Below are 121896 nucleotides of genomic sequence, written 5' to 3' on the forward strand. Positions count from 1 at the left end.
AACACTTGCAAACTAAAAAACACATGCAAACTCCAAAACACGTACAAACTCCAAAACACTTGCAAAATCCAAAACACTTGCAAGCTAAAAAACACATGCAAACTCCAAAACACGTACAAACTCCAAAACACTTACAAAAACCAAAACACTTGCAAACTCCAAAACACGTACAAACTCCAAAACACTTGCAAAATCCAAAACACTTGCAAACTCCAAAACACGTACAAACTCCAAAACACTTGCAAAATCCAAAACACTTGCAAACTCCAAAACACATGCAAATTCCAAACCACAACGGAAGTGCTCCAGGACGCTAGGGGCAGTGTTGAGCTCGATTTGCAAAATAAACGGCAAGTTTGTCTGTATGGGACGGTCTAGTCTCCGTCGCGCTTCCCAGGTTGCCTAGCAACCATGATACTAACCGCTGGAAACGTGTCATACAACTTGGTTTGACAGAAATGAGGGAGAACATATTTTGTTCATTTGTTTGTTTGTTTCTACAAGAGCTTTGTGTGATTTGATAAGTATCTGAGGCTGAGACCACAGGACAGTAAAACATGATTTTTGGGCTTCATTTCTGTACTGAACAGTTATTTTAAGATTAGTTAGTAAATAAGAATTAGCTGATGTTGTTCATGAGACTAAAGTCATATCACTTTGGTAATGTAAATATAATATGGCCAATATTATAGTTATTATATTAATCATTATTAGCTATTACAGCAGTGAACATGAACTCTGTGTCAAATACTGAGCTTCAGTACAGATTCAAGTTGCAGTTATTTATATGTCTTATCACCTTAAATCTTCACTCAAAGACAAGTATCTTTGACAGTGCATATATAGGTGTATCATATATAAGAGACAAATGTTGTTCCTTCAGTATGTTGGCATTACTAAATTTGGCTCATTGCTTACTAGGGGTGAAACGATATTCGTATCGATATTGAACCGTTCGATACAGTGCTTTCGGTTCGGTACGCATATGTATCGAACAATACAAAATTTGTAATTTATTTTATCAACTTTCCTTCTGACGATGCTGTCTGTGTTGAGCGCTCAGTGAATCTGCGTTCGACTACTCTGCCTAGGGTCGACAGTGCAGCCTAGGCGGAGTAGTCGAACGCAGATTCACTGAGCGCTCAACACAGACAGCATCGTCAGAAGGAAGAGTGCAGGGCAAGCTAGCGAGACAGAAGTTAAGCTCTCCTTACAACATGGACCTCCCCCACTCTCATTCAGATCTGGCGTTTGGAATTATTTTGGTTTTCATGTGACGTATGACCCTGAAGGTAAGCGAGTCATGGACTAAAGTAAAACAGTATGTTGGATGTGCCATGCAATGCTCAATTACATGGGTGGGAACTAGTGTGTTAGCGCAGTTAGCTCGTTAACGTGTTGGCCGTCTAGCCCCATGCACGGGGCGATCGGCGGTAGCTCATTAACGGAGATTTGCCGTGTTGTGGCGTTAAGGTCATTTTTCAACGAGATTAACCTGAAAGCACTAGTGGGAACACAACGAATATGACTGCACATTTACGCCGACATCATCCTAGTGCAAAGACAAGTGGAAGCAGAAAAAAAACAAGCAAGCATGCTGCTAACTTTAGCCGAGTCATTTAGACAGCTGTTTAATATGCTGTTGAGAATATAGCCCAGAAGAAGCGGATAGTATAGCTTTTATTTTGGAAAGAGACATTTCTCTGTAATAAACTCTCTTTTCCAAAGATGAGTGATTCCTCAATCAGATACAGGGCTCGCAATATCGCTAGCCCAACGTCCCGGGGCTAGCGATTTTTTCAGTCGGGGTACCAAAATCTATCTCTGCCCTGCCCGTCGGGCTATTGTAGGAAATTTTAAAATATTCCTTTATTGGGTGAGAAAATCAGACCATGTCATAACTGCTTTAAGTCATACAGAATAGATATCAGAGCCTTAAACAGGCTGGCTTCTGCTAAATGGGTCAAACTGGGCAGAAAGTATACAAACACATAACATCCTTATAGAATATGATGTAACACTATAGATCAACTTACCTCAGAATATATAAAGCATATAAACAATTACAGTAATATGATGCAACAAACACAGCAGTGCTACTAATCCAAAATACTCAAAGCTTCATAGAACTGGAACAAACATTTATTTTTAGGTCCATTCTGCTGCTGATACATACTTTAGGTTTCTGAATATTAAACTTGTTGCTGCCTTTCATAGTGTGTAACTTGAAGGCCCTGAGTACTTTCTCCCACACTGAAAACACTGGAATGATAAAATGATTTGAACATTACCTAATAAGACTGATTCAGGACAGACAATTAGTTATTTTAAACTTTTCTAGCAGTCCTTCACAAACAGGGAACAGTCTGTCTATTCTCTCCATCTGTCAGCTGCTGCTGGCTCTTCCTCCTCCTCTTCCTCACACACTGTTGAGTTTGTCCTGGTGGATCATTAGGGGTCCTGCTTGTGCCGTAATATTCAGGACTGCAAACCGAGCAGCATCACTGACTTTCAGCTTGTTGTGTTTGTGGATATATGACTGACTTTAATTATCCACAAAATCATCACAATCTCTGTAAGATTAAGGTCGACTACATATATATAAATTTTTTTAAAGTAAAGGCTTTAAAACCAAGTTAATTCTGAAAGTACAGACATCGCTAATGTCACATAACTTTCCCGACATGTGGCCAACAATAATGGTTTAATGTTCTTCATTAAAAAAATATTTGCGCATAAATAAGTGACATAATATTCAGTACTTACTTCTGAAAGTTTACTCTTCCTCCGCTCCGCTTCCACCGTTTTTTTTCGGCAAAATTATCCACACCACCACCGCACTATGAAGTCTGGGATATGTTGGGCCATGAAGGCTACACCGACCCATCCTTAAAATTCAGGGAAATTAAGGACGCATTTGAGGGCCGCATGTAGAGCAGCCTTTGAATTGGGACAGCCTTCTCTTGTTGCTGTGACGTAATCGGCCTTAAAATGCAGCCTTTAAGGCTGCAAACCCCAAATCCGGTCATTGGTACTTCCTGGCTTGTGTAGTTACTAGGTAACAAAAGCTCAACACTGCCCCTAGCGTCCTGGAGCACTTACGTTGTGTTTTGGAATTTGCATGTGTTTTGGAGTTTGCAAGTGTTTTTGAGTTTGCAAGTGTTTTGGATTTTGCAAGTGTTTTGGAGTTTGTACGTGTTTTGGAGTTTGCATGTGTTTTTGAGTTTGCAAGTGTTTTGGATTTTGCATGTGTTTTGGAGTTTGTACGTGTTTTGGAGTTTGCATGTGTTTTTTAGTTTGCAAGTGTTTTTTAGTTTGCAAGTGTTTTGGAGTTTGCATGTGTTTTGGAATTTGCATGTGTTTTGGAGTTTGTACATGTTTTGGAGTTTGCATGTGTGTTTTAGTTTGCAAGTGTTTTGGAATTTGCATGTGTTTTGGAATTTGCATGTGTTTTGGAGTTTGCAAGTGTTTTGGAGTTTGTACGTGCTTTGTCTCTAGGGGCCACCATAGCTTCTTAATGTATGTTCTTTAAAATACAGCTTGTGTTTTTTAATATATTATAATTATAATAATTATTATGTGGACATGCATATTAGATCGTTTTTTTAGTGAAATATAATCCCTCCAGAAAGGCAGGAAAAGCCCGGAAACTTACTTTAAAACTAAATATATTTCTAAATACTTCAAAACTAAATATGTTCCCTAAAACGGTGACAGAGCTACAGACCCATGACAGCCTTACACAGGTAGCCAGCAGCTATGACCAGCACTACTTGTGCAGTTAATAAAAGGACAGGTAATGTTTGTCGCGCTGTTGCACACAAAGCACGCTCGTTTGTTTCAGTTCGTCAGTTGCAACAAGACAACTTACCAACGTGTACGTAATAAGCTAATACTCCTGTGTGCTATACACTACAGTTTACGCTGTACACCTACTTACTGGTTTTGTCGCATCAGTCTGTGTCTCTGAGTTAACTTGTGTTTCTCCTACAGCTCCGGACCGCAAAAAATGCGCGTGCTCTTTGTGAGCTCGTTTCCGGCTCGTAACCAGTGCGTTCTGCCGTCAAGGGCGATCATTGGTTAAATGTGATCATGTGACTGATGCAAGCCAGATCCTTTTATTTAGCAAAACTGTGATTAATAGTTAAATATTATTGTTGAGGGGCACAGACAGGACTCCGCACGCACGCACACATTAAAAAAAAATAATTTTTTTTAAAAAAGTTGCCTCAACAAAAGGGCACTTTGGGCACCCATCAGGAAAGGGGCGGGTGCTCAAGCCCCTCTAGCCCCCCCCCCCCTCTGCACGTGCCTGTCCCTGTCAGTACTCTTGCTGCAGCATTTTGGATTAACTGAAGGCTTTTCAGGGAGTTTCAGAATCAGAATCAGAATACTTTATTGATCCCTGGGGGAAATTATTTTGATCCCTGGGGGAAATTATTTATTTTTCAGGACATCTTGACAATAATGAATTACAGTAGTCCAGCCTGGAAGTAATAAATGCATTAAATGGTTTTTCAGCGTCACTCTGAGACACGATATTTCTAATTTTAGAGATGTTGCACAAATGGAAGAAAGCAGTCCTACATATTTGTTTAATATGTGCATTGAAGGACATATCCTAGTCAAAATTGACTCCAAGGTTGCTCACAGTGTTACTGGAGGCCAAAGTAATGCCATCCAGAGTAAGAATCTGGTTAGATACCATATTTCTCAGATTTTCAGGGCTGAGTACAATAACCCCAGTTTGACCTGAATTAAGAAGCAAAAAGTTAGTGGCCATCCAGGTCTTTATGTCTTTAAGACAGTGAATCAGTGCCTCTATCGAGTGGTGCTTTTTCAGCTGTCTAAATGCTCTGTTTCTGTTCATTTGTGCTTTTCAAAACTGCTCCCAACAAACATAGATGTTTACATCAGTGCTCTAACAACTTCTACTGTTATAACTGCACATTACTTTTCTCAGCTTATATATGCACACTAACTTATTGGAAGTTACATGTCTACTTTTTAATGCACAGGTACAATACACAATCTGCACTTTTCTAATTATTCTAAATATTCCTAACTATTTAAACATCTTTCAGTATCCTGCTCTGTTTGCACACTATCTGTACGCTAATTCTAACAACTGTACTGTACTCTGCTCTGGTAACTATTGTCCATGATGTAAATATGTAAAACAAAATTGTGTTTTCTGTTCTGTGTCCTGTTCTTTTTGTATATGTGTGTGTTTTTTGCTGCTAATACAACCAAATTTCCCCTTGTGGGACAATTAAAGGATTATTCTATTCTAGTCTATTCTAGTCTATTCTATTTACTCATTCCACCAAGGCACACTATTTTTTACCACTGCCCACTACAACCCTTTGAATGGTTTCTTCTGGAATCTGCATGTTTACTGTCAGCAGCTTTTTGTTAAAAAGATTTGGCTACACTTATATTGTCCCAAAGAAATTCTTCACATTTCACTTACTTAACACTTTGTAACTAAACCTTTCCCAGTTTATTCTACCAAGGTCCAATCTCTGTGCTCTCTACTTTAATTATTGTTAAATTTTGCAAATAGCAATACTTCCAACTTCTGTATTTAGTAAACTATTATACCTAGTACCTTTCCTACTCCAGAAAATGGCCAAAAATCCTCTACATCTCCACAGTGTGCTATTTGCATTGACAACTCCACACCATATTATTTTCCATCAACAGCCTTCACTATATCAACAAGCAAGTATTTTACATGGACTGTAGTAGTTAATAATAGTTACCTCATTGTCTCTCATTCAAAACCCTAACTTTATCCCATTCTACACAAGGGTTAGGGCTAGACAAGGATGATTTTGTGTAAAAACTACACAGCCCAAACTGACAAAACAAAACTGTAAAAAAAAATCAACATGATTGGGAAGGCTGCAGAAAAATACCTTGGAATTAATGAATTGGGATGGGAGACAGTTAAGGAAATGCTGAGTGGTACAAGTCCTAGTCATGGGATGGTTCTTTGTGGTATTAATCATTCTACAAGGGCTTTGTTATATGCACTGTAAAGAAAATTCTGTAAAACAACAGAAATATTCAGGCAGCTGGGTTGCCAGAGAAAACTGTAAAATAATGAAAATTTACTATCACATAAAAATACAGAAATATTCAGTAAATAAAATACAGAAAATATCAGTATAATAATGAATTAAATGCTCCCTCTTCACAACGACGGACCGGTGCAGTGTCCGCATCACTGTGTCCACAGCACCAATCCGTCTGTCAATCTTTGGCTCCCTTCTCCCATCACTCGCGAACAAGACCCCGAGATACTTGAACTCCTCCACTTGGGGCAGGAACTCATCCCTGATCCGGAGTGGGCACTCCACCCTTTTCCGGCTGAGAACCATGGTCTCAGATTTGGAGGTGCTGATCCTCATTCCCGCTGCTTCACACTCGGCTGTGAACCGTTCCAGTGCGAGCTGGAGGCCATCACTCGATGAAGCCAACAGAACCACATCATCCACAAAAAGCAGAGATGAGATTCTGAGGCCACCTAAGTTAAAGCCCTCCCTGGTCTGCCAGTCCAGCGGTACTGCCCCTGATCTCCACGCAACATTGTAGAGGAGTGTCAACCAGGACAGCCCTACAACGTCCAGAGCCTTCAGGAACTCGGGGCGGACCTCATCCACACCAGGGGCTCTGCCACCAAGGAGTTGTTTAACTGCCTCAGTGACCTTGCCCCTGGAAATTGGCGGGCCATCCCCGTCATCCCCATCCCCCAGACTCTGCTTCCTCCTTGGAAGACGTGTCAGTGGGATTAAGGAGGTCCTCAAAGTATTCCTTCCACCGCCCAACCATTTTCTCAGTCGAAGTCAGCAGCGCTCCGCCAGCGCTATACACAGTGCAGGTAGAGCACCGCTTTCCCCTCCTGAGATGCCTGACGGTTTGCCAGAATCTCTTCGAGGCAGTCCGAAAGTCTTTTTCCATGGCTTCTCCAAACTCCTCCCACACCTGAGTTTTTGCTTCAGCCACTGCCCGAGCCGCATTAGCCCGTCGGTACCTGTCAACTGCCTCCGAAGTCCCACAGGCTAACCAAGTCTGATAGGACTCCTTCTTCAGCCTGGTGGCTCCCTTCACCTCTGGTATCCACCATTTGGTTCGGGGATTACCACCACGACAGGCACCAACCGCCTTGCAGCCACAGCTCAATGCAGCAGCTTCGGCAATGGAAATGCTGAACATGGAGCATTCGGACTCAATGTCCCCAGTCTCCCTCGGGATGCTGTTGAAGATCTCACGGACTGGGGCCTCTGCTAGGCGTTCCCAGCACACCCTCACTATGCATTTAGGTGCACCGTGTCTGTCTAGCGTCCTCCCCCACCACCTGATCCAACTCACCACCAGGTGGTGATAAGTTGACAGCTCAGCTCCTCTCTTTACCCGAGTGTCCAGGTCTGGTGATAGGATTACAAAATCGATCATCGACCTACGGCCTAGAGCGTCCTGGTGCCACGTGCACTTATGGACACTCTCATGTTCAAACAAGGTGTTCGTTATGGCCAAACTGTGATTTGCACAGAAGTCCAATAACAAAACACCGCTCGGGTTCAGATCAGGGAGGCCGTTCCTCCCAGTCACGCCCCTCCAGGTCTCGCTTTCGTTACCCACGTGAGCGTTGAAGTCTCCCAGTAGGACAACAGAGTCTCCTGGTGGAGCACCTTCCAGCACCCCAGCCAGGGACTCTAATAAGGCTGGGTACTCTGAACTGCCACTCGGCGCATAAGTGCGGATGACAGTCAGGACCCGTTCCCCGACCCCAAGGCGCAGGGAACAAACCCTCTCAAGGTTCAAGGTTCTTTATTTGTCACATGCATAGTTATACAAGTATAACACACAGTAAAATGTAGCCTGACACGGTCCTTGACATGTGCAAAAATGGGGGGGGGGGGGGGTAGAGGAAGAACATTATGTATATATATATATAGTATATACATTGGGTGAATGTGCAGTAATAGCTGCAAGCAGGTGAATTCTGTACATTAATAAGAATAGACATCTGACTATTTTACAGAATAGACAATATAAACATATTTAAAATTAAAGGAATTTGGAATGTCATCCACCAGGAAGAACCCCAACGCACCGGCAGCAAGCCGAGGGGATATTAGAATACCTACCCCAGCCCGCCACCTCTCACCAGGGGCAACTCCAGACTGAGACAGAGTCCAGCCCCTCTCCAGGAAACTGGTTCCAGAGCCCAAGCCATGCGTAGAAGTGAGCCTGACTATATCTAGCCGGTACCTCTCAACCTCATGCACTAACTCAGGCTCCTTCCCCACCAGAGAGGTAACATTCCATGTCCCAATTGCCAGTCTTGGTAGCTGGGGATCAGTCCGCCAGGGCCTCCGCTCCTGGCCGCTGCCCAGCACACAATGCACCCAACCCCTACGGCCCCTCCTGCAGGTGGTGGGCCTGCGGGAGGATGGGCCCATGTCCCCTTTTCGGGCTGTGCCCGGCCAGGCCCCATGGACTAAGGCCCGGCCACCAGACGCTCGCCCTCGGGCACCCTCCCCGGGCCTGGCTCCAGGGCGGGGCCCCGGTAACCCTATCCCGAGCAGGGTAAACTGTTCCCTCACTGTTTTTCTCATAAGGGTCTTCTGAATCGCTCTTTGTCTGGTCCCTCACCCAGGACCAATTTGCCATGGGAGACCCTACCAGCGGGCAAAAGCCCCCAGACAACCAGAGGTGGGTCGAGTATCCAAAAATTGTACTCAAGTAAGAGTAGCATTACTTTAAAATATTATTACTCAAGTAAAAGTGAAAAGTAGTCGTCAAAAAAGTTACTCAAGTAAGAGTAAAAAAGTACTTGGCGAAAAGACTACTCAAGTAGCAATATACTTTTCATGTTCGTGCAATATACCTTTCACGTTTGAACAATATAATACCACATTCGTACAATATAATATTTATATTGTACGAACGTGATAATTATGTATATTGTAATAACGTGATATTATATTGTTCAAACATGAAAGGTATATTGTACTAACATGATAGTATATTGTACAAACATGAAAAGTATATTGTTAGAACAATATACTTTTCATGTTATAACGTTATATGGCTCTATTTTTCTTTTGCCTGGGTGGCAGCTCTACGCTTCCGTATCCGAGGCTTTTCAATGTGGCCTCACAAAATTATCACGACTACAACAACCACAAAAAGAGTTGGATGGACATTGCTACTCAATCACAGCTGCCTGGTCAATGTTTTTCATTAGTAATTTAGCAAAGTTGATGGCGTGTGTGTGTGTGTGTGTGTGTGTGTGTGTGTGTGTGTGTGTGTGTGTGTGTGTGAGTAAAAGACAGAGAGGGAGAGCGAGGGACAGATTTTGTATGATAAGCTTCATGTTATGCACGCACAGTTTGAGTACTCAGGTCGCATCAGAGCATCAGGCCGTATAGTGTGAGACCCTGCATTGTGACCTATGAACTTCTAACCCCTGCAATTTAATTGTACAGTTTGAGCAGGAGCTGAATAACGTGACTGAAAAAAATCGCACAGTGTTTGCCCAGCTTAATGCAGACTGTTTAAACTAAACAAGTTGCTGTTTCACATAATAAACCCTGTCACCTGCAGTATTGCCTTCTGTTTTAACAGTTAAAGCAGTAGAGACGAGCTGTTTGCATGTGCATGGAACTCATTAACCAGGCTAGCTGTTAGCTTATAGCTCATGCTAGCTAACCAGCGAGCAGTTAAAAAGACAGCTGGAGCTCCACAAAACACCCACAAACTTATCTCACTACAACGTAGCGCCGAAAATATGACTCGCAGCTCGAGCTCGACACAGCTGCTGTAACATAAGACTGGCATCCAGCTAACCACAGCTAAAAAGATATTTAGAGAAAACTTACTGTTTCCTCAGGTTACACGAGTTGAGTTGTTTCACGCTGAAAAGTTGGTTTGTTTTGGCTCTCACTGAAGACACCGACACTGCAGACATAGCTGTTCTTTTGTACTGCTTTTAAGCGAAACATTCTTTGTATGTGAGGAAAATGCTGTTCATCGTCTTCAGCTCTAGCGTAGACTCTGCCATGTTTTCATGTTTCTTCTTTCCGTGTGTCCGCTACTTTGAAACGCTTGGGCCGTTCTGCCCGCCACAGTTTCAAACTGGTCATGTGACTGCATGGCCACATCTCATTGGTAAAAAAGTACCAGAAACTCCACTGGCGGCATGTTATCTAATGTGTTAAACTATTTTTTTTTTTAGTAACGAGTCGAATTTTGCAAATGTAGCGGAGTAAAAGTACCGTTTCTTCTTCATAAATGTACTCAAGTAAAAGTAAAAAGTATCGTGCAAAAAGGGTACTTTAAAAGTACATTTTTTTCAAAAACTTACTCAAGTAAATGTAACGGAGTAAATGTAACTCGTTACTACCCACCTCTGCAGACAACATAGCCCCTGGGATCCCTGGAACACACAAACCCCTCCACCACGATAAGGTAGCGATTCATGGAGAGGATGATGCGGACGCTGCACCGGTCCGTTGTGGTGAAGAGGGAGCTGAGTGCAAAAGTGAAGCTCTCAATTTACCAGTCGATCTACGTCCCTACCCTCATCTATGGCCACGAGCTGTGGGTAGTGACCGAAAGAACGAGATCACAGATACAAGCGGCAGAAATTAGTTTCCTCCGAAGGGTGGCTGGCCTCTCCCTTAGAGATAGGGTGAGAAGTTCAGCCATCTGGGAGGGGCTCAGAGTAGAGCCGCTGCTCCTCCAGATCCAAAGGAGCCAGTTGAGGTGGTTCGGGCATCTGACAAGGATGCCTCCTGGGCGGCTCCAGGGTGAGGTGTTCCGGGCATGTCCCACCGGGAGTTGGCCCCAGGGCAGACCCAGGACACGCTGGAGAGATTATATCTCTTGGCTGGCCTGGGAATGCCTTGGTGTTCCCCCGGATAAGCTGGAGGAGGTGGCTGGGGAGAGGGAGGTCTGGGCCTCTTTGCTTAGGCTGCTGCCCCCGCGACCCGGCGTCGGATAAAGCGGATGAAGATGGATGGATGGACTAAAACAATATATGAAAGTAATGAGAAAGTGGCCACTTTCATGAGTAAATCATATAAGCCTTATATGATTCACTATATGAAGTAGGCCACATCTTATGCAAGTCTTTTATGAGTTTTTACTATTTCTTTTCCATATGGCCAGTAGCTACGACTTGCTCCTTCATCAGCGTAGCCTGGTGGGTGGAGGCGGCCAGCAGCTCCGCTGCGACGCTGAGGACTGCTATACGCTGGTATAACAAGGGGGCGGGGCCAACCGAACCCAGAAAAACACACTCAACCCTCCAGCCACCAGATAAGTCCCCCCCGCCTTTTTAGTTCTCATGTTGAACTCGGTGAACTGCTTAGACAAGTGGGGGTAAAGCAGGAGTGAACTCACGAGCAAGACACTCGTGTACAGAAGGAAGCTTAGGTTACTGAGCTACCGAGTGGTAAATGGTAATGGTAAATGGATTGATTCTTATATAGTGCTTTTCTAATCTCCCGGAGTACTCAAAGCGCTCTATACAACCTGCCACATTCACCCAGTCACACCCATTCCACAAGCACTTTCTCTATACATAGTGCTTTCTAAGTACATTCACACTCCGATGGATGCATCGGAGAGCAACTTGGGGTAAGTATCTTGCCCAAGGATACTTGGCATGCAGACTGGAGGTGCCAGGGATCGAACCACCAACCATCCGATCAGTAGATGCCCTGCTTTACCTCCTGAGATACAGCCACCCCAGTGGGCCCCTGCTGGCCGCGTAAACTCACAACATGTGGGCAATATGCAGGAAGCCGACACTGCAGGCTGGAGAATTCTCACTTGCCAGCTGACATATCACACACAGCGAGATTTGACTGGCACGTAAACTGGTGAACCCCAGGAAATATGCCAGGGGAACACAGCCTGCAGCAACAACTAGTAGGCAGCAGCGAAATTGCAAGACCTCGGGAACAGAAAGACACCCACAATAGTTAAAGAACTCACTAGCCAGGCAAACCTCAGCAAGGACCCACTGGCCGCGTGAACCCGCAAGACCGTGAGCAATGTGCCAGGGGAACAGCCGGCTGCAAAACCCTAGGCGAACGCCAGGTGTGCAATCCGCAAGACCAGGCACCAGCAGCTAGAGCCACAGCAGCTTCCTATCTTTTTAAAAAAAGTAATTTATGTATCCTTTTTTCTGCAGTTATTTGTTAACATTTTTTAACAAGTCTCAGACACGGCTCCTGAGCTATCCCAGCCGAATCTCAAACTCCAACCCACAGATTTTCAAAGGGATTTAAGGCTAGTCCAGGCCAGTTAATAATGTTCATGTTGGTTGTCTGGGGGTAGTTCTTCAAAATGCATGTTTAGGTTTCACTCTTATAGTCCACTGGAGCACAAATTGAGTGTCATCTTTATGCTACAATACACACCATCCTAGTCTGACCCTCAGGCCAGGGTTCCATTCCTCAACTGTCGTGGCCATCTGCAAGCCATCAAACAGCATTCAGCCGTCCGCTACCCCACGGTGGTAACTTGGCTCTTGTACCTTGTGTCTCCTTGTGTTCTCCGCTAACCAATCTAGGATCGTTACTCACCTCACCTGCAGCTGCTTCCTGAATGCTGGATTTCCCTCTCTACTCACCTCAAAAGGCTTCGCTGGCTCTACTCACACACCTCCTCATTCCTGCCCTCCAGCCTGTCTCTCACATATGGATGATGCAAATGGTTGGATTACCCTCCCTGCATGAAACACTCACACGGCTATTAGGGTATTAAAAAGTACAGGGTGGGCCATTTATATGGATACACCGTAATAAAATTGGAATGGTTGGTGATATTAAAGTTCCCCCTCACATATACTCATGTGCCACAAACAGGACTTTAATATCACCAACCATTCCCATTTTATTACGGTGTATCCATATAAATGGCCCACCCTGTAGAATGATTGGTAGAGCCTTCAGGCCCCTCTTGCGTGAAACCAGTTTGGATTCAGGAGACATTCATTCTTTCTAATGTTAAGATTAGGCTTAAAACTTCCCTTTTTTATAAAGCTGGGCTGGATCAGGTGACTGAGAATCCTCCCTTAATTACACTGCAACAGGTTGCTGGGGGATTCCCAGATTGCGTGTTTCTTCTTTTTTTTTTTTTTTGCCTGTCCCGTTTGGCTCTTTTGCCATCAGAATTATTGTCTAAAGGCAAAGAAAGATGCCCAACGGATTTACTTTACCAAATTGACCATCCCAGCCTTGCCGTAATGGTCCATTTGATTCACCTTTTATTGTTTATTTTATTTTCACTTGCTGAATACGGGACAGACTTGACTGGGGGAAAGAAGGGGAGAAAGAAAGAGTGAAAGAGAAACAGCTGAGAAGAGGGATGGGGGAGAAGGGCAAAAAACAAAAACCAACAGAATGGGCAGAAATAAAATGCATATATCGATCACCTGGATCACCTGTTGAGAAAGAAAAAAAGAAAACAAGCAGAAGAGAACAAGAGTAATAGAATAAACAACATCACAATGATATATGGGAATATGACAGTAAATACTAAATATTAAACATTATTGTGCAGGACATAAGATTAACAGAACACAGTGTGCTTTGAGGTAGGAGCCAAAAAGGGTGTAGTTTGTGGGTGTGATCACCCGTGTGTACACCTGTGAGCATGGACGCGCTTGTTTTTTTAAAAGGTTCCTTCATGTAATGATCTGCTAGAGGGTGTGGGGGGGCCACAGCCCCATCCTCCAGGGCATGAAGCAGGTATGGAGGAGATCAAAACTCCAGACATCCAGAGGCCCCCAGAACACGAGAGACCAAGGAAGACTAATAGAGGGGCAGCCGCGCCACTGTTCCAGAAAGAGCTGAGGAGAGTCCCAGATGAGGGCTCACTCAGCAGCCGCGCTGTGACGCCCGTGAGCTCTGCCGGCAGCCAACTGTGCCTGAGTGACCGAGCCCCAGGCCGAGAGGCTGGGGCCACCCCACCTCCGAAGTGGCCCGAGCGAGCCCCAGGCTCCAGGCCCCGATAAGCGGCTGCCAAGGAGTGAGCCGGTGTGTACCTGGACGCCCATCCCCAGACACAAAGAACCACCAACGCACCGATGTCTGAGGGAGTCCGCCACTGGCAGGGGAAGTGGTGGTGGGGGGAGATAGGCCTCCAAACCTTGGAGGGCCTGAGATGTCCCCAGAGAGGTGGTGTCTGATACCCAACCTGACATATAGACACAGACATACAGGCACACACATATACAAACATCCATTCCCACCCTCATGCTCTCATATGCACTTACTCCACACTCAACCAACGTGGAGACAGACATAAAGAGACGCTGTACACACGATCAAAATCCCCAAGCGTACTCTACGAACCGGGTCTAGGTACCCTTGTCCCTGGAGGGGGGAACTGCACCCAGACCCAGGTGGTGTTACCCTTTTCCCTGCGGTGGGGAGAGGCAGACCGCCCCGACTCCGCAGCAGCAGGGAGGCCCCACACTCCAGACTGCAGTTGGACGGCCAACTCCTCCTCCTAGCCCCCCCGCTCCAGCAGACCGCAGAGAATGGGGGTGAGAGAAGACTCCAAACCTCCCTCCACCCGCTCATTGTAGTGTTGATGCATGTGTGTTCTAAGGTGCATTTAAAACCCAGGAGGGCATGGAGCTACCTGCCAGAGAGCAGCAGGTAAGCGCATAGTCCCTCCTGCTAGTTTGCGTGTTTCTTCTTAACTCACCTTTTTGTCCACTAACTATGTGTACACCATTCTGCATTTAACCACTCTGCATTTAATCTTTAGTTAGTATTAATCTCTTCTGATTGTAGAAGATGGCTTTTCCCTAGGGATTAATAAAATATTCTGATTCTGATTATTCTGATGGCTGCCCCTCTCTCAGTCTGGTTCTGCTGGAGGTTTCTTCTTGTTAAAAGTGAGTTTTTCCTTCCCACTGTCACCAAGTGCTTGCTCAAAGGGGGTCATATGATTTTTGGGGTTTTCTACAATAACATAGTTTTTAGTGTATTTTTGTAGAGTTACAGTGTACCTTACAGTGTAAAGCATCTTGAGGTGTCTTTTGTTATGATTTGGTGCTATATGAACTGAACCACTGAACTGAATTAAATTCAGCTGTGTCAGAAAACATCCTAAGGATGTACAGTTAAACCAGAATTCATAATGTTTCTTTAGTAAAGATCTGTATATACTGTGGAATGCTCCTTCCCCACAAAAAAAGCTGTTGAACAGTTTCACTGATATCACAGGGTAGAATACTTTGAATCCACAGCAAATGTTTCACTTTTTCTTATAACACTTTGAAGCCTTCTCTTCTGCATTCAGGATGTTTTTAATGTTATGTAGCATTTTCAGGCTTTGCTTGGTATCATAACATCCACAAAGTGTGACAAATAAATTTGAAAAAAGACACACCTATTAATTTAAAATAAATAATTTTATACAAACACTATCTGTGGAATTCTCAGCTCTAGTTTGAATAACGGCTGCTGATTTGACGATTTCAAATATGTACTTGTATATAGTACATTCTTGCAGTACATCCCTACGAATGCAGCTCATGTAATGCAACAGTTCTACTTTACTCTAAATACCATTTATCTCTCAAAAGACAAGTTTTCTCTCAGGATTTGTCTCAGGAGATTCAGTAGAACACGATGTCTGCAAGAGACTTTCAGGGCTCTAAGAAACAATAGACTTTTCTGATTTGTCTGCTTGGTCAAACAATAAGAGCTGATCACCCGTAAAATTGCGCCTATTATTGTATCATATAGTTGATCAATTAGACAATTAATTCTATGTGTGAATGTATCTATGTATGGACTGAAACTTTAATTCTAAATTTTTTTTAAATGTAGTTTTAATTATAAAGAATATATTAAAAACACAACCATATGTAGTCATTTTTTCATCAAAATAAATAGGGGTAAATAAATAGAAAAGAATAGAATAGAATAGAGTGCCTTTATTGCCACTTTACAGCTGTACAGTGAGATACAGAGCATCTCCAACTCAGTGAATAATAATATATTATATAATAATATAATATAATATTGATTATCATTATCTCCTCACATTCAGCACTGGGTGTATTGAATTTAACACATTTATAATTTTTTGATCTGAATTAAAATTGATTAATATAAATCCTGTTGAGCTTTTTGTGAATGCTTCACTTAGAATCTTACACAATTTTTTGTATTTCCTTTTTTTAAGCTTTTCAGGGTTTTTTTTAAAAATTATTATTATCATCATTCAGAGGACAGACACTGCTTCACAATTTTATTTATTTTTTCAAACTTTTAGAAAGACGTGATCAGAAAATGAGACATGGAAAACACTTTCACCTTAAAGACTAAAAGTGTCAAACCTTGAGGACTAGCTTGTGTTGCTGCTTTTGGCTCAAACTGCTTTAAGCTTCTTTTTTCCCAGCTGTAAATAAAAGGAAAGAGTGAGCACAGCACACGTCAATGCCTGCAGCTGTTCATTATAGAGTAGTTGCACTGGCTTGCAGTAGCCTGTATTTGACAGGTGCTGGTGTTTTGTGTCCATCCAGTGTGACGTACAGGCGGATGTGCGGGTGTGGAGGATGTGCTAAGTCTGTGTTAAGGCCTGCATTTTCAGTGTGAGTGTATCGTGTGTTTGGTATGTGTGTGTGTACGTTTGTGCGTTCTTCGTTCTCATTGGCTGCTGAAACTTGTTGGAGCCTTTTCCCCTCAAATAAGAGAAAGCGCCAAGAACCTATTGGTTCTCGCGAAAAATCGTCCATTCTCCAGTCCGCCTGGTCCGGACTTCTCCGGGAGAAAATAAACTGATGTCAGACAGAACAACTGTATACTGCGAGCACATTAGCATTTTAAGGACTCCGCTCCACAGCAGTCCCGTGTGCCTGAATGCTGTGGGCTCACATTTTAACATCCAACCGCCGTTTTCGTTTGTTTGCTTGTTTGTTTGATTTTTACTCCACGCTGGATCTGACTGCCACTTTTTATCCTCAGAACGCGTGTGACCAACAAATCAACTCTTGAATCGGACATCTAACGTGTCCATCTTTTTTCTTTTTTCTCTTGTCTTTTTTTCTTTTCTTTTCTGTTGTTTTTAATGCTACAATGTCGTCTTTGCCAGGAACGGTACCACGAATGATGCGCCCGGCTCCCGGACAGAACTATCCCCGCACTGGATTCCCTCTGGAAGGTAGGAGCTTGACAGTAGCCCTGAACAACCTCTCAGACTCCGGTAGATTTTTTGCGGAGGCTAAAAAAAATGCGAGCCTAATTTGAAGATTATTCAAACAAATATTCTGCATTAAACATTAAAGGCACGTGAGAAGACCTTCAGCGTGCTTAACAGTTAAGGCCTCAACTCCAGGGTAAACTTTGTGTGCAAGGACTGGCACTGAACACAATTGCATGAATAAAGGCAAGTGCCCCCCCCCCCCCCCCCCCCCCAAAAAAAAGCTCACGTTGCATTATTCTTATGCTAATACAATTTCCGTTGTATTATTCTTATGCTAAATATTAAAGGCCCCGGTCACAAGCACACTTAATCATCCAGTGACCACTTTGTCAGCGAATTGAAAACGACTAGAAATTCCAGAGAAAACAGAGACAGTCTCTACAGCACTTGGGTTGCTTCAAGTTCCGCGCGCCTGGAAATTGGCACCCACCGGCAGAAGCAGAGGATCAGTCCAATATTTGGACAGCGTGACGGCGAACAGTGAAACGTGGCAGCAGGTGCTCTTCACCTCCTCTGCTTGGCATGTGGAACTGTGAAGTGTTAGCCCTTAATGGCGATCAAATGAGATTTGAAAACAATTGACACGTGGTACTGTCAGTGAATACTGGCAGGGAATAGCTGAAAGAACACCGGGCTCGCATTAGGTGTGATTGATAAGAAAAATAGCCTGTCATCAAACTGGATTATTTAATAACAGACAACAGTCTGCGCTTAAAGCCGCTCTGTACCGAATCTGGCCTTGTGTCATCCACAGTATCTACTCCTCTGGGCCAGGGACGGGTCAACCAGCTAGGGGGGGTCTTCATTAACGGCCGACCGTTGCCCAACCATATCCGACACAAGATAGTCGAGATGGCCCACCACGGGATCCGGCCCTGCGTCATTTCGCGCCAACTTCGTGTCTCCCACGGCTGCGTGTCCAAGATCCTCTGTCGCTACCAAGAGACCGGGTCCATCCGACCCGGCGCCATAGGTGGCAGCAAACCCCGGGTGAGAGAAACGATCTAAAGGACAACACGGATAATTGTCTGTCAATACCACTAGGCTAAATGATAAGTTAGTAATCTGTAGATTATCTGTAGGCTTCCACAGCCTTGTTATAGTTTATATTTCCACCTGCTTTCTAAAAAGTCACTCGAAAGATTTCGGGGCCTGTAGCCTGTGGCTCAGCTCACTCTCCTTGTTTCTGTGTGGCTCACGGCAACCTGCAGCAGGTAGCCACGCCGGATGTAGAGAGAAGGATTGAAGAGTACAAGCGGGACAACCCTGGCATGTTCAGCTGGGAGATCCGGGATAAGCTACTGAAGGACGGGGTGTGTGACAGAAGCACAGTCCCTTCAGGTGAGGCCTCCTCTGGTAAGCGGCGTTTAATTCACAGTTTTACTCTCTGAATTTTGCCCTCCGCGAAGAATACATAAAAACAGACTTTCAAATCAAGGAAGTTATCACGAAAAATATATTATTATTATTATTAATATTATTATTATTGTTGTTGTTGTTGTTGTTGCTATCGTTGTAAATGGTAATATGGTAATAACAAAAATAATAACAGTACAATATAATAAAATAATAATGATATAATAATAGAATAACAGTGAATTTAATATAAAAACATTCTTCTTCTTCTTCTTCTTCTTCTTCTTCTTATTATTATTATTATTATTATTATTATGTTATTGCTAAAGATGCCTTTCTGCTCGCAGTGAGTTCGATCAGCCGTGTACTTCGCGCTCGTTTTGGGAAAAAGGAAGATGAGGATGAGTGCGATAAAAAGGAAGAGGACGGAGAAAAGAAAACGAAACACAGCATCGACGGCATCCTCGGGGACAAAGGTAGGCCCCGGGAGGACTAGCGGCTAACTGTCTGCTAATCAGGTCTAAACGGGCGTTTTGCCCCATGACTTCTCCCGCCTGGAGCCGCTTAAATATTCATGGTGAGCGCTGGCGCGGGCTCCCGTCACGCTAAACGGTGACAAATGTCCATACCGATCACAGGCGACAGGAGCCAGGCCGTCAGCTCCGTGTGTGGATACCAATTTCAAGCAGAATTTTCCTCTGAAATGACATTTAGCCTACAAACAAACAAACGCTAAATAAATACATGAACCTAGCCAAAAATGGCACAATTACATATATGCATGTATTAAATTCACAACTTTTAAAATGAAAAGGCATAGTAAATATATCGTTATAGTACGATTTTAATGGAAGGTGTTAAATATCCCCTCTTCATATTTCTTTCATATACACACGTATACATGGCGGTTGGAAGCTTTTGTTTAGTTCATTTTTATTAAAGTGACGTCGATGCAGCATGTTTGAATGTAGCGTGTGGACGGCCGTCTGTTCTTTAAACTTGAGGCCTGCAGCGGGCCCAGTGCTTTCTGACCACTGGTTTCACTGGTGATTTTTTTTTTCAAACAGCTATCAAGTCTCCCCCTTTCCACATTCTTCAAAAGATCAGCCCAGCTAGTGTCTCTGTGTCATCCGAGCTTGGCATTTCATAATTTGAAGACTTAGCCTATTACAGCTGGTAATGAAACCTGCCTCTGTTGAATAGGCGTCTGTGTTGGAGAGGGGTGTAATAGCTGGAAGGCATGGTAAGAAATATATTTATCCCCTATCAGCCCTCACTCTCACAGTCCCAGGCACATGCTGTTGAAGGGCCTTAAAGCAGATTAAATTGAGCCTTTTATTTCTTTTCACTTTCATCTCTCAGTGGCTCACTTCATGGTGTGAAGCCTGCAGCATAAATTCATGAGATTGTAAGCTTTCCGCTCCCCTTGTTTAGATAGTATTTTTTTAAATATATATATATAATTATTTTAATTTTAATGTTTACTTTTGGTGGTGTGCTGTACATATTTCAGCAGGAGTCAGAGGGAATTTTAGGTTGAATGGAAGAGGCAGTAGTGATTAAGACAAACTCATTGAAGGGTACTGTTTACCAGTTTTATTTGATCAATTATATGAGATGATTTTTTTATTTACATGATATGTGAGCACTGATTACAGCAAGCTAAAAACGCCATAAAATGAGAAAGCCTAATTTGAAATAACCTTTAAAAGTAACACACACACACGAACACGTGATAGTCTGACATTTACATATAACTGATATATGACAAACTTACTGTTAATCTTCAGTTAGGATCATTGTTTACGTTTGCTAAATGTACATATCAAAGCTTCAAAGTAATGGCCTTGGTTCTGTAAATTACTGTCACGTTGTAGAAAACACTGAAAATGCTTCTTGGAGGTGACTGGAATCCAGTTAAACAGCTGTCCAGGCTGTCTTTCTACAGTTTATAGCTATTTAGTGCGTATGCTGTGTCTTAAAGATATAAATAAGCATTATGTAGAAAAAAACCCTCTAGAGTCCAGCCTGGTTGAAAGAAAAAAGGTACACAGTGAGGATAGAGAAAGCACTTCAAACAAATCCAGTGGAGGTGACGGGAAGCTTCTTTGCAGAGAGCACGGTCTGTGGGAAGTTGCAGCTATTAATAACAATTTCCCCGGGCATTCACACTTACTCTACTCCACCTTCACTTTCCTCCAGCTATTTTACCTGGGTTGAAATTGAGGGAGACTTAAATGCTGTCTGCAGATAACACAATCATCACAGCCACGGTCCTGGGCTGTGCATCACTGTATTAAACTGGGATTAACCTCTCTTTTCTCCCCTGCTGTTGTGCACCAAAATTCACATTTTTAACAACTGTGTTACAAAATGTAAAGGGGATTGGAAGTCAGTGGAAGTGTATCAGCAGTAATGAGTAGTGAGTCAAAATCATCATGACAGTGATGTGTCACAGTCATTCGTGGGGTAAAAATTCAAAAATGCTGCTGGCATTTGCGTCAGTGTGAGGATCTGCTGCTTTTCTGTCTTTGACCTGTGGTAATAGTTGGCATGCTTAAATATAGCATTTTGAAGGCATCATCCCACACAGCAAAATCTCCAGTGTTAAATTAACACTGGAGAGTGTCTATATGGGTCCACACCTCTGAGTGTTAAATACAACACTGTTGAGTGTTAAATTAACACTTTTGACAGTGTTATATGTTTAAAAGTAACCGAGTCAGTTTTGAAGATTAACAAAGTCTAACACTGAGCAGTGCTGATTTTTTAACACTGGAATATTTCTAACATTTTGAGTTATTTTCCAGTGTTAGAAAATCAGCACTGCTCAGTGTTAGACTTTGTTAATCTTCAAAACTGACTAGGTTACTTTTAAACATATAACACTGTCAAAAGTGTTAATTTAACACTCAACAGTGTTGTATTAAACACTCAGAGGTGTAGACCCATATATACACTCTCTAGTGTTAATTCAACACTGGAGATTTTGCTGTGCAGAGTGCACATGTAATTTATTTCATTTTAATTAAACAAAGAATTGTAAATATTACAATGAACATATAAAAAGTGTATTGAATTTTAAATATAAAACTAAAGGTTTCCAAACATCAGAAATAAATCCCATCACACTGATTCCAAATCTTTGTGGAGATAATATTTGTTGTCTTACGTAATGATCTAGATTACATCAAAGCATTACCACCGATCAGATGTATAGTTTATAATGATGTACTGTAAATAAAATTTTGTAAGATCCTTGATGAAATTTTGTTCACGGCATATGAATATAAAATGTATTTTAATATAGTATGTTACATTAACACTTTATTGTACTGATATAAGAAGTGATATAAAAATCCAATATAACCAAAAGTCTTAATTTTTATAGCGAGTGATAAAATAAATTAATCACTAGTGAAAATGTAAAAAATCAGTGATGTGAGACCATGATGTTATAAACATCATCACGTAGCCCTCGACTAAACATTCCTAGGATGCACTGATTTTATAGCAAATCATTCCTCTGAAGGACAAAAGAATGCACAGACTTAGGAATCAGCTAACACTGTCCCTAAAGCTTTGAAAAGAATCAACATATAGACATGCTAGTAGTCTGTGATTATGGATGCAGAGGTTGTTTTGCGTCATAACAGGGAAATTTTACTCCCTTACAAATGAGTTATAAGTATAAAAAAGGCACATATGTTCACAGAAGCTGGTTCCACTGTAATGCTGACTGTTGAAGCTGTGGTGGTATGCTGGCCTGAGGGAGACCTGAGGGCACGCTTCCTCTGCTCTGTTTCAGACTTTAACAGCAGAGGAAAAAGTAGGTGAGGAAGGTATGAAGCTGCTGGTGCAAAGTGAGGAGCTTAGAGGCTTTGATCCTCTGTTGCTTTTCATTATTTGTAGCATTTGTAGTGACACTGCCACAATGAGGGTTCATCACATTAGCTGAAGCCAACACTGCCTTCAGGCTTGCCTGTATAATAATTAAAGCCCATTTTCTATATGAGAGAGGATCTGTCCAGCCCTCTGTTTAGAGGGACGGCCTCTCTTCCTGGGATGTCTGAGTGAAATCATTGTGGTTATTTGGAAACAAATGACATCAAGTTTTCACATCTTGAATTAATAGCTGCTTTCCTTAAAACCAGAGATAAATATTTAACATACATTTTAAAATTACAGTTGTCTCCCTCTCTCTCACCATGTGAAATGAAGGGAATCATAGTTGGATGAGGTTGTGGAGGTGGGCAGGGACAGCATTAGATCCCTGTGGGGAAACTGGGTCATTGCAGACGCACAGAGGAACAAGATAAAGCACAGTAACACAAGACACACAGCAAATAGGAAAAATCAGAAAGCAACATGGGAATGTTTTATTCGAATAGCCTTACTGTGTGAAAAGATCAAAACTGAAATATTTAAATCATATAAAAGACAGACATCAGAAAGTGAGTCAGTTAATGTAGAAATGTGTGACAGTAAGGTTTCAGATTAAAGCAGGTTCAGGGCTTGTTGTCAAGGATGAACAATGCTAAATATAAGTTGTTGCCCCAGGGAGAGCAGAGATTTCATTAGTGGCCGTTAGAGGTTTTTTAACAGTTGATAACAGAAGAAATAACTAAACAAGTTTGCATTTCCAGTTTTTGATAACATCTACTTTAAGCAAAATTTTCAGCAGTAAATCAGTAAAAGTTTCAGACTTCTCAGTTGTTTTAGTGATCATGTTTTCATTTACGTATGTGGAGGAATTTTCTGAGTTTTATTTTTCACATCCAATTTAAGGATTACATGTGAAAAGAAGACTGCAATTTGCAATAAAAGTGAAGACTATTTGTGGAGTGATTCACATGTGTTTTGGAGCATTGTATTGGTTGTTCAAATATGCCTTAAAAATAGGCACCGAGATATTTAACAAGAATATTTTCCACATAATTTGTTATGTTGCATATAATCAGTCTAATGCTCTGTATAACAGACGTTCAGATGTATCATGTGCCCAGAAATTAATTTTGTTTGTCGCAGCTTGCTTTGATGATGAATGATAATACTGAATTACTGCTGATGACAATGATAATGTGGATGAATCAAATTCAGTGACCAGCAGAAGGATCCACAGGTTCTACAGAACATCAGAGAAGAATACCTATTTTTACACCAGTTGATCTGCTAATATTTTCTTATTCCCATTTATGAGTATTGGTTCCATTTCTGTAGTCTCATCAAACAGAGACTGATTTCTTTCAGACATTTCAGTTACCACCAAGTTAGGTAGTTGATAAATTAATTTAATACTTTCAACATATGAAACATCTTAAAGGTTTACACCAAGAAAACATCACACTTGATTGTAATTGTTGGTACTTAGAGTGCAGCTAATTGTATGATTTCTTTTCCTTTTCAACAACTATAAGCATGTTTGCCGGCTTGACTTTCCTTTATTTCTGCAGAACTGGGGACTTCTCAATGTTGTCTTTGAGAAAACAAATATATATAAAGGGGAGCTGCTGAACTGGGAGAGGGCTTTGAATAGGAGAATAGCAGCCCACTTCTTAGCCGTGGAGTGTTTAGTAGCCATCCCTTAATCCTTCTTTCATTTGCCGACAAATGCCAAGGATCTTGTCTGGCAACCCAATAGGAAGCTGATCAGCCAACAAAAGAGGAATGGTCCACAAAGAGTAAGCAGGCAAAACTGGGATGAGGGCAGTCAGAAGCCTATGGCATCCCATTAACAACCCATTTGTAAAGGATATACACAGTGCAAATGCAAAGAGAGCAATATAATATTTGCACAAACAATATTATAACAAAATCATGCAATGTTAACACTTTGGTCAGTCTGAAACCTTAAAGAAATATTATACCTCGGCTGTATAGTTCTAGTCTAATTCTGAATTTGTATCGCTCGTGTCATTATTCTATGAATTATATTGATCAACGTTTTACATGTATTTTTAAATGAGTGGAATACCTCATAGCCGGAAAACACTAAATGCCAAGATACATTTTTGGAAACCTTAAAAAGCCTTTTTAGATTTGAAGATTTCACTCACCTTTTCAAGGTTTAAGAACTTCATTTGATATCATGTGCTTGATTGGTTTGTTAGCTGCCTGTGTCAGGGTGTAGAAGGGAAATATCTACTTTAATCCGGTTCATTTGGCTGCACGGGAAAACTTTCCGCTGTATGCTAACAGACCATTCAGAGAATGTTCTTTCTACACCTTGCTTCTCTCACAGCTAGCTGTAGGATTAAACTCTGCTGTCTTTAAAGACACCGCTCCCTGCCAAAATCAGTCGGACCAGAAATACTCTGCAGCAGCTTTGTAATGCCTTTTAGGTTATTCTTCCATCTGCAGCACCACTGAATTTATTTTGAAATTAAAATAGCTTAAAAATTAAGCTTGGATAAGTTTTAATGTAGATTACATGTTGATTTGCAATATCACTTCCTTTATAATACAGCAACGCCATATAGCTTGTGAGTCTTTAAAAACAAGATGCCCCTGAGATTTAGGGGGAATAATGTTTACAATTCAACAACAACAACAACAACAAAAAAAATATATCAAAGCAGATATCTGGATTTAAAGAAATAACAAGGCCATAGTTCTCTTGCTTTATTGCAAAGTAAAAATTTTAACTATTATTTTTCAGTATAAAAATATAAACATGTAAACCAATCATCCTGTTGCTGTATTATTCATGGAATTCGATATTGTTAAGGTCCCAGGAAAACTAGGATAAAATTCCAAAAACCCAGACTCCTCAGATATTATCTTAAATGTGAGTGTTGGGGCCTGCGCCTAATTAATATGAATGAAATTAAGCATGAAAAGAAAAGATTTGCATTAAAGGAGGATCCAAAGAACAAGATCATAGTATAATACTGAAAAGAGGGTTTGAAATCTTTTAATGTCCCACTGCCTGTTTAATTTTTGTTTCAAATGTTAAATTTTATGACAAACATAAAACAAACAAAAACGAGCAGAGAGTGTGTGAAAGTGATTATCTGTATTGGGTGATTAGGAAATCATCTAAGAATTATTTAGCAAGTTTAATTTCTCTGGGGGTGAGTGGCTTTTCTGTGGGTTTCTCCATAAGTTCATGAAGTAAATCTCATTTAGTAAACACCATCTATTCATAGTTATTGGCTAAAAAAACAACCTTAAATAAACAGAGATTACTTGGGTATAAAGGCCCAACAGTGTTTTTGGTTGGTGGGTGAGAAAATGTTCACTCTGTTTATAGGAATGAAAGTGGATTATCAGCCATTTCTCTATCACTGCAATAAAAATAATCGAGCCAAATCTTTAGCACAGTCTTTGGTCATGGTGGAAACAGCATTGTTCACACTGTGGCTTCATGAGGGACCACACTCTGACACGCTAGTAACCTTGGATTGGTGAATGGATCTGCTGCAGCTCTTTGCACAAAAATCTTTTTTCACTTTGTTCTGAGAGAAGTCTAAAGGTATTGATTAACACAGCATGCGATTCTTAGTAGGTTTTACTACAACCTGACCCACGAGAACAGCCTCAGCAGTAGTAGTGATTTATTCTCTGATTGTGTTTAACTCTAATTACAGCACATCAAAAAAAAAGTCATGCAAACCGGTCCAAAATTTTGCTGTAATTTCATATTTCAGCTGCTATTACTGTGGATGGCATAACAAAATATTCACATTTACATCAAAACAGGAGTTTGATGAAAATGACATTTTAATATAATTAATCTTCCTTGTCTGTGTGCCTATATTTATGTCTTTTAATTTTAAAAAATATCTTGATTTGAAGAATTTGCTTTCGCCCAGACTGCGAAATGTTTTGTGTTTGCTGTGTGCAGGCATGAGCAAGTGTGTAGAAACAACTTTTATGTATGTTGTGGGCCGCTAACAGGATGAGAAGAAAAAAAAAATTAACCTGGGTTGAAATGGACAAGGAGGCCAGCCTGCTATTCTGTGCCTGCATTTGCCACTGAAGGAGTTGATGAACTCCTCCAAGTCTATTAAAGAAAGGAAACAATATGAACCGAAAGCTTGAGGCAAGCAGCCTGACAGTTTATAAAGTGGCTGCCATTGTAGCCTGAAGGCAGATGCATGAATACCTCTGAATAGACTCCGTCAAAGTGATACGATTGAGCTAGACAACAGCAAAATGCTGAAAGGCTTCTGCTCTGTGCTGGTGAGCTGATCGGCATTTCTAATGCTTCTGTTTTGAATGAATTTGCCACTGCAGTGGGAGGGATCGCTGTGGCCGACGCTCTACTCTCTATTATTAGCATTAGAAGAATTCTTACAGCAACTTCAAGCAGCAGGTATAGCAGAACTACTAGAGAAGCATTTTACCTGAATGTCCTTTTTGGACTGCCTGCAGCAAACATTACCTAATAATGACATGGTTTCAACTCAACTGCATGAAAATAGTTAATGATAAAACAATAATAGCGGTGCAACACGACTGAAGAAAGCTTTAGGTAACATGAAAGATATGGGCGCTCTGTTAATTTGGATGAATGGGCCCTTTAAATAACCCAGAGGGAGATACAGTGGGGCAAGAAAGTATTTAGTCAGCCACTGATTGTGCAAGTTCCCCCACCTAAAATGATGACAGAGGTCAGTAATTTGCACCAGAGGTACACTTCAACTGTGAGAGACAGAATGTGAAAAAAAAAAAAATCCATGAATCCACATGGTAGGATTTGTAAAGAATTTATTCGTAAATCAGGGTGGAAAATAAGTATTTGGTCAATAACAAAAATACAACTCAATACTGTGTAACATAACCTTTGTTGGCAATAACAGAGGTCAAACGTTTACTATAGGTCTTTACCAGGTTTGCACACACAGTAGCTGGTATTTTGGCCCATTCCTCCATGCAGATCTTCTCGAGAGCAGTGATGTTTTGGGGCTGTCGCCGAGCAACACGGACTTTCAACTCCCGCCACAGATTTTCTATGGGGTTGAGGTCTGGAGACTGGCTAGGCCACTCCAGGACTTTCAAATGCTTCTTACGGAGCCACTCCTTTGTTGCCCGGGCGGTGTGTTTTGGATCATTGTCATGTTGGAAGACCCAGCCTCGTTTCATCTTCAAAGTTCTCACTGATGGAAGGAGGTTTTGGCTCAAAATCTCACGATACATGGCCCCATTCATTCTGTCCTTAACACGGATCAGTCGTCCTGTCCCCTTGGCAGAAAAACAGCCCCATAGCATGATGTTTCCACCCCCATGCTTCACAGTAGGTATGGTGTTCTTGGGATGCAACTCAGTATTCTTCTTCCTCCAAACACGACGAGTTGAGTTTATACCAAAAAGTTCTACTTTGGTTTCATCTGACCACATGACATTCTCCCAATCCTCTGCTGTATCATCCATGTGCTCTCTGGCAAACTTCAGACGGGCCTGGACATGCACTGGCTTCAGCAGCGGAACACGTCTGGCACTGCGGGATTTGATTCCCTGCCGTTGTAGTGTGTTACTGATGGTGACCTTTGTTACTTTGGTCCCAGCTCTCTGCAGGTCATTCACCAGGTCCCCCCGTGTGGTTCTGGGATCTTTGCTCACCGTTCTCATGATCATTTTGACCCCACGGGATGAGATCTTGCGTGGAGCCCCAGATCGAGGGAGATTATCAGTGGTCTTGTATGTCTTCCATTTTCTGATGATTGCTCCCACAGTTGATTTTTTCACACCAAGCTGCTTGCCTATTGTATCGGTGGCTGACTAAATACTTTTTTGCCCCACTGTATAGGACTGTGCATATGAGAGGAAAGCCAACTTCTCTGAAGCCTGAAGTCACACAACACAATAATATAAATACCCTAGCTATTTATTCCATTAATTAATAAACTGTATATTGCAGGGGTCTCAAACATACGGCCCACTATACATTTATATCCGGGCCGTGCGATAATTTCCTATGTCAGTAATTAATGGCCCCTCAGTATGTGGAAGCCAAATCTTCAGCCCTGCTGAGAATTCATGCAGACAGGGGCGGGACTCTATTTTGATTGGCACATCATGCGAGCAATCGCATGTACAGACAGACTTGGATCATACCATTATGTAAAAGAAGGAAGGATGGCAGATGATCTGAAGACAAGTGTAGTAGTACAGGCCAGGTACACAGAGAGCCAAGTGCAAGCTTGTGGAGCAAAAACAAGCAAAAACATAAAATGAGCAGCATCTGGCTGCATTTCCATCATGTTGGAGAATTTATAAAATTAAGAGCTGGATAAAGGGATACCCACTTTTATTTTCAGACATTTTCCATTGTGCAAGACAAAAAAATATATAAAAAATTGTCTAGGCCTTAAACCTCATATGTGTTCTCCTTAGTAGTAACAAATGCATAAAAATAAGGCTTTCATATAACACTATAAACAAAGTGTTTTTGAATGGCAGAAATGCAGAAATGTCTGCCTGTAGCAAAGAGTGTCTAAATGAGGCCTGAATGTGCATGAGAAGCCATTTATAATTCTTGGTTGAGCTGCTGCTCACAACAAACAAGCAGAAATTTTGACTTTTAACTGTATTTTTACAAGTTTTCCTACCGATAAAAACCTCCCTTAAAGCCATCCATACTATACAAAGTAATAAAGCAATAAAAAAAAAACTGAGCTAAGTGTTGGGACTAATAAAGAAAATGTCTTCTGAAAAGGAACAGATAAAATGTCACATTTAGTCATGTGTTTAAACATATTTGATGTCAGTTTTTTGTTGTGGTTGTTGATCAGCAAGGAAGGACATTCTCCCTTTGTCCATGATTTGAACTGCCGTGCTCATTAAGAGGGAATGAATGAATAAAAAAAGGCAAGTGTATTCAGTTGAAAGAAGAGATCCTGCCCCCCTGATATCAGCAGATGTCACTGTTGAGGCATTTTAAGTTCAACAGCAGATTCGTTCCAAATTGAGAGATCATTTATTTTATAAATGAAAATGGATTGAGATTTTTTTTTCAGTTAGTTACTGTTTTTTGTTTTATATAAATATATAGTTTTTTGTTATATATACATACATATATATATATATATATACACTTGCTACAGTATACACACACACACACACACACACACACACACACACACACACACACACATATATATATATATATATATATATATATATATATATATATACATATATATATACACTTGCTACAGTTATATATATGTGTGTATATATATATGTATATATATAAACACACACACATATTAAAAAAAATAATTCCCCACTCGCCCCTGTGGGCAGTCAATCCTTCAAGCTCGGGTCCTCTACCAGAGGCCTGGGAGCTTGAGGTTCCTGCGCAGTATCTTAGCTGTTTCCGGGACTGCGCTCTTCTGGACAGAGATCTCCACTGTTGTTCCCGGGATCTGCTGGAGCCACTCACCTAGCTTGGGAGTCACTGCACCTAGTGCTCTGATTACCACTGGGACCACCATCACCTTCACCCTCCACATCTTCTCGAGCTCTTCTCTGAGCCCTTGGTATTTCTCGAACTTCTCGTGTTCCTCCTTCCTGATGTTGCTGTCATTCGGAAACGCTACATCGATCACTACGGCCGTCTTCTCATGTTTGTCTACCACCACTATGTCCGGTTGTTTAGCCACCACCATTTTGTCCGTCTGTATCTGGAAGTCCTGTGGGCGTTCCATGTATGCCTTGCCTGCTAGCATCTTACACCCTGCTATTATGTGCTGGATTGTCTCTGGAGCATCTTTACACAGCCTGCACCTGGGGTCTTGCCTGGTGTGATAGACCCCAGCCTCAATGGATCTTGTGCTTAGTGCTTGTTCCTGTGCTGCCATGATTAGTGCTTCCGTGCTGTCTTTCAGTCCAGCTTTGTCCAGGATTTCTGGATATCAGCCACCTTCTCTATCTGCCGGTGGTACATACCGTGCAGGGGCCTGTCCTTCCATGATGGTTCCTTGCCTTCCTCCACTTTCTTGGGTTTCTGCTGCCTGAGGTATTCACTGAGCACACTGTCAGTTGGGGCCATCTTCATGATGTATTCGTGGATGTTCCTTGTCTCATCCTGGACTGTGGTGCTGACACTCACCAGTCCCCGGCGCCCTTCCTTCCGCTTAGCGTACAGCCTCAGAGTGCTGGACTTGGGGTGAAACCCTCCATGCATGGTAAGGAACTATCTTGTCTTGATGTCAGTGGCTTCTATCTCCTCCTTTGGCCAGCCTATTACCCCAGCTACCTGATCACAGGCAGGGCATAGGTGTTGATAGCCCAGATCTTGTTCTTACCATTCAGCTCACTCCTCAGGACTTGCCTGACCCTCTGCAGGTACTTGGTGGTTGCAGCTTTCCTAGCGGCCTCGTCATGGTTCCCATTCGCCTATGGGATCTCCAGGTACTTGTAACTGTCCTCTATGTCTGCAATGTTGCCTTCTGGTAGTTTGATCCCCTCAGTTCTGACTACCTTCCCTCTCTTTGTTACCATCCAACTGCACTTCTCCAGCCCGAACGACATTCCAATGTCATTGCTGTATATCCTGGTGGTGTGGATCAATGAATCGATGTCTCATTCACTCTTGGCATACAGCTTGATGTCATCCATGTACAGGAGGTGGCTGACAACTGCTCCATTCCGTAGTCGGTATCCGTAGCCAGTCTTGTCAATTATCTCACTGAGGGGGTTCAGGCCTATGCAGAACAGCAGTGGGGACAGAGCATCTCCTTGGTAGATCCCGCACTTGATGGTGACTTGTGCTATGGGCTTGAGGTTGGCCTCCAGTGTTGTCCGCCACATCCCCATTGAGTTCCTGATGAAGGCTCTCAGGGTCCTGTTGATCTTATATAGTTCTAGGCATTCCAGGATCCAGGTGTGGGGCATTGAGTCATAGGCCTTCTTGTAATCAATCCAGGCAGTGCACAGGTTGGTCAGTCTGGTCCTGCAGTCTCGGCTGACTGCTTGGTCTGCCAGTAGCTGGTGTTTTGCGCCTCTGGTATTCTTGCCCATCCCTTTCTGTGCCCCGCTCATGTATTGACCCACGTGCCTGTTCATCTTAGCCGCTATGATGCCTGACAGGAGCTTCCACGTGGTGCTGAGGCAGGTTATTGGTCGGTGGTTGGAGGGGACCGGTCCCTTCTGGGGGTCCTTGAGGATCAGGACTGTCCGGCCTTCGGTTAGCCATTCTGGGTGTCTCTCGTCAACTAGCAGCTGGTTCATTTGTGCTGCCAGGCGCTCGTGGAGTGCAGTCAGCTTCTTCAGCCAGTAGGCGTGAACCATGTCAGGGCCTGGTGCTGTCCAACTCTTCATACTGGAGACCCTTTCTTGGGTATCTGCCACTGTGATGGTTACTGGACCCTGTTCGGGGAGGTTGCCGTGGTCTGCCCTCAGATCCACTAGCCACTGAGCATTGTCGTTATGGGTTGCGTCCTTCTCTCATATGCTCTTCCAGTATTGCTCTGCCTCCAGCCTTGGTGGTGCTGTTCTCATATTGTTCCCCTGCCACTGAGAGTACACCTTGGCTGGTTCCGTGGAAAACAGCTGGTTTATTCTCTTGCCTTCTATCTCTCTGGTGTACCTCTTCAAGCGGCTGGCCAAGGCTGTGAGTCGTTGCTTGGCAGTTTCCAAGGCCTCAGGTATGTACAGCTTCCTGTACTTCTTAGGCACCTTCCTCATTGCGCCTTTCTGCAACTCTGATAGTTGGCTAACCTCCCTCCGTGCTACCTTGATCTTAGCCTCTAGCCTCCTTCTCCACGGAGGGTACTGCCCCTTGTGGCTGTTCAACTTGTAGCCAAGCATCTCATTGATCACTGCTGCCGTATTGTAGATCAGCTTGTTAGTGTCGGTAACCGTGGCTGTAGGTATCGTCCCTAGTGCTGCATTAACATCATCTAGCAGACCTTCTGAGGGTACTTCACGTAATCTTGGTAACCGGCTACGGGGGGTCCAGGTTTCAAGCTTGGCCATGATTCTATCTTTCAGGCTTTCGTCTCTTGCCCACCGATGCCTTCTTGGCATGCCTTCATATTTATCTGTCTCGCTCATGTTTGCGGTAGGCTTGCTTAGCATAGGGGGTCTAGCCTCCTTGTGGCTGTTCAACTTGTAGCCAAGCATCACTGCTGATCACTGCTGCCGTGTGTGTGTATATATGTGTGTGTGTGTGTGTGTATATGTATATACAAAATTTTTTGTGCCATTTTTTTTTCAATATGAATAAATCATATTGAATGAAACTTGAATATATAGAATGATCTTCTGAATATGCATGCCAGATGCTTCAGTTATTAGTAAATTTGGTTGTGTTCATTAGAAAATGTACTATATACTTTTCTTTCATGACAAACCATACTTGTCACAGTAAAAAAAATGTCACACTATATGTTACATATCATGGTATGATGTACTAATTTATCTGTTAATAAACATGAATTGTGATTCTTTTATTAAATAAAATACCTGTTATACATTTTTAACTGTCAAACAGAGAAATGTTTTTATTTAAACTCTTACAGGCTGATATTTGGGGGAAAAAAAGACACATAAAAGGTAGGAACACAGAACACTTTATTTGTGTATTTCCAGTACCCAGAGGAATAAAGAGTATTCTGTACTAACAGGGCAACACTGACCTTAAAAAAACAAAGAAAAGAAAAGAAAGGGAAAGGAAAAAAACAAACTAAAAATGCAATTAGCCTGTCTAATCAAGTAAACAAAATCCTTAAACATTCCCTAAAGAATGTAAATCAAGTTATATTTAACAGTTATTATCATTATTATTATTATCCATCCATCCATCCATCTTCATCCGCTTTATCCAAGGCCGGGTCGCGGCCTTATCGTGGTGGAGGGGTTTGTGTGTCCCAGGGATCCCAGGGGCTATGTTGTCTGGGGGCTTTTGCCCCCTGGTAGGGTCTCCCATGGCAAATTAGTCCTGGGTGAGGGACCAGACAAAGAGCGATTCAGAAGACCCTTATGAAAAGGATATCGAGGGAACAGTTTACCCTGCCCGGGATAGGGTTACTGGGGCCCCGCCCTGGAGCCAGGCCCGGGGAGGGTGCCCGAGGGCGAGCGTCTGGTGGCCGGGCCTTAGTCCATGGGGCCCGGCTGGGCACAGCCCGAAGAGGAGACATGGGCCCATCCTCCCGCAGGCCCACCACCTGCAGGAGGCGCCATAGGGGTCGGGTGCATTGTGTGCCGACCCCTATGGAGATGTAGATATATATATATATCTACATCTCATATATATGTATATATATATATATATATATATATACACAGGGGAGATGCGGAGACAAAAACAAAGAATCACCACAAACTAACTGAATCAAAGAATATCAACAACAGAAACATAAACACTCGGTCACCAGACTCAGGACCAAGACACTTATAGGTATGACAATATATTTAATATTTAGCATATCACACGACCTTCCTCTCAGTGCTGTGCAGTGTTGGGAAGGTTACTTTTAAAACGTATTCCATTACAGATTACAGAATACATGCCCCAAAATGTATTCTGTAACGTATTCCGTTACGTTACTCAATGAGAGTAACGTATTCTGAATACTTTGGATTACTTAATATATTATCATGCTTTTTACAACTACGTGAATGTACTATTGCTGTGATTTATTACTGTTACTGAAGGTCCGCGGCTCTGAACGGGACCTCTGACTAATATGGCGGGTTCCGTGTCGGGCTCGTAGCCAAAAACTAGCTTTACTTTGTTGTCTAGGTCAACTTTTCTTGCGAGAGACAAAGAGAGGCGTTGAAAGGCTGCTCCAACTGAACTTATTGTTTCGGAGGAAAACGCGAACACGGTGTACAGTCGAGTCTTAATAGCTTACTTACAACTGGGCTCGTCAGGCACTCTTCTTGGCTGAGGTGGTTATTATATTTACATGCTTCCAGCTCCCGTTTTTGCTCAATGACAACTCATACTTTTCCACTCGCCTTTTTCTCCCTCCTCGCGCTCACAGACACATTTGTATACACATAACGTGTATGGCAGTCCATTCTCCCAGCAGCACGAACTACACTGCCCATGAGGCTACATTCTTTAGAGCTATGCTTGTAGCATTCTGCCTGTTAGCTTAGCACAACAACAACAAAAAGGCACTCTCTCACCCAGGAAACACACAGTAACAGAGAGAGAGAGAGAGCGTCACCCTGTAACCATGGCAACCGTAACGCTGCCGCCTGGAACAACAGAACGTAGCTGTCACACGAAACCCAAACAGTCCTGACCCACCACAATATGAAACAGGAAAGTACCGCCGTGTAATCCATTTATTTCAACAAAGTAACTGTATTCTAAATTCCACCTTTTTAAACGGTAACTGTAACAGAATACAGTTACTCATATTTTGTATTTTAAATACGTAACGGTGGTACATATATTCCGTTACTCCCCAACACTGGTGCTGTGTGATAAGTTTCCAAATAAATATTAACACAAGCCTAAACAAAGCCCTTGCTAATTTCCCTGCTGTTTTCCACGTTCTATGGGTTGGAGAAAATATGATTCTGATTCCAAAATGAATCTCAAGCAAGTGTAGCAAGTGTAGCTGGGAAAACTCAGCTGAAAATTTTAAACTGATGTACACTTCTACCTTATTTAAATCACCAACATCCACCAACACACATTCAGTAAACAAACTGACAGATGATTTTCTATCCAAAATCTCAGACATGATGGATAAGATTGCACTCAAAGGAGCTTGCAAAGAAAAGCGTCTGGACTTCTTTAAGTTACTTGAAGACGTTTCACCTCTCATCCGAGAAGCTTCTTCAGTTCTAAGCTCAAATGGTGGAGAGTCCCAGATATAAACCTAGTGGGAGTATCCCCCCACAGGGGGACAAAAGGACCCCTGATGATCCTCTAATCGCCTGAGACAAGGTGTGAAACTGGGTGTGGGTCCCAATCAGCCAGAGTTTTGGGTGAGTTCATTGTGAAACCTGGCCCCACCTTATCATGCAAATTCCTGAGATCAGATGGCCCAGGATGTGAGTGGGCGTTAAGGCGTCTGGGAAGGGATCTCAAAACTGGATTATAGAAGGCAGAGAGTTGGTGTCGTAAACCACCGCCTCTGTTCAAAGATGGTCGCTCACAGTGGACATAGATGGCTTCTTTCACTCCTCTTTCAAACCATCTGTCCTCTCTGTCCAAAATGTGAACATTGGCATCCTCGAAAGAGTGTCCTTTATCCTTAAGATGCAGATGGACTGCTGAGTCTTGTCCTGTGGAGGTGGCTCTTCTGTGTTGTGCCATGCGCTTATGAAGTGGCTGTTTGGTCTCTCCAATGTAGAGGTCTGGGCATTCCTCGCTGCACTGTACAGCATACACCACATCCGTGTGTGTGGGCTTCCGGTAAACTTCGATGTTGAGGTTGCCGTTCTCTTCAATGTGCACAGCGCAGTCCAGGAAAGGCAAACTTCAACATCGAAGTTTACCGGAAGCCCACACACACGGACCAGTACCTCCTGTAGACTCCCATCACCCTCTGGAACACAAACTTGGAGTAATTAGGACCCTACACCACCGGGCAGAACATGTTCCCTCTAAGCCTGAAGGAAAAAAGAAGGAACACACACATGTAAAGGAAGCACTCAAAACGTGCGGCTATCCTAAATGGGCGTTCTTAAAGTCAGCAAAGAGGCACAGAAAAGAAGATCAGACACCAGCGAGGGAGGATAAGAAAGACAGACGCAACAACATTGTCATCCCCTATGTAGCTGGTGTATCAGAAAAACTCAGGAGAGTTTTCTCCAAGCACGACATCCCAGTGTATTTCAGACCCAGCAACACGCTCAGACAAAAACTGGTTCACCCGAAAGACAAAATGCCAAAATACAGACATAACAATGTGGTGTATGCTGTACAGTGCAGCGAGGAATGCTCAGACCTCTACATTGGAGAGACCAAATAGCCACTTCACAAGCGCATGGCACAACACAGAAGAGCCACCTCCACAGGACAAGACTCAGCAGTCCATCGGCATCTTAAGGATAAAGGACACTCTTTCGAGGATGCCAATGTTCACATTTTGGACAGAGAGGACAGATGGTTTGAAAGAGGAGTGAAAAAAGCCATCTATGTCCACTGTGAGCGACCATCTTTGAACAGAGGCGGTGGTTTACGACACCAACTTTCTGCCATCTATAATCCAGTTTTGAGATCCCTTCCCAGACGCCTTAACGCCCACTCACATCCTGGGCCATCTGATCTCAGGAATTTGCATGATAAGGTGGGGCCAGGTTTCACAATGAACTCACCCGAAACTCTGGCTGATTGGGACCCACACCCAGTTTCACACCTTGTCTCAGGCGATTAGAGGATCATCAGGGGGTCCCTTTGTCCCCCTGTGGGGGGATACTCCCACTAGGTTTATATCTGGGACTCTCCACCATTTGAGCTTAGAACTGAAGAAGCTTCTCGGATGAGAGGTGAAACGTCTTCAAGTAACTTAAAGAAGTCCAGACGCTTTTCTTTGCAAGCTCCTTTGACTACGATGACCTGGATGACTGAGAACCTTCACAGATATAGTGAGAGTAACCCCCCACAGAGGGACAAAAGGACTGTGGGGGGTTACTCTCACTAGGTTTATATCTGGGACTCTCCACCATTTGACCTTAGAACTGAAGAAGCTTCTCGGGTGAGAGGTGAAACGTCTTCAAGTAACTTAAAGAAGTCCAGACGCTTTTCTTTGCAAGCTCCTTTGACTACGATGACCTGGATGACTGAGAACCTTCACAGACAGATAAGATTGCACCATTTAAGGTTAAAACTGTCTCTAGTAAAAAGAAGTCTCCGTGGAGAAGTGATCCACTGGTATGTAATGAAAAAAGAGAGTGCCAGCGCACTGAGAGAAAATGGTGGTAAAACTTGACCCCAGGTTCACTGCGAGATATATAAGGAGAGGCTGAATAAGTATCAACTAGCCATGAAGGATGCAATCATTTTTCTCTGAGATTATTCACAGAAACAACAATAATGCTAGGACATTATTTGCTACAGTGGAGAGATTAACTACTCCTAAGGTGGCAGTAGTCCCCGAATTAAGCTCCACCAGGTCCTGCAATGAATTTGCCAGCTTCTTTACTGAAAAGATCTTGAAAATCAGAAGGTCAATCAGTACATTAGTTTCAACCCCAATACCGACGTTAAGCCCAATTAACACCTATGCAGAGAAAATGACTCACTTTCAAACAATAAATTAATCAAGCCTTGATAAAATTATTGAGAAACTAAGCTCTGCCACCTGCTGCTTGGATATATTACCAACAGGTTTTCTTAAAAAGGTCCTCCCAACCATCAGGGAGGATCTGATCCAAATAGTTAACGCTTCCCTCCTATCAGGTGTCTTTCCCAAAGCCTTAAAAACAGCAGTTATCAAACCAATATTAAAGAAGAAGAACCTAGACAGCACATTAATGCAAAACTATAGACCAGTCTCTAATCTTCCATTTATTGGTAAAATTATTGAAAAAGCTGTTTTCCAGCAGTTAAACAGCTTTCTCACAATGAACAACCGCTTTGATATTTATCAGTCTGGTTTGGTTTTTGTAGGCACCACAGCACCGAGACAGCCCTTGTCAAAGTGTTTAACGATATCCGTATAAATACTGACCGTAGTAAATCCACAGTATTGGTACTATTGGACCTTAGTGTGGCGTTTGACACCTTTGATCATGATATATTACTGGAACGCCTAGAGAGCTGGCTGGACTCTCTGGTACAGCACTCAACTGGTTCAAGTCCTACCTTAAGAACAGGAATTAGCCAATTTTCATCACAAAATATAGAAATCACATGCGGGGTCCCCCAGGGCTCCACCCTAGGGCTCCTCTTATTTAGCATTTGCATGCTCCCTTTAAGCTAGATTATAACCACCAATAATATCAACTACCACAATTATGCAGACGATACTCAACTTTATATCTCAATGTCACCAGGTGATGTTGAACTTATCCAAACTCTTAATAAATGCATTGAGCAAATTAACAACTGGATGTCTCATAATTTCCTTCAACTGAATAATAACAAAACTTTGGAGCCAAAAAAAATCAACTAAATATCAGTAATCAGCTTAAACTCCAACTAGAAACTACTGACCAGGCCAGAAATGTAGGTGTAATAATGGACTCAGACCTGAACCTCCAGGGCAACATAAAAGTAATAACAAAGTCAGCCTTCTATCAGCTGATGAACATTTCTAGGATTAAAGGACTGATGACACAAGGAGACCTAGAAAAACTCATCCATACATTTATCTCTTTCCGCCTTGATTAATATAACAGTATCTTCACAGGTTTACCTAAAAAATCAATTAGACAACTGCAGCTGATCCAGAACGCTGCTGCTTGTGTTCTCACTAGAACCAAGAAAATAGAGCACATTACTCCAGTTCTAAAGTCATTACACTGGCTCCCTGTAGCTCAGAGAATAGACTTTAGAGTGCTCTTATTAGTTTATAAATCCTTGAATGGGTTAGCACCAGAGTACATTAGAGATCTGCTATCATGGTACAAACCATCCAGATCAGTCGGGTCCTCCAGCTCTAGTTTACTGACTGTCGCTAGAACCAGAACTAAACATGGAGAAGCAGCTTTTAGTTTCTATGCTCCTCACATCTGGAACACACTATGCAAAGAATGCAAAGCTACAGAGACACTGAACTCTTTTAAGTCTAAAATTAAAACTTACTTATTTAGACTTATGAATAACTGATCCTATTATGGCTCTCTACTTGTTTGTTTTTAATTTTTCATATAAATTATTGTCTTGATTATTGTTTTATCATAAATGCTTTCTTGTAAATGTTTTCTTGTATTTTTACCTTTAAAGTGATTTATGTTCTATTTTATGTGTTTTATTTTAATCATGTAAAGCAAACCTTGAATTGCCTTGTGCTGAAAGCGTGCTATGCAAATAAAATTGCCTTGCCTTGCCTTGCCTAGTCATATATTTTGTAATGCTGAAAATCAGACATTTTCAGCACATTGGTCCACAATTCAATCGGACCACTCCTAACTAAAGGTCAAAATAGCGCCCATACAGTGCTCAATAAGCTTTAGTAAGATATTAAAGGGGCCCGGTAAATAAGATTGAGTCCTTGAATTGGTAGTATAGCATGTGTGTAAATGATAAATGGAATATGTAGTGCTTTTTAGACACACGCACACTCTAATGAATGCAAGGACACTTTGTCTGGAGCAGTTGGGGATCAAATCACCAACGTTTCAATTAGTAGATGTATCACTCTAAATTCTGACGCTGTCCAGCCAGGTGTTGAGGTGAATCCCACTGTTGGATTTGTTCTTTTTTTTTTTTTTTTTTTTTTTTTTTTTACCATAATACTCATGCTGTAGTTTGGTTTGACAAATTTCCTCCTGTTTGTAGATTTTTTTTTAAGAAACTACAGTTTGATTGCTCTGTATCATAGGCCTTAGCAGTAAGCTTAATGGTTAAATCCTTAGGGAAGCCTGACAGGTTTAGCTTTTGAGATGCATTTGCACCCATCTGGAGGTGAAGTTCAAATCATTATTTTGTTATTTTATTAAATGAAAGAAGCTTAGTATTATTGCTGCTTCTGGATAAAAGAAAAACTGGAACAGTTTCTATTAGTAATCCAAGCAGTCCTGGTGTCAAACTATGAAGACCATTTTTTACTGTGAGCTATAAACATTTGACATCAAACTGATTTATGACTGTATAATTCAGAGTGCATTTGACATATGACCCACATTTGCAAAATGGCGGCACGAGCAAAGATGGTACAAAGGAAAACCTCACCTGTTCCTCCATCTCCTACAAGCACATCAGAGCTTTTTAACCAAAATCTGTAAAGATGGTCAGCAAGCACAAATCACTTCATTTTCTTTGCACCACTCTGATTGTTAATCTACTTTCTTCCAAAATAAGATTATACCGTTACTCTTTAAAACTTTCTGCTTTCTTTAAGCCTGCAGCTGTCCAGAAGGCTTTACTGTGTCGAGAATATCTTAAGAGTTCCTCTTATTATTATATTTGCTCCCAGCTCTAATCTCTATCAGTATGTATATTGACAGTCTGCAATTTTTGTTTATGGCTATTTTTTTATCTACTAAATAAAGACATGCATGCCAGTGCCTGGGGAGGAAAGAAGATAAAGACTTTGCATTAATAGCAGTTTGCTAAGACATAATGCTCTGATAAAGCCAGCGTCTTTGTGTGGGCTGGATTGAGTTCAGTGCCAGTTCTGTGTAGCGTTTGTGCAAACCATGAGGCTTCTGTAACAGCTCCCATAGCTTTCGGGGAGACTATATTTTGTGGATGCAGTCAAATATTTTTCCATAGTTAAACGACAAAAGTTGGGATTTTTTTCATTCATTTTTCAAAGAAAGTGTGCAGAGTTTTTAAATCCTTTGGCAAATATTTTACTCACTGCTTTAACACGGCCTGTGCTGCACACACTCCACTCATGCTGCTTACTATACACTTTTGCTGCATTTGTTGTGACTAAATACTATTGTGAGGGAGCTGTATTGGAACAAAGGCAGGAACAATACTAAACTGTGTGAATGGGAGAGTCTGCAGAGGCGCAACAGCATCGCAGTGCTTCTCTGCTTCAGCTCGATTTTGCCCATTTGGGTTTGTATTTGAGGCCATTGTTGACAAAGCTGCTCCTGATGCCAACTGGCAGATTATATTGTACTTTCTGTTGTGTTCTTTGAATAATTTTTCAAACTTTGGCTTTGGCCTCAATTAGCTTAGTGTTTAAACCAGCAATTCAAGGACTTGTATTGTTGGTAAAGGCATACATAAATGAAAAGAGCCATCCCAGCAAAAATGAAATGAACCTCTAGCTGATTTTAGAGTAAACTTACACATTCAGGACGGAAGCAGCTAAGACTTCCTTGTCGGAATATTCTTAGTAGAGTTTGCAACATTTAATGAGGATTGTCCTTTAATTGCTGGTTTATTTTGGCTGGTAAACATTTATTTAACATGTATTTATGCTAATGACTGAGCATTGTCTAACCTTGCAAAATGAACTATGCTGAAACATTTAGATTCTTATATTTCAGTCTTTCACATAAACAATATTAGTTAAATATATGAACATGAATATTTTGTTCTGTCCCATAGCGCTGCACCATTTGACCTCCTTCATCCTTGATTATGCAGGCTGCACTTTGCTCGCTGCACAGCTTTAGTAAATCATTTTGGAAGTGTTTACTGAAATCTTGCAGAGTGTGACAGGGTCTTTTATTGCCTTTATGTCCAATGTCCCCCCGATGAGGTGCTTCTTCTATACCTATCACCCTCAAAAGGCCTCGGGAGGCTCCAGGGCAACTGTTATTTAAGAGAAGTCTACTTTGTACTAAGACAGGATGGCTAGATCTTCTGATATGTAAATCACACACGCACACAAAAGAAAATACAATACTGACAATACAGATAGATCCACATAATTATGGAGTCTGCCATAATATTACTAAGATATATTTTAAAGCAGGAAAACCTAACTCTGTCAATACCACAGTGAGACTATACCATTAGGAAATCTTAATTTAATGGCACACTTTTAAGTTTTAGTCATGTGATCTAATGGATACTGTAGCAGCTTAGCATAGAAAGGATTTCCTTCATCTGTATAGTTTCTACCATTTATTCCATATACCAGCTCTAATGGACTAATTAAAAAAAGAGGGTACAAAGTTCTACTTGCTGACTTGTTCTTATCCTATGCAGCTAAACAGATTTAGGAGGTGTATGAACAAATGGGAATAAAGTGAAATGGAGAGGTGCTGGCTGTGGTTTATGGGCAGAAATCTGCGCCATCAGAAACTGAATTTGAATAAATTCAATTTGAATTTGAATTGCTCAGATTGAATCTGAATTGTAACTTGAATAAATGCTTTTGAAAACTGAATTTGAATTAGTCTAATTTGAAATTTAATTTATGGTTTGAAAATGATCATCACTAAATTGAAATTGAATTTTATATTTTGAAAATGAATTGATTTGCTTTGAAACTGCATTTTATCCTTTAAAAATTCAGCTCTCGAATAATTTCAGTTTCACTTCTCACCATTCAGTTTCAGTTCTACAATTCAATTTCAGTTCCAAAATTCCGTTTTTTGGAACTTACATCCGGTTCCGGTTCAAGCGCAGATTAATAGAGCTACGTTTTACTAGCGGACCGAAAGTGTTACCGACGGGAATCTACAGCGTCTTGAGCTGAATTAAGACTTCAGAAGTCATTCGTCATGTCGAATGACCAGCGGATAAACTCTCAGGTTGGTAAATGTATTACATGTATAAGAACAAGCGTCATGTTAACAAATGATAGCCGTACAGTAACTGTTATGCTTATTGTAGCTGTTAGCTAAAAACGCTAATTTAGCGTAGTTTGCCCTGAATTCAGCTTTGACAAACAAATATGATCGACTGTTTCTAGTAGAATTCCAAAGTTCTTGTACCCTCTCAGAGTACCCCCTCTGTATGCTTGCAGAGACCCCTACAGTAGGGAAACATGCAAAACGGTGTCCAAACCTTTGTATTTTAGCTTTATTTATGTCTTACACAGCATCCCAACTCTTTAGCTAACTTAATAACTTTAGCTAACGTGAATAGTTAGTCTAATTCATTAGTGCAGCATTACTGGATCACCTCTGTTTGAAGTGATATAATGTGATATACAACTATCACTGTGTTTAACTACCATAATAATTCTTAGGGTACTGAGTGCATGCTTAATTAGATTTTTTTTTTTAAAGCATACTGCTCCATTAATATGTTTGACAGGCTGAAGTTGTCAGGTCACCTCCTAAATCGACCATCTTTTACAGGTGTTTTGTGCCAGAAATGGAGTATCCACTGAAGACTGAAGATACTGAATCTCTACGCCTTGCCATTGATCCCTCTTGTGCCTTCATCTAGACAAGAGACATTAACTTAACCACTCTCATATGCTCTGAACCTACATCACCTTCCCTGACAGTCGTAGCTTGGCTCATCTGAGGGTGAAATTATAAGAATGTGTTATTTTGCAAAGTGCTCTCTAGGGTTCCTAAATAAAATATGGCATTGAGGTCATTTCTTTTGAATTAATCCCTTCTTCTGAAATATAAGAACCTCTCCTGGTTTTAATGGCACTTTGGATTTCTTTACTTTCTGTTCCACTTCCAAACCCAAATAGATGCTGACAAGCTGACACAGTAACATGGAAGAGGGAAAGACGTTGGAAAGGACTACTACAAATAAACCTAATGCCTAACAATGAAAAGTGTAAAATAAGAACAATAATAATAATAATAATGAAGATAAAAGATGAAGTAACACGTTTTTAGTATTTTATTTATTCCAAATGATCATCCAGATGTCTGTGACATGTGATGACAAACACCATAATGGAAGGCCTTAGTCATCACATGCTTAAACTCATCATATATTTTTGCATATGCTGAACAGGCAGTCAGACATGCTGTAACTGTGGGGTAGAAAACAGCATGAACACCATACGGCAGGTGTCTCAAACTCCAGTCCTCGAGGGCATGGAAAAGTTGCATGACACTTTGACCCTTGAGGACTGGAGTTTGAGACCCCTGTCATATGGAATATGACAGGTGTGGTTGAACTGCATGAAGACTGAAGTTTCTCTTCTCTTCTGGCAGGACAGGAATGTGGCCTTGTCCTGTGAGCCACTGTAAGGATGTACTTAGAGTAGAACTGGACTGTCACCGGCCTCAGGCTCTTCACCCTTTTCAAAGACAAAGCAGTCATTTAGATAAAATATTAGATATTGTTTACCTGTAAATGCACAAAGTAAATTTAGAAATGTAATTATTGTCAAGAGTGAACAAGCGCTGATAGTGTAATCTACAGCTGTGGCCAAACGTTTAGAGAATGAGAAGTGTTGTTTGCTTATTTACAAAGTTTGCTGTTTCAGTGATAGCTGTATATCATATTATATCACTTCAAACAGAGGTGATCCAGTAATGCTGCACTAATGAATTAGACTAACTATTCACTTTAGCTAAAGTTATTAAGTTAGCTAAAGAGTTGGGATGCTGTGTAAGACATAAATAAAGCTAAAATACAAAGGTTTGGGCACCGTTTTGCATGTTTCCCTACTGTAGGGGTCTCTGCAAGCATTCTGAGAGGGTACAAGATGACAACTTTGGAATTCTACTAGAAACAGTCGATCATATTTGTTTGTCAAAGCTGAATTCAGGGCAAACTACGCTAAATTAGCGTTTTTAGCTAACAGCTACAATAAGCATAAAAGTTACTGTACGGCTGTCTTTTCTTAACATGACGCTTGTTCTTATACATGTAATACATTTATTACCAACCTGAGAGTTTATCCGCTGGTCATTCGACATGACGAATGACTTCTGAAGTCTTAATGTAGATTCCCGTCGGTAACACTTTCGGTCCGCTAGTAAAACGTAGCTCTATTAATCTGCGCTTGAACCGGAACCGGATGTAAGTTCCAAAAAACGGAATTTTGGAACTGAAATTGAATTGTAGAACTGAAACTGAATGGTGAGAAGTGAAACTGAAATTATTCGAGAGCTGAATTTTTAAAGGATAAAATGCAGTTTCAAAGCAAATCAATTCATTTTCAAAATATAAAATTCAATTTCAATTTAGTGATGATCATTTTCAAACCATAAATTAAATTTCAAATTAGACTAATTCAAATTCAGTTTTCAAAAGCATTTATTCAAGTTACAATTCAGATTCAATCTGAGCAATTCAAATTCAAATTGAATTTATTCAAATTCAGTTTCTGATGGCGCAGATTTCTGCCCATAAACCACAGCCAGCACCTCTCCATTTCACTTTATTCCCATTTGTTCATACACCTCCTAAATCTGTTTAGCTGCATAGGATAAGAACAAGTCAGCAAGTAGAACTTTGTACCCTCTTTTTTTAATTAGTCCATTAGAGCTGGTATATGGAATAAATGGTAGAAACTATACAGATGAAGGAAATCCTTTCTATGCTAAGCTGCTACAGTATCCATTAGATCACATGACTAAAACTTAAAAGTGTGCCATTAAATTAAGATTTCCTAATGGTATAGTCTCACTGTGGTATTGACAGAGTTAGGTTTTCCTGCTTTAAAATATATCTTAGTAATATTATGGCAGACTCCATAATTATGTGGATCTATCTGTATTGTCAGTATTGTATTTTCTTTTGTGTGCGTGTGTGATTTACATATCAGAAGATCTGTCAAAGTGTCCTTCAGCAAGATACTAAACCCTAAGTTGCCCCCAATGTGAGAATCAGTGTGGCTGTGTCTTAGCAAAGTGCTGTATGGATCATGTCATTTTGGGGGTGGCTGTAGCTCCCGAGGTAGAGCAGGCCATCTATTAATGGGAAGGTCCCTGGCTGTTGCAGTCTGCATGCCAAATATCCTTGGGCAAAATATCCTAGCAAGTTGCTCTCCAATGCCTGCAGTGGAGTATGCTCGATAGAGAACACTTAAGCATAGAAAAGGGCTTGTTTGAATGAGTGAAATGGGAGAGTAGAAAAGCACTATATTATTATCAGTCCATTTACCATAATTACTCTGTGACTACGGTTTGTAAAGACATTCTAAGTGCTAGATGATTTCAGGCATTTCTTTCTTTGCAGATGATTGTTGTTCTCAGGTGTGCCCATAGCCTAAGCAGGCTGTAAATAAATTGAGACAGTGAACAAAAGAGAGATGCTAACAGACCATTTATTTCTCACACATGCAAACACAACAGCAGAGGACCAAACAGCAACATTAATTTTCCATTCTGAGAAAAAAAAACGTTGTTTTCAATAATAAAATTCATTAACTGTTGAGCCAACAGTCTGTTTAACTGGTCAGAGACTATTGAGCTGAACTGAAAGCAGATCCTGGGTGTAATTACACTGGAACTAATATGATTTTCACAATGACCCATAATTAGTTTCATGTAGCTCTCCAGAGCAGTTAGTCTTTGTCCCCATGTCTTGGTCAAAATGGGGAACAATATCATGACTATTGTCCATCAGACTGACTGTTTTCACACTGCATTCTTCCAGCAAATGTCTTGCATTATATCTGGCATATCAAAATATTAATGTCTTAGAAGGCCTTTTCTGTGAACCCCAAACAGCTATTTATACCTCTGCAAACATATGACAGTTAGCTTTCACGTCTACATTTAGTAAGCCTAATGATTGGAATAGTTTGCTTCATATAGTTAAAGATTATTACAAATATATTCAATGATACAGTAAAGATAATACGCAAACATAAAATTTGTGATTTGTTTATAAAAAACATTTTATAAACATATGACAATTTTATGTTATGAAAATGTAAAATAATATATTTACCAAAATTTCTTTATTAAAAAAAGACAAGTTGTATATTTTAAAGGCTACTTTAAATTAGTCATAGGCAAAAAAATAAAACAAAAACAAAACGACAAATCCTCTTCTTTTTTCTTTGTGTTTTTCTTTCCTTGTGTTAAACATACCCCTCAATAATAGGAAATAAAATTCTCAAGAAAGGACATACTGTAATAAAAAAAATGTTCATGGGCTTATTGCATGGGCCTATTATTGTTAGAAGAAAATATACAAAATGTTTTCCCACCTAAAAGTATATTTAAATATGTACATTTTTCATAACGTATTATATAATGGATTTATCTTATTACGGGTATCCCATTAGGAAAATTGCATGAAGCTCTAGCAGACTTTTTTCATCATAACCTAACTGAAACATCTGGATCAAGGTGATTCAGCTTTAGAACGATCCTTTAAAATATAGCTATATGGCCCCATTCACCCATTCTCTCTCTCTCACACACACACACACACACACACACACACACACACACACACACACACACACACACACACACACACACACACACACACACACACACACACACACACATCCATACAGCACTTTCTTTGTGACTTTCCCAAGGGAGATGCACTGCATGTTGTTGTGTGCAATGAAAGATAAAACATAAAAGCTTGGATGTGTTTCAGTGCTGGTTGTATTCACTCTGTAACAAAAACGTGTCTCTTCTTGTGTTTGTTATAGCTGCACATGTGTAACCCTGTGTGTGAATGTGTGAGGGTGCATGTTTCTGGGGAGCTAAATCACACTCCCATTCTACAGATAAGTCATAGCATGCCAATCGGGAGATCTGGCGTGGACAAAGATGAAGTCCAGGTTTAGCCCCTCTATCGGCTCTAGGCGTCTGTCTCATTACCATAATCTCTGCTTTCCATTATCAGCTGAAAAGAGGAGCTGACCCTCCTGATCCACCGGCCTGTCAAACTTTAGTCTCATCCATGCTGGGGATTCTTATTGTGCTGCTTTCCAAAGCAAATATGGAGCTGCTGCTAGCATGTGATACCAAACCTCCAATGGTGTTCAAGATGCCATTTGCAACACTGCAGATCACACTGTGCTATGCAGTCTTTTTATTTACATGTCAAATTCAATGAAATTCTCAGTGAGTTACAGCCTTATATAAATTAATATAAATTAATTCTCATGTGCTGTATTTTATGTGCAATCTGTACTCTGGAGACAAATTCAAGTTGAATTATAGATACAGTTCCTCATCTTTTTGATTGTAATTTTCATGCAGTTAATGGAGCTTGTTTGTCACTAAAAGACTTTGTGTTACTGACTAAATTGCCTGTAGGGGTGGGAATGGTACATGAAAGTAGACTGGCATTTATATAGCACAAAATTTTATAGACATGTATAATCAGAACTTACCTAATCGTTAGAGCAAAAAGGTGCCATATTCAGGAAGTTCCACTCCATCTACCAAATATGTACATGAAACACATTTATTTTAAAATACACAATTTAGCCACAAGTGGATAGAGACAAAGAGATTGTTTTGGTATACTTATAAATACTAATAAACATTTGCTAATGACCAAATTGTGGTACTATAAAAAGTACTTCTAAAAGTTTTAATTACATTTCCATATCTGGCACACTCTACATTATGTTCTTCTTCAGTGAAACGGCGTGATGTCAGAAATCAAAGCAACAGAATGCTCTCACAACCTGGACAGACACAAACAGTCTGCAAGTATTGCTACTATTGTGTGGTGCACTTTAAAAATACTACTCATCATCTTTGCTGTTACAAAAACCATCAGCCTTAAAGTAACTGCTTTGGTAGTAAGGTGAATAAAAAAAAAGTAGGTATACAAGAAAAAATGCAAGCTTCTAGCCAGTTTTCTCAGCGAGGATGCTTCTTTTCTTTCACATTCCTCCTTTGCTGCCACCTCTGCCCTTCTCTTGCCCTAAATCCAGCAGCATGTGGAGGGAAAACAAATAGTCTATCCTGTCACAGCAGCACCCCGAGGACTCTGAGGTGCCTTTTGGAAAGTGATCCCAGTGGCCTCAAGTGTTGTCACGCTGAGTTAGTGCCAAATTGTCTACCCCACTCCTTCACAAACCTACCAGCTACAAATAAAACACATACGGTATATTGAGACTTACTTTAGAAATGTGGAGAAGTATAAATAAAATTTTTTCATTATTATTTTTTACCTTGGTCTTCAGGAAAACAAACCTTAGAAGAGACTAAATGTTGAAAGAATTGATTTAATTAATGCAGCAGCATGTCCTGTGGCCACATGTAATCCATTGACAATTCTCTAGTGGGAGTGTTTGGCAGAGGGTTGGGGGGTGGGAGTTAGGGGGAATACAAAAACATATTCTCCCCGAGACTCTTCCAGTGGCCTGTACTGTGAACCTCACACTAATCCCGTAATTCCTTGTTTAATTAAACTTCATAGTCGACCCTGTAGTTGTCCAAGTCAGTTTAACAGGCCTTTTCTTTTTTTCTTTTACCACCAAGACCAACTTCTGAATGCGTTGAGATAAGTTAGTTGAATTCAGTTCGTACAAAAAAAATCAATAACCAGGCGCCTTGAGGCGACTTTTGTTGTGATTTGGCGCTATATAAATAAAATTGAATTGAATTGAATTGAAATATTCACAGCCAGAGCTCACAGTCAGTGTTGAGTACTGAATTACAATAGAATATCTGATAAGTATTTAAGACTAAATCGTCAGTATTGTGACAGAACTCTTTGTCATCAGGATACTTTTGGTCTTTAAAGGCCTCGCACATTTTACTCTCATGGAACAGAGTGAGCCATCTACACAGGCTTCATTACTGCTTTTCCTTTGTGTTACTTCATGCTTGTGGATGTATCTTAGGTCCATCTTCTTGAGTCTTACTGCCCAACCACTCTGAACACTGACAGACTGAAAATCCTTGCACCCTAGTGCTAAGCACACTAACGTAGCTGTTATTCTGCTAATGTGCTGTTCATGCCTTAACTTCTGTGCAAACTCACTGTCACAGTCACAGATCGAGGGTCAACTGTTCTGACAATTCTCACACATTTCTATCGTTCATCATACATCACATCTGAATTTAGAATTTTATAGTATAAGGTTTAATCCACAAATCCAGCCAACTTTTCCACGTTTGTGTAGTTTATCCTTATGACCAGATTGCACCATGTCTTCAACATCTTCTTACTTATCACCAGACTGTGTTTATGTTTTAAAGAGAAATAATTCCGTTGTTACTGAAACCGATTCTACACATGGCATTTTGTAGAGGGTGTAGCAGCTGTTGCACTTTATCTTGAAAGAACAACTGTAATGTATGTGAACAACTGTAATCTTGACATATTTTACTTTTTTCTCAATATTGACTTTATATTTAAAAGGAGCGATTTAAAAAAAAATGTGGCACTTGTACCTATGCACCCTTTTCATATAATGAAGAACCCACAGTCATCAATATTCATTAAACATCTATCTATCTATCTATCTATCTATCTATCTATCTATCTATCTATCTATCTATCTATCTATCTATCTATCTATCTATCTATCTATCTATCTATTGTATAGTACTTTATTCTATTTTTTATAGAATTTTATAGAATTTTATTTTATTTTGTATAGTATTTTGTTCTATTCAATTTTTTTTCTTAATTTTTGCTGCTCTTAAATTTGTACTGTCCACTTTCTGCTGTGGCCAAACAAATTTAGCACATGTGGGACTAATAAAGGTTTATCTTATCTTATCTTATTTTATCTTATCTTATCTTATCTTATCTTATCTTATCTTATCTCAGACTGAGTTTGGAAAATTTATTCCCTTTATGCTATGGAGGTCCACAGAGTGCACAGTCGCGCCTCAACGCGTGTCCAAGAAAAATCCATTGCGCGTCAAAATCGTGAACCGGAAATGTGGGAGGAATGTGGGAGGAAGTTGTGCCAGACGGTATCTTTGCAAGATGGCAGCTGTCGAGCTAGCGCTTGAAGAGAGAGTCTCTCTTCTCTATGTACTGTGGAGAGCAGAGCAGCGGCGTAAAAAAAGACGTCCTCGCCGTACCTGGGTCCATCAGGTCCTCCAGAGGCGTGAGCAGTTTGGTGAGTTTCACCATTTGCTCCTGGATGACGGCCAATTCCAGCGATATCACCGCCTTTCACTCGGTCAGTTTGAGGACCTGCTTTCCCGCGTCGGTCCCAGAATCGCCCGCCTAGACACCAATTACAGGCGCTCAATCCCACCTGCAGAGCGCCTGTCCATCTGCCTGAGGTTAGTAAAAGTATTTAATACGGTAGTCCTTTATTGATACCTGTGCTAATATATGCTAAACCATCCATTTATACACTGCTAACATGGATGTGCTATGCTAACAGTGAATGCTCTCGGTGTTTACTGATAGCAAACTGTGGTACGGAAACGACTGTTTATAATATTTCTAGTGATACTCAGGTCTCATCAAGTCCTGATTTAATTCGATTTATGCTGTTATCAGTGTTTGCAATGATAGCATGGCTGTGGTGTCATATCAATGTATGCGCTCGGTGTTTGCTGATATCAAACTGTAGCATTAGGACCACTGAGTTAACCTTTGTAGTGATACTCACTCCTTTTTATTTAGACCTGGTTTAATTCTGGGATAGTTGAATATTTGTATATAATCACCGCAGACTGTTTTAGATTATATCTAATATATATCATGTAATTATCCTTATAATTACAAAATGTTTTATGTAAGATTTATGTTTTATAATTTGTAATTTTGGAATTTCAATAATGTATTTTGTAACTCCAGTACACATAATACTCATTTTAAACAATTTTGTCCAGGTTCCTTGCCACTGGGGACTCCTTCAGGACCATCGCGTTCAGTTTTCGAGTTGGTGTGTCCACGGTGAGCCAGATCATCCCCCAGGTAGCGACGGCCATCTGGGACTGTCTAGTGGACGATTTCATGGCTGTGCCTTCAACTGAAGACTGGCGGTCCATCACAGAGGGATTCCAGGAGCACTGGAACATCCCTCTGTGCTGTGGAGCTCTGGATGGGAAGCACGCCCAAAGGAACCCCATATATCATATAGGAGACACACACATTGATATACACTAAATATTTATTCCATTTCTTTTTTTGTGGTGCCCAAATTTATGCACCTGCTTGATTTTGTTTAAACAATTATTGCACACTTTCTGTAAATCCAGTGAACTTCTTTTCACTTCTCAAATATCACTGTGTGTGTCTCCTATATGATATATTTAACTGACGTTTTTTATTGTAACAACGATTTATACAGGAAAATGATGGCTGTTAACAATGTTGCCCAAACTTTTGCATCCCACTGTATTAGTATATTTTGTCATTAGTATAACATGAAATAAATTCTACATGTGTCAAGTCTTGTGCCAACATTTGCTGTGTAGTAGAACTGAGACATTAGTCATTATAAAAATTTATTTGAAATAATATTAAAATTCTCACACAGAAAAACATTAAACATAAATATATAAAATATAAGTATTTACAGAGAGACAGGAATAAAAAGGACCCAGCTGCTCTCCAGAGCAGGAACAAGGCTGAGGAGGAAATGCTCCATTGGAGACTGGTGTGGCCTCTTCAGGGACTCCAGGATGGCCAGCTCCACCGCCGATGGACCGTCCTGGGACCCGTCCCTCATCTGCCTCGGAGCTGTCCTCCTCTGTGGGCCTGTAAAACAGCACAAAACACAAAGAAATGAGAAGACTGCTACTAGATTTTAATTTCAACATCAAAAAAAACCAAACAGGATATATAAACAATAAAATATATTCCTAAATGACAACATGCATAAAAGCAGAACGGTACGTCAGTGGGAAAATAGCGGTGGCTTGCTAGCTTTTGTGCGGCTTCCCCGGGTCAGTGAAAACTTTCAAAAGAGAAATGAATGAACTTACCAGGTTGCCCGATCTCTTCACATATCTTCCTCCAAGCTCGGTCCTTTTTATTCCTGTCTCAGTACAGAAAGCAGCTGGTGTCGTACAGCTCCGGGTTGTTTGCTACGGCATTGATTAGCCTTCCCTCCATTGAAGTATGAAGGGCTGGATCTGCCCCTTTGACCTAGGTCACAGCCACGTCACCAGGCTCCTGATTGGTTGTCGCGGCGCGATTTGACGCTGGAGTTCAGATTTTTCCAACTCGAGCGGTAGACGCGAAACGCGCGTATGCACAAAATGCAACACAAAAACTCACGTGTGTGGTTTTATTTGCGAGTCAAACGCGCCAGACGTGCTACACTGATGCGCACTTCATGCGTTTTCGCATTTTCGCGACGAAATCTGCTTCCGAATTTTCGTGGGACCTGCAATCACGTGTCATTGCGCTTTTCCATTCACTTTACATGTAAACCTGACGCTCTATTCGCGTCCATCGCGTTCGGTGTGAACACACCGTTACACTGCCCTAAATAAATATCTTAGAAATATGGTGTTCAACCAAATAATCTGGATAACATTACCTTGGTGTCCAGTAATACTGTGAGGAATCAATGATTTTTTACCAGGTATGCCCTTCAATGTGTATATTACACAGGTATGTAGAACTGCATTACATTTCTGCAACTTCTCAACACTTAGAAACATCCTGTCTCAGAGGGATGATGAAAAACTAGTTCATTCATTTATTACTTCTAGGGTGGACTACTGTCAATCATTATTATCAGGTTGCCCTAAAGACTTCCTGACTCCCAGTAGATGTCTTTGACTAGACTGCAGGCTTACTTGTGGTTCCTAGAATGTTTAAAAGTAGAATGGGAAGCAGAACCTTCAGCTTTCAGGCCAATCTTCTGTGGAACTAGTTCCCAGTTTGGAGTCAGGAGACAGATACCCTCTCTACTTTCAAGATTCGGTTTAAAGCTTTCCTTTGATAAAGCATATGGTTATAGCTGGATCAGGTGACCCTGAATCCTTCTTTAGTTGTGCTGCAATTTTTATTAACTGTGTGTTTATATACCAATCTGCATTTAATCATTAGTTATTATAATTCTTGGACTCTCTTCCATACCGAGTCTTTTGTCACTATGGCTCTGCATCGGGGTCTGGATCTGCTGGAGGTTCCTTTCTTCCAACCTTTAGTGGGTGGACCGAGGTGGACACAGTTTTTAATATCCTCAGGGAAGAGGTTGTCATAGAACGAGTCGTCGTCAAACACCACTTCATAGAACTTAGCCGTGGTTAGCACCACATTTGCTCTGGTAATAATGGCCATTCTTGTATTTACAGATCAGTTTCTGACCCACTGCCAGCTCCTGCATGGCAGCTTTGCTGCGCTGAGATATGGCTGGTGCTCTGTGTCTGTGGCTAACAAGACTTTGTCTCTTTGCAAGCATCTGCACAGACAGCATGCTAACACAAAGCTAGCCAAGAACCCAGAATGATGTTAAAGCTGAGTGTATGCTGACTTCAGCCTAGCAGCCAGAGCCTGATCTTGAGCAGGTAACAAAGGCAGTGATAAGCAGTCAAGCCTTTTATCACCTTTTACCTATTCATGTTCCTAAAGCAGAATCACTGCAGTGATTGCTTTGAAGTCTCTTTGGGCTGTTTTTCCAACTTTGCTTTGATTTGTTAGTTTTATATTCAAACATAAACAACAAAACAAAGGCTGTATGTGTGTTCTCAATATGAGAGGAATTTGTGCTGTTGTGAATGGTAAATGGACGGATTCTTATATAGTGCTTTTCTAATCTCCTGGAGTACTCAAAGCGCTGTATACAACATGCTGCATTCACCCATACACACCCACTCACACAAGCACTCTATGCTTTGTCAGTACTTTCTAACTAATATACACTCATACGCATTCATACTCAGATGGATGCTTTGGAGAGCAAGTGGGGGTTAGTATCTTGCCCATGGATATTTGGTATGCAGACTGGGGGAGCCAGGAATCGTTCGACCTGCTCTACCTCCTGAGCTACATTACCTACAGGGTGGGCCATTTATATGGATACACCGTAATAAAATGGGAATGGTTGGCGATATTAAAGTTCTGTTTGTGGCACATTAGTATATGTGAGGGGGCAAACTCCTCAAGATCGGTGTTGACCATGGTGGCCATTTAGAAGTCGGCCATCTTGGATAGAACTTTTGTTTTTTCAATAGGAAGAGGGTCATGTGACACATCAAACTTATTGGTAATGTCACAAGAAAAACAATGGTGTGCTTGGTTTCATCCATCCATTCATTCACTTCCGCTTATCCTTTTCAGGGTTGCGGGGGGCGCTGGAGCCTATCCCAGCTGTCATAGGGCGAGAGGCGGGAGTACACTCTGGACAGGTCGCATTCACTCGCACATTCACACCTAGTGGCAATTTGGATTATCCAATTAACCTATCCTCACAAGTTGCATATCTTTGGACGGTGGGAGGAAGCCGGAGTACCCGGAGGGAACCCACGCAAACACGGGTAGAACATGCAAACTCCACACAGAAAGACCCCGGCCTGATGGTGGAATTGAACTCAGGACCTTCTTGCTGTGCGGCAACAGTGCTAACCACGGTACCACCGTGCTGCTTGGTTTCAACGTAACTTTATTCTTTCATGAGTTATTTACAAGTAACTTTGTTCACAGCCATTGACATGTTGAAGAGGTTAACACGTGAGGAGCGGATCAAAATTGTGTTGATATCTGGTAAACGCAGTAATCGGGTCATTGCAGCAAGACAATGCAATACACCCTATGAGACCACCCATCTCCCATGCTACAGTTAGTAAACTGCTTGCTAAGTTTCGTGAAACTGGTTCAGTGTCGGATTTGCCAAAATGTGGATGCAAGAAAACTGTCACTAATGAAGAAACATCAGTGGCTGTCCTAGTTTCATTCAGCAAGAGCCCACAGCGTAGCACTCGCCGCATGTCACTGGAGAGTGGCATTAGTCAAACATCCCTTTGGTGGATATTAGCTACTCACAAATGGCACCCTTACAAACTCCAGCTACTGCAGCATCTCAACGAGGATGACCAGATCGGTGCACAGAATTTACAGAATGGGCAAAACAAAAATTGGAACAGGACCCTGAGTTTACGCAGAAGATTTTGTTCAGTGATGAGGCAAACTTTTATGTGAATGGTGAAGTTAACAAACAAAACCACTGCTATTGGTCTGACACTAACCCACATTGGATGGATCCCTCCAAGACTGTTGGACCAACAAAAGTGATGGTTTGGTGTAGTATATGGGGTACAACGATAGTGGGTCCATTCTTCATCAATGAAAACCTCAAGGCCACTGGATATTTGAAATTGCTACATGATGATGTGTTTCCCTCTTTATGCACTGAAGCTGGCACGTTCCCTGATTTTTTCCAGCAAGATGGTGCACCACCACATTATGGGTGCCAGGGCCGAGCATTCCTAGATGAACAGTTTCCTGGAAAGTGGATTGGTCTTTGTGGGCCAGTTGAATGCCCCCCAAGGTCTCCCAATCTGACCCCCTTAGACTTTTATCTTTGGGGTCATCTGAAGGCAATTGTCTATGGTGTGAAGATACGAGATGTGCAGCACCTGAAACTACGGATACTGGATGCCTGTGCTGGCATTTCTCCTGCGGTGTTGCTATCAGTGTGTGAAGAGTGGGAGAAGAGGGTTGCATTGAGAATCCAACACAATGCGCAGCACATTGAACACATTTTATAAGTGGTCAGAAACTTGTAAATAACTCATAAAAGAATAAAGTTACGTTGAAACCAAGCACACCATTGTTTTTCTTGTGACATTACCAATAAGTTTGATGTGTCACATGGCCCTCTTCCTATTGAAAAAACAAAAGTTCTATCCAAGATGGCCGACTTCTAAATGGCCACCATGGTCACCACCCATCTTGAGGAGTTTGCCCCCTCACATATGTGCCACAAACAGGACTTTAATATCACCAACCATTCCCATTTTATTATGGTGTATCCATATAAATGGGCCACCCTGTACATTACCATGAAATGGTAATTATGTTTCAGTGCATTTCAGGTCATTTTAGTGAATAATACCAAAGTAATAGTGTAAAGACTTATCCTGTTCTTCTTAATTAATAATGGTTTAATTTACCATCCTTGCATAGTGAGTTTCAGTTTCTTTTTTCTGGGCAAAGGTTTCTGATTCCAAAATGTAAAACAACAAGGTTTAACAAAAAGGAACAGATAAAGGAACCTGAAGCGGAACCTTTGTTTTGAGAGCAGACTTTATAAATTAACAGCATTTCAAATTAGTTCATGAAGAGAGGGTATCTTCATGGAAGTTCAAACTTTATGCTAATGACTTTTAAATATGAGGTTATGGTTAGCATCCCATTGCAACTATAAATTTTGGCAATTTGTTTGTAATTCTCAGTTGTCCTGTGAATATTCTGCATTAATACATGTTCACAAAAACATGATGACTAAAGTCTTCCTAAATGCTCTAAATACCTTCGTATTTACCTTGTGCTTATTCAGGCAGCCGGATGGATGAATCGTCAGATGTGGAATCAGAGCCTGACCTTCCACTGAAGAGGAAACAGCGTAGGAGTCGGACTACTTTCACAGCGGAGCAGCTGGAGGAGCTGGAGAAGGCTTTTGAAAGAACACATTATCCTGATATTTACACTAGAGAGGAGCTGGCCCAGAGAACAAAACTTACTGAGGCCAGGGTCCAGGTAATGCATTAGTATTCAACTATCCATTAATCCATAGATCTCTCCAGCCACGCGACATCTGTCTATTTTTCATTCAAATCAAATCAAATCAAATCAAATCACTTTTATTGTCACATCACATGTGCAGGTACATTGGTACAGCACATGTGAGTGAAATTCTTGTGTGCGAGCTTCACAAGCAACAGAGTTGTGCAAATACAATAATGTAAACAAGCAAAATACAAGAATGGCTACATCTGAAACTAATAAATATAATAGTATATGCATTTCTGGATGTGTATACTAAATATTTTTCTACGTGTGTGTGTGTGTGTGTGTGTGTACACATATTTTACAAATTAAATAGAGTAAACAATAAATAAAATATATAAAATAAAATATACAGAGTGAGACATGTGCAAAACAGTGGCGTTACTGTACAGTGTGGAGTGCATAATGTTAAAGTTCCAGTAGTGAAACTGAGGTGTCTATGAAGTGTTCAGCAGTCTGATGGCCTGATGGAAAAAGCTGTCTCTCAGTCTGCTGGTACGGGACCGGATGCTGCAGAACCTCCTTCCTGATGGAAGTAGTCTGAACAGTTTATGGCTGGGGTGACTGGAGTCCTTGATGATCCTCCCCGCTTTCCTCAGGCACCGCTTCCTGTAGATGTCTTGGAGGGAGGGAAGCTCACCTCCAATTATCCGTTCAGAGCACCGCACTACTCGCTGGAGAGCTTTGCAGTTGTAGGCGGTGCTGTTGCCATACCAGGTGGTGATGCATCCAGTGAGGATGCTCTCAATGGCACAGTGATAGAAGGTCCTGAGGATGCGGGGGCTCATGCCGAATCTTTTCAGTCTCCTGAGAAAGAAGAGGCGCTGCTGCGCCTTCTTCACTGTTTTGTTTGTGTGTACTGACCACGTAAGATCCTCAGCCAGATGTACACCAAGGAACCGGAAGCTGCTCACTCTCTCCACAGCAGCGCCGTTGATGGTGATGGGGGTGTGTACTTCTCTGCACCTCCGGAAGTCCACTATCAACTCCTTTGTCTTTGCGACGTTGAGGGTGAGATGGTTGTCTTGACACCAGTGGGTCAGGGCGCTGACCTCCTCCCTGTAAGCTGTCTCATCACTGTTGGTGATAAGACCCACCACTGTAGTGTCGTCCGCAAACTTCACAATGATGTTGGAGTTGTTAGTGGCCGTGCAGTTGTAGGTGTAGAGTGAGTACAGGAGAGGGCTCAGTACACACCCCTGTGGAGCACCAGTGTTCAGTGTGACGGGGGATGAGGTGATGCTGCCCAGTCTGACCACTTGGCGTCTGTCAGACAGGAAGCTAAGGATCCAGCTGCAGAGGGAGCTGCTCAGTCCTAGATCCTGCAGTTTCCTGTCCAGCTTCGAGGGAACGATGGTATTGAATGCTGAGCTGTAATCTACAAACAGCATTCTCACATACGTGTCTCTCTTCTCCAGGTGTGACAGGGCAGTATGTAGTGTCAGGGCTATGGCATCATCAGTGGACCTGTTGTGGCGGTATGCGAACTGTAGAGGGTCCAGTGAGTCGGGTAGTGCAGAGCAGATGAAGTCCCTGACCAGCTTCTCGAAGCATTTGCTTACGATGGGGGTCAGGGCTACAGGTCGCCAGTCGTTCAGTGAGGAGATGGTGGAGGATTTGGGTACAGGGACGATGGTGGCCATTTTGAAGTAGGCTGGGACTACAGACAGAGAGAGGGAAAGGTTGAAGATGTGCGTGAACACTCCGGCCAGCTGAGCCGCGCATGACTTGAGGACGCGGCCGGGAATCCCGTCCGGACCAGTAGCTTTGTGTGCGTTCACCTTCCTGAAGCACCTCCGCACATCCTCCTCAGACACAGTGTGCGCACTGACGTCATCCGCGGTGCGCACACTGTCCGGTCTCATGGTGTTCGCTGTGTCGAATCTAGCGTAGAATACGTTTAGATCCTCACACAGAGAGGCCCGTGGTCTGCGGTGTGCTGGTTTTCCCTCTAAAGTCCATCCTTGATCTCTTTTTTTTTTAAACATTAAACCCACAAACAAAGACACACTTACTCATTTCAAATGTTGAAACTCACTACTTGAACTGAGGGACTGATAGAGAGCATCTCTATAAGAACATGAATAATGTTTTTTATTGAGAACATGTGTGTCGTCGAACACAATGCTGCAACATTCTCAGTAGATTAATTAGTAAAATATTTGCTTTTTTAAAATCACACAGACTGGTTAGAACCTTTACTGCTGACTATGCAGCATTCTACTATATTCTACTAACTTGCTGTACTATTCAGAAGTCTTGAGCCATCACTTGTTTCTTTATATTTTGCTTTTAATGAGCAAGACTGTCCAGTCATTTTTAAAAATGAGCAAAGGTTTTTCAGGTTTCTGGAAACCTTCCAAAGTTTTTTTTTTTTTTTAATTCTCTTTAACTAATTTTTCCTATTCCATTGAACATATTCAGATGTGTTTTGCATGCTAACTCTGACCTATGTGTCATTCAAACATAAAAAGGCACCTAACTCAAAGGATGAACCAGTGTTGTGTCTGTCGGGTTTGCCAAATGGCACAGTAACAGAACCCAGTCACAAGACTTCCTGAACAGTTACAGTAAGGTTATTTACAGTGAAAAAACAAGGTGCAAAACAGTTCCAACAAAATGTGATTTTCTCAGTGGTGGGGCAATTTCTCCCAAACACACTCTCCACAGTTCTTTCCGAAATATTTACAAAAACCTTGGTGCTCTCTCCAAAACTCTCCATGGCTTAGTTTCCTTCACTAAGAGAAACACAACAAGATCACTTCTTTGGATGAGCCAGGGTTCAACTAACTATTGTCACTCAATGATGCAGTGTTGATTGAAGCTCAACCGCTCTACTAAATAGTGCCCTTTGACGGGAACATCAGCGGCATATGTATGATTGCCAGCAAGTGTATGTGGCTCAAGAGTGGGAACTTCTTCAAGGTCCCAATGCTGCAAAAAGAAAAGAACACCACACACACACACACAGAGGAGGGCGAGAAAGAGGGCTTGAGGTGGAGGGAACCCCACCCCCGAAATGGCAGGTCAGGCCAGCAAAGACAGAGGGACCTCATGGTCCCTCTGTCTTTGCTGGCCAGTGTCAATACATAACAGACAACTTAACAAAGACCGAATTTTAAAATGTTCTAAGGAATATGATGATGAAATAAAAACAATGAACAAACTAAGTAGCTTGTTACAAAAATACATTATTTTCTTTCATATCATTGTGTTAATGATAACACAGGTTGGCAGGTGTAAAATTGTATTTTTGCACCAAGAAGGTTATGATTAAAGATCGGTTTGCTCACCAGCTTGCTTTGGAGTGAATCCTTAAAAAATGAGGAAACTGGACAACTAGAGTACAAAAAATAGGACGTCTTAAAAGGAATCTAAAGTAGATGAAAGATATAAGAAATGTCCATAACAGGATAAAATGACCTGACACAGGACCTGAGAGACAGTTCTGGTCCTTCAGTTGATTCATCTATTGCTCAACAAAGGTGATGGTCAAGAAGCCATTTATAAGGAAGGGAAAGTGGGAGAGAATGTTCTGGTATGCCACATTAAAGAAGAACTACTGGCTGCATTTCAATTATGAATGCAGAAAAGTACTGTCAGATTTTGACCCCGATGCAAAGTTTCTAATTGGCATGGCTGCCAAAAACAGTTCAAGCTGTGATGAACAATAAAGTTGGTCATAGAAATACTGACTTTTAATCTCATGAGAATTGTACAAACTCTGTACTTTCAAGTATGTTTGTTTTCAGTACATCACTGTACGTTTCCCATATTCTTAGCAAAATATAACAAAATGAGGTGTGAGACTTTTTCACAGTGTTTTATATATTTGTTCAGTGTGCAAGACTAACTCTCTCTAACTTCTGGAGACTCTGCCAGCTGTTCACATCTCCACTAAGGAAACTGGCTTTGGTCTCTGTTTGACAGCTTCACAGTGCCTCAGTTGTGTTTTGGAAAATATTGTAGAGTTCTAACAACAGCTGTAAGTTTTCAGCAGTAGGGTGGGTGCTGCATTCCTCTTGCATGTCTCACTCCCAGATTCTTGGCTGGAATTTGTTTTTCCCACCAGTTTAGAGTCTACCACTCATTGTAAAAATCAGAGCAGATCATGGAAGTCTTCGCTCTCAGGGGAACTTTAAGCCATAACTGCAAAGTGGCTCAATCAAGTCACAGAAAACTGAGACAATGAGAAACCAGCGTGGCATGGAAACTCCTCCATGCCTGCCACTTAGGTCATAAATGCCGACCTCAGAATTATCTGTATGCCTCGACTTGACAATGGTCATTTTACGTCCATCCTACTCACAGAATAAGTTACTGGAGTACAAATTTAAAAAAAAAAAATCCAACTCAATGCCCACCTTCTAACTTGCTTTGAAGCTAACTATTTCTCATTCATGTTGACAAAATTTGTAACTTTGGATTATGGCACAGTTAAGTAGGCCTAGTTATAACTTTACACTACATTTGAATACTATTTCTGTGTCCTTAAGCTGAGGCCATGGAAGGTTTCAAAAAATATATTAATATTAAATACTGTATGGTAGAGATATAGTGATGGGAAACAGAGAACTGCAAAGACTGTAACTAAAAAATATTTGTGGTGTGTCAAATCAAATCATTGTTTCAGTACTACTTAATGTATAAACATGGAGAAACAAAAAATAAAACCAGTTATAGTCAGCTTGAATGATTGTCACTGAAATTACTGATTTTGCATGGCTGCAATTAGCAACCCATTTTATTCTAAAAACATCTATTATAGTTGGTCAGAATCATTGGAAATGAACGGGGTTGTGCCTATGGAATCCATGACACACCTACGTTTCTAGTACTGGTCCTTTTATGTGGACTTTGTAAGAAATTACACAGTGATTCCACTTCAGAATAGGACCACCCTCATTACAGACCAATCGGGTGCCTGCTTCTTTAACTCTTTTCAGTGTACAAACTACCATGTAATCAGTAGCTGGAAGACAAGTAAAGACAGACATACAGTGGGGCAAAAAAGTATTTAGTCAGCCACCGATTGTGCAAGTTCCCCCACCTAAAATGATGACAGAGGTCAGTAATTTGCACCAGAGGTACACTTCAACTGTGAGAGACAGAATGTGAAAAAAAAATCCATGAATTCACATGGTAGGATTTGTAAAGAATTTATTCGTAAATTAGGGTGGAAAATAAGTATTTGGTCACCTCAAACAAGGAAGATTTCTGGCTCTCACAGACCTGTAACGTCTTCTGTAAGAAGCTTTTCTGTCCCCCACTCGTTACCTGTATGAATGGCACCTGTTTGAACTCATCATCTGTATAAAAGACACCTGTCCACAGCCTCAAACAGTCAGACTCCAAACTCCGCCATGGCCAAGACCAAAGAGCTTTCGAAGGACACCAGGAAAAGTATTGTAGACCTGCACCAGACTGGGAAGAGTGAATCTACAATAGGCAACCAGCTTGGTGTGAAAAAATCAACTGTGGGAGCAATCATCAGAAAGTGGAAGACATACAAGACCACTGATAATCTCCCTCGATCTGGGGCTCCACGCAAGAGCTCATCCCGTGGGGTCAAAATGATCATGAGAACGGTGAGCAAAGATCCCAGAACCACACGGGGGGACCTGGTGAATGACCTGCAGAGAGCTGGGACCAAAGTAACAAAGGTCACCATCAGTAACACACTACAACGGCAGGGAATCAAATCCCGCAGTGCCAGACGTGTTCCGCTGCTGAAGCCAGTGCATGTCCAGGCCCGTCTGAAGTTTGCCAGAGAGCACATGGATGATACAGCAGAGGATTGGGAGAATGTCATGTGGTCAGATGAAACCAAAGTAGAACTTTTTGGTATAAACTCAACTCGTCGTGTTTGGAGGAAGAAGAATACTGAGTTGCATCCCAAGAACACCATACCTACTGTGAAGCATGGGGGTGGAAACATCATGCTATGGGGCTGTTTTCCTGCCAAGGGGACAGGACGACTGATCCGTGTTAAGGACAGAATGAATGGGGCCATGTATCGTGAGATTTTGAGCCAAAACCTCCTTCCATCAGTGAGAACTTTGAAGATGAAACGAGGCTGGGTCTTCCAACATGACAATGATCCAAAACACACCGCCCGGGCAACAAAGGAGTGGCTCCGTAAGAAGCATTTGAAAGTCCTGGAGTGGCCTAGCCAGTCTCCAGACCTCAACCCCATAGAAAATCTGTGGCGGGAGTTGAAAGTCCGTGTTGCCCCAAAACATCACTGCTCTCGAGAAGATCTGCATGGAGGAATGGGCCAAAATACCAGCTACTGTGTGTGCAAACCTGGTAAAGACCTATAGTACACGTTTGACCTCTGTTATTGCCAACAAAGGTTATGTTACAAAGTATTGAGTTGTATTTTTGTTGTTGACCAAATACTTATTTTCCACCCTGATTTACGAATAAATTCTTTACAAATCCTACCATGTGAATTCATGGATTTTTTTTTCACATTCTGTCTCTCACAGTTGAAGTGTACCTCTGGTGCAAATTACTGACCTCTGTCATCATTTTAGGTGGGGGAACTTGCACAATCGGTGGCTGACTAAATACTTTTTTGCCCCACTGTAATGTCGTAAGAGACACTTATTTCTTCTGCCCTCACAGCATCTTTCCCTTTCTCCACAAACTTCAAGCCAGGTATTTTGAGGTGTTGGAGGTAACTGATTGATCACACTGACAATGAACTTTAAAAATACCCCCTTATTTAGGTATCACTGGTACACCATACTGACTCGGTATAGTTTCCCTTGGGTATAATCTGTTGCATGAGATGTGATCAGAAGCATTGTCTGTTTTCAAGTGCATCAGACAGGGGGCCTTGTGTTGCTAAGACAGGCTGACACTTTCCTCTGCAGTTGCTCTGTCTCTGCATCCACAGTGTTGTTCTTTTGGATTACTGAATCTGTGGCTGTAATTAGTTCCAAATGCGAGATTTTTTTGATTTGACATCAAAATTAAAATCATTCAAAAGGATTGCTTTCTCTGCTTGAGTTAGTTATCTGTCAGATAATTTCTTCTTCCACTTGTCCACATTCTTGGAGGGAAGCATTCATCTCTTCACCAGCTGTTGAGGTCAATTCAATTTAACTATCCATCCTTCCATTTTCTTCCACTTATCTGGGGTTGGTTGAGAGGGCAATAGCCTAAGCAGAGAAGCCCAAACCTTCCTCTCCCCAGCCGCCTTCTCCTGGGAACACCAATGCATTCCAAGGCCAGCTGATAGATTTAGTCTGTCCAGCATGTCTTAGGTCTGCCCTAGGACTTCCTCTCGGGGGCACATGCACAGGAAACTGTTCCCAGAGGCATCCTCATCAGATGCCTGAACCACCTTAACTGGGTCCTTTTGATGTGGTAGAGTAGCAGCTCTACTCTGAGCCCCCCCTGGATCGCTAATCCCTTTACCCTATCGCTAAGGGAGAAGCCATCCAATCTAAGGAGGAAGCTCATTTCCCCAGCTTGTATCTGTGATCTCATTTTTTCAGTCACTCCAGAGTCTGCAGTGACGTTCTTGGTGGGTGGTTGGAGGGTACAGAGGTCAGCAAATACAGGAGTGGAACAGGGCGCCACTGTGGAGGAGTGGTCTGCCATAGCAGGAGGAAAGGAAGCCTAGGGAGTGGATTGAGTTTTGTGGAGACTTTCCTTGGATGATGGATTTTTATCTTGTTCCACAGCGATGTTGGCGCAACTGATATGAAGTTCAGTTTTTGTTTTGAATTCCAAGGATAGCTTTGGTACATTATCCTTTAGGCTCGATTCACTAGCTGGGCCCACATCCTCATTTTAGGTTTGACAGCGTTTTAGTAGGTAAAGGCGAATGCTTGGACATGAATTGAGCTGCGGTTTAGGGAAGGCTTCGAAGGGGACTGGCGACGGCTCCCAGGCCTGGCAGATTCCCATGTACTAAATAGGAGTGAAGAAGTTAAAGAATTGAGAACAAAGAGGGAGGGAGGTTGGGGAATGAACGAGAATGAACAGTTTGCAGAACTGGGGAAAACCTATATAGATTACAACCGGAAGGAACATGTTTGGAGGTGTGGTCCCGCTCCTGAAAATAAATATTTTAATTATGGTGTGGAGCCTGACTATAGAGACACTTTCTCACTGAGGAAATCTTACAAACCAGAGGGCTCTATGGCAAGTTTTAAACTTAGTGTTTCTTGTCCCAGAGTAGATTTTCCAAATTGAGTCTTATATTTAAAGATTTATTCATTGACAATGTCAACTGAGGGATGTGATACAAAAGGACCTGACACGTAGATAGGCAATCAACCCCACCTGCTTGGACAAAATACCCCCTCAGACCCCTGTTCAAGGCATTGGTCTGCAGGATAAAAGGGAGAGAAAAGTTAGGAATGTGGAACATGGGTTCCACACACAGAGCCTTAAATATGTCTCTAAATGTGCCAGAAATATGTATCTATAAATGTACAAACATATACATTCCACATCTATGCATCCTTGCATTAGAAAGCAATCCAAAGATATCATGTTAAAATGATGATAGGTCATATTCTGTTTCCTTTCCGTCACGTCTCTTCTACAGAGGTAGTGAGACCGTATGATCTACTTCTGCGGTTTTTGCGCAAGTACCTCAAGGCAACAACGCCTGCTGTAATAATTTAAGTCTGCTCTGCAGATATAGAAGTCCAAATCAGCTTCTCTACATAAAAGTCACATTTTCGTTTGCACTAAATGAAAAAAGAAGATTCCTGGAAAAAGTGGGCAGGTAGAAAGCTGCAAGCAATGCAAAGATTTCTGCTGTGACCCTAGAGATGTGTAGGTGTTAAGTATGCCTGTGTTAAATCATGTGAGTGGTATAGTTTAATTGAAATGAAAACAAACATGCAGGACTAAATGTCAAGAAGAAACAGTGGATAATGAAAAAAAAAATTATTTACTCACAGAAACACACACTACAAACATTAATTTGCTGAAGTTTTACCTTTGAAATGATGGCATGTCCCAATATATTAATGCTTAGAGTAAGTTATATGTCCTGAATCATTTCAGATATTCGGGACAATGAAATATAGGCTTTTGAATGTGGATCTTGCCCTCTGTGTGAAATTTCACAAAAGGACTATCTGTATGTACTTTGTGGTGAGAAAAGGTAAAATTCTCTTTCAGCGGAGAATCTGTGAGACCTAGAGCATGGCATCAGAATAGAATCAATGTAAATGTGCAAATTCTTGCTGATTTTAAATTCAGCTATTCAGCTGACTCAAGAGTTGGGAGTTCGCCTTGTAATCGGAAGGTTGTCGGTTCGAGCCCCGGCTTGGACAGTCTTGATCGTTGTGTCCTTGGGCAAGACACTTGACCCGTTGCCTACTGGTGGTAGTCAGAGGGCCCGGTGGCGCCAGTGTCCGGCAGCCTCACCTCTGTCAGTGCGCCCCAGGGTGGCTGTGTTTACAATGTAGCTTGCCATCACCAGTGTGTGAATGGGTGTGTGACTGGATGTGTAAAGCGCTTTGGGGTCCTTAGGGACTAGTAAAGCGCTATACAAATACAGGCCATTTATCATTTTTGGTGTTTTCCTTCCAGCTTATTTATATATATTTCTCTTTCAAGGTGTGGTTTAGCAATCGAAGGGCCAGGTGGCGAAAACAAGCAGGAGCCAATCAACTTGCAGCATTCAATCACCTTCTGCCAGGTGGATTTCCTCCTGCAGGGATGCCAACACTTCCTACATATCAGCTGCCAGAATCCAACTACCCGACCAACACTCAAGGTAGAACAGATAATCCTTTCACTGACAGATTACAAATGTGACCTATAGGTTTTCCTAAGGAGTTCGTGGATACTATGCTATTTTGGCCATGTTCTTACCAACAAATAATGATTCATGATAGGCACTTTTACACCTATATTGCTGGGTCTTTTTTTTGTGTGTGTGTGTGTGTGTGTGTGTGTGTGTGTGTGTTTTTTGACTGGATGCATGGAACAATTTAATGATCAATTTAAGTTTTTCTCTGGAAGAGGTCCTGATATGCCAATAATGTCTTATCTCTAGCAGAAGAAACTGCAGTGTTGTCCTCTATCTAGTACATTAAAGCATATTGCCTCAGAATAAAAGTATTGTTTCAATTATAAGAATGACTTATTAGGTGGTTTCACAGAATAAAAAACTGATTGCAGAGAGTATGCATTCCCAATTAATGTTAGCGTGTCATCAAAGCACTCACAGAATTAGTACTGTATTGAAAAGCATTAAGAAACTGTATTGTCTACCAACGTCAATGCATATTTTGCAGTTTTAACAAAACAAAATCTCCATGCCAGGTTGTTCCTTTGCCCGTCCTCTGCCACTGCTCCAAGGTTTATGAATTTTGTTTTGGTAGATTTTGGAAAAAGCTGAAAAATTCCCAGACAGAGAGAGAGGTGTGATACAACCTGCTGTTGGAAATATTTGTAATTGTAACTATCAAAATGTCAGTCAGGTTTAACCCAGTTTTCCCTGTTGTGTTTAGTTGTAAAGACATCCTAAAGTAGATACAGAAGCCTCCAATTAAGCCTATTTGGTATCACATCCACACTATGCAGGTCTCTGTTCAACATACTGTGGGGCATCATGGTGGTGTACTTAAGTTGTCAAACTTGCGTTGTTTATATGTTGGTGTTAAATATATATATATGTTCGGGAATGTGTTTTTTCTCATCTGGTATACAAACTGGTAGAACAGGTAGCCTAGCCTAGCTAGTGTCTTATTTACATAAAGGAAGGAACCAATGTGTGAAGTGTTTTACTTTTCAGATGGTGGGGCTACTGTTCACCGTCCCCAACCCTTACCTCCTTCCACCATGCACCAGAGTGGTTTATCAAGTCCTGACGGCAGCACTGCCTATGGTCTGGCAACCAACCGGCACAGCTTCTCCAGCTACACTGATACCTTCATGAACTCTAGTACTCCTAGTAACCATGTCAACCCTGTCAGCAATGGGCTATCTCCACAGGCAAGTCCTGCTTTATCGCTTTATGCACGAGGATAAGCATTTACTCAGTCATGAATAAAAATATATAACATGAAAGGACTCTATTCAGTGTATATAATTTATTCTATTCATATTCATTTGAAAATGCAAGAAAAGAAGGGGATAAGTAGTTGTTAATTCAATATAAATAGGAAATAAAAAAACAAGCCATAGACCAAAATGGATTTTGACATTTAATGCCTTTGATACTTTTAACCAGGAAATTAAAGTCTTTGTCTATCTTTTACTTGATCAACTTGGAGCAGTGATACTTCATACAGCACTGTCATGATTATGAGCTGGAAATAATGCATGTGGGTTTTCACCAACAGTGTTTTAGTCACAGTAGTCTTTTTGTGTTATATATTTTTACAAGACATTCAAGTATATTGTTGCTATGGCTAGAGTAAGTTAGGCAGCTTCCCGCAACATGACCATAGGTAAATATTAATTTCCATTGTGGAAAATAAACATTTTAATTATGGTGTGGAGCCTGATTGTAGTGACACTACAAACCAGATGGCTCTATGGTAAGTTTTAAGCTTAGCATTTCTTGTCATGATCCACAGTACAACAAGTTAGTGTAGATGTTCCAAATAAAATCTTATTTTTAAATATTTCTCATTGACAAAGTCAACTGAGTGATGTGATACAAAAGGACCTGATATGCAGGCAGGCAATCAACCCCAACTGCTTGGACAAAATACACCCCAGACCCCTGTTCAAGGCATCGGTCTGCAGGATGAAAGTGAGAGAAAAGTCAGGAATGTGGAATATGGGTTCCAAAAATAGACCCCTACTTACCTGCACGAACACTGGATCTGGGGCACCCTTTCAGGTGAGGTCTGTCATGGGGCTGGTCATCCCTGCCGAGTTCTACATGAACTGACGGTAATACCAGCCAGTCCCAAGAAACTAGTCACCTTTTTTTTGTTCTTGGGGTCTGAGCAGGATGTGATCCCTGCTGCTTTGTCTGTTCTGGGGTGCACCTGCCCTCCTCCCAAAATGGTACCACAGATACTGTACCACCTTCCATCCAACTGCACACTTCTTGAGGCTGGCCGCGAGCTCCGTCTGCCTCAGAGAGTTCAGGACTACGGCCAAACAAATGATACATCGATTAAACTTGTCAATGTTGGACTGAAATGCATTAATGCACTTGGGACACCAGTCAATTACATTGAGACCAAAATGACTCTAAGACTACAATAGTGGCTGTGTCCCAATCCAGCGACCGTATGCTTCGGAGTACGCGCAGTTTGTGTACTAGGTACGGCGCGTACTAGGAAGTACGAGAAGTGCGGAAGTGAGAGGCTTGTGAAATGGGACGGTCTAGCCTGCTCAGGTTCCCTAGCAACCATGATACTAACCGCGAGAAACGTTTCATACAGCATTGTTTGACAGAAATGAAGGAGAAAAAATGTTTTGTTGTTCATTCATTTTTATGACATCACTTTGATTAGTTGCGTATCTGAGGCTGAGACCACGGGACTGTAAAAACATAATTGTTGGGCTTCATTTCTGTACTGAACAGTCATTTCAAGATTAGCTAGTAAATAACAATTAGCTAATGTTGTTCATGAGACTAAAATCATCTCACTTTAATGTAAATATAATATGGACAATATTATATTCATTCTCAGATTATTATGATATATTAGAGCAGTGAGCATGAACTCTGTGTCAAATACTGAGCTTCAGTAAAGATTCAAGTTGCATTTATTTAAATTTCCAATCACCTTGAATCTTCACTCAAAAACAAGTATCTTTGACAGTGTATATATAGATGTAATATATATAAGAGACAAATATTGTTCTTTTAATATGTTGGCATTACTAAATTTGGCTCAATGCTTACATATATGCGTAAAAAGAAAATGTACGAGCTGTGATAACTGTTGCTGATAGAATGAAGAGTAGACTCATATATTAAATATTCCTTTATTGGGTGAGAAAATCATACCATGTCATAACTGCTTTAGTTCATACAGAATAGATATCAGAGCCTTAAACAGTCTGACTTCTGCTAAATGGGTCAAACTGGGCAGAAAGTATACAAACACATAACATCCCTATAGAATATGATGTAACACTATAGATCAACTTACCTCAGAATATATGAAGCATCTATATATAAAGCAAAATTACAGCAATATGATACAACAAACACAGCAGTACTACTAATCCAAAATACTCAAAGCTTCATAGAACTGAAACAAACATTTATTTTTAGGTCCATTCTGCTGCTGATACATACTTTAGGTTTCTGAATATTAAACTTGTTTCTGCCTTTCATAGTGTTTAACTTGAAGGCCCTGAGTACTTTCTCCCACACTGAAAACACTGGAATGATAAAATTATTTGAACATTACCTAATAAGACTGATTCAGGACAGACAATTAGTTATTTTAAACTTTTCTAGCAGTCCTACACAAACAGGGAACAGTCTGTCTATTCTCTCCATCTGTCAGCTCCTGCTGGCTCTTCCTCCTGCTCTTCCTCATACACTGCTGAGTTTGTCCTGCTGGATCATCAGGGCACAGCACAAGAGAAGGAGTATTTAGTGTTTGTGTTATTACGACTGCTAAACAAGAAGAGTTCCCAGATGGTACAGTGGACACATGTGTGACTCCTGTGATTAAAGCATCTTTCTTTCAGCTTAACGAGTGAACCGTCAGCTCGTTCAAACACACAGTCCGTTTGGCTTGACACCACCAAACAGAGGCAGCAATATAACATAGCTAACATTAACAGTGCAGTGAATCCTGCTTGTGCCGTGATATTCAGGACTGCAAACCGAGCAGCATCACTGACTTTCAGCTTGTTGTGTTTGTGGATATATGACTGACTTTAATTATGTATAAAAACATCACATCTCTGTAAGATTATGGTCAACTATTGAATGGCGTATATTTTTATACCCACCGCCGCGCTATGAATTGTGGAACATATGGGACCACGAAGTGTACACCGGACCACACTTCAAATTTGGGGAAATCGATGGCGCATTGGAGTACACATTTGGAGTACACTTCGGGTTGGGACAGCTGTCGTCATGTCACTGTGACGTAATAGGTCTCAAAATGCGTACTCCAACACAGCCAAAGACTCTTTTAGGAGGTCACAAAAGAACACTTAACAACATATAAAGAACTGCAGGCCTTATTTTGTCTCAGTTAAGATCACTGTTTGTGATTCAACAATAAGAAAGATACTGGGCAAAAATGATATCTATAGTATCCATGGGAGAATGGGCAAAAAAACCACACCGTTGACCAAAAAAGATACCAAAAAGAATACAAGAACTCATCTCACATGACAAAAGCAAAACAAACAAACAAAGAAAAACCCCCATCTTAATGAATCTATGGACTAACAAGACAAAGACTTTTAGAAGGCTTGAGACCAGCTATATCTGGCATAAAACTAATACAGGATTTCATAAAAAGAACATCATACCAACAGGTCATATAGGCACCCACTCACTCACTGAACCAAAACAAAAGCAAGATTTAATTTTAAGACAATAATCTGATGCAAAACATAATATGTATAGTATTTTGAATATTTCCGAATGGTAGCCCATCCATATCCCGATGCAAATTCTAGACTACATGTGCTAACACATACCTTAAATTACGTTTTTTTTTCTTGTTCTTAATAACCAACTTCAGTCTTTCACAATATATGACTATATTGAAAAAAAAGTTTATTAAAGAAAACATTGTTATAGATGGAATCCAAAATTAATCAGTTAATTAACAGTTTTACAGCGCAGTGGTGTGGTTAGCATTGTCACCTCAATGGCTGGTGTACTGTATAGGGTGTACTCTGCCTCCTGCCGGACAGCTGGGATTGGTTCTAGCCCACCTAGGATGGCTTTACGAAAACCGTTTAATATTGCTGTTCATATGGAGTGGCAGGTTTGTTTATTTATTTAAGATTTTTTTCTGATCTAAATGGTCTAAATGGCTTGCAGAGTAGCACTGTGTGAGCCTGGGCTCACAAGTCCATATGATGATCTGTACAGTACACATCATAAGTAATTTTTATCCTCAGCATCCTGAGTCCCTTGAAGGTAGGAAGTCATTTTTTGCCATTTTTTATGAAACTTCTCTCCCCTTAATCTGAGCTGAAAAGTCATCTTTTCCAAAATATAAATACCATTTGATATCCCTGTTGAAGTGATCTAAATTTGGTGATTCAGCTTTGTAGCATCTTCTGCTTATTGACTTTTTACAAGCAATTAACAAAAGCCTTGCTAAAATGACAAAAAAGAAAGATCTTCGCACTTAGGTATTTTATATCTAAGTAATTTATACAGTTAAATTTGAATTTTATCCAAAATGGCCTTTTTTTTGTTGTTCAAAAGATATGGGTGTGATTGGCACACAGGTCCCCACACTGCCTCTACCACGGCTCCAATGATTCTGAGAATCTGCTCCTAATTTTAACGTGGATCTTTTTTTTTTTCCATGCCTCCCTCAAAATTCTCTCTTTAGTGATGAATTAAAGGAAATTCACAATGATGGGTCTTGGTGGGGCTTTATCCACAGATGTCCCAGTTAATGAGTTGTGCGGTTCAGCTCATCCAAAAGATCCACCTCACGCCTGAGTAATTCATGCACAAACTTGATAGCTGAGTCGCCTTCTTTTCCTCTGAACACTGAATATACAAATATTATTCATCCTCAATCTTGACTCTAGTTCTGGTAATTTTTCCTGCAGGCTTTCTTGTCCTTCCAAACTTTTAATGAGAGCTGTGTCGGCCTCTATTCCCCACTCCTCCCATTTCTCCAGTCGCATGTTTGGATTTCATTTTTGAAATGATCCAGGTCTTTCCTCATGTCATTTCTCAGGTTCTCACCAAAAGACTGGAGGGTTTCTTGATGTCTTTTTTAAAGCTCTTTTAGTTCCTTACTTATATTTTCAATCGAGTGAGTCTCTAGCAGACTGCGGAGGTTCACTGACGACATCTTTTCCAGCCTCATGTCTTCACATGTCATGCATGTCCTCTTGCTCGTCTTGCACCTCACTCTTGGAATAACCTCTTTTGTTCATCCCATATCAATCACCCTAAAGTTATATACCACTGGAACAATTTCTAGCACTATTCTTGTTAGATTTCAGGGGATTTTATTGCAGACTATCGAGAGCTGAGAAGTTTGGCTATCTATCCATCCATGACATCATCAGAAGTCCACTTCTCCTATTTTTATTGACAGGAGAAGGAACATTATGATTTGGTGACCAAAGGTTGTTGTGGAGAGATAGGGATAAGAAAGGAGACTAAAGGAAGTTTGTGGAGAGTGTGTACAGTGGTTCCTCACTATAACGCTTCACCTCGCTGTTTCGTGTTTTGTGTGCAATTTTCCATGTTTTTTTTTTTAATACAGCGCATTGTGTTCTGTGTTCTGATTGGCTGTCAATCATCTCTTGCCGTGTCTCCTGTACAGTACAGAATGCGTTCAGCTTGTCAAATTTACATAAATCTTCGATCGCTAGCAGTGTGACTCTGAAGTGCTGTACTGTATGTTTGTAAGTTCAACAAACACAACAAAGTTGACGAAACGTCAAAGGCTCCTGCGGTAGAACCCAAAAGGCAGAGTAAGATGCTAACCATCACACAAAAAGTTGGACTTCTGGACATGCTAAAGGAAGGTGGAAGTTACCATATTTTTCAGATTATAAGGCGCATTAAGCAAAACAAAACAATTAGATAAGTCAAACTTTATTCGACTCATTCTTCTTGCTTCCTCTACTTCCGTACCATTGATACATTAATGTTGAATTCTCTGGCAGCTGCTCTATTCCCATTTTCTGGACCTGAAAACAGGATTTGATCTTTGATTTCTATAATACTGGACTTATTTTTCTACGAAGGTTTAAACTTTGAGATTGTTTGAACAAGAGAGAAACGTGTGAAAATGATCATGCCTGTCTGAGGAAAGTGTATAAAGTGTGTAGTGAGAGGTTTTACAGCCATAAAACATCTATAATAATTGTAAAAAATAAAGTCGGCTACTTCATGGATTTCACCTATCCCGGGTTATTTTTTGAACATAACTCCCGCGATAAACGAGGGACTACTGTACATAGATAAAAATCGGTATAAATACTGATGAGAAGTTGGCTACTGGAACAAAACCACAGACTTAACATTTTGAAACAGCTGTGTTTTTGGCATATTGTTCCTTTTTAGCCAGAAGTTAGATTAAATGGACAAGCAGGTAGAGTTATAAGTTATCAGGTTACTACTTTGCTTGATTAGTAAGCTACATTGATAAACTGTATAGGATACAATACACAGACACACATATCAACTGATTAATGCACTAATAAAACAATAAATATGGTAAAATGGTAAATGGCCTGTATTTGTATAGCGCTTTTCTAGTCCCTAAGGACCCCAAAGCGCTTTACACAACCAGTCATCCACCCATTCACACACACATTCACACACTGGTGATGGCAAGCTACATAAATATAAATATAATAAAGTAATGAACTAATAAAACAATAGAATTTTAGTCATCAAAACTGACGCCCAAAACTTCTTGTATGGTCTGTAACAAAGAGCAAGCAACAGTATTAGTAAGATAATTCCACCTGGGGATAGCCCATTCCTCTTCCAATATTTTTGAGCACCAGTGCACAAAGCAATGTCTGTAAAGACATGGTTGAGTGAGTTTGATGTCCAATAACTTGACTGGCCTACACAGACTCCTGACATCAACCTGACAGAAAAGCAATCCAGGCCTTCAGTGTCTGACCACACAAATGCACTTCTCAAAGAATGGTCAAAAATTCCCATGAACACACTTCTAAACCTTGTGCAAAGCCTTCTCAGAAGAGTTGAAGCTGATAGGCTGACATCATACTAAACCCTATGGATTAAGAATGGGATATCACTGAAGTTTAAATGTGTTTGAAGGCAGACAAGTGAATACTTTTGGCAATATAGTGAATTTGAGCAGCAGTGTTTTGAGATGAAAATGTGGAACTGCCCTGTTAAAGTAGAGAGTGACAATGATGAGAGTCCCCTTTCTCCTTATGGTAGAACCTTAGAAAGGATAAAAAGCATGCTCCTCCCTGTTTAACCAAAACCTGGCCAACAGTGAGGCAAGTCCAGGTGGGGGGAAAAGCATTGATACTTTGACTATTTGTCTGGATGGGGTGGGCTCACAGTACTAATGGTTTGTAACTGACTGTTGAGATGAGCAATATGTAGTGTCACCGAGGTGAAAATAAGTTCTAGAGAGATTCTTTAATAACAAAGACTGATTAGCAGGTATGCCCCCATTGCTGTTTGCAGTTTAAGAAATTGTCACGGTATGGCATGGCACACCGTGGAAGGAGTGGGGAAGGAGGACCCAGGCGCGGTGCTCTATGTATAGGCAGTGTTTATTTACAAGGTGAAAAACAACGTAACAATAACTCCCCGTATTTTCCCAGACTCCCGTGTCGTGTCTCCGCAGCTGGCAGTGAAAAAGAAATCAGGATGGTGGCTGCAGGCAGACGAAACGGTGGCGGAGGTACAGCTGCAGATGGTGAAGCAGCGGGTGGTGTAGCGACCTCAGACCAAGGTGACGTTACCTGCGTCGTTAGCTCGTCCACTGCAGACACAAACACAGATGGTGAGGGAAATGGAAAATTGTCCGTACTACTCACCACAGCCGGCTCTTGAGATGTCCGTGGATGTGGCTGCGGTGAGGAACGCTGGCGGCGCGAACGTCGTTTCCGTGTCGGCGTCGGGGCCGCCGTCTCAGGCAGTGAATCCACCAGCTGTCCGGGCCGGTGAGCAGCCTGAGGAGGAGAGTGGAGGTGGAGGGTGGAAAGTAAGAAGTCCAAGACGACAGGATTAAGGTCGTCAACCAGCCAGGGAAATTTAAAAAGCGTCTCCTGCAGCCGCCTCTCCACGGCGCGACGCAAACCTTCCGCGGGCTTCTCCCACCATAACTCACAGAGTCTGTAAACCCTGTCCATAACCTCCCTCCTGAGCCTCTCCTCAGAGACCGCTGGGTCCATACGTGGCGGGATCATTCTGTCACGGTATGGCATGGCACACCGTGGAAGGAGTGGGGAAGGAGGACCCAGGCGCGGTGCTCTATGTATAGGCAGTGTTTATTTACAAGGTGAAAAACAACGTAACAATAACTCCCCGTATTTTCCCAGACTCCCGTGTCGTGTCTCCCGTGAATAGTCCGTGTGCTCTCTGCTCCCGTGTCAGCACCCCCCGGTGCTCGCTGCTCTTCGTGCCCTCCACGCTCTTCCTGCGGGAAACAATAACGGCAGCTGTCAGGACACTCAGATCGGCAGGCATACACTTTCAGACTTAGCTTAGACAGGGTGACTAACGTGGAGTCTCATGCAATGATCCCGCGTCGGTGGGAGCTCCAAGACTCTCCTAAGTAGCTCCCCCGACGAGCCCTGATCAGCGGCAGGTGTGTGGCTTTGGGTGTGGCCAGTCCTTCCGCAGGGCCACACCCCTCAGGCCTGCAGGTGGCTGAGCTCCATCCTCCAAGCATCCCCGCAGACATAAACACACACACTCACATCTACAATCATGGAGGAGAGCAGCAGCCATACCAAAATACATATAATAATAATAATAATAATAATAATAATATAATACATAACTGCTCAGGGATCCTGGGTCGCCCAGTCCCAGGACCCTGACAGAAATACTGGATAATCTTAAGCAGCCTGAAGATTTCATTAACAAAATTAAATCTTTCGTTTAAAATCAGTTTAAAACAAGTGTATCATCCTTTCAAGTATATTTATACTATTGCCTGTTTTATGGTAAAACAAAGCCATGACATATCAGTCCACTGTGGAGTACATCTTATCAAATTTTAAATTCAAATCCATTCTAGTAAATTCATTTGACTGAAACAGTATTCATTCCTGACATGAAATTTGCCTGCAGTAAAGGCTGCTGGATTCTGTTTATTGTCCTCTTGGTCTATTCTGAGTCCCGGCTGAAGGGTTTCCATTATGGCTTTACTGGCATTGACCCTTTCATCATGTTCCCAAGCATTTACATGAGATAACAATGCAGGGAGAATTTCTTAAGATCTCACTTCAAAATGGCAGGAAGACGATATGCTGTATGTCTGACAGCCAGTAATTCAATTTGAAACAGCTATATTGCATTTGCAATGTAATTCACACAAGCCATTTCTGCACCACCTCCTCTTAAATTGAATGGGAAAGAATTAGAGGTGGACTTTCATGTTGAGACTGAGTACATCCCAGTTCCAACAGTTACTGACAGACAGACAAAATGACAGTGTGAAATACTATCCCTGTGATGGCACTGCATGTAAATAGGGACAATTTCACAGCTTTACAAACAGAGCTGTTTCAAACCTCTCTGAAAAAGAAACCTTTTTTAAGCAGCACTCTATTTTTTGGACAAATTAAATTTTGTTTTACAGCATTCTAAATGGTGAGGATTTTTTCTTCTTCTTTTCAGTCAGGCAGCCAGAAATGCTTCACGAATACCTTTTTATCAGGTCAGAAAATTCAGTGACATGGCTTGAAAGATGAAATGATTATTTTCCTATAGTGACCCCAACACCTCAGCACACCATGACAACACATTTCTCCTCTCACATTTTCTCTCCAATTTGTTGTGAGAGGAAGATTTAGCCTGCTTTGGAATGGTGAAGCTCTCTGGCTTGCCATTTGATGTCAGGGTGAAAGATAGAGAGAGAGAGAGAGAGAGAGAGAGAGAGAGAGAGAGAGATGGAGAGAGAGGGAGAGTGGGTGAGTAAGGATAGAATAGAGTGCGTTTCAGTGTTGGGGGATCAGAGCTTCTTTGGTTCTCCAGCTCTGTCTCTTTGATCCATATCCCCAGGCCTGCCTGCCGCACTAACTCAGGCCTCTGCTCGTGATTCCCGACAACTGTCGGCCTGAGATAAGGAGGTGGGATGGAGGGTGTGTGTGTGTGTGTGTGTGTGTGTGGGGGGGGGGGGGGGGGGGGGCTTGCCTGCACACCATCCACCCCCAGCAATACTGTAATATATGCTTCTGCTTCCTCAATGAGGAAATGTGTTGAGTTTTATTCAAGAAATGGGAGCATTTGTAGCCCCCCCGCACACACACACACACACACACACACACACACACACACACACACACCAACCACCTCCATCCTCAATTAAATATTACTTACAAAAAAGCGCCCCAGTTTACAGTGTGTAGACATGGAGACATAGTTCTATGCACCTGAATATCAATGACAGTTGTACCTAATACTAGGCTCAGCTGCTATTAAAATTTGCAGTACTAAGCCCTTTGACTGGGCATGCTGTCAACTGGCATGCTACCATGTCAACAAATCAAAAAGGATGAGCACATATATTTACATCATTCCCGTAATGAGAAATGGATACGAGATGGGGGTGTGGGGTGTTAATTGGAAATCCCCTGAAACACAGACGCTGCTTTAGTTTGGCAAGACGCAAACCAAGCAGCTTTATCAAGAAAATATATAAATAAAATGCAAGACCTACTCAAGAAAGCTGCCAGAAAAGCTGAGGAATTTAAATCATACCCACTGATGTTTGTAGGATATATTTTTCTTTATTTGTCACTTAGAGTGTTACCCTCTCCTTCTCCCTCAGTAAAAACTAAACATATCCACTGAGTTCTGTCTGACTGACTGAGTGGGTAGAGAAGTGTTAAGCCTCTCTGGTTCTTGTGGTTTGGATAAAATGTGGGTGTTGATTGGCTACAGATAATATTAACTATAACCTGGAAATAACATCTGCTTTTCTGTTTAAATGCTTGTGTTTTTACAAGTTCTTGTATCATGACCAAAGAGTGCACTTGTCTCCAATGAGTCAGGGTAGTTGCAGTATTTTTCACAGCGGTTATTTGATATTGTGACTTACTCAAGGAGATTTACTGCTGAGTGTGTCTTTATTGTTGACATAATGGTAACAGAATTGTGGCACTTATCTGTCCCAAAATAAGATATTTCTTCCTGCACTGTTAGACTTTTCATCGCCACTTTACAGTAACATACTAGCGTCACTGTTGCCAGCGTCATACTGTGACGCCGTGTTACGGTAGCTTACCGTTCTGCAGGATGATACCGTTTTTTGCTGGTGTGGTATAATACTCTTGGACAAATTATGGTAACGCACCGTAGCCTTTTTTACGGTATCTTACTGGCGACAGTGACGCCAGTGAGATCCCGTTATGTCGTTATGTCGTAAATTACGTCAACAAAGTAACATCATACTGTGATTAAGAAATTGGTATACTACCGTTTATTCACGGAATGTCACTGTAAGCCCGCTGCAAGGTAATAAACTGCAATATATTAACCAGTAACTTACCGTTATCACACATCATCAGTACCAAAAATATTCATCTCTGCTAGAGGATACCGTGTCCCAACAGGCGGTCATTTACTGTTTAACAGGTCGTAATTTACCGTAATTTCAGTTAACAGTAACATACTGTAAGAGACTGGAGGGTTCCAAAAAAATTGGATGGATGGATGGATGGATGGATGGATTGATTGATTGATAGATAGACACGCACACACAAAATATAATTCATGTGCTTTACACCACTTTATTTCAATTCTGATTCTTCCCTGCTGAAATACACATTTCCAAAATCAAAAACTGAAAAGAACTGAAAACATATTTTCATTGAGGAAGCACTTGTTTTTACTAAACCATGTAATCCATTATTTTCTCAGATGGTTGTACAAACAATAATGATATTATGTCATATCCATATCATGGCAGACAACATATGCTCAAGTGTTGGGATTTCTTAGTTATATTTTGTAGGGTCTTAAACCTACAATGTGAAGTGGCTTGGCATTCATTTTGTTGGCACCATACAAATAAACTGAATTGTAATGAATATAATATCAAGCCCCACACTTCTGCCTTTATATACACTTTGTCCAAAATACTGGCTCACACCACCAAATCAATGCACAAAACAGGGTCCACAATGACATGGATGAGCATGTGTGGTGTGAAGGAACTTGACTGACCTGCACTGAACCCTGATCTTGCTTTGTGGACTGAGTTCATTGATTTGTAGGGTGAGACAATACATGTGACAATTAAAGTGTAAGTAGCTGAAATAATTTTTAACAAACGGGTAAAAGAAGGAAAAAAAAATCAAAACTGTTGCACTCAAAAAACCTATTGGACAGAGACAGCGTCTTGCAAGATGGCAAGAGAGCTTGTCTTCATTGTTGCTCGTCTTGTGTAAATGTCCAGAAAGCATGGGCCATGGATCATCTTTGGAGACATGGGTAACAACACATTGGTCATTTAAATTATACAAGAAATGCACTAAAAATGGCAAAAACAGTTACCTAATTTGAAGTTCTCCACTCAAATTCAGTAAGCCGCTGGAGGAAAGTTGTGACTGATGTGACATGCTTCACAGTGGTCCCAGTCCTTCTGCTTGTCCCAACCTTGGAGGTACATTTTGTTCCCTCTTCAGGGTTTATCCTTACAAAAAACCTTGCACACGCTGACTCCTGGTATTCCAGGTTCAATACCAAAGAAGACTGACATTGCATCAGCAAAGATGTTCTCTTTGTCCAGCTCAACAATTACACGCCCCTCTGCACTCACCATCCAGCAGGTGGCGGTCATTGAACTTTGTCCTTAAATATATAGGGGCAACATGTTGTCATTATGCAACATAAAATAATTTCAATACTTCACTTCTTCACACTGTCTAGATAGTCATAAAGCAAATAGCTATGTACAGTTATTTATTAATGGCCTTATGTACATAAGTCCATTTTAACATATTGTAATTGGACATAATTGGGAATTATTCTGCACATTAAACACACCTAACAAACAGTCAGCCCAATTAAATTACTGGAGATGAATCAACTGTATGGTTATTTTGGAGTTCATAGTTTGTGCTGCTGTTAAACTTTACAGTATTGACTTCAGTATTTCTGCTGTTGGTGTAGCTAGACTACTATGTTGATCAGTAATATGTAATGTGAAATTTGATATTGTTACTTTGCTGGATTCACTGAGACACATGTCCAACAACCTTGGTTTATAAAAGAAATTACAGAAATTTGAGCTAACAAAACAGAGACTGGATACCTGCGTCCACGAAAAGCTCCTGTGCCAAACAGAAATTTTAATATGGTCTAATCAACTCTATTTCATAAATGACTTCTTACCAAGCATAATCAGCCTTGGGGTGCTTGGTAGGCTTTTAACATGCAAACTGAACAATATAAATTTGCGTGCACTGAAGCCACAAAATTTAGAAATACACATAGTTGCAAAAAGTTCCTAAATGACATATACAATGCAAAAAATAAGAGTATTGTCAATAGGGACCAATTCCCAGTTTTTACATGATCAAAATTATTCACAAAAGGCTTCAATAAACAGAAAATGTGTGCCGACAAGAGAACAGTGCACAAAAATGAAAAGATATTTGAGCTCGACACTTTAATGGGTTTAAGCCATGTTTCCGAAGTAAGAGCCGACGGATGGTCTGGATATACCAAATATAACGTCTCAGAACACTCCAGCTCACATGTTAGTCTGCTCCAACCATTCCCACAAAGGTCAGAGTTTTGTAGTAGTTAATACATCATTTTTCTTAACATAATTGGTGATATAGGTTACAAGCAAGTCTGGCGCTGAACAGAAATTGTCGCGCTATGCTCCTTTATTTATTGTGCATAAATAGTGAATTGTCCTGACACAATATTGCATTTCGCTTCTGTTATTACCATGGTACATTGACAAAAACATATACTTTTATTCACAGGATAAAACAGTTGTTTTGTATCACTAATTGTCCAGTACGATTACAGCATACAATATTATTGTCACTGCTACATTTCTGTAATGCTACCAGAAATTATTTCCACTACTAATTAATTACCGTTGAGCTCAAAGGTTATATTAATAAATGGTTAATGAATGTGTATTTATGAAGAAGATTTGTGAGACTGGTAAACTTACCTTTGTTCGTACGATGGTCTTTCGTTCTACACAGTGCATTTCAAGGTCCTGTACCCATCTGTAGCTAAACTATTCCTGGGCTTGTTGCAGTGACCTGAAGTTACTAAAAACTTCATGAGTGTATGCACTCACTCCAAGAACCGTATAATTATAAATCTGAGCATGGTGAAAGTTGGGCAGCACGCTAACGTCTTTTGTCCACTCTGTGTGCTCGTAACGGTCTGACCCTTTCACTCCTTTGATTTTTTCCTCGTATCTTTTCTTTGTCTTTTCGTCAAGTCTGTACGGACCGGCATTGTTCTACTTTTGTTTTGTACATTCCTTTTTTGTGCGGCAAAGAAAAAACAAGAAGGTATTGGAACCGAGGAAAGAACGTTTTGCGGTGCTGCAAATGCTTGCATTTGATGCGGTACTTGGATTGTTTTGCCACGAGTTCCCGGCATGCAATGCACGAAAATCACGTGATTGATAAACAAGGGGGAGGGTGCATCCGGCCTCTTCGGCTGTAATTGGTCCAGCCCAGAGTCGATCATGACCAATTGGCCAATCCGACACCTTTCATTATATATACCCTTCCTAAAAAAAAAGAAAATCCATCGGCCCATAAAAACAAAAAATCGCCAGTGGCCCACCGGGCAGATGCCCGGTATGCCCGATGGCCAGTCCAGCTATGCCTCTGACTACTTCTAAGTTGCACATGTTAACGGTCTCATCATCACTCTGTGCTGCAGCGAACTGGATCTGTGGCACAGAATAGTTGATGGTCATGTTGTTCTCCTGCCTTGCAGCTTTGTTTGAGTCTGAATTGCGGCTTAAACGTGCAAAACTAAGAAAAGCAGATCAATATTTTCTTCTTGTTGTTATTTAATGGTGGTTGGCAACCAGCGAAAGGCGCATTAACCACCTCGAGCAATATTTTCTATCCCCATTGTTGTTTAGAAAGTGAATACCTGACGTGTGCGTCATACGTCACGTTGTACGTCAGGTGAAGGTGTGGTGTCGGCTATCGCACCTGTCGCATTAAAAAGCTTTAAAAACGTAACAATAAACGTAACAATCGCTTTAAAAACACAACCCAACGCGCTAAACTGTGATAATGTGTTACATTATCACGTATATCCAGGACATCTCTTCTGAACCAAGACGAAGTGGTGCTACAAAGGAATTATTTCTTTAGGAGAGTGCATTTAATAGCAGTCTGGCCTGCAACAAAATGCACTGCTAAAAATACAGTTTCTGCTTGTCCCAGGATTTATTAATTTTGAGAGTGAAGTTGTAGGACTGATGCTGGTTAGTGGTGTAGGTTTCATGGATGTGACACCTTAACTTGTGTAAAATGACGACCAGAGCATATTATTAGGTTAGTTCACTGTAGTTAGGCAGAGGTGTCTTAAAAAGTACCACCTTATACAAAACAAATGAAGGTCCAGTATAAGAAAGAATAAGAAGAGAAAAAAAGGAACACCCTGCTAAATGAAGTCATTTTTAAACATTACTCTAAATGTAGCCATTAGTTTTTGTTGCTGGCCATACAAAAAATAAGTATACTTCAATTATATTTCCCAAGTATACCTTAACTAGTACGTATACTAATAATGCTTCTTGGGACTATATTGGCCCCCGTTTTAGTACATAACAGTATTCTTGAAATTAACTTTTAGATGTACTTTCTGTTCACCATAATTGTACTAGCATAATGTCATAATGTCTACAAAAGTATAATTAAAATATACTCGACTCTATCACAATACTAACCTTACAGTATTAATAATGTTTCACATTGTTTGAATAAACAAATACATTTATTAATATATGAGGTTCCATTCAGCTCAAGGAATTTAATTTTAGTGTGGCTGCAACTTACTCCTTAAGTTAAAAAATTATGCTGTATATTGTAGTTTATATGTTATACTACTTTCACAGTGAATCACATTTTATAGTAATACACTCTGAATGAGGATTTAAGTAATTACTCTTAGATCTACAGTAGAAAACAACAGAAATCCGGATGGTGTAATAGTATAATCTCAGTAACATCACCAATTGTTACATTTGCTGTATTTTACAGCTGTTTCCATGAGTACGGTGAGTTACCATAAAAATAATGTAATCTCATGGAATTTTCCCACAATTACATGCAAATTACAGTACTAAACTGCTAACATCCTTTAGAGTTTTTTACTGTTGATTTTGCAGTACTAAGCTATGGAAATTACTGCAAAGGCTAACAGTGTGAAATTTAATTTGATTTGTTTTTTAACTGATGGGGGAGTTGGGATTTTGAAGATGCTTGGCCTAACAAAAAATATTGATTAGTAAAATGGCATAATTACCTCTGATTGCATCAGATATTTGAATGCATACTGATACTCTTGAAATGCTTTGCAAATACTTCCTGACTAAGATTCAAAGGAAGACTGTGTTAGATATGATCAACACAAGCAACACTAGCCTTAATCGCAATTGCTATATCTGCTCACAACAAACATTCAACCTGACAGTAAGTGGTGCGTTATAGTAAAGCATGAATGAGTGTACATGTAGCATAAAATAGTTTTTATTTGGCTAGAACAATTACCATGACATAAAACTGGTGTGATGTTCACAAAGTCAAATTTCTCAGTGTTCTTCAGTGGAGAAACAATATAATGAATAATCTTATTCCAATATAGTATCTGTACCGACATTTCTTTTCTTTTCTTCTTTTTTGCCTGTCCCGTCTGGCAGTAGCAATCAGAATTATTGTCTAAAGCCCAATAAAAATCCCCAACAGATTTGATTTTCCCAAGTAGATCATTAAGGCTTTGCCATACTGGTCCACTTAATTGATCTTTATCATTAATTGACTGATTTATTGATTTATTTAAAAACATATTTTTTTTCAAACTTTTAAGTTATTACAATTGGAACAGACAGGACCAGGGGGTAGGCAAGAAAAAGACGTAGATGGAAGTTCAAGAAAAGGAGAGAGAAAGAAAAACAGAGGGGAAGAGAGACAGAGAGAAAAGACACTAAAAATCATAATCTGCTGGAAAAAAGAAAACAAGAAAAATAAGAAAACACAGTAGGGAAACCACAGCAACAACCTATAAATAACAGTGAATAATAAATATTGAATGCTGAGAGGCACACAAGACGAACAATGCTCGATATGCTTAGAGGCAGCAGCCAAGGAAAATAGTGTGTGTCTGTGAACATCCGTGCACACGGGTGAAGCACACATGGAGGAGATCCAGAAACCAGACATCTGGAGGCACGAGAGCCCAAGGATGAAAACTGGAGGGGCAGCCGCACCACCACCCTAGAGAAGAGCTGAGGTGGGTCACCCAGCAGGTACGGTGCAGAAGCCACAGGGGGCTGCGGTGACAGACTCCACCGTGTTTCAGTGGAGCCTGAAACATGGTGGAGCCTGCAGAGCCCCCGGGGCCAGAGACCCAAGATCCGAGGGTCCCCCACCCCCAGAAGGGGCCCGACTGAGCCACGGGCACCAGGCACCGCCAAGAAGCCGCCGGGAGTGAGCCAGTACACACTCCACCACCCAGACCTGGACACCGAGAACCACTAACGCACCCGACAAGTGGGGACATCAGCCAGGTGGGGGGTGACACACCTGAGGGGGCCTGAGATGTTCCCAGAGAAGTGGAGTTTAAGACCCGACCTGACACAAAGACATAAACAGGCAAACACAGACACAAACATGCCTTCCCACCCTCATACATACATATACAAATAGTCAACAGTCAATAGTCGTCCAATATGGAGAAAAACAGAAATGAACACTGTATACGCACTCACACTCCCCAAACATATTTTATACCCCCCAGGTCCAGGTGGAGACAAGCAGACTAGGGGTGGGTTTTGATTATCGATTTTCTTATTAAAAATCAATTCTAGCTTGAATAGCGTAATATTGATTCATTAAAATCCTGAATCAATTTTCAAATATTAATTTATTTTGCCCGAAACGCCAGAATCTCAGGTTAAAACTTCACAAAATTTCGACAACCACCAAACAGTTGAAACAGTAAATGAGAGCAGGTAAACAGATTCCACAAAAATATGTAAACACAAAGCACAGACCAGACGCATCAGAATCAGTGAGATGTTGGCTTTCTCACCTGATGGCACGTACATGGACATCGGGGCTGAAAGCAGACAGCTTGCAGATTCTGATGTGTCGGGTCCGTGATTTGTGTTTACATCTTTTTTTGGAATCTGTTTACCTGCTCTCATTTACTGTTTCAACTGTTTAGATTCTGATGCTGCAGGTTTCATCACTCTCCAGTCAAATTTGACCAGCACCAAAGAAGTCCAAACTACTCTTCACACTTCGCTTCACATTTCGCTTCACATAAACCTCGTCATGAATTCCCTCTTACTTTTGCTGTTTTGCTTCCACCACGATAAAAAGACACTTCATGCACAGCTCTCTCTCTCTTGCTCTCTCTCAGTGTACTTCAAGAACAGTTTCCCATCTAAAAATCTCTGTTTTCTGCATTATTCCTTGCTTATTACCCACCAGTCTACTGTTATGTACAGTGCTGTCAGCCACTGACTTCCGACAAGAAACTCTCTTTTCTACTGTTCAATACTGAAGAAATTTAAACTTTTTATAATTATGCAAAATTGCAAAACACTTAGCTGTGTCTCTAATTAAACCACTGTAACTTGGGTCTGCTTCACTTCAGCAGCATCAGGTAATGTTTATATGATGATTCACGGTTTTCTTCAGTTTTTGTTCTACTGCAGAACGTTTTTGTTCTACTGCAATATTTTTAAGGTGGTTATCTGCCATAAAAAGCTAGGCCAGGAAAATCTCCCTCATGTTTTTCTGTGTTTTATGTTCAGTTACTTTGACACAAAGGCATCTGCTGTGATGCTTACACCTTTGATAAAGTCTCACAAGTGTCAGCTTTGTTTTTATTGATATAAAAATATGGATATGTACTGAAAAATGATCAGGATTATAATATTTATGACTGTCTGGGGCAAAATTTCCCCAATTCAAATTGTATCGAATCGAATCGTGGATTGAATCGAATCGTGGATCAAATTGAATCGAATCAACTCTAGAAATCAGTGATGATACCCAGCCCTAAAGCAGACTGCCCCCGGTCGGGCAGCAGCAGGGAAGCCCAGCATTCCAGACCCCGATCAGACTGCCAACTCCTCCTCCTGGCCCCCCACCCCAGATGGCGAACAGAGAACAGGGGCCTGTTCTTCGTACGTCGCTTACTACATCCAAGATCAAATGACACATCCAAGACCAAACCATCGCGCTAACCGTGAGCTCGCTAATCCGGTTCCCCGAACACACCTGCTGTTGACGATTAGTACAGCTGGACGCAGGAATGTGACATCACTGGGTGTCGTAAAAGGGGCTACGCATCGATAGTAGAAACATTGATCGGCAACCCGCTGATTGGTCGGCGAAAATGTCGAAGGGGCGTGCTCGGTATTTTCCGGCAGCAGAGCAAGAACTCATGAGTGAGGGATTTCAGGAGTTTCAGAGTTTAATTAAAACGCAAGAGAACACTGCAAAGGCTGCAAAAGCAAGGAGAGAGGGCTGGCAGAAAGTTGCTGACAAATCAAACTCGTAGGTAATTTAATAATAATAATAATAATGGATTGGATTTATATAGCGCTTTCCAAGGCACCCAAAGCGCTTTACGATACCACTATTCATTCACTCCCACATTCACACACTGGTGGAGGCAGCTACGGTTGTAGCCAGGCTGCCATATCGCGCCATCGGCCCCTCTGGCCAACACCAGTAGGCGGTAGGGTAGATCTATCATATGACACTATATTGTCCAATATCATATGGCATTATATTATATTATAATATGTTATATTATATCCCCTTTCACATTAGAGCCACAACAGGACCCACAAGAACATGGGAACAAGTAAAAGTGGAATACAGGAGTATTCTACAGAATGGTAATATTTATCTCTTAGATTGCTTTGCGTCTCTTGGCAAGGTAATACTGGCCTGTAATACTCTGTTAGTTTGTTCATAACAGCAACCAAGAAAAGGGCAGAGGAAAAAAAGACAGGTGGTGGTCCTGCACCCCCTTGTCAACAAGTTGGTTAAGTAAATAATACCCTCACGGGAATATCGATATCTCTCTATGAGCACACTGTCGCGCTGAGCTAAAGGATCCTGTCTATCCCGCAATATACGCTGAATTCTGAGGACTCTCCTTATCAATCTTGCACCTTCCGCAATGGGTTGGTCACGTATACGGACAGGACATGGCTGCGACAGGCTTCCCAAATCCACCTTCGCTTTTATAGCCGTGGTCTCTCATCTTGATTACACGAAGTAATTTACAATTACTACTCTGAAATATGAATTACATCTGTAATAATCACATACATGTAATAGAATGTTAATAGTTCATTTCCCTTTTTTAGGAAATGACCTGTATGTATCTGTGTGACATCAATAAAAGGATGTCACGTAAGCGTAAACCTGCTCCCGAGCAGGTTTACGCTTACGGCTCTGTTGCTATGACAGCAAGTCCCGGATGAGCTTCGGGGAACCGAACGATCAAAGATCACGCGAAATCATCAACAATCTAATCCAGCTAACTTACTTAGCGAGGTACGAAGAACAGGCCCCAGGAGTGTGAAAACCCCATATCTCACTCCGGCCGCTCGTATGTGGTGTTGCAGCTTTCTGTTCTAAAGTGCATTTAAAACATGGAAGGGGCATGATAATCTCTGCCAGAAAGCAGCTGGTATCAGCACAGCCCCTCCAGAGAACAATGTCTAAATGTATTTACTATGTATTAACTCAGGGCCTTCTTGTGGTGAGGTGACAGTGCTAACCACTGTATATCTGTGTAATCCTATTCAGATACTTTCTATCTATGCTCTGAAACATGTCTGCAACTTATGAGAAATATGGGAAGGTCAAACTGGATATGAGTGCTCCAGGGTCTTCCTCCCTGTGCAGATATTGAGAGAAACTATGATCATTTGCAAAAAGCAAAGATGTGATGCTTTTTAATATTGTTCACTACATCAGGGACAAGAATTTGCTTTTATTGTGGATGGACATCATGCTATGAAAATGGAAAAATGCCCTTGACCTTGAGGATATTTTGGATGTAGATCTATTATGTGATCATTGATTATAAGTTTAATTAAATTCTGACAAATGGTCTAAGAGGAATAGCTGTTCTTGTGAACTGTGGATGGATGAGATGAAAGAGGCCTCGCCATGGTGTGAGCTTACAGGTCCTTTGGCTGCATAAGCTAATAATAAAACCACACTGAACATGCAACTTTATAAACTGTATTTTGTGCCTTTTTCTGTGACCTGCAGAGAGAAAGAACTTTGACAAATCATGTGACAGCATATCTTGTGAGAACCAATAACCTTTTGGTGGTAACAAATTAAAGCTTAGGTATTCATCAGGATGATTGAGAATTATTCTTATGCATAAGCTAGTGGTCCTCAAGATATTTTGCTCTGTTGCCTGTGGTAAATTCTGATGCATCTTCTCTTTATTTGCAGGTTATGAGCATCCTGAGTAACTCCAGTGGTGTGTCCTCACAAACACAGCACGATTTCCCAATCTCACCTCTCCACAGCACTCTGGACTCTACTTCATCCAACAGTATTTCAGCCAGCTGCAGCCAGCGTTCAGCTGAGGCCTCCATTAAGACGGTGGACAGCCTTCCCTCTTCCCAGTCTTACTGTCCCCCCACATACAGCACCACCAGCTACAGCATGGACCCATCTGTGGCTGCTGCCGGCTATCAGTACAGTCAGTACGGCCAGAGTGAGTCCTACTACTTCAGATTAACTAACAAGAATAACTTTTAAATACTTTTCCTGGGTAGAGTTCCTTATGCTTTTCCCTTTGAGCTTAGTGGTCCTATTTTCACAAATTATGCTGGCAAACTACAATTACTAGTTGTCCTTCACTGCCACTGTATGCCATGGAAAAACAAAATAACTTTTGAGCAAACATTTAATAAACTAATTCATTCTGACATTCACTGAACAAAACCTTTACAAAGGGATCAGTATGCATGGAAAAGTTGTCATAACAGCATTAATGCAGAAAATAATAAGCAGCTCCTTTATACTTGTGTTGATAAAAGCTTACTTATTACTGAGTAATTTTCTCAGTCATATAGGTACCTGCCGATATTAATAATGCCGGAATACAGCTTGCTGGCACTTTTTAGACCCATTCTTTCTAATTTTCACACATGCTTCCTTTGTTCAAGAAAGTTCCTGTCACATACCAAGTATTTTTAATGGGTATCAATAAAACTCAATAACAGACATCTATAATAATAATAAAAACTTTCTAAAACATCGGTGCTTACAGATCTGGATTTTAAGCAAACACATCATGAATTTGAAAATGAAACAGCCTTAGCTGTTTTGTAGGCATTCTACAAGTTAAAAACTAAAAACATTTAAAATTATATATATCTTCACTTTATTCACTGTTTAAGGAATGTGTATTTATAAAATCATGATAGGGAGGTAACCAGTTAGGTATACGATTTATATCAGGATTGTTAATTCAGAGGCAGGCTGTTTTTCAGGTAAAGAAGCCACTTGATGAAAGACGAATTTATCAGTTGTTCTAACAAACAGGCCTCTAATACAGGGGATTACACAGCATCCACTCTACGTTAGGAGAGCCAAAGCTAGAATGACTCTTGTGATCAGAGGGACCAACAAAGTGTTTTGTTAGTCAGCCACTCAGACAGAAGTCTCTGTGCCAACGTTCTCTTCAGGTTCATTAGCCAATGTTTCAAATTAGAGAGTTCTTCTGTAAATAACCCATCAGCTGCAGTAACCCCTAACTTGTTAGGAATAAATATGGAACACATAAGAACACATAAGAAGTTCCATTCTATTTTGTCATGACATAGGCCTAGGTGCATGTATTTGTTGTCCCTAGAGAGAGTTTTCAGTGAAAACTGTAGAAAATTTTGTAAATCATTAATGGCTGTAATAGATGCAACTGATCCACTTATTATTTGTGTTGGTTTTCTAGAGTGGGTCCTATGAATTGAAGTAATGATATGTCCTGTGTTAAGTCCTGTTGGAATTTACCTTTTATACTCCTCAGGGACACCCCAAAGAACAACTGACATAACATTTATATATACATTAGAGCAGCGGTCCCCAACACCTGGGCTATGGACCCGGTACCATTTATTTACAAACAGCATTTGCTCCAGGGAGATACAACACAATCTGTTACATTTAGCTCTTAAGGAATAACACCAATTTTGGAGATTTCAAGGGTGGTGTAGGGCTTGTACAGTCATTTGATGGAATAAAATGATCACAAAACTCAGGAATTTTAGTCGACATGCCAGAATTTGTATGTGTATTATCTTTGTCTTTATACCAAGCTTCTTATTAAATGCACGCACACACCGATTCCACTTTATTTTCTTTTTCCATTTTTCCCAGTGCTTCTTGCTCACTGGTAAAATACATACTCTGCAGCAACACAGTGCCATCTAGTGGCTGATGCAAACATAGGTCACATGTTACATCTCCCTTCTTTAAAAAAAAGAAGAAGAACAAAACAATAAAGCAACTCAGGCTTTTAAAATTTGTCAGGCAACTGAAATTACGGGAATAAACATCCTGAGCAACATCCATTAATAACATAGCATTCGGCTCAATACTGGCTACATCATTACCATAATAAACAGATGCATTTAGTGACATCATTGGAACAACAAACATGTGAACAGCTGTTTTTTTGTTTTTTTTTAGGGCAGCAATCTGCCTGCACCCTTTACAATATTACAGGTCCAAGACCTGTCTTGGTTTAGTAACACGCCCATATTGAGTCATGTATCCGGGTGTTGTAATGTCTTTATCAGGGGGCTCCACAGGCGGGGGCTGAGAAACCACAGCGCTGTCATTGCTGTTGACTGTCGATTGAATGAACTCCTCACCTCCTACGCTGTTTCTGCCTTCGAGGAGGTGATAAACTTGTCCTGTATCTGTGGTTATGTTGTAGCTTCTGGACGTGTCTGCACAACTCGTGACCACAGCTGGTTCCAGGAACCATCTTGTTGATGGAACCGGACCGGTGTGCCAGGATATAGTTGAGGCAGAGGTTGGGCTGCTCTGTTGAAATAAGTCTGCTGGCGCTGTTGGCAGACTTCTCTCCTCTCACGCACGGTTTGCTGGCAAACTACTTGTAGTTCCAACTGTTTTGGTGTTGCAGGGAGGATGGAGCGGAGTCTCTGGCTCATGAGTAGCCGTGCAGGCGACTTTAAGTTGTCCACGGGGGTGTTCTGGTATTCTAATAGGCTCAAGTAGGGATCCTTATGTTCAGCTTTGGCCTTGTCCAGTAGTTTTTTTGCTGTCTGGACAGTCTTTTCGGCTAGGCCGTTGCTCTGTGGGTAATGGGGGCTAGTAGTGGTGTGGGTGAAACTCCATGACTTTGCGAACTGTTGGAACTTACTTGAAGCATAGCACGGGCTGTTGTCACTAATCACTGACTTTGGAATACCATACCCTGGCCATGGCTGACTTTAGTTTGTGGATCACTGCTTCTGCAGTGCAGCTGTGCAGTCTTTCCAACTCGAAGAATCTACTATAGTAATCTACAATGATGATGTAGTCTTCCGAGTTCCAAGTAAACAGATCGGTTGCTATAACCTGCCACGGTCTTTCTGGTATTGCATGTGACAGCAGGGGTTCCTTGGGGTTAGCAGTTTGTCTCTCTGCTTTCCCATGCCTGGCCAAAACAGAAGGTCTCTAGCTCTGTTTTTACTCTTTTCTATGCCCATATGGCTGGATGAATCCGATCTATCATGTCCTTTCTGAGCCTTTTTGGGATGATCATTTTCTCTCCTTTAAACATGATCCCATCTATCAGTGAGATCTCATCCCTGTGGTTCCAAAACTCCTGGATGTCAGGCGGACATTGAGACCTTTTATCCGGCCATCCACTCAATGTGGTCCTTCTCAGAGTGTTGAGCTGAGGGTCCTGGCCTGTTTCGTTTCTTATCTCTGAGAGTCTCTGATCACTGACAGGCATGTTGCTGTGGACTGTGTAGCTCTGCTCATCCATTCCGTCACATAGTGATTTATCGTGGAACTATGGATTTCTGGGAGAGCGTGTCGGCTACCGGGATCTTTCCCTGGCTTGTGGATGATGCTGATGTTGTACTTTTGCAGCTGTAGTATCATCCTCTGTAGCCATGGTGGTGTTGATGCTAGTGTTTTTTTTGAGTATGGACTCTAGTGGCTTGTGGTCCGATTCAATGGACACATGTCGACCGTACATGTACTCGTGGAACCGCTTGCGGCCAAAGAGAACAGCATACAGCTCCTTTTCTATTTGGGCATTGTGAAATACACTATACACAGGTACACACACACACAGGTCTTTATCACCAGGTTCCACATTTATTTACAATTTTCCCAGGTTATGACTGAACACAGTCTGACAGCTGTCGGTCCCAGCTGAGTTCCCTTTGTCTCCGCTCCTCTCCGTCTCACTATAAAAAGGGAAGGAAACCATTATCAGTCCAAATCGCCATCAGCTGTTCTCACCGGCATCTCCAGCACCACCCCGTTGAGCCCACTGCACCACTCCTCCCCTGCAGCCGCACCCGGGACCACACCTCCGCCACAGGCATAGTTCTGCTCGGTGCTGTTAAGAGACTTGGATGCGTAGGCGACTGGCTTGCCGTCCTACAAGCATCACAGCACCGAGGATGCGTCGACCTGGAGTCATAGCGCTTTCTTGGGGTTGAAGAAGGAGAGAACTCTCTAGTGATCAGCTCCTTCATTTGTTGAAAGGATCTGTCATGGTTCTTGTCCCATACAAACTCACTGTCCTGCTTTAACAGCTGGCGGAGCGGTGCGTTTAACTCTGACAGGTGTGGGGCAAATCTTGCTAAATAATTAACCATCTCCAGCACTGTTTCCAGTTATGCCCTGTTCTGTGGGGGCGCCATGTCTTGGTCTGCTTTTACTTTTTTTAGATCTGGTTATAGTCCTTCATGTGGCAATGGGTGACCGAAATAACTGACCTCTTTGACGCAGATGATGCACTTGTCCGTGTTTCAGTTTTACACCACTCTCTCTCACGCGCTGCAGCATGGCCCTCAGGTTGTCGTCATGCTCCTGTTTGGTTCCTCCAAAGACCAACACGTTGTCCACTATGGCTGCCACGCCCCTCAGGCCCTGGTAGGTCTCATCCACGCATTGCTGGAACTCATCCTGGGCTGAGATTATGCCGAATGGCAGCCTGAGGAAGCGGTACCTGCCAAACACAGTATTAAATGTGGTTAACTGAGATGATTTGTGGCTTAGCTTAATGGCCCAGTAGCCTGATCTGGCGTCCAAAACACTAAAATACTAGGCCCCAGCAAGTTTTGTGGTGACATATTCCAAGGTGGGTAGAGGGTAATGGGGTCTTTGTATAGCCTTGTTGAGGGGTCTGGGGTCCAGACATACTCTGAGTCTGCCTGTCTTGGGTTTTTCCACGACAACAAGTGCATTCACCCAGTCCGTAGGACCTGTGACCTTGCATATTATTTGATTCATTTCCATGCTGTCGAGCTTGTCTTTGAGTCGGGCTCGCAGAGCGATGGGAATCCAACGAGGTGGGTTGACTGTGGGTGCGACGTCTGGGTTTACATGGAAACTGCATTCACCAGGAAATTCTCCTATCCCTTTAAATATGTCAGCATACTTGTCTAGTATTGCCTGCGAACTGTTAGCTGTCTTGTCTCTTTCCTCCGTCACTGCCATCACGATCCTGACCAGGTTTAGGTCACGGCAAGCTTTCATTGCTAATACAGGTGGGGCGCTTGTGTTAACAACATGGAATTCGAACGTGCGGGTTTTGTCTTTGCATTTTAGCTGACATTTCCCTACCACGCTGAGTGTCCCCCGTAATCTTTGAGCTTGTGTGAGACAGGCTTCAGTGTCACATGTGGGAAGAGTGTCTGGAACATGTTGGCTGGAATTGTGTTCGCTTGTGCCCCAGTGTCAACTTTAAACCTCACTGCCTGTGGGGGGAAACCAAGTTGCATGTCTGCATATGCTTGCTCATCATTTCTTCCTTCATTTTCTATGGTGATGCTATCAATGTAGAAACAGTCTTGCTCCTCATCTGTGTCCTCATTTGTCACTTATATGTTCGCTCTCACAGTGTGTACTGATTTGGGGTGGGTATTTGTCTGCAAAGGGAGTTTTGACCTGCATGTTCTTGCGAAATGGTTCATTTTCTTGCATTTTGCACATTGTTTTCCTTTTGCTGGGAAGATGTCTTTATTACTGTGTTGTCCGGCACAATAACTGCACGTTTTTAGTGTGTCATTAGCGTGTTCTTTTGATTTTCTTGTCTGTGCGGTTTCCTGCCAATGGCGTGCACAGTTTCCTGGCCCCTGGAGTGGCCCATAGATTTTAGCTGTTGCTTTGCTAGCTTGTGTGATAATGCTATATCTATAGCTTTCTCTAGCGTGAGCTCTGCGCCTTGGCTGAGTAGCTTTTCTCAGACGTGTGGCGAGTTAGTGGCAAATACGATGCAATCCCTGACCATTTCATCTGTATTTGGGTACCCACAGTCTTTAGCAAGCAGTTTCAGTTCTGTAATAAACTATTCAAATGCCTCATTTTCACCCTGCATCTTTTCATGGAACTTATATCTGGTGTAGATTAGGTTAGCTTTCGGTGTGATGTAATCACAGGCGACCGTGGCTCAGGGGGGTTGGGAAGCATATCTGTAACCAGAAGGTCGCCAGTTTGATCCCCGGGCTCTCTGTCCTGGTCGTTGTGTCCTTGGGCAAGACACTTTACCCTACCACCAACTGGTGTTGGCCAGAGGGGCCGATGGCGTGATATATTATTATTATTATTATTAATCAGTGTACTTATCGTAGTACGTTTGAAGCTTTTGGGAGTTGTCTGCGGTAAGGGTCCATGTGTTGTAGACATCCCCTTTCTCTTTTTTTTTTGGGTTCTTCAGTCGTCAGAATGGTTGTCTGAAGACCAACAAGGATACCCAATGGATTTACTTTGCCAAATGGATCATCACGGCCTTGCCGTATTTGTCCATTTGATCAACCTTTGTTGTTATTATTTATTTTATTTTATTTTCAGTTGTTACAGACGGGACAGACATGACTGAGGGTGTCACGGGTTACTTAGAGGATCCACTCGCAGGACTCCTGGGTAGCGTTCAAACAGAGATTGTTTATTACAGATTTTCACCAAGTGTATGTACAGACAGTGCGAGGTTAGTGCTATTTACAAGATGTGAGGGGCAGGGGTCCAGGGCTCCAGAGAAAACGGGGAAATCACACACGCGGTCAGAACAGCCTCTCTCTACTCCGCTAGCGACCTGTCACTCCTTCCACACTCCACACGGGGAAACACGGGGACGGGTCCGGGGAATCTAGGAACAAGACTGACAAGAGCCTTCACAACAATCCAGCGTTGAACAGCTGATCTCCTCCTTCTAATATACCAGCTGGTCTGATGAGGCCCAGGTGTGCACGATCCGGGAAGGCGTGGACTGAGGGCGTGAACCCGCCATGAGTTCCGCCCCGGCAAAACAGGGGAGAGGGAGAGAGAGAGGAAAAAGAGGAGAGAAGGGGGGCTAGGAGTGGAGAGATGCTGATCAGCGCCTTGCCGATCCCGCAGGTCGTGACAGAGGGATAGGGAAGGGAGAAAAAAAGATGAAAGAAAAGAAAAACAGAAGGGAAGAGGGACAGTGAGAAAGGGCACTTAAAAAGAGAAAGAAGAGAAAAAAAATCTTCTGGATCACCTGTTGAGAGAAAAAGAAGAGAAAACAAGCACACAAAAAAAGAGAGCAACATACTAAACACAACACCATCACGTTAATCTAGCTAAGTTTGTTTGCACATTTGCACGTGCACTTTGTTGTCTGCTGTCTGATAACAAAAAAAAAGTCTTCCTTAGATAGTTAGATAGTTTTTTCTTTGTTAATTTATGTTGTAATTTATGTTAGGTCAGTCTGTCTTGTCTCTGCTAGCCAGCTAACTAGGCCTCTTAGTTAGCTAGTTTAGTGTTTTCTGTTAATTTATGTTGTAAATTTATGTTGCATGTACCACCTTGGTTCCTGCAGGAACGTTGTTTCGCCTCACTGTGTACTGTTAAACTGTATATGGTTGAAGTGACAATAAAGCCAACTTAACTTGACTTGACTTGACTAAGTGTAAACAGCAGTAAATACTAAATATTGAATGTTGTTGTGTAGCAAGCAGGACCGACAGCGCACAATGTGCTTGGAAATAGCAGCCACTAAAGGTGTAGTTTATGTCTATGAACAGTGAACACCCGTGTGCACACCTGTGTGGATCACTGCGCTTGTATTCAAAAGGTTTCCCCATATAATGGTCTGCTAGAGGATGTAGAGAGCCATAGCCCTGTCTCCCAGGGCATGAAGCAGGCATGGAGGAGATCCAGGCTGCAGACATCCAGAGGCCCCATAGTGCGAGAACCCAAGGAGGACCACCGGAGGGGCATCAGTGTCACCCTCCTGGGAAGAGCTGAGTAGAGCCCCAGATGAGGGGTCACCCAGTAGCCACGGAGCAGAAGCCAGAGGGGGCTGCAGTGGCGTGCCCGCCGGCTCTGCCGGCAGCCAACTGTGCCAGAGTGAACCGAGCCGCAGGCTTAGAGGCCGGAGGCCCGAGGGCCCCCTTTGCCCTGGAGGAGGCCTGACCGGGCAACAGGCACCAGGCCCCGCCAAGTAGTCACCGGGAGTGAGCTGGTACATAGCTGAGCGCCCAGCCCCGGACACCAAGAACCACCAACGCACCGACCCCTGAGGGCATCAGTTACCGGCAGGGAGTGTGGTGAGGGGAGATAGGCCTTTGGAGGGCCTGGGAGTTCCCAGAGAGGTGGAGTGTAAGACCCGACCTGACATATAAACACAGACAAACAGGCACACACAGACACAAACATGCATTACCACCCTCATGCACACATATACAAATACTCAGCACTCACCCAACGTAGTGATACACATACATGGACACTGTACACACAATCACACTCCTCAAACAAACTCTATACCCCAGGTCCAGGTACCCTCGCCCCTGGAGGGGGAAACGGCACCTAGACCCAGGAGATGTTACCCTTTTCCCCGGGGTGGAGGCAAGCAGACGGCCCCAGGCTCCGCAGCAGCAGATCCCAATCGGACGACCAACACCTCCTCCCTGCCCCCCTGCCCCGATGGCCACCAGAGAACAGGGGTGTGTGAAGACCCCAAACCTCCCTCCTCTCGCTCATGTGTAGTGTTGCTGCGTGCTGTTCTAAGGTGCATTTAAAACGTGGGAGAGCATGGTGTTGCTGCCAGAGAGCAGCAGGTGTTAGCACGGCCCCTCCCGAGAACCCTCAATGTCTACATGAATTTAAAATTGAGAGGTGGGCACCAGTGCCCGAGGTGGGGTTGAATACACAGACCGTCCACTGGACGCCGTTAATGTGCCCACCCTCAAGGCCCTATATGTATGTGTTATGAGAGTGTGAGTAATGTGGATGTCTAAGTTGTGGAATAAAATTGAGGCACAGGTGGCCAGAAGGGGACAGAGGGAGGGATGCCTCCCCTGTTCCCTGGTGACACACCCGCACCCCAAGGCCCTACTTGTGTGGGTGTGTTGGAGCGGGAAGTGGGAGGCAGCTGGGGATGGGGAGGAAAAGAAGGGATGAGCAAGATGACCCTCCCTGGGGCCAGCTCCCCCGCTGACCCCAGTAGGAACCCCCATCCTTCGGCACCCACCAAGGCAAGGGAGCCCAGGCCCATCCAGATCGGGGGCCTACGGCAGCAGGACCCCCCAGCCCCACAGGACCCGGGGCAGCCCACCCGACCCCACCGCAGAGGAAACTGTACCCACCCTAACATTCAATCATCTCCCAGACTGCACAAGACAGTAGACACCCAGGTTAAGTTTATTCTCCACCTCTCCTATGACTCTCCCCCACCTGCAGAGTGGACTCCTGCAAGGATGGAACAAACTCCCTGTCAGTTGAAGAGCCCCCTAGTTGGGCCGATGCGCCAGAGGCCCCCTGCACCAGGGCTGAGCCTCCGTGCACCCACCCGCCACAACCTCGGCGACACACCAACAAGGACCTAAGCCCCCAAGGCCCAGCCAGAGCCCTAGCACAGAGGCAAAGCACCCCCGAACCCCAAGCCCCCACGCATGGGCATCCACTCAGGGGCAGCCAGGCTACCAGGCCAGTAACCTACGTCCGCCAGCACAGACCCTCCCCCAGCCCTGCTGCACGCAGCCACAAGGAGAACACCCTCTAAGAGCAACTAACCAGGTTATGACCACAACCCCTGGGTTAAGCCCTCCAGGGATAACGTCCCTAGGGATTCTCCAGACGCCCTAAGCCTGTCCCTACCTCCACATCAACCACAATGGCGAAGGCGGGATCAAACCACGACCCCCCACCCCTGCTAGGTGATGGAGCCAATCAAAGGAGCCCAGAGGGATTGATCTAATGTGGTGGCAGAGGTTGTCTCAAGACTAATGTGATCTATTAGATGGTTTCTATATTGGCTAAAATTAAGATTATTTTTATTTTTCCAGGTCATAAGGACCGTTTTCTTGGCTATGCATAGGGCAGTAAAAACCATGTGGACTGTATTTCGTTTCTGTAGTGACATCATCCAATTTGCCCAACAATCACACTAAAGGGGAGCATGGAATTTTACATTTCAGACACTTTGATAAGTCTTCACATATCCCGCACCAAAACCTCTGCACTGGTGGACAGAACCAAAGAGCGTGGATGTAATTGTCTGGTGTATTGCTTTGACAGTGTGAGCAGTTGTTGGAAGATGTAAAGCCCATCTGGAACATCTGATGACCTATATAGTGCACTCTATGTAGTATTTTGTATTGTATTAATTGCCACCCGTCGTTTCTCACCGACCCATAGAAGAAGGTAGCTGCATTTGTCTGCCTCCTCCTTCCCTGAAAGAGGACCAGTGGACATTAACTCGGCGTGCTGCTTGAAGCGCCGCCATGCCTCGGGCAGGTTGCTAGAGTCCCAATCCATGCACGGTGTGGGAACGCCATAAGCCTCCATGTCTGCGCTGTCCGACGGTGAGGGATTGCTTAGAAAACCGCTACTCTGACACCATGTATTATCTTTGTCTTTATACCAAGCTTCTTATTAAATGCACGCACACACCAATCTCTGCTCCGATCCCACTTCATTTTCTTTTTCCATTTTTCCCGGTGCTTCTTGCTCGCCGGTAAAATACATACTCTGCAGTAACACAGTGCCATCTAGTGGCTGATGCAAACATAGGTCACATGTTACAGTATGGACAGTATCACAAAGCATCTTACAGCTGTAATCAGCATCAGGAAAATAAGGGTCTGATACAAAGGTTTCTGAGGTAATTTGTTTGGTTGTGAAATTGGTATGCTGTTCTCATACGTTATGTTTGACATAAGACTAGGTAAAGGTTTAAAACTTTACTGGAAGGAATGCCTTAATTATTAATGCCAGCTTTTCCTGTGTTTGTGATGTCGTGGGAATGTCTGTCGTGTAAAAAATTATGAGAAAAGTCACATCCAGTGCCACCAGAACTGAAAAACACGAGGAACATTTCAGGTCACATCTGACTTGTTGTTTAATCAGGTGCTGTCTGTGTTCCATTGATGAGCCCTTGTTAGAGGATTGTGTTTTTTCATCTCTCTCTCTCTCTTTGTTCCAACATAGGTTAAAGCGGTAGAGCATGTCTTGCTCAACATCAATGTAGTACTCTTTTTAACCACTTTGGGGTATGATTGGTGTTCTGAAATTCTCTTGCAATGACTAGCATGAAACCAAGTGACTTGATCTTTAACGTTAGCTGCTGTCTGGGATGTTAGTAGTAACTGAAATAGTCCCTTACACTGTCTTGATGCATGCTCAATCATCCAGGTAAGAAGATCCCCAAAAGTTGATTCTGATCATCTGGATGTAAGGTTTTCAGTGGAAGAAACATTTCGTCACTCATCCAAGTGACTTCTGCAGTCTCAGCTGACTGCAGGTTTCCCCAACCTTATAAATAGCACATTTGCATAATGACTGACACTAGCACCACTGACTAACAATGGGCCATGAGGTCAGTTTCATGGTCATTAATATGCATATTGTCATGACCATTGATCAGTGACCATTGATCAGTGACCACTGATCAGTGACTGATCAGTGACCACTGATCAGTGACCACCAATCAATGGCCATGAGTACCATTCACAGAGAGTTGGGGAATGGCTGCAATCACACCGATGTTGGACTCTGTAGTTTGTTTAGCTGTATGTCCTCCTTAAATTGCTGGCTACCTGAGTGGTCTTCAAAAAATGATGTGGGCTTTATAGGTACTTGGAAAACTTCCTGGAGGAAACTGGTGTTGTTAGGAGAGACGGCATCCATCCCACTTTGGATGGAGCAGCTCTCATTTATAGAAATCTGGCCAAATTTATTAAACCAAAACATGAGTATCCAGAGTTGGGACCAGGAAGCAGAGTTGTAGTCTTACATGTCTCTCTGCAGCTTCTCTTCTCCTGTTATCCCACCAAAACCTCATCCCCTTAGAGACTGTGTCAGCTCCCAAACAGATAAAAATCAAATTCAAAACCAGCAAAAAATGACTTAAACATAAAAAAAAATCATAAAAAAAGAACAATACAGTATCCACATCTGCACCAAAGAGTAAAACAGTGAAATGTGGATTATTAAACATTAGGTCTCTCTCTACCAAGTCTCTGTTGGTACATGACTTAATAATTGATCAATAAATCGATTTACTTTGCCTTATAGAAACCTGGTTACAGCAGGATGATTATATTAGCTTAAATGTATTAATACCCCCGAGGCATTCTAACTATCAGAATCCTCAAGGCACAGGCAGAGGGGTTGGCTTGGCAGCAATTTTTCACACCAACCTATTAATCAACCAAATACCCAGACAGACTTTTAATTCATTTGAAAGCCTGATGCTTAGCCTTGTCCACCCCAGCTGCAAAACTCAGAAACCAGTTATTTGTAATATTCTATCATCCACCTGGGCCTTACACAGAGTTTCTGTCAGATTTCTCAGACTTTTTATCTGATTTAGTGCTTAACTAAGATAAAATAATTATTGTGGGTGATTTTAACATCCATGAAGATGCTAAAAATGACAGCCTCAACATGGCATTTAATCTGTTACTAGACTCAATTGGCTTCTGTCAAAATGTAAAAGAACCCACCCACCACTTTAATCACACTCTAGATCTTGTTTTAACATATGGCATAGAAACTGAACATTTAACAGTGTTTCCTAGAGTATTTAAAAGTAGAATGGGGGGCAGAGCCTTCAGTTTTCAGGCCCCTCCCCTGTGGAACCATCTTCCAGTTTGGATTCAGGAGACAGACATTATCTTTACTTTTAAGATTACACTTAAAATTTTCCTTTTTGCTCAAGCATATAGTTAGGGCTGGATCAGGTGACCCTGAATCCTCCCTTAGTTATGCTGCAATAGGTGTGCAATAGGCTGCTGGGGGATTCCCATGATGCATTCAGTAATTATTCTTTAGTCACCTTTCTCACTCACTTTGTGTTAATAGACCTCTCTGCATTGAATCTTTTTTGTCATTAATATATGGCTCACTTCCACAGCATTTCTTTTATCCTGTCTTACTTCTCTCACCCCAACCGGTCACAACAGATGGCTGCCTCTCCCTGAGCCTGGTTCTGCTGGAGGTTTCTTCCTGTTAAAAGGGAGTTTTTCCTTCCCACTGTTGCCAAAGTGCTTGCTCATAGGGGATCATATTATTGTTGTTTTTTTCTCTGTATGTATTATTGTAGGGTCTGCCTTACAATATAAAGCACCCTGAGGAGACTGTTGTTGTGATTTGGTGCTATATAATTACAGTTGAATTGAACTGAATGTTTTGGGTCACTAGCATGCTGCAAGAACCCATCTTCAGTGTTCTCACTGAGGAAAGGAAGTGCTCATCCAGGTGCTCATCAGGTTTACACCTTTGCCATAATTGTGATGCGGAGCTTACTACTACTACAATTATGGCATTGTGTCATGGTCCTGGGTCTATTACCCAGCTATTTTGAAGTTCAGTTTAAATAATTACTCATTGTACCTAGTTCTCAGTTGCTTTAGTTTAGTTCTTCCTTCAGTTCTCTTATCCCACAGACATGAATAATATGTAGTACTGGTTTCTTGCATTTGTACAATTTCTCTAAAATTGAAACATCCTTTTTCACAGAGATGCTGAAAAATTGGTTTACTTATGTTTTACACTTTTTAACTGAAAGATTTAAAATGGGTTTTTTTTGTCCTGGGTTTTTAGATGTTTCCCTTCAAATTTCTATCAGTTAAAAGAAGATTTTCTATGGTCATTGTCTAATATGACATTTAGGGTATGGACATGACCATCCACCCCATTCTTCCTTTTTACAGACAGATTTAATAGCTTGCTTCTGGCATTTACAGTTCTGTGAAAAAGTGTTTGCCCCCTTCCAGTTATGTTTTTTGTATGTTTGTCATGCTTAAATGTTTCAGATCATCAAACAAATTTAAAAGTTAGTCAAAGATAACACAAATGAAAATAAATGTAGGCTTTTATTATTAGGGGGAAAAAATGTTATTGCCAATGCTTGGTTACAGTTTTTTTGCTGTAATAATTAACACCTTCATTTAGGAACTGCATTTTGTGTGTGTGTGTGTGTGTGTGTGTGCGTGCGGGGGTGGGGGGTGTGGAGGGGTGGGGGGGTGAATCTATGCTAATATTTGCAGTTTTTTAATGATTTGAAACATTAGATTGTGACAAACATGGAAAAATAAGGACTGAGGAGGGGGCATATACTTTTTCACACCACAACTTACTCTTCTGTTTCAGGAAGCTCCTGACAGATTAAAGTGCATAATGTCAAAAAAGCTGACATGACTGCCCGTGCGAATTTCTGTTTGTTCCTATGTGTTATCAGGCTTTATCTCAGAGGCAGAAAACTCTCAGTGTGACTGCTTAACAGGGATTTAAGGTATAAACCTACCTGACAGGAAAAAAACAGCTCCCTTTGCAGGGCCTTCTAAGCCCCTGTGAAACACACACACACAAATACATGCATTTGCTCCCCCGCATGCTGTCTAGGTGACTGGCATTTTGGCAGACAGACCTGCCCACCCAAAGGTGCTCTTCTTTCTCTCTCATTCATCATCACAGTAGTGACAGTTTCCTTTCTATGCCCACAAGCTACTTAACTGACATGCCTTACTTATCTTCTCCCCATAACTAAAACACACATATACAACCCACACACAACATGTCACATAACATCTATCATAAAAGAGAACCTATCACCAGCTGAACCAGGGAGGGGCAACATTTACCAGTCTGAGAGAAAATATGCTAAGCATTAATGTCAGCTTTCTAAAAACTACATTTATTCTAGTGACTGCTTGCCTCTCTGTGTTTGGGTATATAAACCAAATTGTTGACTTCTTTGTGTCTGTCTGTCAAATGTAGTGTCTTCTTATTAATCTGTATGATTGGATATATAATAATCTGTTCTGTGACAATAGATGTTAAAGAATTAGTGTGGTGACATTTTATATCCTGTTTTTCTGTCATAGTGACTGTGTCCTCATGACAAGTAATAAGGACACCGCCTTATTTTGAGAGCTTCACTCAGAAACTATTAATAACTTCTCACATAACAACACTGTTGCACTGATGTTCTTTTATTACAATGAACATTAATTATTGACTTTCTAACTCACTGCTGGCACTCTTTTGGTGTTGTGTGTGTTGGTAGTGGTTGGTGGCCCACGATCATGGTCTGCTGCTGCTAACTGATCATTTTGCTCAATAGATAATAGATAACTCTTTATTGTCATTGCACAGTCATACATAGTACAATAGTACAATGAAATTGGAAAACTGTCCTACGTCGGCACTACATGTAACACAACACGATACAACACATCACAACGCAACACAAACAACACAACACAGTATAATAACTTAGTAATAAAAAATTAGAATAATGTGCAATAATTTGTATTGCACACTGTTATTATTGCACATTAATTATTATTGCACCTTGTTACAGATATAAATATTATTATTATTACTGTTTTTACCGTTGTTAACCCCCCCAAAAAAGTCCAGGTAGGTAGCCAGTCAGATCAGCTATTTGCATTGATCAGGGCTATTGCCTGTTGTAAAAGCTGTCCTTGAGTCTATTTGTTCAGGACCTCAGCAGCCTGAACCTCCTGCCAGATGGCAGCAGCTTAAACACCCCGTGTCCTGGGTGTGTACCGTCCCGTAGGATGCTGCGTGCCCTCTTGAGACAGCGAGTGCTGTACAGGTCCTTCAGGGAGGGAAGAGGATGTCTAATGATTTTTTTGGGCCATATTGATGACCCCTGGAGTGCCTTTCTCTGTGCTGTGGTGCAGCTGGAGAACCACACACCGATGTAATATGTCAGCACACTTTCAATGGAGCAGCGGTAGAAGACGGTTAGCAGCTCCTTCTTCAGGTCTGTTTTTCTGAGGATTCTCAGAAAGTGGAGAAGCTGTTGGGTCTTCTTTAAAACCGCATAGGTGTTACAGCTCCATTGGAGGTCTGTGTCTATGTGCACACCCAGAAACTTGAAACTGGAGACCCTTTCCACACACTCCCCGTTGATGCTGACAGGCTGCAGCTCAGACTTCCTCCTTCTGAAATCAACTACCAGTTCTTTTGCCTTGTTGGTATTGAGGTCCAGGTTGTTATCTACACACCAATCTGACAGCATCTGAACTTCAGCTCTGTACGCCGTCTCATCTCCCCCAGAGATGAGCCCCACCACGGTGGTATCATCTGCAAACTTGATGACTGCGTTGTCTGGGTGGAAACTAACACAGTCATGTGTGTACAGAGTGTACATTATAATCTTCATAGAAACCTATTGCATATTACAAAATATACATGAAAGCATATATTAAAGCATACATTAAAGCATATATTCTCCTTAAATAGCTAAAAATTATAGGTATAGTGTTTTTTATTTTAATCAGGTTTGCTAGCTTAACTACTTGCAGTATTAGTAAGGGCTTCCAGCTGTTTGACCAATACTCTCCTTCTCTGTTTGCCAAATATTTAGTTATCACATCACATCAGAATCTGTGAGCTGTTGTGCCGTCGGAGCTGAAAACCAACAGCTCACAGATTCTGATCCTTCAGGTCCACGCTCTGTGTTTTTGTCTTTGTGCGGAATCTGTTTACCTGCTCTCATTTGCTTGTTTGTTGCTCATTTGCTCATTTGTTTTAGCTGTTTGGCGGTTGTTGAAATAGTTTTGTGATTCTGGTGTTTCTGGCAAAATGCATTTACAGTGGGGCAAAAAAGTATTTAGTCAGCCACCGATTGTGCAAGTTCCCCCACCTAAAATGATGACAGAGGTCAGTAATTTGCACCAGAGGTACACTTCAACTGTGAGAGACAGAATGTGAAAGAAAAATCCATGAATCCACATGGTAGGATTTGTAAAGAATTTATTCGTAAATTAGGGTGGAAAATAAGTATTTGGTCACCTCAAACATGGAAAATCTCTGGCTCTCACAGACCTGTAACGTCTTCTGTAAGAAGCTTTTCTGTCCCCCACTCGTTACCTGTATGAATGGCACCTGTTTGAACTCATCATCTGTATAAAAGACACCTGTCCACAGCCTCAAACAGTCAGACTCCAAATGCCGCCATGGCCAAGACCAAAGAGCTTTCGAAGGACACCAGGAAAAGTATTGTAGACCTGCACCAGACTGGGAAGAGTGAATCTACAATAGGCAAGCAGCTTGGTGTGAAAAAATCAACTGTGGGAGCAATCATCAGAAAATGGAAGACATACAAGACCACTGATAATCTCCCTCGATCTGGGGCTCCACGCAAGATCTCATCCCATGGGGTCAAAATGATCATGAGAACGGTGAGCAAAGATCCCAGAACCACACGGGGGAACCTGGTGAATGACCTGCAGAGAGCTGGGACCAAAGTAACAAAGGTCACCATCAGTAACACACTACAACGGCAGGGAATCAAATCCAGACGTGTTCCGCTGCTGAAGCCAGTGCATGTCCAGGCCCATCTGAAGTTTGCCAGAGAGCACATGGATGATACAGCAGAGGATTGGGAGAATGTCATGTGGTCAGATGAAACCAAAGTAGAACTTTTTGGTATAAACTCAACTCGTCGTGTTTGGAGGAAGAAGAATACTGAGTTGCATCCCAAGAACACCATACCTACTGTGAAGCAAGCTAGAAGACTGGCAATCTTGCTGGGTATCCAGTTACGGAAGCAACACATTAACAAGACAATTCTGAGTAACACCAAAGTTACTTTCCCTAGTAACTAGTTACTTTGAAAGTAACGAGTAACTTGAAGTAACTGAGTTACTTTTGATAGAAGTAACTAGTAATGTAACTAAGTTACTAATTTAAAGTAAAGTAATTTAAAGTAACTTATTATATTTATTATTATTTGCAGCTAGCAGGTTGTTAATGCTATCCATCAAATCTAAAAACACTATGTTAATACATGGAGAGCCTATACGAGATTTTGTAGCGATTTCGTATAGAAAACTATTTTACGCGTATATTTAAAACATGTCCGCGGCTCCGAACCGTAGTAAATGGTAAATGGCCTGCATTTGTATAGCGCTTTTCTAGTCCATAGGACCCCAAAGCGCTTTACACTACATTCAGTCATTCACACATAGGCGATAGCAAGCTACATTGTAGCCACAGCTGCCCTGGGGCGCACTGACAGAGGCAAGGCTGCCGGACACAGGCGCCACCGGGCCCTCTGACCACCACCAGTGGGCAAACATGGGGTTAGTATCTTGCCCAAGGATATTTGGCATGCAGCCAGGATGCAGCCTGGGTTCGAACCACCGACCTTCTGATTAGTGGCTGACCTGCTCTGCCACCTGAGCTACAGCCACCCCGTAAAGGGACCTCTGGCTAATATGTCGGGTTCCGTGTCAGGCTCGTAGCCGAAAACTAGCTTTACTTTGTTGTCTGGGTCAACTTTGCTAGCGAGAGGCTGTGTGCCCGGCCTGGAGGCTGCGGTCTGTGACCGGCTCTCGGTGCTGACGGCTCCGTGTTATAGTGTTTCCTCACTTGGCTCACTTGGCTCATGTGAACCCAGCCCAATTTTTACTCTTTAACCTTCGCTGACCCTTAAAAATGCATCCCTTTAGAGCCCTGGGGACCAAAAATGGTCCCGCCCCAAAAGTGTAATAAAAAGATTATATATTCATATTTTTTCCAATTTAAATTGGTCAGTCTTTTAAAACTACTTCTCCCTGAAATATTCATATAAAGTTTTAATTATATTTTCGTTGTTTTAACCCTTTAAATCCCAGTTTTATTACATGAGCGCCCTGTTTTTTTAGCCCCAAAAAACAAAAAACTAAATATTTTCCAAAAAAAACATTTGAAGTAATATTTGTTTGTTATTATAATTAGGCCTTTAGGTGGACCAAAGATTGGCACCAACAGTCATTTCGATCGCCTTTTATTTTTTTTGCAGGAGCGCATTTCATAAAATGCACACCCTATCGGTCCTAATCGACCACGCCCAAAAAAGTGCTATAAAAAATTTATATATTAATATTTTATTCCACTTTAAATTAGCCAATCTTTTAGACCTACTTCTCCTTGAAATATTCATGTCAAGTTTTAATTACATTTCGCGGATTTTAACCCTTTATATCCCGGTTTCGTCACATGAGCGCACTGCTTTTTTTGCCCCAAAAAACATAAAACTTGAATATTTTCCAAAAAAAACATTTAAGGTAATATTCAATTGTTATTATAATTAGGCCTTTAGATGGACTAAAGATTGGCACCAACATTCATTTCGATCGCCTTTTATTTTTTTTTTCAGGACCAGAAAATGGTCTCCAGGCGGCAAATGCTCCTCCTCTAGGCCGAAATAAGTGCATGTTGCCGGGGTAAGTCGCGACGATCACCGGGGCACGATCACCGGGGACTGCTTTTTCCAGCCCACACATCCGATACCACGTGACAACAAATACGTCATTTCCTGTTGACTAAAAAAAAAAAAAAAGCACCCTCTAACGGTCCTAGGGACCAAAAAATGGTCCCGCCTGATCATCGGGCGAAGCCGCTGCTGCACGCCGGAAATGAGGCTTCGTTTCCCACAGGTCTGTCCAAGCAGCCCGCTGTTTTCCAGCAGGGATCAAATGTGGAGCAAGGGCGCCACCCGGTGGACAAATAAAAAATTACAACTCTAAGGCTCATAGACCAAAACGAGACGGAAACATAAGTAATCACCAAGACATTAACGGTAATAATTCTGCAGTGAAAAATAGCGTTTATAATGGAAGTCAATGGGCCAAAAATGGTCCCTAGGGCTCTAAGAGGATGTGTATTGTTAGCTTAGCCACTGAAGCTAATTTAAGGAAGTCAGACTTGAATTTTGAAATGAAATTATGCCAAACTTTTTTTTAGAGAATTTGGCTATATTCCATTCAACACAGTGCAAATGGCTTGTAACTGAAAAACTAAAGGGACCAAAAATGGTCCCAGGGCCAAAGAAGGGTTAAGTGTGCGTGTGTGTGTGTGTGGGGGGGGGGGGGGGGGGGAGATATGTGTGTATTCACATCATTTATGTTAATGAGAGTGCGGGGAGTGAGTTGGAGGGTGGGGTGGGCTGCTTTTAACTATGTAAAGCACTTTGTGCTACATTTTTTGTTTGAAAAGTGCTTTATAAATAAAGATTGATTGATTGATTGATTGATTTTCAAACAGAATGTAGGGATCGGTGGGTTAGCCTGTTCCCATTTCTGAGGTTAACATGTAATATGTTCCGAAATGTTTCAGTACTGTAACTAAATTACATTTTTCAATAATGTGGTAATGTAGCACATTCCTATCCTAAATTCAGGTATTACATCACAGTTAAAATGATGTCATTGTTTGCATTGCAAACGTTCCTTGGTAATCTGTAATCTCGATAAAAAGAGAAAAAAAATATATAAACAAATTTTTTTTTCCTCCTGCACTTGTGCTACAATCAGCCTATTTAGATTGCATCTATGTCATGGCTATTAAAATCATCTTATATCAAGGGCCACATACTTGATATATGTGGCCCTTGATATACAGTAAGTCCACGGAATGGTGAAATTCCAGTTTCTGTCAGTTTAAAAAGTATAACTATGCATTCAATCTATTAGATAGGAGCGATCGTGGCTCAAGAGTTGGGAGTTCGCCTTGTAATTCGAAGGCTGCCGGTTCGAGCCCTGGCTTGGACAGTCTCAGTCGTTGTGTCCTTGGGCAAGACACTTCACCCGTTGCCTACTGGTGGTGGTCAGAGGGCCCGGTGGCACCAGTGTCCGGCTGCCTCGCCTCTGTCAGTGTGCCCCAGGGTGGCTGTGGCTACAATGTAGCTTGCCATCACCAGTGTGTGAATGTATGGGTGGATGACTGGATATGTATTAATTCTTAGGGTTTGGTGTTCAGTGTTCTATTATTGGTGATTTATGACAGACTGGCGACCTGTCCAGGGTGTACCCCGCCTTTCGCCCTATGACAGCTGGGATAGGCTCCAGCGCCCCCCGCGACCCTGAAAAGGATAAGCGGAAGCGAATGGATGGATGGATGTTCTATTATTGGTAAAGCGCTATACAAATACAGACCATTTACCATATCTTAATATAAGATTAAAAAAACCCAGCAAATTCAACATTATGTCTCAGTTTTTCTACATGGTGAAGAAATGCTGCCATAATCAATGAAAGAAATCTGTCAGCATGACTCTTTGAGCTCAGATTGTAAGAAGTAATGTGTAAAGTCCCAAAATTTTGTTATTAAATTACTTTGGTGTATTGTGAATGGCCATGAGCGAGGGCCTTATTGGTAAAAAAAAAAAAAGTTTTAAAAGTTATAAAAATACAGTTAAAAGTCCAACCTTTATAGCTTAAAGGCGGTACGTATTTAAAATACAAAATATGAGTAACTGTCTTCCGTTACAGTTACCGTTTAAATAGGTGGTAATCAGAATACAGTTACTTTATTGAAATAAGTGGAATACACACCTGTTGTTTCCTGACTAATGTTAGGCTATCCCAGCTCTATCCCTTCTCCAATTTTGGTGATTAAATGCAGTTGGGTGCAGGTTTAGGTCAGTTGGAAGAGCATGCAATCCTATGGCACATGGCTGAGAGTGGCCTGCCTGGGCTCGAGTCTGACCCATGGCCTTTTTTTTCCATCTGGGATTAATACAGTTTCTCTGATTCTGATTGTCAGAAACTCAAACAAAACACACAATAGGAGGCTCTAATGTAAGCATCCTGTTAATGTTGGTGGCATCAGTTAGACAATGGACCCAGAGCCAGCAGTGCACGGGCAGGTATGCATTTCTTACTTGGAAATTCCGGAGATAAATGGGATGGTCAAAACTTCAGTATCTACGATGTACTATTGGTGTGTGAATTTTATTACTATTTATGAAGGCTACTCGTCACCAGACTTCCTGAGAATGCTATAGTTGGAACTGCAGTATACTTGATGACATCACAGCTCCAGAGTTTTTATTGCCATTCCCTCTTAATTTAACTGTTTTAACTAAAAAATTACACATGATGTAGTAGATTTCTTTAAGAAAAAAAAAAAGATAATTCAAAAATTCGCTTTTACATATCATGTGTTTCATAATGTCTAATAAGCTTTGTACAGTTGAGCACAATCACTACGTGACAGAAACACTTAAGTTTAAGTCTTAAAAGGTAAAGCCTAATCTCTCTTAATAAAAATATTATACATGTTTGCCTGAATAAAAACAGACAAGTGAGAAGTTAGAACGCTTTTATTTTCATTTTAGTAAACACTCAAAACTTACAATAGAGAGCTGGGGTTTGGAAGAGAGTTTAACAAATATTTAAAATATAATCCGATCCTTTTTGGAGTAGCCTTCAGGATCTCCATGTGTTAACATAGTGTTTTTAGATTTGATGGATAGCATTAACAACCTGCTAGCTGCAAATAATCATGTGCAGTTTCACATGATTGTTAACAGACAAAAAGAAAACATATTACTGATACAGAAATAGTTTTCTATACAAGCACTGCAAAAAGTGCAGCCTTACCTAATGTCCACATTACTGTTAGGCATTTTATATAAAGATTTAAATATCTAGTTGGTATTGGTATGGTTAGTAGCCTTCAGTAATAGTAATAAATCACATAATTCATGTCGTTGTAAAGAGCAAGACAATATATTAAGTAATCCAAAGTATTTAGAATACGTTACGCTCAAGGATTCAAGGATTCTTTAGTGTTATTCGCATCACATGTTTACATGAGGTGGAATGAAATTAGGTGCACACGGTCCTGGAGTGAAAGAAACAGAATAACCGAGAAACAATAAAAAGAAAACTGTCATGGTCCTGGGTCGGTGACCCAGCGTTTTGAGTTTATTGTTATTATTTTCTAGTTTCTTCTGATTTTGTATTAATTCTTAGGGTTTGGTTTTGGTGTTCAGTGTTCTATTATTCCTACCTGTGTTCTCCCCCCCCCCCCCTGTGCTCTGTTCATGTCCCTGAGTTTGTGTTTGTAAAACAGTTTGTGAGTTTCCTGTTCTATTTTGAAGGTCTGTGTCTCGTTGTGTCTCATTAGGTTCAGCTGTGTTCCCCTCTGGTGTATCATTCCCTCATTACCTTGTGTGTATTTATAGTGTGTGCCTGCCTGTGTTCCTTGTTGCTCCGTCTGTGTAATTTGGTATTCCCTGCGTCTCTCCGCTCTCCTTTCTTCGTGCTTTCCCTGCGTGTCTCCCCGTGTCCTTATGTTTTCAGGTTTGTTTATTAGATTTCCCAGTCTAGGTTTTAGTTGCTCCCTGTTCCTTATTTCTTGGTTTGTACGTTGCTTTCACTACAAATACATGCCTACCTCAGCCAGTACCTGCATTTTGGATCCTTGTCTCACTACACCACACGACTGCTGCCCCAGCCGTGACATTACGGAGTGACCACAAACATGGATCCAGCGGACTTTCCTGGGGAGAGTGATCTGGCGCAAGTCCTACGCCTGGTGGAATGGATAACCCACACCTCAAATACAAGAGCGAAGATTGTGGGAATGAATGCGATTGAGGCAATCCTCGAGGGAAATCCCCATCTCCACCAGGCCAGAGGATTCACAGATCTAATTGCCGATCTACATAAAGCCCAGGCGGCAGTGCAAGCTCGGGAATTAGCAGACTTCGTCTGGCAGCAGCGGACAACGGCTGACATCTAAGCAGCTGGCTGTGGTGAGTCAAAGGGACATTTTTTACACCACTTCTGTCTTTGGGACTGTTTTTTCGGGGGCTCTGTGTTTTGGGACAGGGGAGAATAATGACTCTGATTTCCCCTCTTCACCAGCTTAACTTCCGCTAAAACCATCATTACAGTCAGCCACTCAGGCTTCCATTCAGTCAGTAGCCCAGCCTACACCTTTACCCTTAGCCCGGTCACCTGTTTAGCCATTAGCCTCACCAGTAGCACAGTTATCTCTTCAGCTACCTGCCTCCTCATCTACTCATTCTTCTATTTTGTCACCTGTACAACCTTCGCTTTCACCTGCCTCTGTACAGGAAGCTATGGCAATACAACGCATTAAGGACTGTTTTTCTACCTCCCATACAGAGCAGAGAGACAAACATATTAACACTAAACTGGTTTCTCAAAAGCTGGCTTGTTCTGAGACTTTTACTCACTCCAGGCCTCAGCTGACTCTGGACCCCTGGAGGCTAAGGAGCCAGCTGAGGACTGTGCCCGGCTGTTGCTTCCTGAGCAGGGTCAGTGCTCTGCGCAGCAGTCTGCCTCATGTTTGCTGGAGGCCCCCGTGCCTGCTGGTTTTGCTTTGTGTGTGCCAGAGGCCCCCATGCCTGCTGGTTTTGCTTTGTGTGTGCCAGAGGCCCCCATGCCTGCTGGTTTTGCTTTGTGTGTGCCAGAGGCCCCCGTGCCTGCTGGTTTTGTTTCGTGTGTGCCAGAAGCTCACACTGGCTCACACTGGTTCTGTGACTGTTCTCGCTGGGGGGGTCCAAGGAACCGCTCCAGCCTCCTGCTTTTGCTGGGGGTCCAAGAAACCGCTTCAGCCTTCGGTCTTTCCTGGAGTGTCCGAAGAGCCGCTTTGGCCTTCGCTGGAGGGTCCGAGGGGCTGCTTCAGCCTTCATTCTTTGCTGGGGGGGCACGAAGATCCGCTCCCGCCTCCTAGTTTCGCTGGGGGGGTCCGAGGAGCCCGTCTGGCCATCACCGTCGCCTGCGGCTTCCGCTGGGGGGGTCTGAGGAGCCCGTCCGACTATCACCATCGCCTGAACAGTGTGGCCACCGCTGCCTTCCGCGCTGCCGGTCTCCGGATTTGTGTCGCCGCCGCTGCCTTCCGCACGGCCGGCTTTTGGATTTGTGTTGCCTCCACAACCTTCTGTGGGGCCGACCCCCTGAACTGTTTCACTCTGCCATGGACTCAGCCATGGATCGGGAAGGCTGAGTCTTTTAGCCATGTTTCTGTGAGACAGATTGAGTAACTTAACTCATTGAGTAACTTAATGGAATACATTACAAAATACATGTTGGGCCATGTATTCTGTAATCTGTAGTGGAATAATACATTTTGGAATACCTTCCCAACACTGGCTAGAACCCAGAATGATGTAAAGGTGAGTGTATGTTGACCCCAGCTCAGCAGCCAGAGCCTCTTCAACACACAATAAAGGCAGTGATGAGCAAGCGCATTTGTATGTGTTCATGTTTTTAAAAGTCACTGTGGCATTCTCTCCTAAGTCTCTTTCAATTTTTCTTGTTTTGTCAGTTTTCATGTTCATGCATAAAAACTAAAAGATCATATGTGTCCTCATTAGTATCGGGATTTGTGTTTATGTATGGAAATAGTAATTATGTGACCATGGTCATTTATGGCTGTTTCCCAACAGTTGATCAGGTGTTCCGTTGAAGATTATCTGGTTCCACCTGATTCGTACTCTAAGCCATCGGCGGGAGAAACGGGCAGAACAATTACATTCTTTTCCACTAGCACTAGTATAACTATCTGCTCTAATTAAATAGGTTGCCAACTGCAGGTAAAACAGAAGAAGAAATTGCATAATAGTCATGCTGTGAGATTTGAAAAAAGTAGTCAATCTGACCTGGGTCCTGGAAAAAATTCTGACCCAGATGAAGGCCCTAGCATGAGTAGTGGCCAGAAGAAAGCAAGAAAGGTATACTGGGGACAAACAGAGCCTGGTGCGAGGAAAAAATTTTGATTGGTGGTGTGCCATGTGATTTTTCTTTTGTGAAATATGTGCGATGGCTCCAAAAGGTTAGGAAACACTAATTTATGGAGTCACATGAAAGTAATGTACAGAGTAGTATATCATGAATCGCCTTGAGGCGACTTTTGTTGTGATTTGGTGCTATATAAATAAAATTGAATTGAATATCAAATTACTTGTGAGTAATTAAGTACTTTATTTTTTATACATCAATCAAATCAAAACAGTTACCTCATACATATACGCACTGGTACATCACAAGACCAAATTTCCTCTGCTGATCAAAAATTCTCATCATCATTGTTGAGAGATTTTTGAGTTTTGTGATTATGCTTAGTTGTAGCTTCATTTAAAGGAAGAAGAGCTGTTGAATTGAAACTACCACACAGGAAAAGGGAGTGAAAACTGATGTGCAGAGGAATGCTGTAACATACATACTACCTCCTTTGTTAACAGGCAGGCTAACGGTCTCTCTCTCATTATATGGGAATGTCTGAATTTCTATACATACATACTACCTCCTTTGTTAACAGGCAAGCTAACGGTCTCTTTCTCCTTTTGTGGAAATGTTTTTGCCACTCCTACTTCCCTGAAAGCTTGGGTTAAGTATAAATAAAGAAAGCTCTGAAAGCCCTGGGCGGTCTTTCCTCTGTCTCACATTTGTCCTGCACTCGTCTGGTGCAGGATGGATTGGACGGTGAGGGACGATCGTCCATGTGTGCACATGTATAAGATATCTTGAGTCTGAGTTCCTTTGCCTTCTACAATTTCTCTTCACAATCATGGTGATTTAAAAAATGAAGAAATGATAGGGGACAAGATTGCCTTCTAATTTGTGCTTAAGAGTTTAACCAAGCAGTTTTGGTACCTACATATAAACAAACAGCAAAGTGGAAAAAGAAAAGCTAAAATCAAAAATTCTGTTCGTCCTACACTCCAGTTCTCTTTATACTGAAAGATAAATACTCTACAACATTAGAGAGACATATGATCAGATAATCCCAAGATAGACCAGAAAGAACACCCTTTTAACAGTTTTTCAGGCTTTCTCATCAAACAATACACTCACTTGAAGTGCAGCCCTGGACAATGAAAAATGACAAAGCAGTACCCTGTGCAGTGAAATGCCACTGTTGTTCTTAGTCTCCTTCCTCAACGAGCTCAACAACTTTTATGCTCGTTTTGAGCGAGGGAACCCCACAACCAAAGCAGACGTGACGCCAGACCACCAACCTCTGACTCTCTCCCCCACCGATGTAGGAGCGGTGCTGAGCAGGATCAATGTCCACAAGGCTGCAGGTCCCGATGGCATCCCCGGGCGTGTTCTCAGAGCGTGTTCTGAGGAGCTTGCAGGAGTGCTGACAGACATATTCAACCTGTCCTTGGCCCACGCTGTGGTACCGGCCTGCTTCAAATCCACCTCCATCGTCCCGATACCCAAAAACTCCAACCCATCTTGCCTCAATGACTACCGCCCAGTAGCACTCACCCCCATCATCACTAAGTGCTTAGAGCAGCTGGTCCTAGCACACTTCAAATCCTGTCTCCCCCCCACCCTGGACCCCCACCAATTCGCATACCGCCAGAACAGGAGCACAGAGGATGCAGTCTCCATCGCACTGCACTCTGTCCTCTCACACCTGGACAACAACAACACCTACGCCAGAATGCTGTTTATAGACTTCAGTTCAGCATTCAATACAATCCACCCCTCACAACTCATCAGGAAACTGACAGACCTGGGCATCAGTTCCCTCATCTGCAAATGGTTACTGGACTTCCTGACCAACCGCCCCCAACATGTCCAGCTGGATAACCGCTGCTCATCTACCATCACAATGAACACCGGTGTACCACAAGGCTGTGTGATGAGCCCTTTCCTCTACTCCCTCTTCACCCACGACTGCAGACCTGCTGATGGTTCCAACACCATCATTAAGTTTGCAGATGACACCACGGTGATTGGCCTCATCAGTGACAACGATGAGGCCGCCTACAGGGAGGAGGTGGATCGTCTGGCTGAGTGGTGCGACACAAACAACCTGCTGCTTAACACCGAGAAGACCAAGGAGCTCATCGTGGACTACAGGAGGAATGCTGACCCACATCCACCCATCCACATTAAGGGGACGGCTGTGGAGCGTGTGAGCAGCTTCAAGTTCCTGGGAGTCCACATCTCCGAGGATCTCACCTGGACGACCAACTGCTCCAAGCTGGTCAAGAAGGCTCACCAGCGCCTCTTCTTCTTGAGGACTCTGAGGAAGAACCACCTGTCCTCAGACATCCTGGTGAACTTCTATCGCTGCACCATCGAGAGCATCCTGACCAACTGTATAACAGTCTGGTACGGGAACTGCTCTGCCTCGGACCGGAAGGCGTTGCAGAGGGTCGTGAAAACTGCCCAGCGCATCGCCGGAGCACCACTTCCTGCCATAAAAGACATCTACAGGAAGCGGTGTCTGAAAAGGGCTGGGAAAATCATCAAAGACCCCAGTCACCCATCACATGGACTCTTCACCCTCCTGCCCTCTGGGAGGCGCTACAGGAGCCTCCGGACTAAGACCACCAGGTACCGGAACAGCTTCTTCCCCACAGCTGTCAGACTCCTGAACTCTGCCTCCTGACATCTGACCCACGTTAACTCATGGACTGAACATACACACACACACACACACACACACACACACACACACACACACACACACACACACACAATGGACAACTGTACCCTCAAACACACAATAATAACATGGAGTGAACCACCACTCACAACCACTAGCACTTTATATAGCCTCTGTAGAAATTATCCACACCCTCACTTACCTTAACTGCACTACTGTATAGCCCTGTGTAAACAATCATTCTGTACATACGATAATTTTTAACCCTACAACTGTTTACAACTTGCATAGTTCCCATTTCTGTATAGCTGTATATCTCAGATTCCTGTAAAGTTATTTATTTCATATTCTGTATAGTTTTTCATATTTATATCCTGTCCATATCCTGTACATAGCTTGTACTCACTACAGCTTGTACTCACTACAGCCTGTACATACTTATAGTTATAGAATATTCACAACATACTTCATACCGTGTACATTATAACATAATAGACCCATTTCTGTAATATACTTACATATCTATATTATTGCTAATATATATTGTAATATATCTATATCACTAAGCACTTCTGGATGGATGCAAACTGCATTTCGTTGCCCTGTACCTGTGCATGTGCAATGACAATAAAGTTGAATTCTATTCTATTCTAATTCTATTCTATTCTAGTCATAACACATTGTCAGGAGGTGCTATCAAGAATGAGTACAAGGGGAAATGAACTGATCATTTAGGTTTGCAGGATAAATAGTAAACCATGAAATAACATGATTTACTCATAATGTAAAAGTAGTGTCATGGTTCTGGGTCATCCGACCCAGCATTTTGAGTTTCTTGGCTTCTGGTGATTGTTATATATTATGATGATGGTTTAAGGTTCATTAGTTAGTCTTTAGTTTATTCTGTGTTCCTGGGTGATTGACTATGTTTAGTTTCTTGTCTGTTAGGTTCCCCTTGTGTTTTGGTCTCTCGTGTCTGTCGTGTCATCTGTGTTTACGTGCCTTTCCCTGCATGTTTCCCAGGTCCCAGTAATGCCTTTGTGTTTTGTCTCCCTTTTCCCTTTACATTTTCCCTCCTTGTGTTTCATTCTGTCTCCCCTGTCTGTCATGTGCATTCATGTATGTTCTCCCCAGCCCGTCCTGTCTGTCTCTCTCTCTCCCTCAGTGTCTCGTCTTTCTTAATTACTTCCATGTTTCTCTCATTGTGTCACCTCCCTTTTTCTCCTCAGTCTGCCTTGTTCCCCTGTGTGTTCCTTCCTCTTATCCCTGTATCATGCCATGTATTTTGGTCTGCATCTTAGTCTTTTGTCTTGTGTTCAGCGTGTTCAGTTTTGCTTCCCCTGTTGTTATGTGTTCCCCTCTGTGTGTGTATTTAGCGTGTCAGATTCCCTCTGTTCATTGTCAGGTTGTCTGGTTGGGTTGTCTCACATTGTAATCCTTTTGTAAACCGTTTTGTTCTTATTCCTTTGTATTTGTATTAATTAGTTTTTGCCTTAGTGACTTTCAGTCCATTTACCATTTTATCAATTGCAAGCGGCAAGGATTCTAACAAATCTTCATTAACTCTCCATCCTGTCTTCTATTCTCCACAGCTGCTGTGGATTACCTGGCTAAGAACGTCAATCTCTCCAATCAGCGCAGAATGAAGCTGGCTGACCACTCAGCTGTACTGGGACTGCTGCAAGTTGAGACAGGCCAAGCATACTAGTACTTTCCCAACATATTTAAACAGCAGTACACCGGGTCACCAGCACAACCCACACTGCCTGCTACAACTCACATATTCCAGAGAGCATTTGTGAGTGTGTGCCACAAACTGAGTACAAATGTGACTGCTATTTAGGTTTTTTTAAACATTATTTTATATTGGTGGGTGAAAGACTGAATGATGCAGTTTTGCAAGCTTTAAGTATTCTTCATGGAAACAACCAAACTAACAATGAGGAAGTGTTAGGAACATACTTTTTGCACCAAATTTCAGGTGTGTCAAACTTTTTAGATAACTAGGAATTTGTTATAAGCAATTAAATGTGAATTAAAAGATAATCTGAATGTAATCTTTGAAATAAAATAACTTTTGTATAACCAGAATCACAGTGAGGAAATAATATCCAGTTATTCTAATGTTACTTCTGGTTCTTTGCAAAATGTTCCAAGTGAAACAGAATCACTCTGCTCTTACTGCAGTAGTTCAACAAATAAAAAAAGGTTGAATTACAGTAAAAATGTGAATGCAGAGCACATTTTTAGGATGAATTTTAAAAAATTTAAAAATAAAATGAATTTATGGCAATGTTTCAATGAATTGTTAAAACATACTGATCTATTGCCTGTTTACATTTAGGAAAGAACCCTTTGAGTTACACACAACAGCTGAGTACCCTAAAAGTCCCTTGTAGTCTCTGTAAATCTTTGATTGATATGATTCTGGTTGTGTTGTCAGAAAACGTATAGACCATGAAAGCTACCTCGAGACTATGCATGCTGTATATCTGACCCAAACAGAATTTAAGCCACTGGATTCAACAAATATGTTGATTTTTCTCCTGTCTTAAAGAAAACACTCATCAAGAAAGATTGATCCTTGTTGACCCTTTTTATTTATTTTTAATTTCTTCCATGTGAAGCCTGGACGACTTCACCAATATTGGTGAAGTCGTCCGATGCCTACTCTAAGGAGTCCTTCTTGCTGAACAACAGAACATGGAAAAAAAAGATGAATAAGACAATAAAACAAAATGTCATAATTTGTGCATGTGTTAAGTTTGTGAAGAAGAATAACATTTCTGTAGCAGATCTATATCAGATAATTCCTCACGGGATGACTTATTCTGAGCTCTGTTCATAGCTGAATTCCAAGGACACCAAGGTCAAAACTGAGAGTCTAACATGTACTCTGATTAACTGCCATCATTCACATCTGCATCAATCACTAGTTTCTATATTTATTTATTTCTCTTCATTGTGGTTCCTTTAGTATCTACTCTGTTCATATTTATCATATAAACAAAAGATGATCTTTGTAGAACCATATCTGCAACTATATTTCTACTAATTAACATCTTTTAACAAATGCTTGTCTTCAATACATTTTTTGTAAAGTAGAACAGTGGACTGTAAATGATATCAAACAGACTGCTGATTTTAAGTACTACAAAATGTTGCTGATCCAAGCAATTTAGCACTCAGAATTTAAAATTTTGTATTATAACACTAAGGATTTTGCCAATAAATATATATTTCTGTAATGTCACCACCCATTCCCATGCCTAAAAAAAGAAAAGAAAATGCTACATAACCCCAAGTAAGTTAGATCTGATAAACCTAAAGATCCAAGTAGTTTAAATATTTTGATTAAGATG

The 121896-nt window shown here is 41.8% G+C and overlaps 3 protein-coding genes across 6 annotated transcripts; 2 read left to right on the forward strand and 1 right to left on the reverse strand.

The window, feature by feature from the left end:
- Positions 1 to 16738: 16738 nt before the first annotated feature.
- On the forward strand, positions 16739 to 121281 carry LOC147306239 (paired box protein Pax-7-like). Of its 4 annotated transcripts, none has more exons than XM_086276358.1 (9): positions 16739 to 17208; positions 18005 to 18240; positions 18465 to 18606; positions 18954 to 19082; positions 57381 to 57580; positions 67205 to 67364; positions 68388 to 68587; positions 90134 to 90401; positions 120127 to 121281. In XM_086276358.1, exons 1-9 carry the CDS (start codon positions 17124 to 17126, stop codon positions 120240 to 120242), a joined length of 1536 nt encoding a protein of 511 aa, XP_086132484.1. In that variant the 5' UTR covers positions 16739 to 17123; the 3' UTR covers positions 120243 to 121281. The 4 variants fall into 4 exon arrangements, with proteins under 4 accessions (XP_086132484.1, XP_086132486.1, XP_086132483.1 ...); XM_086276360.1 differs by having other exon boundaries at positions 16743 to 17208; positions 18465 to 18591; XM_086276357.1 differs by having other exon boundaries at positions 16744 to 17208; positions 18462 to 18606.
- On the forward strand, positions 50894 to 52235 carry LOC147306240 (uncharacterized). The gene is made up of 3 exons (XM_086277882.1): positions 50894 to 51198; positions 51757 to 51979; positions 52218 to 52235. Exons 1-3 carry the CDS (start codon positions 50894 to 50896, stop codon positions 52233 to 52235), a joined length of 546 nt encoding a protein of 181 aa, XP_086134008.1.
- Positions 76010 to 76733, reverse strand: LOC147306241 (uncharacterized). Its single transcript, XM_086277883.1, has one exon. The coding sequence runs from the start codon at positions 76664 to 76666 to the stop codon at positions 76010 to 76012; it is 657 nt and encodes a 218-aa protein (XP_086134009.1). The 5' UTR covers positions 76667 to 76733.
- Positions 121282 to 121896: the final 615 nt, after the last annotated feature.

Source organism: Aulonocara sp. 'chitande type north' Nkhata Bay, linkage group LG20 (genome assembly GCF_057382095.1).
Source record: "Aulonocara sp. 'chitande type north' Nkhata Bay isolate Kocher_YH1m ecotype deep benthic linkage group LG20, A_spYH_male_GT1.1, whole genome shotgun sequence".
Lineage (NCBI taxonomy): Eukaryota > Metazoa > Chordata > Actinopteri > Cichliformes > Cichlidae > Aulonocara > Aulonocara sp. 'chitande type north' Nkhata Bay.

What these genes read in the sequence shown, in the direction of transcription:
- LOC147306239 (XM_086276357.1), top strand. Translation starts at nt 17,124, where the DNA reads ATGTCGTCTTTGCCAGGAACGGTACCACGAATGATGCGCCCGGCTCCC. An exon ending in CGGCATCCTCGGGGACAAAG is followed by an intron (nt 19,083 to 57,380) that starts GTAGGCCCCGGG and finishes GTGCTTATTCAG; the next exon opens with GCAGCCGGATGGATGAATCG. An exon ending in GTACAGTCAGTACGGCCAGA is followed by an intron (nt 90,402 to 120,126) that starts GTGAGTCCTACT and finishes TATTCTCCACAG; the next exon opens with CTGCTGTGGATTACCTGGCT.
- LOC147306240 (XM_086277882.1), top strand. Translation starts at nt 50,894, where the DNA reads ATGGCAGCTGTCGAGCTAGCGCTTGAAGAGAGAGTCTCTCTTCTCTAT. An exon ending in CGCCTGTCCATCTGCCTGAG is followed by an intron (nt 51,199 to 51,756) that starts GTTAGTAAAAGT and finishes AATTTTGTCCAG; the next exon opens with GTTCCTTGCCACTGGGGACT.
- LOC147306241 (XM_086277883.1), bottom strand. Translation starts at nt 76,666, where the DNA reads ATGCCATACCGTGACAGAATGATCCCGCCACGTATGGACCCAGCGGTC.